Consider the following 121,896-nt stretch of genomic DNA (forward strand, 5'->3'; position numbering starts at 1 on the left):
GTTAGGATTAAAGGAACTCCTAGGAGCAAATACAAGCACTACGCTATTACACATGCCTAACAGGTTATATTAAGATAACTAAGGGAAAGATTACTACGTCTATACTACTAGGTATTATAGGATCTATTTAATATACTAACAGGTATAGCTTACAAGCAATAGATCTTAGTATTAAAGTGCGACTACTTAGGAAAGCTTTATACCTATCTACTACAAGCTAAAAACCTTAATAAGATTATATAGGTGTTTAAAAATTTTAAGAGCTTAATACTTAACTAATATAAGCTTAGCATAGTTAAGCTTATGCAAGATAATAACGTTGCAACGCTCCCTTAGCGTGGCAAATCTCGCTTTTAGATCTAGGCAGCTAACAATAGTATTAAAATTAAGAGCTTACCTGTATATACCTATAAACCTAATAGAGGAGTAGAAAGAGTAGGGTAGGAGATTATAACAAAATTAATTAAAATAAGGATTAGTGCTAACCTACTAACAAAGCTCTAGCCTAAAATTATTAAAGTAGCAACTTAGCTCTATAATATAAGCCTGTCCTATGCTTATAATATAATAGTACCTAATAAAGTGCTAGATTGTTAGTTTACTAGATACTTTAGGTAGTGGCAACTAGAGTAGATAAGGGAGGCAACTACTAATCTCTGCCCTAATTGGAGCGGAATATACGCCTATAGCTGTTAAGCTTACCCCCTTAATAGAGATTAAGCAGCTAGGCGTTACAAGAGGGTTTTTAAGGTGAACCCTTAGGGTTATATTAGATATCTAGTAGGATACAGAGCATCTAATATATATAGGATATAGATCCCCTTGCTTAATTAGATTATTATAACGCGGAACATTACCTTTAACAAGGAGCTTTTCTATAAAGAGAAAGATCTAGAGCAGCTTTAATAGTTAGAGGCTTAAAAGATAGTTAATATTATTAGCAAAGATAAGATCCGCAATATAGGAGAAGTATATAAAGAGCTTAATATCTTTAATTAGCTTTATATTGCAGCAGAGTAATATAAGGAGTCTAGTAAGCAAGGAGGACTAAACCTAGCGTAGGAGCTAGGGGGTAGGGTAAAGCTAGAGGAGGTAGATAATTAGGCTAGCTAGCCTAGTAATTTACAACCCCCTAAGCAGACACCTCTAGCGTGGGTACTAAGCACGGCCAGCTTAGTACAAAGGATCTATGCAAAGTCCCCTAAGCTAATAGGGCTCTAAACTCCTAAACTAACACTAGAACTAAACTTTAGTATAGGAGATAAAGGATCTATATAGGTTATAGATTAGGGTCTTACTACCTAAGATAGTAGTAATCTAACTTACTTTAATACTATAATAGGTAGCTCCTAGGAAAGACCTAGAGGGGAGAGTGCTATTAGTAGGTCACTCTGTAAGAGCACAGAGATAGGTAAAGGCACCCTATCTAGCTCTTATAGGGGTGGTAAGTAGAGCTCCTACCTACCCACTTTAGGACTAGATTCTGTATCTCCTGCAGATCCCTTATAAGCGGCACCTAGAGCTCCTAGAAGAAGTAGAAAACTATAAGTTAAAGGACTACCACTAACTTAAGTTAGTAAGCAAGCTTAGGGGTAGGACCCTAATAAACTACTAGGAGGCTCTATAAGTATAGGGATATATATAGTAATAGATCTATTAGATATAGATCTAATTAGAAATCCCTTGCATAATCTTTTAGTACATCCTAAACTAAACGCTATAATCCACGCTATAATTGCAGTAGTAATAGGGAGCAAATCTCCTAAAAACCCTAAAAGGAATACGCACCAGGACGCTCTACAAAAAGAGCTAAAATAATAGAAGGATCTCTATAACTACTAAATAGGACAGCAATTTAGAGACGTAGCATATAAAGAAATTAATACTCTACTAAAAGCTAGTACCTAGGAGGAGATTAATAGGCTAACTAAAGGAGAGCGTCTACTTCTACTTAAATAGGTGTTTATATACAAGCTTAATTAGGATAGTTACCTAATTAAGTGCAAAGCAAGGATAGTAGTAAGAAGAGATCTATAGCTTACTAACTTAATTTATTTAACCTACACAGCTACCCTAGTAGCTTGAACCTTTAGGACTACAATAGCTATTAGAGCTAAGTTTAACCTTAAGATATATTAATATAACGTTGTTAGAGCTTTCCTTAACGCCTTAAGGGATTAACACCCTATAGTTATCTATAAGCTACCTAAAGGATATTAAATACCTAGGAAGTGCGTTAAGCTTAAACAAGCTCTATATAGACTAAAAGACTTACTATTATTATAGTATAATAAGCTCTTAACTACACTCTAAGAAAATAAGCTTATTACTTCTAAAGAGGAGCTATGCCTATTCTTTAACAGAGATTGCAGTATCTTGTTAATATTCTATGTGGACAATATCCTATCGCTCTATCACGAAAACTACGCAAGCTAAGCTTACAAAGTTATCCAAGCTCTAAAGCAAAGATATACTATAGAAGAAAAGGGACCTATAAGCTAGTTTCTAGGGGTAAGAGTAATCTAGGATAGAAAGAGATAGATAATAACGCTTATTTATAATAAATACATTAACAAGATTGCAAAGAAATTTAATCTAGCAGAGATAGGAAAATTCCCTGCTACACTACTATTAAGTAAAGATATTAAAAAGAGTATAGGAGAAGCTACTAAAAAAGAGAACAAGGACTATTAGGAGCGCGTTAGATTAATCCTTTACACCTTAATTATAGTGCGCCCTAATATTGCCTATACAGCCTCCTAGCTCTCCTAATACCTTACTAACTTATCTAAACAACACTTTAATACAGTTAATTAAGTAATTGTCTATCTATACTAAACTTAATACTAATTAATCTAATATAGGAATAGGGATCCTAATAAGCTTATAATATATAGTAATGCGTTATTTGCTAATAATATTAATACTTAGCAATTATTATATAGATACCTAATTACGCTCTTTAGAGGACCTATTATTTAGAAGGCAGCTTAATAAGCAACTATTACTACTTTAACTACTAAGGCAGAGCTCCTTGCGCTTAAGCAAGTAAGCAAAGAAGCAATAGCGTTAAAACGCTTTTTAACTAAAATACACCTCACTTTAAATACTACCTAGATAATTAATTGTAATAATTAACAAACTATTATATTAGTAGTAGGTAATAATAAAAGGATCACTACTAAGCTACGCTATATAGATATTTAAAATATATAGCTTAGATAAGAGTATAAAAAGGGATCTTTCTATATTACCTACCTACCTACTAGTAATATACTAGCTAATAGGCTTACTAAAAACCTAACTGTATAATAATTTATAAGGTTTAGGGAGCACCTAAAGTTATATAATAGTAGAGTATATATTATATAGTATTAATTAAAGTAAGGTAGTATATAAGATCTATTACTATATAATATAAAAATAACTAACTATAGCCTACCTCTCTATTATTAACTAGGTAGCTTCCCTAAGGAGCTCTATTACGCGCGTAAAGCGTGCCTTAGAGTCTATAGGGAGCTGCCTAGGTTACTCTAACCTAGGATCTATAGGGGGAACCTTAGAGGAGCTAGAGTCCTTATCTTCTAATAAGGAGCTCTAGGCACCCTTAGCTATAGTAGCAGCCTTGCGCGCAAGCTTAGCGGCAGTAGTAGTAGCTTTTACTAGCTCCTGCTGCTTAGCCTTACTCTCCTTAAGGAGCACTAAGACCCTCTACTTCTTATCCTTAAGAAGGTCTTAGCTCTTACCTACCTGCTTCCTTACTAGGAAGGATAGCGTAGAATATTAGGTAAGCTTAGGGCTATTAGTTTATTAGTATAGATCTTGCTAAGTATTATAAAGGAAAAATTCTTGTATAGATTATATATATAGGGACATAGCTATACCTAGAGAAGCACTACTAGTACTAAGTCCCCTTACTAGAAGAGTTATAGCACTTACTATTAGACTTATTAAAGAGCGCTAAGCGCAGATAATTTAGATAAGTTTTAGCATAATAAATACTAGGCTCTCTATAATAGGAGGATCTTAGGGTCTCCTTAGGAGCTAGAGAGGGAGTAGGAGTAGGAGTAGGGATAGGGGGCAGGGTCTAGGGAGGAGCGGGAGCTAGAGTTAGAGCTAGAGTAGTAGGAGCTAGAGTAGGAGCACCCTTCCTTAGCTTTATAATCTTAACTATAGTAGTAGTAGCTATACGCTTAGCTACTATACGCTCTATAATAGCCTTACGCTTAGTAGTAGCACGCTCTTCTTTAGTAGTAGTAGCTTTAGTAATAGTAGCTTTAGCTACGCAGGAGGTAATAAGGGTAGCGCGGGTAGAGCAAGCGTAAGTAGTAGTTTTTAACTTTAACTAAGATATAGGTTAGTAGGGATATAGGTATAGTTTAGATCTTTAGGGTTATATAATCTTATAATTTAAGCTATAGTAAAAGATTATAGTTAGGTAGATAGAGTTATAGAGCTTAGTCTAGATAATATCTACGCGCGCAAGCGTAGGCTAAATAAGGAAGGCGCGCTAGTTAGTATCTAAAGGGTAAGCTAATTTAACCCTTTAGATATACAACGCTCTAATTAGCTATACTACCTACTAACTATAACCGCAACTATAATAACAAAAGATCTACCTATACCTAGGGGGTGTGTTGCAGGAGGGATATTAACTAGATCACAGAGCATCTTAATCTAATTAACCCTAATTAATACCCCTGTATAACCTACTATCTAATTAACGACTAGCTTACTACTAAGTGCCTAATAAAAAGCAGGAGCTCTAGTAAGGAAGGTTTACTAATTATTCACCTTCTAGTAAGGGTAGCTAAAGCTCTATATATATAAGTACAATCATAGTAGATACAATCTAATAATCTATCTGTTAAATTATTCCTAACCTTAGTGATCTAAATTTCCACACTCCCTATAAGGATTTTTAGGCTTTACTAGTAGTAACACTATTTTTTATAGTATGTCTATAGTATACCTATTTAAAAGTAGATTTAGGCTAATACTAGTTATACTAGAGTCCCTATTATTAAGTGTAAGTTAGCAGGCTAGTAGGTAGTTAGGCTAGTTAGTCTACTTAAAGCATACTATTATACGTAGCACTACCTATACCTCTTAGTTTGCCCGCTCTATCCTGCTGTCTATCTAGGGGTGGTATATAGTAGATAGTAACTAGTTTATCTTTATTATTTAGTATAATATTATCTAGAAAGATCCTAACTAGTCTAAGCCTTAGTTAGTAATAATAGAGGATAGGAAACTATAGAACTACTACTAGGTATCCTAGAAAATCCTTATATAGTAATTAGCTACTATAGAGACTATTACTTTAAGCTAAATATATTTAGATAATCTGTTAGTAATAACTAATAGGAACTAGGGTTTGCTATTATCTTTTATAGGTAGGTCTACTATAAAATCTATAGATATTTAGGCCTAGTATTATAACGCTACTAGTATAGGTTGCAATAGACCTTATTAGCGCTTCTAGGAGATATAAGCACTATAATAATAGCAGTTCTAAATATACTACGCAACGTCTCCTAATATTCTATCCTAATAATAGTTGCAGCGTAGTATTTAAAATATTATATTCTTTCCTAGATATCCTACTAAACCTAATTTATATGCTTGCTATATAATAGTAGTTATAAGGGGTTCCTATATTAGTAACTAAATAACGCCCCTCTAAAGCAAAGTGCTGTGTGCGCTAATTGTACAGTCCCTAATCTATTGCTTTATATTAGCTAGAACTAGGAAAGACCTAGCGCCTTTCTAAACTATATTAAAACGCACTTAGTATATCTTATCTTCTAGTACTGCTTTATCCTATAGTGTCTATATATACAGGTTAGCAAAGAGGCTAGCGCCCTTTAGTAACTTAGACACCTCCTCTACTTCTAACACTATAACCTAAATTAATTTAGGGCGTATTACTAAATATAGTATTGCTTTAGAGGAGTTTAAATTTTATAGTTACCTACTTAAGGTATTAGGTTGTCCTATAAGATAGCTAGGTCTATACTATAGGATATACTAGTATTTTAAAAGTTCCTCTACCTAGCAGCACTATTGCTTGCTTAAGCTTTAAAGGCTAGTAAAGTACTCTAGGTTTTTATAGTCTGTAAATATTATAAATAGCTTATAAACGCTCTATAGCTCTACTAACTAACTTTTAAGATACTTAATAATAGCTAGCAATTCCTTATTATATATTATATAGTTTTGTCTCTCTAGTATTAATACTATAGAGTAGTAAGTAACTAGGCGCTAGACGCCCCTAACTTTTTATAATAAGCAACCCCTAAGAGCGCATCCTAAATAGTCTACTTGTAGTAATATTTCTTTAGCTAGGTCCTAGTATATTAGTACTAGTCTAGATATAAATGCCTTTTTTAGTGTATTAAATACACTTTATTATTTCTCTCCCTATTAGAATAGGGTGTTCTTCCTAGTTAGTTAGTTTAAAGGCGCTACTACTTTAGAAAACTTTGTAATAAAATTATAGTAAAAGTTAGTAAAACCTAGAAAACTCCTTACCTCTCTTATATTCCTAGGGGATTCCTATTCCTATACTACCCTAAGCTTTTTAGGGTTAGGTCTAAGTAATTTGCCCGCCTTAATAATATAGCCTAGGTAGCGTACCTCCTTAATACTAAAAGTACATTTCTCTAAATCTAGGTATAGCCCTACTTCCTTTAATAGTATAAGTACACGCTTTACTTTTCCTATATAGTTAAACTAGTCTCCTCCTAAATAAATTAAGATAGTATTAAGGTAGGCTATTATATATAATCTAAGTAACTCTATAAGTGTAGTATTAATATATTATTAGAAAGTAGATAGCGCACTACTAAGACTAAATAGATATACTAACTATTTATACAACCTAAACTAGGTGTAGAAAGTAGTTAAGGACTTATAACCTTCTACTATTCTAACTTTATAAAAGGTAGCATAAATATCTACTTTTGTAAACTATTTTACACTAGATAGTATACGCAAAGTTTCCTTAATAAGTAGTAGTAGGTATTAGTCTAAGGTTATTATACTATTAAGCATCTAGTAATCCACACAAAGGCGCTAACTACCTAATAGCTTCTTTACTAGTAATACTAGAGCTCTAGCTATAGAAGAGCTTGCTTAAATCTAGCCCTTATCTATTAATCTGGTAAGTTATATTCTTAGTTCTAGTAATTAATTACGTGATATAGGGTATAAGGGACCCTATAGAGGGTTAGGCTAGGTTCTATCTAGAAGAGTTATTAACTAAATATAGTAATCTATACTACCTTAATAGGGTAGTAAACTACTTACTAACTCTTTATTAAATAGGTCCTTAAACTCTTATAGTTCTAGTAGTAACTTTTTCTTTCTAGTTTTATACTTAGGTTTATAGGGAACTATATTACTAGTAATATAGATAGTGTATATATTAATAGGACTTTCCTTATTAACACTTCCTAGATATTTTATTAGGCGTAAGTTATATATTACCTATAAAATATCTACTATATTTATTACAAAAATTTATACCTATATATCTTCCTATTAGGATTCTTAATTTAGCAACCCTACTATAACTAGACCTAAGATAATAGAGATATAGGTAGGATATAGGCGTCTCCTACTCTCTTATACTACTATATTTCCTTCCTCCCTAATTATTAATTCGCCTTATAGAATATCTATAATAACGCCCTCTCTATATAGCTATAGTCTGCCTAGTATTAATTAATAGGAAAGACTAGGTAATATATAAGCTAAAAGCTAAGACTACTAACTATCTAAATTATAGTCTTATACTACTAACTATAAAATCCTTATACCCTTAGCAATTCCCTAGGCATATTATAAGGGTTGCAGGGGAATATTAATAAAGTTTCTACTAATCTATCTTGCTAACCTTTCCTTAACTACACTAAAATACTAGCACCCTAAATTAACTATTGCTTGTATATTCTATACTCTACCTAGGAGGAGGGGAATTAAGAAGGGAGGATTATTTAACCCCGCCTTAATATCTAGGGGATACTTAATAGCCTCTACTATTAATAATTCCTCTATTATAGTGTCCTCCTTATACCCCTAACTTAGCCTAAGGTTAGGGGCAGCTAGTTTCCTAAATTAGGGCTGCTTGCTAATACTATAACTATCTTAATACCTACTAGTTGTAGTAATAGGGTATTAGAATATACCTATATAAAATAACTACCCTATCTACACTAGGTATAGACCTTTACTAGTTTTTATATATTAAACAGGTCCTATAGGATCTAGTTAGGACGTAATGTTAGTAGTTTAGTAGGTGCACTTAATAAGGCTACTACTTCTACTCTATTTATATTGCTATCCTAATCTAAGGTAGACTTCTACTAGGGTTCTTTAGACTTACTAGCCTAAAGAAAGCATAGTTCTAGGGAGGCTATTTTAATGTCTACTATAATTATCTTGTATTCCTCTATAGCTACGTTGTAGTTTATCCTAGAGACTTCCCTATTAAGGGAAACTAAGTGTATATAACTATTAAGAGATTGCTAAAGTTATAAAAGCTTCTATTTATTATTCTAGTATAAACCTCCTAACTATATAAGGAGCTACACAAAATTTATAAAGAACTCTATAAAAGGCTAATTTTAGCCCTAATATAAGTATTCTAATATAACTTAGGCGCGCTCCTACCTATAATAGTTACTATAATAGAACACTAGGTAGTTAAGAAACCTGCTTATATCCTAACGCTTATATACACTATCCTTAAAGTATAGTGCTATAGCACGCTAGACTATAGGTAATAACTAGGACTAAATATATATAAACCTTGCCTCTTTATCCCTAATAAAGACCTTATCTGCACGTAGTTTAAATTCTATAGTTATTTACTAGGAGGAGAAGTTTACCTTAGTGCTATTATATAGTAAGCTAACTAGAAAAGGTTTATAATATAAGATAAAAGGGGGTAGAGGTAGTAGATTATTAAACCTAGTAGGCTTAGAGGAGGGTTAGGATAGAATATAATTGTGTATTTCCTTATTCTATTAACGTAGTATAGCTATTATAGCAGAGTCTTAAGCCTAATATTCTATTAATCTATAGACCTACTATATTAGCCTTTCTACTATATTAGGTTACACCTAATTATTCTAAACATCTAGCGCGTCTATCTCTTATTACTATTATAGTATATTTAGAAGAAGATACTAAAATATTATAGACTAGCCTTAAGGGAGAATATAATAAGCGTTAATAATAGTATTTAGTATCTTAAAGGAGAGGTAAGCCCTCTACGCCTTTTTATAAGTGTGTAGCGTGTTCGCTTAGTAGTAGTGGTGTTAGACTTGGTCCATCTTGTTAGGCCCAGGCTTGGGCATAAGCCCAAGCCCTTCACACCTAGTATGCTTAGCTCTACTACTAACTAGTTTCCTTTCTAAACTTCTAATAACTATTTAGGGCTTAATATCTTGTTTAAGATTCTCTAGCTATAGCTCTATTAGATACTTGTTATTTTATTAGATATCTAAAGTTTTTAGTTTAGCTTGTTATAGTAGTAGTAATATAGGTAAAAAATATAAAGAAGCACGCGGGCTGTTTTATTATACTTGTGCCTTTCAATTATTCTCCTACCTTTACCTTATTCTACCTTTACTTTCTTATTATTCTATTATAATTGTAGCTTGTTGTCTAAGCGCAGGTAAATAGTTAGTGTAGCTAATTAGAGTATTGTATATCTAAAGGGTTAAGCTAGCGTACCCTTTAGATACCTATTTAGGACTAGCGCGCGTTCTACCTTTTCTACCCTAACCTTGCGCCTATTCTATAGCGTATTTTCTTAACCTTACTATTATATATGTAAGTTCTTCTTTTATAATTCTTCTTTCTATAAATCTATATAGTTGCTAGTTTTCCTATTTTTAATACTCTAGTTTAGCTTCTTTATTTTCCTGTTTTCTAAACTTTATATTATTCTTTCTTTTCCCTTTCCTAGGTTATCTGCTAGGCAGACTTTCTTCTTAATTCTTTTAGTAATATCTAGCGCTGCCTTAGTAGTTACCTATATCTAAATTTCCCCCCTTTTTTTTTCCTCTCTCTCTTCTTCTATCTAATCTTTATCCTTAGTCTTTAGGTCTAAGGCTATAAACACTACTATCTTTGCTATATTAAAGAAAACTGCTCTATAGATACCCTTGCTATAAATATTATATTCTATAGCTAGTCTAGTAGAGGAATACTAGAGTCTCCCTAATATAGCTAATTAGGTTAGGTTTTTAATTACTATAAAATATGTTAGGGTTTCTACCTCCTCTATATATACTAGTATATTCTATATAGTCCTAATATATAAGTCTATCCCTCTATTAGCTATAACTACCCCCTACGTATATCCTAGGATCTAGGTTAATATTTTAATAGGTACCTATAACGCCTAAGTGTGAAGGACTTAGGCTTATGCCTAAGCCTAGGTCTAACACAAGACAGACCAAGTCCAATACCACTACTAAGCGAACACACTAGACACCTATAAAAAGGCGTAGAGGGCTTATCTCTCCTTTAAGATACTAAATACTATTATTAACGCTTATTGCATTCTCCCTTAAGGCTAGTCTATAATATTTTAGTATCTTCTTCTAAATATACTATAATAGTAATAAGAGATAGACGCGCTAGATATTTAGAATAACTAGGTGTAACCTAATATAGTAGAAAGGCTAATATAATAGGTCTATAGATTAATAGAATAATAGGCTTAAGACTCTACTATAATAGCTATACTACATTAATAGAATAAGGAAATACGCAATTAGATTCTATCCTAACCCTCCTCTAAGCCTGCTAGGTTTAATGAAATGCTGCCTCCGCCCTCTCCTGCCTTACGTTACAAACCCTTCCTAGTTAGCTTGCTATATAATAGCACTAAGGCAAACTTCTCCTCCTAGTAAATAACTATAGAGTTTAAACTGCGTGCAGACAAGGTCTTTATTAGGGATAAGGAGGTAAGGTTTATATATATTTAGTCCTAGTTATTACCTATAGTCTAGCGTGCTATAGCACTATACTTTAAGGATAGTGCACGCAATCGTTAGGATGTAAGCAGGTTTCTTAACTACCTAGTGTTCTATTATAGTAACTATTATAGGCAGGAGCGCGCCTAAGTTATATTAGAACACTTATATTAGGGCTAAAACTAGCCTTTTATAGAGTTCTTTATAAATTTTGTGTAGCTCCTTATATAGTTAGGAGGTTTATACTAGAATAATAAATAGAAGCTTTTATAACTTTAGCAATCTCTTAATAGTTATATACACTTAGTTTCCCTTAATAGGGGAGTCTCTAGGATAAACTACAACATAGCTATAGAGGAATACAAGATAATTATAGTAGACATTAAAATAGCCTCTCTAGAACTAGGTTTTCTTTAGGCTAGTAAGTCTAAGGAACCCTAGTAGAAGTCTAACTTAGATTAGGATAGTAACACAAATATAGTAGAAGTAGCAGCCTTATTAAGTACACCTACTAAACTACTAATATTACGTCCTAACTAGATCCTACAGGACCTATTTAATATATAGAAACTAGTAAAGGTCTACACCTAGTGTAGATAGGGCGGTTATTTTATGCGTGTATACCCTAATACCCTATTACTATAACTAGTAGGTGTTAAGATAGTTATAGTATTAGCAAGCAGCCCTAATTTAGGAAACTAGCTGCCCCTAACCTTAGGCTAAGTTAGGGGTATAAGGAGGACACTATAATAGAGGAATTATTAATAGTAGAGGCTATTAAGTATCCCCTAGATATTAAGGCTAGGTTAAATAATCCTCCTTTCTTTATTCCCCTCCTCCTAGGTAGAGTAGAGAATGTGCAAGTAATAGTTAATTTAGGGTGCTAGTGTTTTAGTGTAGTTAAGGAAAAGTTAGTAAGATAGATTAGTAGGAACTTTATAGATATTCCCCCACAACCCTTGTAACATACCTAGGGAATTACTAAGGGTATAAGAATTTTATAGTTAGTAGTATTAGACTATAATTTAGATAGTTAGTAGTCTTAGCTTTTAGCCTATATAGTACCTAATCTCTCCTATTAACTAATACTAGGCAGACTATAGCTATATAGAGAGGGCGTTGTTATAGATATTCTATAAGGCGAATTAATAATTAGGAAGGCAGGAAATATAGTAGTACAAGAGAGCGGGAGACGCCTATATCCTACCTATATCTCTATTATCTTAGGTTTAGTTATAGCAGGGTTGCTAAATTAAAGACCCTAATAGGAAGATATATAGGTACAAATTTTTATAATAAATATACTAGATATTTTATAGATAATATATAACTTACACCTAATAAAATATCTAGGAAGTATTAATAAGGGAAGTCCTATTAATATATACACTATCTATATTACTAATAGCATAGTTCCCTATAAGCCTAAGTATAAAACTAGAAAGACAAAGTTGCTACTAGAACTATAAGAGTTTAAGGACCTGTTTAATAAAGAGTTAGTAAGCAGTTTGCTACCCTATTAAGGCAGTATAGATTACTATATTTAGTTAATAACTCTCCTAGACAGAACCTAGCCTAACCCCCTATTAGGTCCCCTATACCCTATATCTTATAATTAATTGCTAGTGTAACGACTTAGGTAGGTAGGGCATCCAAAAGGTATCCTATACGACTTAAAGGCATATAGGAGTGCGCGTCTATACAGAAAAGGATAAGATTCCTACACCTATAGGTCTTGTACGAAAGGACAAGAAGAATATACCTATCCTAACTATAGGCGAGCTGTTCTCTATATACATAAGTGAGTTGGGCCTTTATTAGGCCTAACTTGGCATAGAATAATAGGCAGGCAATTCTACTTTATTATTACACTACCCCCTCCTATAAAGAAAGGATAGTCCCTATCCTTTAGATTAGGTTTAGATCCCTTATTAAAGAAGAGCTTTTTGCAAAATAAATCCACCTTTACCTCTGCCTTTACCTTTACTTCTTCTTCCTAGGGCACGGACCCCTATCCCTAGCCTGCATATAACTAGCCCTCTACCTACTAACTTTCTTATTCCTATATCCCTAATTTTTTAAATATTTAACCTAATCTATCTAAAATCTAGTAAGTATTTAATCTATATAATTAAATAGTTGCTAATCTAAATTAGAACCTTTAGCTATGCTAGTACTAGTACTACTAGGAGTCCTCCCTGTCGCTTATTGCGCTCTCTATATAAGAGCAGTTAGGGCTCTAGCTAGGGGCAGGTTTAACAATTTTAATTTTAAGTTAAAGAATTCTAAGAAGTGCTAGTACTATATCTCCTAGAATAAGTATTATAATCTAGTAAGTATCTAAGTCTAATAGGGTTCCTTTACTAATCCTAGCAGATTCCTTCTTTTATTAGTTAAGAGTACTCTGCCCTTAGGGGTGCCCTAGAAGAGTACTACAGCCTGATAGGAAACCCTGCTAAAGGGGATAAGGATAAAGAGGCTATGGTTACTTATTAGAAGGATATTAAATAGTTTAAGGCTACTATTTAAGAAACTGCCTAAAACCTAGCTAAGTGCGTTACTATTACTAATACTTAGACTAAGGGCATAGAAGCTACTAAAATCCTTATAGCTACCTATTATACTACTATATCTAATTTATATTAGCTTTAGAATAGTATCTATAAGATAGTCTTAGTAGTTAGGGGCTTAATAAGGGCTATTAATAAACTTAAGGAGGAATTAGCACTAAATTAGGAGGCAACCTTCTTAGTGTAGGCTAAGATAAAAGCGTTCTACAAGAAGGAGTCTAAATTAGTACTAGCTCCTACTGCTGCTCCTGCACCTGCTCTAATCCCTACTGCACTAGTTATCTAGAAGCTAGCAAAGAAGGATAGTCTAGGCGCTATCTTAGCTAATACAGAGTCTAAACTAGGTTCTAATAGAGAGATAGATATAGAATAAAGAGGTTTCCTAGGGGTAGTGTCCTAGGAACCTTAAAGGTTCTAAATAGGATATAATAATAAATAGCAATAAGAATAATAGTAATAGATAGTAGTTAATAGATAATATATAGCTAAATAGGATATAAATTAGTTCTAATATTAGGTATAATTATTATAAAGTAATATTAGATCCTCTCTACTTTTTTCCTATACTTAAATCTATTTTAGTAAGCTGTGTAGGGGACCTAGCTAATTTAGATACTATTAGTAGAATACCTGTAATTTATAGGGAGCACCTATAAAGTTAGAGGTAGGATACTAAATAGGATTAGGATTGTGTCTAACCTACTTAACCTTATATTTTAGCTTAGATTAATATAATTTGCTAGCTAGGATTTCTTCTACCTCCTATTCCTCTACACCTTGTATAGGCGTACTAGGGGGTTTTAGAGCCTCTTATCTAGGTAATAGGTCTTAGGGATCTTTGTATAGTATATTAGGAGAAAAAACGTTATAGATCTTAGAACTAGGTAGCAATTAGAGGCGATACACGTTTCCTACTTATTCTAATACCTTAAAGGGACCTTCCTATTGTTTAGATAGTTTTTAGCTAGGTTGTAAAATAGCAAGATTAGTGGTAGATAGATAAATATAGTTACTAACCTTCTAGTTAACTAAATAGTAATAGCAATTAGTAGCAGAGCGCATTTAGTCTTAAGCTCTTTCTATATTTTCTTTAGCAATCTTCTAGGCGTCGTGCATCTAAGTAGCAAGGGATAAGGCGTCCTTATGGTTTAGTTTCTCTAGTATAGTAGATAGGGTCTTTTCTAGTTTCTAATACTAACTTTGCTTTAGTAAAGAACTAAAGAGGAGCTAATATAGAGCTATACTAATAGATAAATATAGAAGAGTACTTTAGGCACAGTCTATTATAGGTAGTAGGTTACTCTAGTTATCTTAGTAATAGGATACAAAAGGCCTTAGTCTCTAATTAATATACTTATTTATAATCTTAGTTTGTCTATTAGTTTGTTTATAGTAGGTGGTAGAGAGCTTAACTTTAGTACCTATAATCTAATAGAATTTAGACTAGAAACTAGATATAAACTAAGGGCCTTAATTAGAAATAATAGTATCTAGAGTATATCTAAAGTAGTACACCTACTAAATAAATAAGGTAGCTATACCTTAGGCGTCTATAGTTTTGTAGCAAGGGATAGTAATAGCTTGCTTTAATAGGCGATTAATAATAACTATAATCTAATTATAACCACGTTAATCCTAGGGAAAATCCTTAAAATTAATGCACAAGTGTTGCATTAGTAGACTAGGGATAGGAAGGGGATAGAGCATGCTAGGGAGTTAGTGCTGTCTTAGGTGCCCTCTCCTATATAGGATATAGTTCTAAACGTAGCGTTTATAGGTAGTCTCTATACCTTTCTAGTAGTAATATTAGGCTAGAATCTAATAGGTTTTAGTGGCTAATAGGTAGGCAGTAGACACTTAATTATAAGCCTTACGAATTAGTCTAGTATATAGGACTAATCTAGTAGGCACGCAAAGTTAATCCTAGTAGAGAAGGAGTCTATTTTCTATCTAATAGTGCTTAGGCAACTCTAATCTTTCTATTAGGAATAAGGACCTATTTTCTTAGAGAAGAGTTTTAATAAGTTCTAGGGATCTAAGAGTTATAGGGTTCTAAACTGCTGTAATTAAAGCTAGGATTAGTAAGGAACGCTTAGCTAGGTAGTCTTGCGCTAAGTTAGAGTTAATTTAGGGGTGTAACCTATCTAGGGCAATTATTACTTATAAATAATTATCCCTCTAAGTAGTCTTAAGGTTAACTATATCCTATTCTCTTTTACTTAGGATATTAGCTTAGGTATTATAAGATCTAGGAGTATACTTAATTTAGAAGTTAAAGGGACTTATAACCTCTAGCTATCTAGCTTGCCTAGCACTAAGGACTTTAGTAGATATAAAGTACTCTAGTGCTCTATAGTCCGTGTATACTCTAATAAGGTGCTAAGTACTTATTAGGTTAGCACGCTATTTCTTAAAGGCGCAGATTATAGTAAATAATTCTTTATTATAGATTTCCTAGTTAAGTTTAGAACTAGTAAGGGTCTAACTAAAGAAGGATATAGGGTACTATTTCCTATTAGGATGCTCCTATAAGAGGATAGCTGCAATAACTCTATTAGCGTCTATCTCTAGTTTTAGAGGGTACTTAGGATAGAAGTAAGCTAAGCTTAGGATTGCTAGCAGGGCATTCCTAAGCTAGTTAAAGGCTTGTTAGCATTCTAAAGTCTATACAAATAGGGTAGCAGGACTCTAGAGAGTGGTTAAGGGCTTAGCTATCTTAGAGAAGTTTTCCACAAATTGCTAGTAGAATCTAGTAAATCCTAGGAAGGACTTTACTCTAGTTATCGTTGTAGGAGCGGACTAGTTTCTAAGTGCTTTAACTTTGTTAGGATCTACCTCTAAGCCTTTATTAGTAAGGATATATCTAAGGTAACAGGTACAGGTTATATAGAATTCGCTTTTCTTAATATTAGCCTATAATCTAGCAGAACAAAGACGCTTAAGGACTTTTTAAACATAGTCCTTATAAGTAGCAAGGTTTTTAGAGTAGATAAGGATATTATCTAGATAGGCAATATAGAAGTTATCTAAATAATCTATTAGTATATTATTTATATAGCGCTAATAGGTTATAGGTCTATTACATAGCCTAAATAGTAGGACTTTGTATTTATAGGCACTATACCTAGTGTGGAAAGTAGTATACTCCTCTAAGTTAGGGTCTATTTAGATCTTATTAAAGGTAGCACGAATATCTAGCTTAGTAAAGATTTTTACTTTAGCTAGCTAGGATAATAGATTGTCTATATAGGGTATTAGGTACGTGTTCTTTCGCGTTAAGCTATTAAGCTTACAGTAATCTATATAGATTCTAAGGCCTCTATTTAGCTTCTTAACGCATAGGATAGGAGAGGTAAATAGGCTCTAACTAGTCTTAATAAAACCTTTCTATAGGTGCTCTTGTATATATTCCTTAGTAGCCTAGAGTTCCTTAGCATTTTAATAATAGAGGGGACTCTAGTAGTTTAGAAGGGGTTCCTCTAGGACTATCTTATGGTTATAAGGCTAGTAGATTAGAAGTTTGTTAGCCTTAGCCTTATTAAAGACGTCCTAATAGGAGTTATAATTAGATAGGAGCTTCTAATCTAACAAGCTATAGTTAAGAGTGTCCTATTTAGATAGGGTTTAGATCCTTCGCTTAATCTTATACAGGCTAGTAGTAAAGAATTTATTAGAAGATTTTTTTATATTAAAATAGAAAGCATTAGCAGAAATAGTAGTAATTTAGAATTTTATAGGTAGGGTAACAGTTAGCAATTAGACTAGGGTAGGTGGCGTAATAGGTTTAGTAGCAGCCCTATAAGCAGCTAGAATTTTAAGTATACCACGTATCCTGTTAATTAAACTAGGACTATTTTAGTTCTAGTTCTCCTCTTAATCCTAAAGGGCGTCTCTTCGCAAGATATTATAGGTAACTAGAGTAGACAGCACTTGCTAGTAGAGTTATACTAGAATAGGAGCTGCAGGGTTATAGGTTAGAGGATATTTCTCTAGCTAGATTAGTCAAGATTTATCCATATTAATTAGGATTTAGAACCGTTTTAGCTAGTGTTATCTAATAATATAATCCTAAGAACCTAAGTCTACTATTATAAAGGGGCAGTTATAAACCTTTTAGCCACTAACTATTATATAAAGCCAAATGTAGTAGGTAACTAGGGAGGTAATCTAATCCTAGAACCCTTTAATAGTAAGCTTATATAGTAGCTTTTAGATAGGTACCCTAAGCGTAGAAGAGATGTTATAAGCAATTTTTAAATTAAGAAATAAGTAACCTTAGGCCCTAGTATCTACTAAAGCGTTTAGGCAAACACTAGATCTATTAAGGTATAGGGTTATACATATAAGTAAATAGGAACTAATAAATAATTTAGTTAAGGAAAGGTTTAATAGGTTATATTAAGTTAGGCCTAGAAAGGAGGATCCTCCTAGGTGTTGTTGTTTCCTGTCTAATAGCTATCTAAATTAGTTAATTTAGCGGCTTCTTCTTCCTTAGAATTCTTAATAACCTGTTCCACATCTATAGCCTAAATCCTAGGGGGTTTAGGGTAGTTACTAGAGAAGTGCCTAGGCTTTCTATAATTATAGCAATTTACTAGGGTTCCTATTATAGTAGCGCTAGGAGTAGCTAGCGTAGCAGATAGGGGTTAATTGTTTTAAGGGGTAGTGCCTTATTATTATAAGTAGGGTATATAAGGTTTAGCTATTAAAGGTCTATTATAGGGTTTCTAATTAGCGTCTAAATAGGACTAGTTTCTAGAGTGTTAGAAGGGGGTTAGTTCTTTTCTAGATAATAGAGTAGTCTAGGTAGGAGTAGACAAGGTAGGGTATAGGCGGCGTTCTATATTAAAAGCGGTAAGATAATCTACTATAGTCTTAAAATTATTATGCTAATTCTGTTAGAAAGCAAGATTTAGCATCCTTAGGGAAGGTGTGATCTTTATCTAGAGGTAGTAATACTACTCTAATTAGGGTACTTCTCCTCTAATAGCAAGACTCTAGAATTATAACTTAAAAGTAGGGAACGTCTCTATATTAGTTATATATAGGCAGTTAAATATAGTCTAACTCTTAGCTATTTTATTTCTAGTAATAAAGTAAGTTTAAAGGAGGGTAATTATTTCCTTAGCTTTTTAGAATTAAAGACTTAGGGAATTAGATAGGTAACGTGGCTCTAAGTATTCTCTTGCTAGTCCTAAGTAGTGTCCCTAGACTAACGCTATCTAAGCTCTAGAAGAGGGGTAGTAATTAGCGTTAATCTCTAGCCTATCCTAAATAGATGCTTGCTATTATCTAAAAGTAGGATTAGCACTATTACTAAGTGTAGAGATATTTAGCGTCTTTTTAGATTATCTCTTAGCTTTTATAGTATATACTATAGGGTTTAATATAGAAGCTAAAGACTAGCTAGGTTAGGTAGTACCCTATATCTCCTTATAGAGGGAGGTGTTGTATAACTAATTAGTAAGTTGCTTAACTTATTCCTCTAACCTCTCCTTTTTAGATAGGGTTAACATATATTTATCTTTAAGGGAGGTGTTGCTTTAAGATTTCCTAGGAGCATAAGGTACCTTAAGAGATAGATAGGAAGCGGGTCCTTTAAGGAGGGCGTTGTTAATTAAGTCTTCCTTATCTAATTTCTTTCTATTAGTAAATAGGCTTTTAAACACAGCTAAACTAGATGCCCTTCCTTTGCCTTTATCTAATATTTTGTAGTTAATAAGAATAACAAATCTTTTCTTTTTTTAGGGGGTTTGGTTGTAGGAGGATATTAGCTTTGCCTCTAATTCCTCTAGGCTTTTGGTAGTCTCTGGGTCTCTACCTTGACGCAATCTAACGCGATTTTTCTAAAGGTAATCGAGCACCACCTATAGGTCTAGAAGTCTAAGCCTATAGGCTTTAGTCGTTAGAAGTTCTAATAGCTGTTCTAACTATAGAGTTGCAGGGTTAGGTAGCTACTAGAACTAAATTAGTAGCTTAAAATAATAATAAGTGCGATATTCTTAAATACTATCACTAGCTAGGATAATGTTCTTCTTATAATGTAACAACTTAGGTAGGTAGGTGTTATAGACTAGCCTTAAGGGAGAATGCAATAAGCGTTAATAATAGTATTTAGTATCTTAAAGGAGAGGTAAGCCCTTAGCGCCTTTTTATAGGTGTGTAATGTGTTCGCTTAGTAGTAGTGTTAGACTTAGTCTGTCTTGTGTTAGACCTAGGCTTAGGTATAAGCCTAAGCCCTTTACATACCCCTAACCTTCCCTATACACTATTATAAAATCATCTTTCTAGGGGTCTAGGGTCCTGTCTTTATACCCTATAATCTGTTTTAGGCTTTATTTCTATATATTCTTAGGTTTTGTTGTTATGTCTTTATATTCCTTCCTAATTTATAACAGGCCTATATATTAAGTGGTACGCGCGCGTAGCGTCTATACACTTATTTTAGCACCCTACTATAAAAGTTCTAATATAGCTATCCTACCCTACTATAAATTTCCTAAACTTACTTTGTTATATAACAGATTTTCCCTACTAATTAGCCCTTTCTCTAATCTTTTTCTATTAATCCTGCCTATCTAGTCCCTATTATATCTTTGTCTATAGCTACTAGTGCTAGTAGTAGGGATCTACTATAAGGCAGTTAGAGCCCGCGCTAGGCCTACTAAGATAAGGTGCGTACTTCTAATATTCTCCCTATGTTTCCTGCACTAACTTTTTGTTTAGCACATATCTCCCTAAACCTAGTTACTTAGTAGCTTTATTATTTCTAGTAACTTAGATAATAAGGAATATAATAGTAGCTTTATAAAGCTACTTCCCTATAATTAGTGTATTAACTAGCTTTATCTCTTTAGTAAGTGTAACTATTAGGAGGGTAGTAGTAAGTTCCCCTTAATTTTTATTTCCTTTATAGCAAGTTCTAACTATATCTAGGGCGCTTATATAAGTCCTGCTATTGTAGCTATAAGACTTATACTTAGTTAGAAGCTATTCTTGCTAATAATCCTAACGTTTACTAAGCCCTCTGCAACTAGCTTTAGTTTTATTATAGTTACTAGGAGGATCGCCTTTATATTATAAAGAAGGGGACCCTTAGTACTTTTATAAGGAAACCTACTAAAGGCACTTATTACTAGTTTATACTATAGTTCTACTAGCTCTACTATTATTTTAAGGATCTTATATTAAGGGCTTAAACTAATAACGCTATTACTCTACTTGCCCCTACTACCTACTTACGCGCCTATAATTAGTATTAGCTTAGTGCTATTATTCTATCTACTACTAGTGCTCTAGTATTTCTACTTTAGTCTACTATTACGCCTTTGCGTAGTAGTTATAGCAACAATAATATTATATAGCTTGCTACTACTACTAGTGTTGCCTTCTAGTGTATTAACTAGTATATAAATAAGACCTAGGCCTAAACTAACCTTTATATTAATAAGCTTAAGAGCGCTGCTAAGCGCACTACCTGCGGTATTAAGACCCTTATTATTAGTATTAATTTTCCCTTGTTCCCTTTATATCTATTCTAACATTTGCTTCCTTTAGGCCTAGGGTACTGCGTGTTAGTAAGCTATTAAAGCACTACCCTCCTCCTACTACTACTACTACTACTACTTATACTTGTTAACTAAGTCTTCCCCTACCTGTAACGCGCGTAAGCGTTACTACTATTACTAAGAGATATAGAGGCGTTAGAATAATATAAACAATAGTTTAGGGGGGGCTAGGGGGGGGTTAATTATAGATAGTAATAGTATAGATACTGCTACCTAATTATTAGCTATATTATAAAACTTTAGTAGTAGGGCACTTGCTTAGAGTGTTATTAGGATAAATAAAAAGATATCTTTAATACCTTTCTACTTCTTAATTATAATAAAGGTCTAAGTTATTATTCTAGTTTCCTTTTACCCTTACCTCCTAGCTTTTATGCGTATTAGGCTATTATTATACGTAGTATCTCTATACTATTCCTTAAACCTATCTAGAGCCTTAGTATCCTATACTACCTCTAGTAGGTGCTATGTTAAATTAATATACCCCTTCTATTTTACTAGCACTTAATACTTTCCTTTTCCTCTTGCATTCTTTATATAAAGGATCTCTTCTACTTCCTATTTATCTAGTGTTGCATCTTTATTTTCTAGAGTAACTATTAGACCTAGTTATAAGTCCTAAAGCCTCTAGCTTAGCAGCAGGTTATTAGCAGCTCTCTCTAGTAGATCTACATGCACAGTCTTATGCAAGTTCCCTAGTAAATCTAATACTACTATAAGTAGAGTAGGGACTTCTATTACTCTATACTTTACCTGTAGCTAGTTAAACTTTTTGCTTAGTTAGTTTATCTTTATATTGCGTATTGCAAACTAAACTATATTGCCTTTTAGGAACTTTTTAGCTAGGCGTTAGGACTAGTTTGTTACTTCCTATTATTATTGCTATTAGAATATAATAGTAGCTTGCGCTAGCTCTATACCCCTCTATAGGTGCGACAAGAACGCTGCAGCCTTTCTATAAGGATTTATAGGCTTTACTAGTAGTAATATTATCTTTTATAGCGTGTCTGTAGTATACCTATTTAAAAGTAGATTTAGGCTAACACTAGTTATACTAGAGTCCTTATTATTAAGTGCAAGTTAGTAGGCTAGTAGGCAGTTAGGCTAGTTAGTCTACTTAAAGCATACTATTATACGCAGCACTACCTGCACCTCTTGGTTTGCCCGCTCTATCCTGCTGTCTATCTAGGGGTAATATATAGTGGACAGTAACTAGTTTATCTTTATTATCTAGTATAATATTATCTAGAAGGATCCTAACTAGTTAGAGCCTTAGTTAGTAATAATAGAGGATAGGAAGCCCTAGAACTACTACTAGTTATCCTAGAAGATCCTTGCACAATAATTAGCTGCTATAGAGACTATTACTTTAAGCTAAATATATTTAGATAATCTATTAGTAATAACTAATAGGAACTAAGGTTTGCTATTATCTTTTGTAGGTAGGTTAACTATAAAATCTATAGATATTTAGGACTAGTATTGTGACGTAACTAGTATAGGTTATAATAGACCCTATTAGCGCTTCTAGGAGATATAAGCACTATAATAATAGCAGTTCTAAATATACTACGCAATATCTCCTAATATTGTATCCTAATAATAGTTGCAGCGTAGTATTTAAAATATTATATTCTTTCCTAGATATCCTACTAAACCTAATTTATATGCTTGCTATATAATAGTAGTTATAAGGGGTTCCTATATTAGTAACTAAATAACGCCCCTCTAAAGCAAAGTGCTGTGTGCGCTAATTATATAGTCCCTAATCTATTACTTTATGTTAGTAGAAACTAGGAAAGACCTAGCGCCTTTCTAAACTATATTAAGACGCACTTAGTATATCTTATCTTCTAATACTGCTTTGTCCTATAGTATCTATATATGTAGGTTAGCAAAAAGGCTAGCGCCCTTTAGTAACTTAGACGCCTCCTCTACTTCTAACACTGTAACCTAAATTAATTTAGGGCATATTACTAACTATAGTATTGCTTTAGAGGAGTTTAAATCTTATAGTTGCCTACTTAAGGTATTAGGTTGTCCTATAAGATAGCTAGGTCTATACTATAGGATATACTAATATTTTAAAAGTTTCTCTACCTAGTAGTACTATTACTTGCTTAAGCTTTAAAGGCTAGTAAAGTACTCTAGGTTTTTATAGTCTATAAATATTGTAAATAGTTTATAAACGCTCTATAACTCTGCTAACTAGCTTTTAAGACACTTAATAATAGCTAGCAATTCCTTATTATATATAGTATAGTTTTGTCTCTCTAGTATTAGTGCTATAGAGTAGTAAGCAACTAGGCGCTAGACGCCCCTAACTTTTTATAATAAGCAACCCCTAAGAGCGTATCCTAAATAGTCTACTTCTAATAACGTTTCTTTAGCTAGGTCCTATTATATTAGTACTAGTCTAGATATAAATACCTTTTTTAGTATATTAAATACACTCTATTCTTCCTCTCCCTATTAGAATAGGGTGTCCTTCCTAGTTAGTTAGTTTAAAGGCGCTGCTACTTTAGAAAACTTTGTAATAAAATCGCGGTAAAAGTTAGTAAAACCTAGAAAACTCCTTACCTCTCTTATATTCCTAGGGGGTTCCTATTCCTATACTACCCTAAGCTTTTTAGGGTTAGGTCTAAGTAATTTACCTACCTTAATAATATAGCCTAGGTAGCATACCTCCTTAATACTAAATGCACACTTCTCTAAGTCTAGGTATAGTCCTACTTCTTTTAATAGCGTAAGTACACGCTTTACTTTTTCTATATAGTTAAACTAGTCTCCTCCTAAATAAATTAGGATATTGTTAAGGTAGGCTGTTACATACAATCTAAGTAACTCTACAAGCGTAGCATTAATATATTATTAGAAAGTAGATAGCGCACTACTAAGACTAAATAGATACACTAACTATTTATATAACCTAAACTAGGTATAGAAAGCTATTAAGGACTTATAACCTTCTACTATTCTAACTTTATAAAAGGTAGCGTAAATATCTACTTTTATAAACTAATTTACACTAGATAGTGTGTGTAAAGTTTCCTTAATAACTAGTAGTAGGTATTAGTCTAATATTATTATACTATTAAGCATCTAGTAATCTATATAAAGGCGCTAACTACCTAATAGCTTCTTTACTAGTAATACTAGAGCTCTAGCTATAGAAGAGCTTGCTTAGATCTAGCCCTTGTCTATTAATCTAGTAAGTTATATTCTTAGTTCTAGTAATTAATTACAAGATATAGGGTATAGGGGACCCTATAGGGGGTTAGGCTAGGTTCTATCTAGGAGAGTTATTAACTAAATATAGTAATCTATACTACCTTAATAGGGTAGTAAACTACTTACTAACTCTTTATTAAACAGGTCCCTAAACTCTTATAGTTCTAGTAGCAACTTTATCTTTCTAGTTTTATACTTAGGTTTATAGGGAACTATATTACTAGTAATATAGATAGTGTGTATATTAATAGGACTTCCCTTATTAACACTTCCTAGATATTTTATTAGGCGCAAGTTATATATTACCTATAAAATATCTAGTATATTTATTGCAAAAATTTGTACCTATATATCTTCCTATTAGGGTCCTTAATTTAGCAACCCTGCTATAACTAAACCTAAGATAATAGAGATATAGGTAGGATACAGGCGTCTCCCGCTCTCCTATACTACTATATTTCCTACCTTCCTAATTATTAATTCGCCTTATAGAATATCTATAACAACGCCCTCTCTATATAGCTATAGTCTACCTAGTATTAGTTAATAGGAGAGACTAGGTACTATATAGGCTAAAAGCTAAGACCACTAACTATCTAAATTATAGTCTAATACTACTAACTATAAAATTCTTATACTCTTAGTAATTCCCTAGGTATATTATAAGGGTTGCGGGGGAATATCTATAAAGTTCCTACTAATCTATCTTGCTAACTTTTCCTTAACTGTACTAAAATACTAGCACCTTAAATTAACTATTGCTTGCACGTTCTCTACTCTACCTAGGAGGAGGGGAATAAAGAAAGGAGGATCATTTAACCTAGCCTTAATATCTAGGGGATACTTAACAGCCTCTACTATTAATAATTCCTCTATTATAGTGTCCTCCTTATACCCCTAACTTGGCCTAAAGTTAGAGGTGGCTAGTTTCCTAAATTAGAGCCACTTGCTAATACTATAACTATCTTAACACCTACTAGTTGTAGTAATAGGGTATTAGGGTATGCACGTATAAAATAACCGCCCTATCTACACTAGGTGCAGACCTTCGCTAGTTTCTATATATTAAATAGGTCCTATAGGATCTAGTTAGGACGTAATATTAGTAGTTTAGTAGGTGCACTTAATAAGGCTGCTACTTCTACTATATTTGTGTTGCTATCCTAATCTAAGTTAGACTTCTACTAGGGTTCCTTAGACTTACTAGCCTAAAGAAAACCTAGTTCTAGAGAGGCTATTTTAATATCTACTATAATTATCTTGTATTCCTCTATAGCTATGTTATAGTTTGTCCTAGAGACTCCCCTATTAAGGGAAACTAAGCGCATATAACTATTAAGAGATTACTAAAGTTATAAAAGCTTCTATTTATTATCCTAGTATAAACCTCTTAACTATATAAGGAGCTATATAAAATTTACAAAGAACTTTATAAAAGGCTAATTTTAGCCCTAATATAAGTGTTCTAATGTAACTTAGGCGCGCTCCTGCCTGTAATAGTTGCTATAATAGAATACTAGGTAGTTAAGAAACCTACTTATATCCTAACACTTACGTGCACTATCCTTAAAGTATAGTGCTATAGCACGCTAGACTATAGGTAATAACTAGGACTAAATATATATAAACCTTGCCTCCTTATCCCTAATAAAGACCTTGTCTGCACGCAGTTTAAACTCTATAGTTATTTACTAGGAGGAGAAGTTTGCCTTAGTGCTATTATATAGCAAGCTAACTAGGAAGGGTTTGTAATATAAGGTAGGAGAGGGTAGAGGTAGTATATTATTAAACCTAGTAGGCTTAGAGGAGGGTTAGGATAGAATCTAATTACGTATTTCCTTGTTCTATTAATATAGTATAGCTATTATAGCAGAGTCTTAAGCCTAATATTCTATTAATCTATAGACCTACTATATTAGCCTTTCTACTATATTAGGTTACACCTAATTATTCTAAACATCTAGCGCGTCTATCTCTTATTACTATTATAGTATATTTAGAAGAAGATACTAAAATATTATAGACTAGCCTTAAGGGAGAATATAATAAGCGTTAATAATAGTATTTAGTATCTTAAAGGAGAGGTAAGCCCTCTACGCCTTTTTATAAGTGTGTAGCGTGTTCGCTTAGTAGTAGTGGTATTAGACTTGGTCTATCTTGTTAGGCCCAGGCTTGGGCATAAGCCCAAGCCCTTTATAGTAGGGTATCTAAAAGGTATCCTATATAACTTAAAGGCATATAGGAGTGCGCGTCTGTATAGAAAAGGATAAGATTCCTACACCTATAGGTCTTATACGAAAGGACAAGAAGAACATGCCTATCCTAACTATAGGCGAGCTGTTCTCTATATATATAAGTAAGTTAGGCCTTTATTAGGCCTAACTTGGCATAGAACAATAGGCAGGCAATTCTGCCTTATTGTTACAGCTAGAACTAAGAATACAACTTACTAGATTAATAGATAAGGGCTAGATCTAAGCAAGCTCTTCTATAGCTAGAGCTCTAGTATTGCAAGTAAAGAAGCTATTAGGTAGTTAGCGCCTTTATATAGATTACTAGATGCTTAACAGTATAATAATATTAGACTAATACCTACTACTACTTATTAAGGAAACTTTGCGTATATTATCTAGCGTAAATTAGTTTACAAAAGTGGATATTTGCGCTGCCTTTTATAAAGTTAGAATAGTAGAAGGTTATAAGTCCTTAATAGCTTTCTATACCTAGTTTAGGTTATATAAATAGTTAGTATATCTATTTAGTCTTAGTAGTGCGCTATCTACTTTCTAATAATATATTAATACTACACTTATAGAGTTACTTAGATTATATACAATAGCCTACCTTAATAATATCCTAATTTATTTAGGAGGAGACTAGTTTAACTATATAGAAAAAATAAAGTATATACTTATGCTATTAAAAGAAGTAGGACTACACCTAGACTTAGAGAAGTGTGCGTTTAGTGTTAAGGAGGTACGCTACCTAGGCTATATTATTAAGGTAGGTAAATTACTTAGACCTAACCCTAAAAAGCTTAGGCCAGTATAGGAATAGGAACCCCCTAGGAATATAAGAGAGGTAAGGAGTTTTCTAGGTTTTACTAACTTCTACTATAATTTTATTACAAAGTTTTTTAAAGTAGTAGCGCCTTTAAACTAACTAACTAGGAAGGACACCCTATTCTAATAGGGAGAGGAAGAATAGAGTATATTTAATACACTAAAAAAGGCATTTATATCTAGACTAGTACTAACACAATAGGACCTAGCTAAAGAAATATTATTAGAAGTAGACTATTTAGAATACGCTCTTAGGGGTTGCTTATTATAAAAAGTTAGGGGCGTCTAGCGCCTAGTTACTTACTACTCTATAGCACTAATACTAGAGAGACAAAACTATACTATATATAATAAGGAATTACTAGCTATTATTAAGTGTCTTAAAAGCTAGTTAGTAGAGTTATAGAGTGTTTATAAACTATTTATAATATTTATAGACTATAAAAACCTAGAGTACTTTACTAGCCTTTAAAGCTTAAGTAAGTAATAGTACTACTAGGTAGAGGAACTTTTAAAATATTAGTATATCCTATAGTATAGACCTAGCTATCTTATAGGATAACCTAATACCTTAAGTAGGTAACTATAAGACTTAAACTCCTCTAAAGCAATACTATAGTTAGTAATGCGCCCTAAATTAATTTAGGTTATAGTGTTAGAAGCAGAGGAGGCGTCTAAGTTACTAAAGGGCGCTAGCCTTTTCGCTAACCTATATATATAGATACTATAGGATAAAGTAGTATTAGAAGATAAGATATACTAAGTGCGTCTTAATGTAGTTTAGAAAGGCGCTAGGTCTTTCCTAGTTCTAGCTAATATAAAGCAATAGATTAGGGACTGTACAATTAGCGCACACAGCACTTTGCTTTAAAGGGGTATTATTTAGTTACTAATATAGGAACCCCTTATAACTACTATTATATAGTAAGCATATAAATTAGGTTTAGTAGGATATCTAGGAAAGAATATAATATTTTAAATACTACACTATAACTATTATTAGGATAGAATATTAGAAGATATTACGTAGTATATTTAGAACTACTATTATTATAGTGCTTATATCTCCTAGAGGCGCTAATAGGGTCTATTACAACCTATACTAGTTACGTTATAATACTAGTCTTAAATATCTATAGATTTTATAGTTAACCTACCTATAAAAGATAATAGAAAACCTTAGTACCTATTAGTTATTACTAATAGATTATCTAAATATATTTAGCTTAAAGTAATAGTCTCTATAGTAGCTAATTATTGTGCAAGGATCTTCTAGGATAACTAGTAGTAGTTCTAGGGCTTCCTATCCTCTATTATTACTAACTAAGGCTCTAACTAGTTAGGATCTTTCTAGACAACGTTATGCTAGATAATAAAGATAAACTAGTTACTATCTACTATATACTACCCTTAGACAGATAGCAGGACAGAGCAGGCAAACTAAGAAGTGTAGGTAGTGCTACGCATAATAGTATACTTTAAGCAGACTAACTAGCCTAACTACCTACTAGCCTACTAACTTGTACTTAATAATAAGGACTCTAGTATAACTAGTATTAGCCTAAATCTACTTTTAAATAGGTATACTATAGACACACTATAAAAGTTAATATTACTACTAGTAAAGCCTAAGAATCCTTATAGGGAGGCTGTAGCGTTCTTATTACACCTATAGAGAGGTGTAGAGCTAGCGCAAGCTACTATTATATTCTAATAGTAATAATAATAGGAAGCAATAAACTAGTCCTAACGCCTAGCTAAAAAGTTCCTAAAAGGTAATATAGTTTATTTTATAATACGTAATATAAAGATAAACTAACTAAGTAAAAAGTTTAACTAGCTATAAGTAAAGTATAAAGTAATAGAAGTTCCTACTCTACTTATAGTAGTATTAGACTTACTAGGGAGCTTATATAAGACTATGCATGTAGATCTGCTAGAGAGAGCTACTAATAACCTACTACTAAGCTAGAAGCTTTAGGACTTATAACTAGGTTTAATAGTTACTCTAGAAAATAAAGATATAATACTAGATAAATAGGAAGTAGAACAGATCCTTTATATAAAGAATATAAGAAGAAAAGGGAAGTATTAAGTCCTAGTAAAATAGAAGGGGTATATTAATCTAATATAGCACCTACTAGAGGTAGTATAGGATACTAAGGCTCTAGATAGGTTTAAGGAATAGTATAGGGATGCCACGCATAATAATAGCCTAATATGTATAAAAACTAGGAAGCAAAGGTAAAAGGAAACTAGAATAATAACTTAGACCTTTATTATAATTAAGAAGTAGAAAGGTATTAGAGAAATCTTTTAATTATCCTTATAACACTCTAAGCAAGTGCCCTGCTACTAAAGTTTTATAATATAGCTAATAATTAGGTAGTAGTATCTATACTATTACTATCTATAACTAACCCCCCTTTAGCCCCCCCTAAACTATTATTTATATTATTCTAACGCCTCTACGTCTCTTAGTAATAGTAGTAACGCTTACGCGTAGTATAAGTAGGGGACAACTTAGTTAATAAGTATAAGTAGTAGTAGTAGTAGTATTAGGAGGAGGGTAGTGCTTTAATAGCTTACTAACGTATAGCACCCTAGGCCTAAAGAAAATAAATATTAGAATAGATATAAAGGGAATAAGGGAAAACTAATACTAATAATAAGAGTCTTAATGCCTTAGGTAGTGCGCTTAGTAGCGCTCTTAAGCCTATTAATATAAAGGTTAGTTTAGGCCTAGGTCTTGTTTATATACTAGTTAATACGCTAGAAGGTAATACTAGTAGTAGTAGTAAGCTATATAACGTTATTATTGCTATAACTACTACGTAAAGGTATAATAGCAGACTAAAGAGGAAACGCTAGAGCACTAGTAGTAGATAGAATAATAGCACTAAGCTAATACTAATTATAGGCGCGTAAGTAAGTAGTAGGGGCAAGTAAAGTAACAGCGTTATTAGTTTAAGCCCTTAATATAAGATCCTTAAAATAATAGTAGAGCTAGTAGAACTATAGTATAAACTAGTAATAAGTGCCTTTAGTAGGTTTCCTTATAAAAGTACTAAGGGTCCCCTTCTTTATAATATAAAGGCGATCCTCCTAGTAACTATAATAAAACTAAAGCTAGTTGCAGAGGGCTTAGTAAACGTTAGGATTATTAGCAAGAATAGCTTCTAACTAAGTATAAGTCTTATAGCTACAATAGCAGGACTTATATAAGCGCCCTAGATATAGTTAGAACTTGCTATAAAGGAAATAAAAATTAAGGGGAACTTACTACTACCCTCCTAATAGTTACACTTACTAAAGAGATAAAGCTAGTTAATACACTAATTATAGGGAAGTAGCTTTATAAAGCTACTATTATATTCCTTATTATCTAAGTTACTAGAAATAATAAAGCTACTAAGTAACTAGGTTTAGGGAGATATGTGCTAAACAAAAAGTTAGTGCAGGAAACATAGGGAGAATATTAGAAGTACGCACCTTATCTTAGTAGGCCTAGCGCGGGCTCTAACTGCCTTATAGTAGATCCCTACTACTAGCACTAGTAGCTATAGACAAAGATATAATAGGGACTAGATAGGCAGGATTAATAGAAAAAGATTAGAGAAAGGGCTAATTAGTGGGGAAAATCTGTTATATAACAAAGTAAGTTTAGGAAATTTATAGTAGGGTAGGATAGCTATATTAGAACTTTTATAGTAGGATACTAAAATAAGCGTATAGACGCCACGCGCGCGTATTGCTTAATATATAGGCCTGTTATAAATTAGGAAGAAATATAAAGATATAATAATAAAACTAAAAAAAATATAGTAATAAAGCCTAATATAGATTATAGAGGACAAAGATATAACCCTAGACCCCTAGAAAGACGATTTCACGATAGTTTATAGGGGAAGGTTAGGGGTATGTAAAGGACTTAGGCTTATGCCTAAGCCTAGGTCTAACACAAGATAGACCAAGTCTAACACCACTACTAAGCGAATATACTAGACACCTATAAAAAGGCGTAGAGGGCTTATCTCTCCTTTAAGATACTAAATACTATTATTAACGCTTATTGCATTCTCCCTTAAGGCCAGTCCATAACACTAAGTAGTAGTTAATCTTAAGAGATTTATTTATATTCTAGTATTAATCAGATAATTAACTGCGTCTCCTTGTATATTAGCGTAGTATATTAGTAGTTTAGTATAGTATATTATTAAGCTTAATTCCTAGTTAATATGTAACCTATCTCTTTTTTCTTACATAACTAAATCTTTTCTATACCTATTTATATTTTTTCTAAATTAGAGCTAAACCAAGGTATTATATACTTTAGGTATTCTTTATATACTATACTAACCTAGTATAGAGCCTATAACCTGCCCTAATTATCTAATATAGCTAAAGGATAGGACTAGCGTACCCTTTAGATACTAGATTAGGACTAGTGTGCTTCCTAGGTTCTCCTACTCTACTATACTTACCCTACTAAGGCTAGTATAGCTATTAGACTCCTTAGGTCTAGGACTCCTATATATATTAATACTAGGGTATAATCTAGTAATATTATAGGAAGTATTAGCGTATTTATATCTACTTACTATATTACTTTCTTCTCTCTCTATCTCCTACTCTTATAAATAGCCCCTACTCCTTAGTAGCTATATCTCTAAATCCCCCTTTATATAGTGCTAGCACTTATATTTGTTTTTAGTAGGTTCTTGTTATATTAGTAGCTTTAGCCTAACCGTATTTTGCTACTAATAGCGCACACTATCCTAGGGGCTCTATCCTATACCTAAATAAGCTAATTATAGAAATATTAGCCTATTATAGTAATATAGTATTTAAAGTAGAAGAGATTAACGATAGAAGATATAGTCCTAATAATTAATAGGAATATTTAATTAAATAGAAAGGTTATAGTAAGAAGGGAAATTTATAAGAGCTAGGATCCTCTATATTATATAATACGCTACAGGAATTCTAAAAAACATTAGGAGTTCCTAATAGAAGGTTAAAGGTGGACTAGGGTAAGGTAAGTAGTAGAAAGATAAGGTGTTAAGAATAACTACCTCTATAGAGGGAAGGTAGGTAATAAAATTAGGTAGAGGATTTATATTTAAAATATCTACTAGATAGCCTATAATAGCCTATAATAACTTAAAAACTAGTTATAATAGGTATAAATACTACTAAATCTCCTTTAGATAAGTAGAAATTCTAAACTTAATCTACTAATTTCTAGATAGCTAATAAAAGTAATAATTCTAGCCTAGAATAGCCTAAAACTACTTAACTAAGTATCTTTTAGTTAAGAGCTTCTAACTAAGCATATATAGTAATTAACTAGTAAGTTATACTACCTTTTTTATTGTTAGTAGTAGATATGTTTATAGCTTCTAGCTTAGTAATCTTACTAATAAGGTCCTATATTCTATAGCCTACTTAGTATTATAGATAGTTTTAGTATTAACTATATAGCCCTATAATAGGTTAGTATATATTAGAATAGGCTAAAATAAAGAAATAAAGATTTCTCTAGATTATATAAGGCCCCCTAGTCTTAGCTTTAACCTCTTTTTTTATATAGGCGTTAAAGATATACTTCTTAACTTTAGCTTTACTAGTAATTATCTAAGTATTATAAACATAGCCCTTAGGTAAATCTTAGACTAAGTAGAATTACTAGAATTAGTAGCACTACTATAGAAAAATAAAAAATTATAGTAAGGGATTAGTTCCCTAAAAAATAAGGTTAATATAGCCTAGAATAGCCTAAAAAAGACTATTTAGGCTAGAAAGAAGTATTACCAAGTTAAGTCCTACAAAAGGGGATAATAGTATTCTATAATAGTATATTTAGTAATCTTAATTTATTTACTAGATATATAATTATTATTTTTAAGTATATTAATACTAGTAAGGTAATTAGGGGCTATACTAAAGTAGATAGTCTTTAGAAGGCTAGAAATATACTTAAGATCACTATTATACTTATTTAGACCCTATTATAGGTTAGAATAGCCTATTCTAGGGTAATATAGGTATACCTATTATACTATATTTCTAACTAAGGACAAAATAGTACAAGTACTTATAAAAACACTTAGTCTTACTATTAACCTTTTAACTAGTAAAAATACTAAGCTCCTAATTATTAAAGACTAGTATTATGTAACTTAGCTTCCCTAGATACTAATACTACCTATTAGTAAAGGCGTTAATATAGTAAATATAAAAGTAATTAGTAAAGGCCCTATTTATTATTATAGAATTACTTATAATAGTAGTGTCTATAGTATAGCTATAAAAGAAGTAGAGAAATATAATAAGGTACTTTAAAACATCTATAAGCTAAATTAGTAATATATAGCGGTAGAATAGCCTATAATAGCCTACTATAACTATTTTAGAAATAAATAAGAAAAAGAATTTAAAGAAATGCTTACTAAATAAAATAGGTAAGGGGTAGAGTAAAAGATTAAGAAAAGAATTTAGGCTAGAAGTAGGCCTAGTTTTATATAGGCGCTAGTAGTAGTAGCTAGTAAACTAGTAAAGTTAGTAGGTAAAAGTAAAGGTCAAAGTAAGAATCAAAATTCTAGCCTTACTTTAGATTTAGTAAACTAAATAATAGCGCTAGGATACGCTAGAATAGCCTATTATAAACTAAAAAGAAGGCATGTAGCCCTAGAAAGCCTATAATCTATCTAGTTAAGTTAGTTAGGGTAACCTTTCTAAAAAGGGGGGATAATATTAGAATATAGGGCTCTACTAACCTTACTAACCTAAGTATAGGCTAGAATAGCCTAAGCTAGATAGATTATATAATTATAAGTAGTATAAATACATATAAGAATTAATATACACAGTATTAATTTGTTTAATATTTAATTAACACCTATTATTCTAATCTACTACTAAACCTCTATCCCCCACCATAACGTCTTACACCTAATTAGACCCCCTCAAAAGCCACTTATATAATCTAAAATATATAATCTACTCTAATAGATCTAATAATTACAGCTCTAAAAAAATCTTACAATAATAGCCGCTGTGGGTGGCGCAATATCCTTATTTAGTGGGTGGTGGATTTTGGTGTTGGTAGGCGCTCGGTGGGGGTGGGCGCTCCGTGGTGGATCACGTTATTGTGACTCGGACGAATATCATTTGCCGTTTTCCGGCATGATGCAGGCAGCAAAGCTCAGCGACAACGCTGTTAGACGCCATTGCATTTAGCAATAATGCTGTGTTACATTTTTAATCTTCAACAACCAGTCAATGCGAAGCACGTAGGTGTTTGCTGTACAACCCTGCATATTCTCGTCTTCTTAATCCCCCGCATTGCAAGTTATTTTGAGTTAAGAATTGACTTCCTTATTCTTTACTTTGCAAAAGCGATCTGAGAATTGTTATGTAGAAATGGCTCCAACCTTTAAGGAGTAAGTTCTATTCCTAATGCTGAACCAGTTGAGCTAAAGCTCGGCAGCTTTATCCAATCACATCAATTTACTTTCTTCGTCGGCCAAGAGGGAAAGCCCATCGTGGTGCATGCAGCTGCGATTGCTGCTACCAGCCAGCAACTAGATGCACTTATCGATGGTGGAATGGAGGAATCTGCAACGCGATGTGCGAGGATCAAAGATGTAAAGGTCGACGATTTTATCCGGTTTTGCGAGTACGCTTACCGCGGCGACTATACCACGCCGCCGTGGGAAGAAGACCTGCCAGAACCGAGCGCTACGTCCAGCAAGGGCCAGCAGAACAGGGACAATCCCTGGGGCAGTCTGGCGTCTAAGAAGAAGAAGAGTAAGAAGGGGAGTGTGGTTCCTGTTCCGGAGATATATGAACCTGTTCCGGAGATACCGGTACCGGTAGATGAACCTGTTCCGGAGATATATGAACATGTTCTGGAAGAAAACTCATTCGCCCCGACGACCCCTGAACCTTCATTTGAAGCAACGACCATCTCGAGGACCCCATTACGGGCCCGATTTAACAGCCGAACCTACCTTGACGATGGCGGTCCCAAAGCTCAGATCCTTCATCACTTCGAACCCCAACCCAACACTACCGTAAACCAAAACTTCACGCCAGTCCTCCTTGCCCACGCACGGCTGTACTGTTTTGCGCATCTACGTTTAATAGAGCCACTCAGAGCGCTAACACTCTCCAAGCTGCATAAGACACTCCTGAACTTCAAGTTGTTCACAAGGCGCGTTAGAGACATCATTGAGCTCGCGAGATTTGCATACTCAAACCCAGACCTGCCGGATAGAAGGGGCGACGGAACTATTGACGACCTAAGGAAACTGGTGGTTGAGTATATTGTGTGCGAGATTGACACGATTGGAACATGCGATGAATATGTCAAGTATATGGAAGAGGGCGGCGAATTTGTAGGAGATTTCTGGAGAATGGTTAGCGACTATATAGTTTAATGGAGGGGCATGGTAATGTGCAAGGATCTAAATGGCTACAATATAAACCAGCTAGTGTCAGAATATAAGCTAGTTCTTAGGGATAAGAGCCTAGAGAGGGATAGATAAGAAATTTTAGTAACTAAGTATATTGCTATACTTATTGTTATAGTTAAATATAATCTACTATAATAATCTACTATAAGTGTATCTTACTATTTCTATATACTAGGTAGGAGTGCTCCTTACTCTCCTATATATTAAAAGAATGTTATTTTCTGCTAGGAAACGACTCTAAAGAGGATTATATATAACTCACACTATTCTACAAAGAATAGGAGTCTAGACTCTAGTGCTTTGAATTACCAACAAAATCTTTAGTGTAAGCATAGATAGTTAAGTTTAGTTTTTTACTTTTCTAAGTTTAGTAACTAGTTCTTTACCCTTTCTATATCTAAATTTTAATACAACTCTTATAAGTTATATAGTTTTAGATGGAAGTTTATAGTTAGGACATAGCTGCTAGTAATAGCTAACATACAATAACTAGGGATATTTTAAGTTTAGGTTAGAACTTTAATATAGAAAACTCTAGACTACTATTATAAGTTAGTTAAGGGTTTAGGCTAATTAAGGCTTATGATATCTAAAGGGTAGATTTAGCGCACGGTTTAGATACTAATTAGGACAAGCGCCCTTATAGTAAAGAGGGCTTATAGAAGAAAATATAAACACAATATAATTAGACAATTAATTAATTTTAACAACCATTTTCTCTATTATTATAGTATTAGGTATCTATCTAACAAGCGTACACCATATAGTAAGATATTCTTGCTAGAAAGAGTAGGGTTATAGACGAAAGACTAAAAAGAATATGTAATTACAAGCTAGCGGCCCCTCTATCAAAAGGTAGGTAATAAGCGTAGCTAGAACAAAAAATAGGAATTATTAATAAATAATTAATCTATATATATATTATTACTTCTATCCTTTACATTTTAAGTATTAGATCTAATACTAGTAAGTGTATTAACTATAATAAAATTAAGATCTACTTATACCTAGAGCGTATATTGTAGCATAGATACTAACTAGATTATAGAGTGTCTTAATCTAATTAAGTAATCTAACCCCTACTTAATATGTTTAATTACTACCTATAGCTAATCTACTCTCTAAATCTAAAACTAGCTTACTACTAAGTTCCTAATAGAAAATAGAGCTGTAGTAAGGAAGGTTTACTAATTATACACCTTCTAGTAAGGTAGCTAAACCTCTATACGTATAAGTCCTATTGTAGTAGATATAATCTAATAATCTATCTCATAAATTATTCCTAAGCTTAACATTAGGTAATTGATAGTAGTAGAGAGTTATATTTGAGTTTAGAATCTCTCTTCTATGACACAAAGTAGATATAAGTGGTAGATTCTATAGTAAGGCCAAAAGTAATAATAATATTTAGACAAACTGTCGTGATATTACAATCTGGCTGTTACACTAAAATTATCCTACAAATTAGGCCTACTCGATCCAAACACTAAACCTGCGGTCGGGTTACATAACAGTTGAGTACTGCTTTAGCCTTTGTGCCAATAACAAACTCATCGCTGGACATTCGGAAGTCTGTAGCTTGAATGCCTTCGAATTCGAAGTCAAAACGAGGAGCGAAGGCGGCGAGAGCGAAATATAGATCGGCCCATGCAAGGCTGTACCACGCGTCAGTCAAAAGGAGGCATAGATTGTATAGAATGGAACGTAGAAGGAAAGCTGTACGTACTACATGCCAGCACAAATTCTAGTTCCTCTCGAGAAGGGTGCGTAGGTTTTGCCAGACGCCCTACGCTTCTCCATATCCATCCACCGGTCAGGAATGAAGTCGTATGGGTCCGGGTACAAATTTTCATCTAGATGCATCCAGATGGTCGTCATCCCAACAGGCGTTCCGGCGGGGATGCACCAATCTTCGTAGTACAGGTCTTTGTCCGGAACAACACGGGCCATGCGTGACGCGATCGCCGGGCTTAGTCGCAAGGCTTCCATTATGCAAGCCGTCAAGAATGGCAACTGCTCGAGGGTTTTCAGGTCTACGGTGCAACCCGGAGAGGTATTAACTGTCTTCAGCTCAGCCCGGAGACGTTGCAGAATCTCAGCATCATTGAAGACGTGAAACAGCATCAATCTTAGGACACCGGAGACAGTCTCTAAGCCGGCGCCCACCAAGGTCTGAATTTCATTACGAACTCGCGGTAATTCCTTATCAGGAGGTGGAAGGCTAGACTCCACGATCTCTCGGACAATGGTATGGGGCGTATCCTTATCAGCAGATGAGGTTTTAGCATAAGTGAGCAGTCTTTCAGTTTCTTTGTCAATATCCTGGGAGGTCTGTTAGCGATTTATCTATTCTGAAGACAACATAACCGAGCCGCCTTACCTGGAGAAATGCAAAGAAGGTCTTGGCGTCATTGTTGGCCAACTTCGATACAAAATCAAGTGGGATCTGCTTTAACGCTTTGCCCACCCGGGGGAAGTGTTTGGCGAAGCGCCAAAGGAAACCCACACTCTGGCACATATCCGCAATAGTAACATTGAAATCCTCTTGTTCGAGACTACCATACGCTTTACCGATTATGAAATCACACTGGAGATCCTGCACAAGTGCGCCAACTGCAGCTCCTAAATTGATCATGGTACCAACGCGATCATCAAGCCTAGCAACGAGCTTGTCGACATTGCGGACAATAACCTCCTGCCGCGATGCCACACTGGCCTTACTCAAGTAATGGCTGAGCGGCATACGACGGGCATGATGAAGTTCGTGTTGAGAAGTACTATTCACTCCTTAGCAGATATAAATGCTGTTTTTAGGCTCAAGGGATGAACCATAAGAATCACTTCGAGGCAAATGAACGGCAGGAGACGGACCAGATCGTAGCACCATCGGCAATGAAGCCATTGCATGCCCATTGATACTTATTCCAGCGGCCTTGCTGGCAATACATCTTCTCATAGAAGGTAGGGCTGATAATGTGAAGCTCATGCGGGCTGATACGGATAATAGGCCCTGATTACAAACAAGAACCTAGTTAGAATAGAATGTGAAGTCAAAGCGACGCAGTTAAAATGGCTAATAGAGTGGATTAATACCATAAGCTTTGTGCAAATCGGCAATCTTGAAGGTATATTGCCCTTCACGGATCACATCGTAGTACAATTCATACCAGCGAGTGATAGCGGCCAATTTGCTCCCAGGAAACTTGGCAAGGGGGTGCAAGTAAAGACGATAGAAAGCAAGGCTCGCACAATAGACAATGAGGACCACCACAACAGTGTTCCAAGACAACAGCTTGTACGGGTCCATGATGGCTTGAAGTTTGTTTGCAAGACAAACTTGGTGGCCGTGTGTGGGGAGATTCAGCTAAATGATGGTCTTGAGCTTAACATACCGGTACTGCTTACCGGCCGGTAAACAAATCGCAACCTTGTCATTGTTGCAATGTTACGGCGGCAACTACGAATACAATTGTCGCAAAATCTACCATAGATATTAGTCGAGCAAAGATCGTATATTGATTACTTGGTGGGTTGGCCTCATCCACGTACTTGGCATGCATACCTAATTTAGCCTGTCCTCACAATAATGTGGTATCTACCTAGCCGCACCCTGGTCACGAAAGCCTAGGCGAAAACTGCGCCGACTTGTAGGCAGACTCTACTATTGTATTTACAGGGCCCCACCATGCAATCCCCGAGCCACGAACATGCCATGCACAGGATCCTCGCCACTTTGACTTGCCGGGCACCCATTGGACTAAGTGGACCTCTGCCCAGACCTTTCATGCGGGGTAGCTGCATTAAAGGCGCTACTGTCTCTTCAGGGATTACTTAAAATGCACGTTCAATCAACTTTCGACGTCTGTCAGACCATCTCGTATGTTGGGGGCCAATTCTAGAACACCGGCAGGCTGCAGCACCGCTGTGCTGTCTAAGCAGGGATGTGGCTGTGTAATAGTGTGAAGCTGCTACTCTTGCTGTAAATCCCATCTGTAGGGTACCAAGCTGACTGCAGGCCAGCAAATAACTTCATCATACAACTCGAGTGCCTCAATTCCGCGGAAGTCTAGGCATACAGCCCAGTCAACCTATGTATTTGCACAGAACTCAAGCTGCTCATTTCTAGTTCGTTTGTGATGTCTTGCGCCCGGGCTCATTTCCCACACCGATGTTGCACTCGATTGGCTTTTTCCAATGTAAGCGTCCTGACTGAGAATATTGGCTGCTGTGCCACCTACTGTTGCATTTCACCCATTTGACAGCACCTTACTTGATCAGCCATAGCGCTGCCCTTTAAAATTTCCGGCAGCTTCAGGACTGCCGATCGCAGGCCTGCGGCGATAGGTAGTAAACAATCAACAGCTTTCAGTACAAAATTTTATGACGAGCCACCAGCGAAAACGTGATTCGACAACCGATTCCCTCAGTCAAGGCTAGGTCTTCTTTGCTGCACCGGTGCGAATTCCGGTCGCTGATTCTGCTTAACATATAGACATCACGTCCATCCCATCTACAAGTGGACCTGCAATGGCCACTCCGAAATCCCTCCTCGACAGGCCCTCGACGCCGAAAACCGCCTCTGCAAGTGCTGAACCCGCGAACACAGATGCGAAACAGGACCTATCTGTCTTAACACCAGTACCCGACCGCAGATATGTCACCGGATTTAAGCTATACATCATTGTGGCAGCAGTTGCCTTTGTCAGCTTCCTCATGCTCCTAGACAACATGATCGTTAGCACGGTAGGAGGCGCCTCCTAGGGTAGGAGTTGATACAGGCTAATCGTGCGACTCAGGCCATCCCGCGCATCACTGACCAGTTTCATTCCCTCCCCGACGTCGGCTGGTACGCCAGTGCATACCAATTCGGAAGGTATGTGTTACTTCACGTAATCAGATGCGCAAATACCTAACGTTGCTATCCGTTCAGTTCAGCGCCGCAGCCTTTGACAGGAAAAATATACAAATTCTTTAACACCAAGGTTCGTGATACTTGTCATTTGTTCTGTTCATGTTTCAAGCCTTGGACTGATCGCAACAGTGGACGTATTTAGTCTTCTTCCTTATTTTCGAAGTCGGGTCAGTAATATGTGGCGCCGCTACCTCGTCTGCCATGTTTATTACAGGCCGGTTTATTGCCGGCTTCGGTGGTGCGGGCATCGCGACCGGATCTATCACGATCATTTCACTGTGCGCGCCTCTGGAACAACGCCCACGTAAGCGAAGCCTATTATGATGTTGAGTCATGTACTGACGCTTTTGCCAGCTCTGATAGGTTTAAACTTAGGATGTAAGTTGTCAGAGGCGCTTCCATTGGATTGTGGCCGCTCTTGCTAACTCGCATTGAACAGTCAGCCTCCTTGGACTTGTTCTGGGACCTCTTATCGGGGGCGCATTCACATCCTACACAACATGGCGCTGGTGTACGTCCTCTCTACTTCCTCAGAATTCCAAAGTTGACTGATCATGCCAGGTTTCTACGTGAATCTGCCAGTCGGCGCGCTTGCAGTGCTCGGCATAATTCCCCTACGTGTCCCTGAGGAGAAGATCAAGCCGAACCCCTTGGCTCTGCTACCGCGGTTACATCATTACCTCGACCTCATAGGCTTCGCTCTCCTAGCGCCCGCCGTTCTGCAACTTCTCCTCGCTCTCCAATTCGGAGGCCAAGCTCATCCGTGGAAATCGGCAGTAGTAATTGGCCTGCTCTGCGGGTCCGTAGCGAATTTTGTCGTTTGGGGATTCTGGAATCGACACCGCGGGGAGGACGCGATGATGCCTCGCTCAATGATCAGCCGGAGAGATGTCTTGTTCTCCGGGCTGTACGTGGCCTTTCTCACGTCTGCGGTCTACGGAGGCATTTATTATCTTCCACTGTATTTCCAAGCTGTGAATGGCGTGAGCGCAATCAAGAGCGCGGTTCATCTCCTTCCCTTGATTATATCGCAGCTTATAACGGCTGGCTTCTCGGGTGTTGCTGGTAAGTCAATCGCATGTCCAAAAATCTGATAGAAACCATGAAAGCTAACAAACCACCGGCAGTCACCAAAATCGGCTATGTAATTCCAGTAGCTGTCTTTTCGACTGTCTTCCTCTCGATAGGAACCGGCCTATACTCCCTTCTTCAGCCTGGTAGCTCAAGCGGCAAATGGATTGGCTTCCAAATTCTAGGCGGCGTCGGCTTCGGAGCTGGTCTACAATTGGTTTGTCTCCTTTCATACCCCATCTGTCCCTTTCGTCTTGTTAACCCACTCGATCACACAGGCAATCATAGCTGTGCAAGCAGCGATGAACAGCGAAGAGCTGACCTCAGGTATCGCTTTTGTCGTCTTCAGCCAGGCCTTCGGGCCTACCATCGCAATGACGCTCTATAATGTCATCTTTCTCGAAAGCATAAAGGACCAAATCCCTAAACTTGCACCTAACGTCAGCGCTACTAATATAGTGAATGCCGGCGCTACGGGGTTTCGCTCTTTCGTGTCGCCTGAAGACTTGCCGGGTGTGCTGAAGGCGTATGCAAATAGTATTGATCGCACGTTCTACCTTGCGGCGGCGCTGGCGACACTGTGTGGCATCTTCCTGTGGGGAATGGGCTGGCATGATCTGAGGGGGAAGAAGGGCGAGGATGGAACGAAGTCAACGGGCGAAGGCACGGACGTGGATCAGTCGAGGGAGGACATGGAGAAGGTTGCTTGAATTGAAATTTGTGATTCTTTGTTAAGCGTTTGTAATTCTTGCAGGGATCTGAGCTAACGTAAGTTTCTGCAAAGGGACGGTAATTAGGCAACGGCGCGATATGGGTTGACTGAGGTTTCCAAAAGAGGGGCACCATGAAGCTTCTCTTTGTATCATAATTTGCTAGATGTCTGCGCAAATGGGACATGAAGGCTATAGCGGATTGTCACTGTGGGCTTCTATATGTGACAAATTTCAAGTGTGTTTTCAAACAGCTAATACCACAGACTTCCTGACCTTGGCCACAAGTCAATTGATTAGAGACCCGCAACGATGACGGAATCTTCAAACTCCGTGTCATAATTGATCACTTCATGCAACTGTAGTCCAGCGCTGTTCAACAAAATCTCCCATTGAGCCCTTGTGCGTTCGATACCGCCTGCAAGACTTTTAGCTTAGGAATTTCGTATCAGGTGGGAAAAGCGTAGAGAATTTCCGCGTTGAATAGGACTGGTTGTACGTACCTACGCAAATCATAACCTCGACATCGTGCTGCGCTCCTTGCGCTGTCGCGTCCCGCTCAGGAAGAACAATCTCGTCGATCAGAAGCACCGAATCCTCAGTCAGCCCTTCCTTGGCATTGACGAGGATCTGCTGGCAAGTAGAATCACCCCAAGCATGGAAGATGTTGCGGAGATAGTAAGTCCGGGCTCCTAAAGAGAGTCAACCAAGATTTCCCTCCCTCTACTCTTTCAAGATCTGATCATACCTTTGACAGTCTGTGGGGTAAAAATATCATGCACTTCCGCCTCAATGCCCATGGTTTTGAGCTCCAACTTCGCCTGCGCCACAACCTCGGGCCTATCCTGCAACAGCACCCTCCCCTTCAGATTCGGAAACCTCTTCCTGAGTTCACGTGACTGCGGCCCCGTCGAGCCACCAATGTCTACGAACAAGATAGTATCGCTGTCTGTGTTTTGCGCGAAGCGCTCTTCGAAGTTCAGTGCATCAAAGAACAACGGCCGCTCCTCGCGCTGGACCCTCATATGCGCTTGTGCGAGTTCCAGTGCCCACGGGTTATCGGCTAGCCATGCGTAGGGATGTTTGTCTGAAATGTTGAGGGTGCTGCTCCAGGCGGTGGGGAGGATGCCAACGGGGTCTTTGTATTCGATCTTCTCGAGCCAGTCAGGGAGGTTGAGGGACCCGTGGGCGGTGATTCTGCGCCTATCTGGAAGATTAATGTGAATACTGGGTATTGTCAGTTGGTAGATCGCACTCACGTCCATCGGAGAGAGTTAGCGTGGTCGTTGTTGCTGAGAGCTCGGGTTACGTTGGTTGCTTGGAAGGTGTCGTCGTCATTTTGGGCTATGACTTCTGTGGCTTGGTAATAACGTAGTAGTCTCTCTGGGGATACTTAATAATTATTGCTTCAAGAGAACAAAAGTATGAGCACACGCACTGAGTAGGTTCAGGTGAATACCAGTCTTTTCGGATATCTCTGTGATCTTAAAGGGACGAAGTTCGGCTGCTAATGTGGCAAACAACTTGCTTTCCACACCAACGAGGGCGAAAGGTAGTTGGAGATGCTGATGGTGGTGGACTTTAGCTACGCAGGCGTAAGAGGATATTCAACATACTGCGTAGCCAATTCTGCGCAGTGTCTCTCTGTTCGTTTCCAAAGCAATAGAAAGCTTACGCCCACCCTCCACTAAGCGGCGACGTGTTGCTTCATTGCCTATTTTGGCCGTGGCGCTTTCAGGCTCCTTCAGAATTGACTCAATCTGGTCTGCCAGTGCTTCATAGTTGAAATTGTTGGAAGTCATTGCAAGCTCGAGATAGGAATTCAAGATTAGCGTAGCCAACGATGCAAGGTATGACCAACAGTTGGATCCAAAAGTCTAGAGATTCGAGAACGGGGTGCTAAAGCCAAACGCGATGCCCGGGCTAGAGAAACTGAACGGCAGAGGCCCTATCTGACCAGTGGTCGCCGAACGCTCTACAGACATGTTCAATATGGTTCATATTGCCGTAGTGCCGTACCGCCATGGCGGACGACCTTGTATTGAAGCTGTGCATATAATCCCAATCATAAGCAGACGTCTTGTCAACGACGACAAGCTCTAGTCTTGTTTTTTGGAGCTGCGCCCAACCAAGTGAGCCAAGTTGATGCAGGACAAGTAAGTACCCCTTCTAGTAGGGGTGTAAGCATCAGCCCTGGAGTGGGGTAGATGGTCAGCAACTCTTGGCAATCCTTCTCGATGAGGTGAAACTTGATTGTAGCCCAACCTCTGCTCGCGGATTCACACGGTACTCTCTCATGATTGCCTGCTCAATCCCTGTTTGTTGGGCAAATGTGGGTGACACAGCATCGACAGCATTTGCTCTGAGCAGCGAGGCAGATTCTTCCTTTCACCTAGTACAGCGGTATTTGGCTTAGCTTTGCGGCGCGGCAGCGCACGGGGCGACCATCCGGATCTCCGCAGAACAATGAAAACAAGGAAGGGGGCAGGCAAGGTTGGATTGGAGGGGCCGCGCATATGCAGGTCTAACAATATCCTTGGGCGTGTTCGCGAACCCAGCGAGACAGCCTTGAATGTTGTTTGCTCGCAGAACCAACAACCTCATAAGTTACCTAGCCGCCTGGGATACCGGTAGTTACCGTATGATTGGCCCAAATACCGTACGAGTCCGCGGACGCGCAAACGGGAACTAATTCTAATTCACCTCGCCCTTCCTATTCGTACCCAAACAGTGTATCAGGCTTTCTTGCCCTACAGCCCTTGCAATCTTGGAGCGGTAGAGCGGTAGAGCGACATGTCCAACAACCTGGAACACCAGCACGAAGCCTGTCCTGTCTCTCCTTGACCCTGTCCTGCATCACGACTCTGCAGCAGTCCATCTGGAATCAGGCAATTACTCCACTCTACAGCAAAAGAAGGCTGAGCGAGCATCACCGGTCCACTTGAAAAAGAACGAATGATCGTCCCTCTTGCGGCCACACTCTGCGCTTGGCCAATCTTCGGAATCCTCTTCTTCCCCTATCTCGCCATGGCCTCCAGCAAGAATTCGACTCCGAGAATCGTCGAGCTCGCGGCGCAGATTAGCACTTCTGTCACGAAACTGCAGGAGAAGCTATCAGCCCAAGGTGCAGCAACCCCATCATTTGCCGAGAACGGCCCCGAGTCGCTGCCGGAGGATGTTTCCAGTCTCAAAGATGCCGTGCTGGATGCCACTGCTGAGCTGCACGAGATTCTCCTCGACCCTCTGCTTTTGCTCTTCAAATTTGCCTCTGCAAGTCTCACGCCCACTCCAACGCGATATCTACTTGGCTAATCATGAGGTATAGATTGAGAATCTAGTCACCATCGACGGGGTATGCCGATACAAAATCCCGGATATGATCCCTGCAGGAAGAAACATCACCTTTGACGAGATTTCTGAAAAAACAGGTCTTGAAAAATATGCCGTCAGACGTCTCGTCCGACACGCGATTACCATGCGCATTTTTGACGAACCAGAGCATGAAGTCATTTCGCACAGCAAAATCTCCAAGTTCTTGACCATTCCTTACATCAATGGCTGGGTCGAATTCGAGGCCCGAGACACCTGGCCTGCTAATACGCGAGTAAGTGTTCTATGCTATCTCCTGAACGCATAGAATTAAACTAACGCCTGTCGTCTGTTCTAGATCATAGACGCGCTTCAGAAATGGCCTAATTCGCAAATGCCAAACGAGACGGTGAGCTTGCCATTATCATAGAGTCAATTATGCACCACTCTGTCTCTCTGAGCATCTCCGAATCTAGATGGGAAAAAGAGGGCTGTTACTGATTTTTACAGGGCTTTGTTCTTGCCAACGATGGCAAGACAGTCCCAGAGGTCATCGCCTCCAACCCTGAGATAGCAGCGCGCTTTGGAGCTGGAATGGAAGCTATCAATTTCGTTCCTGGTTACTCGATACAGGAAATTAACACGGCCTATGATTGGGCATCCCTCGGCAACGCGACCATTGTTCATGGTATGGGATCTCGGGGCCAAGTTGCGTTTGAGTTGGCCAAGAACTTTCCGAAACTCGACTTCATCGTTCAAGATTCCAAAGACTCCCTTGTAGGAGTAAACTCAACGATCCCCCCGGAGTTGGCAGGCCGGGTCAGGTTTGAGGAACACGAGCTCTTTGCGCCACAAGATGCCAAGGCAGATGTCTACTTCTTCCGCATGGTCTTCCGGGCTCTGGGTGACGCGTTCGCAACCCAGGCGTTGAAGGCCCAGGTTCCGGCTCTCCGACCTGGAGTGAAGATGCTCATTCAGGATGTGGTCATGCCGGAGCCGGAAACCATTCCTTTGTGGAGGGACCGATTAGCAAGGTATGTCACCACGTGTCAAAACGGATCATGAAACGTGCACGTGTTTGCTGACAGAACCTCGCAGGTCAGTGGATTTGGCTCTCGAGTGCTTCTCCAACGGCCGTGAACGATATTTGGATGAATGGAAAGCTCTTCTTGCTGCCGCTGATGAACGATTTGTTCTTCATCAGGTGTTCGTGCCCAAGGACTCCTTGCTGAGTATCATCGAGGTTCACTGGAAGGCCTGAAGAGATGGGTCTCCTTGAAGATCAGGCAAGGCACTACAAAGCCCCCAAGGCGCCGGTCGTTTTCGCATGTGGGTCATCACGGACATGATGGACTTTGTCCTCGTTGAATTTTCCTTTTTGAGTGTCTCTCGTAGAGTTAGGGTGTGTCAATCATTACAGCTCAGCTGGGGATGCGGCGGCAAATGTAGTAATTCACCTCTTGCCTTGACGGATTTCTCCCCCTCGCCGGTATCCTTCACGATCTGTAGCTCCTCGTAAATGAAAACAGCCACCCTCTTCATACAAAGTGCCAATCTACAATGTCTGTTCTTCATCAATGCAAGATAGCTGTTGTTAGGAATTACCGCTATTAGGAGCCGGGAAGCGGCGGGGATTTCTTCAGCTGACGGGCGAGGCGAGTCCATTGCCACTAGAGGGCTGTGCAGGGGATGGCGGTTGGTTTCGGTCTCCGTAGCAAGGTCGTGGAACCCCTCCCAGCTGAATAGCAAAATGGATTGCTTACGGGCTGCAGTACTCGAACAACACCTCGTTACGCCTTATGTAGGGACTGGCCACCCGCGAAATGTATTCTACCATCATCGCCGCCGTTTTCCAACCGCACGCTTGTACACGCCACAAACTTCTTCGTAATGTCTTTGATGGCGCTACCTCCTCCCATCCATCCAGAAGACCTGGGGCGCGGGCCCCTGGTCATGGGCGTGACTTGGTCATTTTCTGGCCTCGCATTGATCGCTGTTGGGGTGCGGTTCTGGGTCCGGATCGCGGTGACCAAGCAGTTGAAGATTGAGGACTGGCTCATGCTGCTCGCTGTGGTAGGCACCTCCCTAGAGTATGATCTATTTCAGGCCAAGTCCCATTCACAGCGCATCTAGCTGCTCAACACCGCCTGCGTAACCTGCCTCACCGTTGCTTTCCACTACGGGTTCGGCAAACACGACCTTGGTCTCACCTTTGACCAGGCTGTCCACATTGCCAAATGGATATGGATGTCCTTTACACCCGGTATCACTTCTTCCATCGTGTCAAGGATATCCATTGCAATCCTCCTCGTCCGCATCTTCGGCATCCATGCCTGGCTCAAATGGTCCTTGATCGTTATCACTGCGCTTCAAGTCGTGGCCAGCGTGGTTCTAGCGTTGACGAGCTGGTGCCAGGTCAGGCCGGCGCGAGGGCTCTGGGACCCCACGATTCCCGCGCATAGGATCAGTCCGAATGTAGTGGCGCGCGAGGGCAATGTGACAGGAGGTAAGTCTGTGGCACTCGCATCCCTCTTTCCCATCTGGCTTCCTTGGTGACAATGGGATGTAGCTCTCTTTGCCCTCGGCGACATCCTCTACGTCCTCCTCCCCGTGCTCGTGGTCTTCAAGCTCACGATGCCGATGCGGCGCAAAGTCGGTCTCATCCTCCTCCTCGCCCTCTCCATCTTCACCATGGGCTGCTCCATTGCCAAAGCCGTGTACGCGGAGAGTGGGACAAGAGCGCGGCAGGACAGGCAGTACATGGCGTCGCTGAGTCTCATGTGGTCGGTGACGGAGCAAACGTTTGTCATCATCATGGGTTGTGCGCCGCCGCTGCGCTCGGTGACCAAACTCGACGTGCCGTTGGTAGTGAGCCTGGGGGCTTCCATTAAGAAGCTGGTGACGAGTCGGGGCTCGTCGAACCAGACGGGGGCATCGAGTGGGCTTGGAGGAAGTAAGAATGGTATCTATTATGAGCTCGGGGTTGCAGGCAAGACGGTGTCAGATGTGCAGGCCAATCTTAAGACATCGACGTGGAGCCAGACGGAGACGGGAAGTATTGAACCGGGGACGGTGCGCAGGACGGATGAGTTGGACGTGCGGTCTGATCGCGGAGAGGTTTGATGCTCTCGAGGGGCTGTGATGGCTGGGTTGTGGGCTAGATTCCTAGGTAGAGAGTTGTTGTGACTTGTCACGTTGGGCTGCATCTCAACGAAGCACTGGATACTTTTCCTTGATACTTGATACTTTTACTGGTTACTTTTACTGGTTACTTTTACTGGTTACTTTTACTGGTTACTTTTACTGGTTACTTTTACTGGTTACTTTTACTGGTTACTTTTACTGGTTACATGCACTTGTACTTGCTACTTGCTGCTTGTACTTGAAACTTGTACTTGCTACGTGTACTTGCTACTTGCTGCTTGTACTTGAAACTTGTACTTGCTACGTGTACTTGCTACTTGCTGCTTGTACTTGAAACTTGTACTTGCTACGTGTACTTGCTACTTGCTGCTTGTACTTGAAACTTGTACTTGCTACGTGTACTTGCTACTTGCTGCTTGTACTTGAAACTTGTCACTTGTCACTTGTCACTTGTTGATAGAAGTTGTGTACCGTAGCAGAGAATATTCCTGGACCGTCAGAAATGGCCATGGGTGTCGCCGACTGCCGAGAGAGTCTTGAATGGCCATGCAGAAGTGAAAATCGGTCAGGCTGAGGTCAGTTCGAGACGGAGGAAGAGGTCGCAGTCCCAAGTTGATGGGAGCGGGGTTTGGTGTAGCGTGGACAGGGGTCTGCATACTTACTTACATAAGCACTATTGGATGACCGTGATGCACGGACCGGGGTCTTGCTGGCTGGCAGGAGCGACAGAAGAAGGGCCGTGGGGAAGAGGAAGGAAGGAGCGGGGGCGAGGTGGCGAGGCTAAAAGGAAGGAGCGGGGGCGAGGGGGCGAGGCTAAAAGGAAGGAGCGGGGGCGAGGTGGCCAGTCTAATCAAAGCAATCATCTTGACCGTATTGTCGGTAGAGCAAGTAGAGTACGAGGAAAGAGTACTCTACTGTCGTGCAGCTTCCCCTTTGGGCGCGGAACTCACTCCCGCCTTCCCCCCCCCCCGATTAGGGTTACACGGGCGGCGCGGGCCGAGGGCGACGGCGGGCAGCCAAGAGAAGATGTGCATGTGGCGTGAAATTGGCATGCAGCTCTTGTTCTATATTGCAACCCCTTCCTTCCATGCAACAAAACGAGATCTACCCAGTAATCGACGACGGACATGTGCACACCCAAAGGAGACCGAGTTGGATGGGCGTAGCCAACTTCACATGCATGCACGATGCGAAGCTGCTGCATCGCGGAGGGAGGATATATCCCGCAGTCTTCTAGCAGCACTTCACCGGTCTCCGCTCATCTTACCAAGTACCCATAGGTTGTACGAATGCCGAGCCTTACTTTCAGTCATCGACATCATGTTCTCAGCAGAGCACACTGTATTCGTCTCGAGCGCGACTGGCTATCAAGGATTACCTCTGGCCAAGAAGCTTCGGGAGATGGGCTGGAACGTGCATGCCACTACCCGTGACCTGAACTCGCCTGCTGCACTGACACTCAAGGCAATTGGCGTGCAGTTGAAAGAGGCCGACTGGGACAATCTGGACGTCCTGCGCGAAAGCATCCAAGCATGTGACAAGCTCTGGTTGTGTCTCTTGCCAGACTGGGACGATCCAACCCGCGAGCGCCGCCAGGTTCGTCGTCATGAAAAAAAAAAGCATAGAGCGAGACCTTGTATACGAGCTTACCATCGCCAGTGTGCAAACATACTCGACATCGCAAAGGAAGCCGGCGTGAAACAGGTCGTCGCCTCCACCACGCTCGGCGTCTCACAGCTCGATGCAAACGTGCGTGTCTACCCCGGCTCCTTCATGGAAAAGCACATGCTCAACAAAAAGGCCGTGGAGACCGCGGTCGAGGAGCGTGGTTTCGAGCACTTCACCTTCCTTCGTCCCACCTTCTTCATGGCAAACTTCCTTGAGCCCAAAGTGAAGCGCTACGCCGAAATTCGCGACCACCACACCTGGACCACATCCATGACAGCAGACACCCAGCTTCCCATCCTCGACCATCTAGACATTGCCAAATTCGCCTCCGCCGCCTTCCAAGACCCAGAAAAGTTCCATGGCCGGAAGATTGGGCTGGCAAGCGACCAGATGGGTATTCAGGAAATGCTGACCAGGCTGGCCGAAGCAGCTGGTCAGCCCGGCTCGATCAAAGCCCATTTCATGACGGATGAGGAGATCGAGGCACAGGCTCAAGGGACGGGTTTCGCTACCACGCACAAGGTCTTGCGCACGGCTTCGGATTATATCGACTTTGATGAGCTAAGGGCAATTGTGCCATCCTTGACCACTTTTGACCATTTTCTCCAACGCGAAAAGGAGACGGTGAAACAGACTTATCCCCTTCCCTAGGAAGCAGTAGAGTGCTAAGAGGATCGTTCAAAGACGATACATTTTGCATTTGATGAAATGAAAAATCTGCCAACGTTCAAAGACAGACGTTGTCATGAGATACAATACAGAACATGCTAATATTTCAAGATGCATATTGTATGTATGACAAAATCAAAAAATCATGATATTCAAAGATGGACACTTGGTATACGAACATGTACTAATAGCTAAAGACGGATAGTTGGTATATAAAATGTACTAATAACTAAACATGGGCGTCTTGTGCAAGACGAAATACAAAACTGTCTTGATGTTACCACAACATTACAACTAGACTAGTAATGCACGTCTAATCCTAAGCCTTCCTCCGTATCCGTATTTTCGCATCCACAGGCGGAATCATCATATTCAAGAGGGCCTTCCGTTTAGGCGGCGGACCCACCAACTCGACGTCGTAGTGGAGCACCAGGTAAGACAGTGTCTGCTTCATCGACTGCGCCGCGAAAAACCTGCCAGGGCAGGCATGCCTGCCGTAACCCCAAGGCATGAACGTCGGCGTCGAGGTGGTAATCAGATCCTGCTCTTCCGATTCCTCACCAACGCTTTTCTTACCTCTGAAAGGCCGGGAGAAGCGGAATGCATTGAATCGTGTCGGGTCGTCGTAATTATCTGGGTCCATGTGGATATTCTGGGTAGGGAATAGCATGCGCACTCCAGGCCCCACACGAAGCCCATTACCAACGTCTACCTCGCCAGCTGTGACGTCGCGGAATATGTTGGTGACCATCACGTCCGAGACGCGCATCGACTCCCTAATGGCCGAGTCAATGCCCTTTAAGGCATCCATGGCAGCGCTCGAGCTGAGACCTCCAAATTCGGCGGAGACGCGTCTGCATTCTTCTTCAAGACCGGCGAGGATTTCAGCCTTGTCAGGGCTACCATATATGTCTAGGACGCAGTGTGAGAACACGTAACAAATGGCGAATATGAGCGGGGTGAGGAGGCTTGCTATCCGCAAAGCAATCCGTTCGGCGTTGAGCTGTTCGGCATCTTTGGCGCACATGGGGATCATTCGTTGGAGAAAGTCATCCTGAGGATCGTATCAACATGGTGGAAACAAGATGGTTTGGAGTTCTTGGTCGTCACTTTACCTACCTCATCGCTCTCCTTGTACCATCCAGCTTCATACTGACCGATGCGCTCCTCCACCGCGGGCACCAGCATCTTCACATAACGTGCTTGAAGATACCGGGCCCGTATCGCAATCAGCGGTGCCACAACCCACCGCATCCATGGCGGGAAACAGTTTATGATGGCTCCACCGACAAGGAGAGCATTCGCATATAGCCTTGATGTTTCCAGCATCGTCTCGTCGCGACTCAAGGGAAGCCCAATGAGGAAACGCTGTGAGGCACGAGAAATGATTCTGCCACACTCTTCCCAGCCATTGATTGTCTTCCAGCTTGTCGACGTTCCCCAGATGTCGCGAAAGGCAAGGTCCGTCTCCTCGGCCGTCACAATGGCCAGGCGACGCATGTCACTTGGAGCCATGTGTTTGCGCACCACATCAAAGTGCACCAGATTCTGGTAGACACTGGCATCATCAACGACATATCTTAGCTGGGTAGTTTCGAGTAACCCATGCAGGTTGGTCCACTCGCCCTCCTTTGTCTTGTCTGGCCGGGTCAGCAGCGGTATCCGCGATGGTGGCAGAACCAGCACGGTAGCACCGCGAACCCATGGTGTGAGTAAGGCGAATGGCCGGTCCAGGGCCTTGCTGAACTTTTGGTAGCCCTCGTTCGTATATTCCTGAAACCATAGAATGGACGCTGTCACGTTGCGAGCGAAAGTAGGTGGACACCATTCTGGCGACGGATGGACCGAGTCTAGCTCATTGAATAGTGCTGATCGTGGGGAGAACTTCAACTGAATCAACTTGATCAGGATGAAAGCGGTGATCGCTATGATTGAGTAGATAATATTCAGTGTCCATGACATGTTGGCAGATGCAGTGACAACAGCATTCAACCAGGTACCTACACGTTCAACTGAGACGGTGAGTTTGCATCTCCATGGCTTGCTTTCGTATGGACGTAATTCGTAATTCGTTGATTTCTTTCAGCCGTTACTAACACCGTAAGATGGAACTCACCCTAGAAAAAGTCCGGGTGGCTGCAGGGAGTGGTGAGGGAAATTTGCGGGGCAATGGGTAAGAGGGCGCGCTACCGGTAACTTAGGTAAGCCTTAGGTGAACTTAACTCTGTCGACATTCCGTACGTCAGGACACTTGGTAGTACATCCAGTTATTGGACAATATATTGATTGTTCTGCAGCCTTTCATCGATGCAGAAATCTGCAAGGTGAATGCTGGTGCATTATTCACCATGGGTATCCCGCACCTCTGCGCCGCCTCAATCTAGCAAGCAATATATGGCCGCATCGAGACCTGAGTACCAAGCTGCCCAACTTCCGAAGACGCAGATCTTCGGTCACCGAACATCCTACACGTTGCATGTCTCCACAATCTGATCCTTGGGTTTACAGTTGAAGTCGCAGCTATGGCTTGCCATCCTTGTCAACAGACAATCAATAGTATCTTACCTTGCCGCGGTCTTGGCGAGATCTGAATGATGGCTTCCTACAGGGGGAAGAGAGTGTACAATTGTTTGCTGGGCGCGAAGCTGGGCATGGTCGCGTGGATGTGATCTGCTTGCGACCATTGGACGCAACTGGAGAGCTCACATTATCATAATCAGGGTACTCTGATTTCCCAGAACCAAACATTCCCCCGATTTGAAACTTCCAGCCGACTTTGGATCCCAACCCAGAATGGAAGCAGCTCTCGAGCAAGTCAGAAAGCTAGCAGCGCTCAGCGAAGATGGTCGTCGTCACGCAATGGTAGCTCTCCACAACTTGGCGTACTCATTGGAGACCCATGACGACACTATCCACAGATATGGCCATGCGGTCTGGCTGACTCTTATCATGTACCAAAATCAATGTTGACTGGATATAGAATCTCCAAGCTGCTGTAGTTCAGATCGGCATTGACCTGAAATTATTCAGATATTTGGTCGATTCGGATGTGCCATTGAAAATCCAACAACTCTCCGAGAAAACGGGAGCGGAGCCTGGATTGTTGAGTAAGTGACGATATTAATCATTATCTATAATTGATCCTAATGTTGTGGACAGCCCGCGTACTCAGATTTCTCGCTTCCATCGGTGCAATTAGTGAAAACGACAAAGTCCAGTACAGTGCCACTCATGTGACAAGAAATCTTGCGGAGCGATTGGTAGAAGCTGGTCTGTCCCACTAGTACGTCTGCTAGTGGAGTGACGACGCCATGTTTTCCTGCTGATATGTCGCAGCTTCACCACCGCCGCACCGCAGTACCAAGTGCTACCAGACTACTTGAAAGAGACTGGCTACAAGAACCCTGTCGACGAAAAGAAAACGGCATTTCAAGTGGCGTTTAATACGCCCTTGAATTCTTACGCCTGGTTCGCCAGCCAGCCGGTACACTTTGGTCATTTCAATACCTACATGGCATTGCGCCGGAAGCCTGATACGACTTGGTTATCGGTATACCCTGTGGAAAAGGAGGCTGCCAACTGGCCTGCCGACAAAGGCCTCTACGTCAACATCGGCGGCAGCATTGGTCACCAGTGCGCACAATTCAAAGAGAAGTACCCTCATTTACAAGGCCGTGTAATACTGCAGGACTTGCCGCACTCAGTGGCGAACGCACTTCCTACACTTGGTGTTGAAAACATAGCGCATGATATGTTTGAGCCGCAGCCCATTGTTGGTATGTAGCCGTCCTGAGTTTTCATCTTGCAGTCAGGTTAATCTGTGTTCTTCCCAGGCGCCAAGTTCTACCATCTGCGTGCTGTGCTGCACAATCAGTCTCCACCTAACGTGCGACGAGTACTCGATAACATCAAGGCTGCCATGACGCCCGAGTCGATATTGCTCATCGATGAACTCGTCCTCCCCGAATCTGGTGTTAGCTACATTGCTTCGTCCATTGATATGACTATGCTCTCAGCATTTGCCAGCACGGAGCGTACCGAAGCGCAGTGGCGTAAGACGTTCGAAGAGGCAGGGCTTGAATTGACGCATACGTATACCTACTACTCCACGGGCTATGAGAGAGTTATGGACGTGCGTTTGCCGAGAGCCAAGTCCGCCAACGGAGAGATATGATAGAATATGATGCAGTTTGTGCCATCGTAGCATGAATAATAGATGTACTCTTGAATGTGTCTCAAACCTGAGACTGGAATCTTTTGAACTGCAAATTTTGGTAATTCACTCACTCTATGCTCGATCGAATTCTCTAAATTTTCACTACAGCATCTTGGAGACAACGTCGAATCAGGAAATATTATCTGCCTACACTGACAACTAGATTTGACTACTGATATTCTCACATGGACAAGCTTTGAATGAGCTTATAAGTATATGATTTTTCTCGAAGCTTAAAGAAAATACGTATGACTGTGTTGACTAAGTTGTACCCTCCCACACAAACTCCATCATTTGGAGTTCTGACCCCTTGGGTTCAACTGTATTACGAAGGGTAAACGCTGCGTCAACCTCCTTGAGCAAAGCTTCAATCTCGACCCTTGTTCTCTCCTTTGCATTAAAAGCGCCAGCCATGTTCAGATCAGTTGCCCTGCAGGACATTATTAGTGGGTGTATGCGCATCATAAATCTTGATCATGTCTCACGTACCTCAGGTTCTTCTCCTTCCATAACGCCCTAGTACCAGGCTCTGGCATCAGAGATTCATGGATTATAACCCTCGCCCCAGGCTTGAGTGCAGGCAGCAGCGCGCTCAAGATCAACTTGCAGTACTTATCAGACCAGTTGTGCATGATCCAGCGCAGATAGTAGACATCAGCGTTCTTGACAGGCTGCGGGGAGAAGATGTCGTGGTCCATGAACTTGACTCTTCCTCGGACATCCTCTGGAACCGTCGCATTTGCGATCATTTGCTCCATATCCTGCACGATAAAGCTGAGGTTGCTAAACTTCCTCGCCAGCGCCAGGGAAACATGTCCTGAGGAACCGCCGACGTCAACGACTTGGGCTTTACCTAAAGCTTCCCAATTGTAATAATCGGTGGTGTAAGCCAAATTGAACTGAGGCCTCTCAGTAAATATCTGCATCCCTCTGGCCCATCGCGAAGCCCGCTCCGCATCTTTGGAGAATATTTGATAAACGGTCTCAGAGGTATTATGCGCCAAAGAGTAGCCCTATTGAGGAGGATTGAGTAATTTTGCTTAGTTGTTGCAGGAGCAGTGGATCATACCGTCTCGTTGGGTTCTTCAGATGCTGGCCACTTCTTGAGAGCGTTGACCGTCTATTGTTCAATTACTTCAGCTATGGGGAGCAAACAATTGCTTGAGATCAGACCGACCTGAACAGCTGCCGGCCACATTTCCGCTGTACCAGCTTGCAGCCAGTCATTGGCTGCCGATTTGTGCAGTGCCCTCGAAGCACCAGTGTGTGCAACAATTCCTGGGGAAGTCTCTCGAAAGATACGCATGGTCATGGCGTGCCTGAGCAGACGAGCCGTCATGTCAGGAGTCAATGGCGTGTCCTTGGCAATATCTTCGAAAGAAGCCTCGCCATGAGGTGGAACTTTGTCCGCAAGCTTGAACTCTGCAATAGCAAACATGCATAGTGGGTTATTATGCTTTCAAATCATGATAATTAGCTGTTGAAGACTTGCGTTCGGGCGAGTATACGTACGCCAGCATGCCTATGGATTAGATTCAGAGGCTCGAGTAGGAGATCATGAAGCTCTGCAGTAGCATCAAGCACAGCATCATGCTGAGGACTCAGCTCGAGAGGGATGTTGAACGGGGCACCTTCGTCAAAACTGGGTGACTTGATGCCTTTGGCTACCAAAACCTCCTCTATATCGTCCACTGACGCACTAATTTTTTTGGCGAGTTGTACAATACGCGAAAGTGACTCTATGGGGGCCATATTATTTAGCTGAGGCAAGTGAGAGGAAATGTTTCGGTGCACAATGGTTCAAGCAAATTTTTTCAATCACGACAGGCTGCTTCGAAAGGATCAATACCCTAAGTCGTAGATAACGTTGGAGCAGTCTAGCCACCAGTATCCACCTCTTGTGGTGTTACTATTCGTATAGGACAATCTCCGAAAGCGATTCTTCCTTGAGTCACCATGCATATTGCCGGTAAGGCTGATTAACCGGCGACCAAAACAAAACAGGCGGGGGGGAATGGTAGCCGATCCTGTAGGTAGTTACAAGGATGCAGGCGTTACACTGAGAAATTCATCCACTGCCTCGCTTACAGTGCTTTGCATGTACGAGGGGTGAATAGATCGGCGGGTAACAATGAATGAGCAGGCAAACAAGCAATTAATCCTCCAAGTAATTGCATGGATTTCTCAGACACCGAAACCGACGAATGCGAGGCATGGTAAAAGTCTTTCTGTTTCAGTGGATACCGAATATTCATGCTAGGCCCCCGGCCGGCCAAGACCACCCTGGCCAGGATGTAGGAGGATGTGGCACATGGGGTTGCAAGATGGGGCCCAGCATGTATCCCTGACCTGATTCCTTCCAGTGGCGCCAGATCTAAGAGCTAATGCATACTCTGGCACATTTTCGGGCGCGACAATACAGCTACAGAAAACAACGGAAAGATAGCTTAGCCTAGTGATTACGAACAATTTCCGCCAACCGCCAGATGTGCCAATCGCACTGCGTTCTGTAAGTGCCTTGCCTTGATTGCCGTGGCACCCATTTCTCAAGCCTGCCAGTCGTATGCCTAGATTAGAACGACAGGGTCAATTCCACGACGGGATGTAACGATAAGTGAGTAAGTCTCATGCTGATACTTTCGGGGGACAAAACTTCAACATTCACAATCGGCATTGGGAAATTCGAGCTTGTGTTGCATAATTAGCTGACTTTTACATCGCAACAACTCAACAACATGCCTCCTTGGAAAAACATACAGCAGGTCCTCAGGGCTAGAGCGGATTCCGAGAAATCGGGACGCCTGTTCTGCTACTCATTCGGCAATACCTGCAAGCCTAAGGAAATCACTTACACGAGTCTATTCAAGGAAGCCAAAATTATTAGCTGCACTATTCAACGACTCAAGCAATTCCGGATTGGCCATCCGATATTGTTACACTTTGACGATCATTGGGACGTTATTCTGTGGTTCTGGTCAGTCGTGTTCGCTGGTGGCTTGCCAGTCCTCTCATCCCCCTTCAGCAACATCGAGGAGGATCGCCATAGGCACATTCAAAACCTGTCTACTCTGCTGGAGTCTCCGATATGTTTTACCAGATCAAAATTTCTGCGTTTGTTTGGCAACAGCCACGATATACTTCTACATTCCATCGAGAGTGTAATTGACGAATCCGAACAAGGATCTTCTCATGCCGACATTTCGCGTACCAATAGCGACAACCATCATGCTGAAATCCCTTTGAATGGCCATAATAATGGCCCTGCAAGTACTTTTAACAGAATTTCTACGAGAAAAGACACAAATTTTGGTCAAACGAACGGCGTAAATGGTGGAGATTTGCTGATGCTCATGTTAACCTCTGGAAGTACAGGCAACGCGAAAGCCGTCTGCTTCACACACGAACAAGTTCTGGCTGCAGTTGCCGGTAAGTCTTCAATACGCTGGCTTCCCCGGGACCGGCCATTCTTGAACTGGATCGGCCTAGACCACGTCGCCGGCTTCCTTGAGATTCATCTTCAGGCATTATGGCTCGGCGTTGATCAAATCCACGTCAACGCTGCTGATGTCGTGACATCTCCTACGACATTCTTGGAACTCATCAGTCGACATCGGGTTTCTCTGACGTTTGCACCCAATTTCTTCCTGGCCAAGCTGGTCGCCACTTTCGAGTCACTTCAACAGAGCGTCGAGCTGGACCTCTCCAGTCTGGTCTGCGTAACATCTGGAGGCGAGGCAAATGACATCAAAACTTGCGTCGCAGCTTCCACATTATTCTCGAAATATGGAGCCCCTCACAATGTTATCACCGCTGGCTTTGGAATGACGGAGACGTGTGCCGGGTCAATCTACAATACCAAATGCCCTGAGTACGATGTCTCTCGTGGCTACACAGTAGCATCTCTTGGAAAATGTATACCTGGTATCGAAATGCGTATCATCACGTCTCAAGGACAAGTAGCTGCATCCGACGAATCGGGTGACCTAGAAGTTCGTGGCAAGGTCGTCTTCAAGGGCTACTACGGTAACGAGACTGCGACGAAGCAAGCGTTTGCACCTGGCCATTGGTTTCGAACTGGCGACCGGGGGTTCATCGATTCAAATGGTAACCTCAATCTGGTGGGCCGCACTAAAGAAGTCATCAACATCAACGGTGTTAAGATTGTCGCTGCCGACGTCCAAACAGCTGTGGAGAATGCCTTGGGTGACCGTGTAGCTCGACTCATTGTCTTCTCTACCCAGGCATCGCATACAGAGCAGGTGACAGTCGCTTATATCCCCAAGGCATTCCCTCTTGGGGATCAGGAAATGATGGAGATTGCTTATCTGGTTACCCAGGCATGTGTGATATGCACCGCGAGTATGCCATTGGTGTTTGCTCTGAGAGAGCAATCCATACCACTTCTCCCGGTGTCTACTTTGGGGAAAATATCTAGGCTTAAAGTATCGTGCTTGTATGAAGATGGTAAATTCGCTGCTGACCTCGAATTGCACCATCAAGCAATACTGCGCGCATCCAGGGCAGCCAAGCAGATGTACATGAATGGATCAAAGCCAGCAAACAATTCCGAAGCCGCTCTCATCGGGAACGTGGCCGAAACTCTGGGCGCAGCTCCAAACATTCTCGATATCTCCCCTGAAACGTCTCTGTTCGATATCGGATTCACATCGATGCACGTTATCAAACTCAAGTATCATATTGAGCGGCGCCTTCGAACAGATGTGCCTGTTATTCTTATCATGAAGAATCCTAATATCAGAGCTCTGGCAGCTGACATCGATGCCTACTTGAGGCAGTCACAGGTAAATTCTGATAAGCAAGCAACCATCGAGGATTACGACCCAGTCGTCATCATCCGCGGCGAGGGATCCAAAACACCACTCTGGATGATCCATCCCGGTGTGGGCGAGGTCTTAGTCTTCATTGGATTGGCTCAATGCCTTGCGCAAGACGATCGGCCAGTGTTCGCTTTGCGCGCAGCTGGCTTCGAGCCTCCCTACCAACGCTTCGAAAGTATCAAGCAGACTGTTGATATCTATACTGCGGCTATCCGTCGACGCCAGCCGCGCGGTCCCTACGCTCTGGCGGGTTATAGCTACGGCACGATGCTCGCGTTCGAAATCTCAAAGCGGCTGGATTCTGACGGCCACGAAGTGGGCCTGCTCGGCTCACTTAACCTACCGCCACATATCAAACAACGTATACGTACGCTAAAATGGAATGTGTGTCTGCTGCATCTGAGTCACTTCCTAGGCCTTATCACTGAAGACATCTCGGACCAATACGAGGCGGATCTGGTCTATCGCAGTGTGTCGCCTACCGAGGCCATGGAAATCGTATACAACATGGCGGAGAAACCCCGTTGGGATGAGCTGAAGTTGGAAGCGGCCTCTCTGGCCCGTTGGGTCAATGTCGCGTTTGGGCTCCAGCAAATGGCGAGCGATTACGACCCGTGTGGCCAGGTGAAGAGCCTTGACATCTTCTATTGCACACCGTTGAAAGCAGTTGCGGACTCTCGTGAGACATGGCGAGATAAGTACTTGAGTCGATGGGCCGATTTTGTTCATGAAACACCAAGGTTTCATGCTGTGGACGGCGAGCATTACACTATGATAGGCACTGATCACGTTGCAAGTTTTGCACAGACCTTGATACAGGCACTGAAAGCGAGAGGCCTTTGAAGAACGTTTATTGATAGTCTAATAAGCGGAATATAAATGCCAAGTTTTTGTAAAAGGTGTGGTCACATAGAAATGACGTTGTTACTTTGTGTCTTCTTATTGTTGGTTTACTTTTTCTTTATTTTACTTCTCCCCATTCTTATTTCCGATTTGAGCTTCTCATGTACTGATGAGCCTTGGTTGTCATTTAGACTTTTATTCAAATATACCTATCCTTTTAGGCCACTCGTGAATCTTACAACACAAATGCTCCGTCCGTTTCGCTCTTGGATCTTCCTTACTATTGGGATAGCCTCGTGCGATGTTTGAGAGTGCTAATCTAGAACAATAAAGTCGATGTTCGAGGTCTCGATTGAAAACCACCAAGTCTAGTACCGCATCTACTGCTTATAAATACGATAGAATACTTGCGATTCGCCCGTCACATGATCAGCACATGCAGTCTCATCTAACCTAGTGCCTTGGCATTGACTATGCATTTTATCCAAGGGCGCCCTTGACGAAACCCAACTGTCTATAGTCAACTTCACAGCTTCCATAGTTCTAGCTCCTTAGAGCGAGTAGGGTCATATCATTTACAATCATCTACTCACCATTCTTAAACACCGCGATGAGCACTCCGATCTCTCAGAGCCGCATGGATTTCGGCCTCTCACAGCGAGCTGCACATAATTCCGTCCAAGACTCACCATGGGATGCCTTAGAGAGACTGATGGCCAATCTCTGGGCTACTGATAAACCTGATGGCTTGTAGGCTTAATTTTCAACGTTTCTCTCTTCCAGCTCGTGTGCTGGACACCTTGTGCTGAAGTTTCAAAGGGTCTTTCTCGGTGTAGCTGAAAACACCCTCCTGCACCAACAAGTAGCCGCGCGTGCCAATAAAAATGTAAGATCATGCTAGGCCCTGAATAGTAAACCTCTAATCAATTACGTAGGTCGTAGTCGATACCAACGACCATCTGAGCTATGGAGTGGGACCACGGGCATCGCCGCGTCTGAAGAAGGCGCTTGTCCCATTCTTCAACTCTGAATTCCGGCCTTCCGAGCCTGTGTTGCAAAAGGAGCTACTCGTTCTACCTGGAGTGGCGGCTGTAATCGATGCCTTGACCTGGGCAATCTGCAATGAAGGTGAAGGGATCATTACTCCTGCTCCTTTCTACACAGGTTTCAAGGCTATGAACGCCTTAAGAGCGGGCGGAGTGCTCATCCCTGCATTTTTCAAGAGCGTTGAGGGTTACCGTGGCCTGGATGATGTCTTTGATCCTGATATGAATTTGAAAGCATTGGAAAAGACTCTACTCCGGGCTACTCAAGACGGCGTAACAGTGCGGGCTGTGTTGATATCAAAGTATGACTCCTAAAGCTGCAAATCATCGATTGCTGATTGAACTTACGGTATTATAGTCCTCATAATCCACTAGGAAGATGTTATGTGAGTCTCGAATTTTGGACACAAGTTGCATTTACTGATACCTCAAAGCCTGCGGAGACGCTCAGAGAGATCGCTCGTTTCTGTGGTCGCAATAATTTGCACCTGATCAGCGACGAGATCTTCGCGTTGTCGGTCTACCATAACGCACAGGCTACAAACGTAACGCCATTCTTGTCGATATTAGGAGCAGGTCTCGATGACTGCATCGAAAGTCACTTAGTGCATGTCATGTACGGGATGGGTAAGGACTTTTGCGCCACGGGGCTTCGACTAGGCGTGCTACACTCAACGAATGAAGGCCTCATAGCCGCAGTGTCTAGCATAAGGTACGTGCATTCTGTTATTACCAATGTCAGTTGGACCGGAGTGACATGTACATCTACAGTGTTTTCGGATGGGTCCCTTATGTCGTCCAAGACGTATGGGCAGATATGCTCGAAGACGAACAATTCCTGAGCCACTTCAAATTCGAAAATCGCAAAATGCTGTCAAAGCACTGTACAATCCTAAGATCGTTTCTGGACCAACATAACATTCCGTACTATTCTAACGTGTGAGTACATCCTACAAATATGTATATGTGTGAAGCGCTCAACTGCCATATGTAGACATGCTGGTGTTTTTGTCTGGGTGGACCTGCGTCGCTACCTTCATGGAAATTTGGCAACAGAACAACCGAATTCAGCGGTTGATGTGCACCATGATCAGGAAGTTAAGCTTTTCAAGCGCCTTCTCCAAGCGGGTGTTGTTATCTCTCAGGGAAGCAATTTCGGTACTGAAGAGCTAGGTTGGTATCGCATTAGCTTCGCCGTGGAAGAGCAGGCTTTGAATGTGGGGCTTCAACGATTGTGGACATGCCTGAAATCCATTGAAACTGACGGCTGGGAGAATTGAAAGCTGCAGGAGCGTGTGAATGATGATGATAGATGGCCATTGGGACGGTACGCTGCTTCCGTGATTTTCACCTGTGAATCTCCTAGTGACGCAGTCTCAGATGATGTCATGTTCGACACTATGAAAAACAAACGAGAAATGAAGAATTCAATACTATCTTCTATGGCGATCCTGCTCTACACATACACCTTGACTGAGTTAGGTCTGATGCGATCCCTATCCGATCGGCCCTATTTTATTGTGGGAAAAAGGGGAATAGGAAAAGAGCGTGGGTTTAGATACCTCGGTACTTTACACTTTGTCTTGATACTATGGGGGAGATATGTTGTGTGGGATCGAGGTGTAGGTGGGCGTGATAGGAAAGATTACAAGACTTTTTGGAATACTTAACGCATAACTGCATTCCTGCTGTGCAGATTCCATACTACACATAAGAACAGGCCGCGAGTTTTAGACTAGGTTACTAGAGTACAGAGTACTGTTTCTCGGAGGTTTTCTCTCTAGGGGTTTTGTCTAGAATTTGGTCTAGATGATTTCTTTAAAGTAACTTAATAGCTAAGTATCGCTGTTTATTACAGGGAACTGCTGATTTGCTTCCTAAGCTAGCCCTACCTACGTAGCCAAGACTCTAAGGCCCTCTAGACAAAGCCTATAAAGGGCTTTAGCGTATTATATTCATATTATAATTATTTACATTTCTATTAAAGCCCTATATAAACGCTTTACTATATTATCAAGATGCTTAGTAACCTTCTTAGCATCAAGCAACATAAATCTTCATAGTACCTAACCCCATACTAGCTTCTTTAGCGAGTACTCCAACTGCTCTAGATAGGTGGTCGTCTTCCTAGCATCCGACAAGCTAATAATGTCCTTTTCTTCAACCTCGAGCGACCGCTCCTTACCATCACCATCCACGTTATTTGCCTGGGTTTCCTTTGCTATCCTATTAGCAGCGCGTACAATCTCATCACATATTGATTTCACGACTTGTCCCTCACTTTCTGGGGCTGACGACCCCGATGAGCTACCCAGAGGTGGCAAGCCTTTGAAAGCGAGGAAGCGGCCTGTACTAATATCACCTTGTTTTTGTTCCGCCTTTGCAGGAGGCTCATTGGGCGTATCTTCCGTACTACTCGCATCCAGTGCCCTAGTATTACGCCGCACCAATGTACCAGCTCTATCAGCACGGTACCGAATGATGAAGCCGACATTTTTGTCCGTGTCCATGTGTCGTTGGGCAAGTGTTGAGGTAATGTAGACTCCGCGCATTATCCCTTGGATGTCTTCCAATCGAATGCGCTCGAATTCTCGCACTTTCTCAGTCCCCCAGTCCAGTCTGCAGAAGTATAGGGCTTTGTTGGTGAGAAGCAATATTGCTTCTTCAAAACTGGCCGTTTTAACCTGATTTACCGATGTCGGGACACTCAAGGTCCAGCCATGTGTCAAGTCCTCGTCATGGTCTTCGATTACAATGCCGGCGCAACGATCGATGGCTTGCTGTCGTACCTTGCGCACATCTATGAAGTAGTCTGAACTCTTCATGTCGGCTTCAAACTCGGCAAAGATGGTGTCTGTGGCGGTGCCGAGGAGATGATCGATAACAGCTTGGGTGAAGTAATCGTTCACGATATTGTTGTAGTATCGAGTGAGCGTGAGGCCAAAATCGGTCAAAGCACCAGTGAACTGGCGTTTACGTGTGCGCGTAAAATCTCCCTTTAGTGCTGCAGTGCCAGCGTATTGGCGCGAGATGGCATCGCCGTTATCGGCCCATAGTGTGTTGAACCAAGATGTGCTGGGATCGTGCTGCAGATCGATGTTGTAGTTGCCTGCAGATAGCTGGGCCTCCAGCGCTGTTCTAGCACATGCAGATTGGACTACGTTGGTGCGATCGAGACAGTCCATGCAATTCGTACGCAGGACACCGGTTTGTTCCCTCACAACTTCGTCATGTGCAATCTCTACCCAACTCGCAGACTTCATAAATGGCTCAATAGACTCCATCAATTTTGAGACATTCTCGAAGCGCATGCCACGGCACACGTTGTGAAAGTCAAACCATTCGAAGCCAAGCTTTTTGCCCTTTCCATCAAGGCCACCGTTATCGTTGAGAGCCTTTGCGTGTTTTTCGTACAGTTCTCCAATCTTGGCTTCGTTTCCATGCTTGTCGATGAGTGAAGCGCAGTGGATATTGCCATAGCGAGAAGCTAGCTCGATGAAATGTCGCTTGAATGCCCCCGCGTTCGTCTCAAAAGACCCCCAGGTATTGACTTGTGGTTTCAAGCTATAGGGCGATTGAGAGAAGAATAGCGGAATTGAGCCACGATATTGTGTGAAGGAGAAGATTTTGTCATGGGTTGTACTCCATGTAGGCGCCGATAAGATTTGTTCCGACTCAACACTGTTCGCTGTGCAGCCCTCATCATCTGTTCCCCGACGCAAATAACGCAAACCTGCTCGCTTTGTCGATCTTCGAGAAATAAGTACCAGTGAGAAGTCTTTATTGTCTGGAATTGAGGACTGAGATATGAGCAATTCCTCCGGTTTGTCTGCATCCTTCTGCTTCTCATGCCACGCCTGTAGTTGGATGTCATCCGGGCTCACCGTGGAATCCAGGACCAAGCTGGCATCGGCATCTCCAGTCTTTATGTTGAAAAGCCTCTGGCCGACAAAGCCTTGCATAATGGGAAGGACGAAAGAGTGCTGACCTGCATCAATGAATGGCGAGATGATATGCTGGTTCCAGAAGAACTATTGACTGGTCAGTCCCGGGACTCTGTTGAAGTGGTGTACAACATACCAACGGATCAAATTGTTTGAAGAGAGGTAAATGAGAGCTGAGTGTCTGCTTCCCGATACCATGCGAGATATCATAGTCGTACGAGAAGAAAAAGTTGCCCGAAGAAAAGTACATGTTGGTGGTCTGCAAAATCTTGGGGAGCAACGCAAGCGTCGTTGCATCCTTTTCTGCACCCGGCGCCTGTGGGATCGCGCTGGGACTGATGGGGTCTAAGAGGTTCCTATCATCGCTTGATATCACATCAGGATTTGTAGGCGCGGTTGGCTGGTCCGCCATAACCGATTCCACGTTCTTTGGTACGTTCCTCGACCGCAGATCCTCCTCCGAACTCAGACCCTGCAGGCGCCTGTTATCGGCGCCCCATCCTTTGCGAGAGAACCATTTATCTGCAAATCTACCATAGACGCCTTTGCGCTGCATCACATCTTCGGCCACAGTGGTCTTTTGCTGCTCGTCTCGATCGCCCTTCTGCCCAGTCACCATATCCGTACCCTTTGTGGTAACCGGCGCATCCTCGTCGAGCAGCGAGTCAGTCACGCTGGGCGCGTCTTCCCCACTCTCGCCATCACTCTCATCAGCTCCAGTTGTCGAAAATCGGTTGCTTTTCTTCAGCTGATCTTGAGCACTAGCAATGGCTTTGTTGGCTTCGGCTTGCGATGAAAGAGGGATGAGGGCAACTTGTGTGATTTTGTAAACGAATTTGCCACGGATCTGGGCGGCTGGTTCGCGATCGCATATCGAAATGAGAAAGCGCGAGTTCGCAACTTGGAGAAGACCTGATGAATGCGCGTCAGCATCGACCCTTCGTACGTCTGTCATCGCAATGTGGTTGGCGTAAGACAGGGCGCGGGAAAAAGGTACCGATGATGCCGTGGGCTTCCTGCGATATAGACACATCTTCTCCATCGCTCCTGTCCCCAATTTGAGGCCCAATATTTCCCTTCCAATCGATCTTGATAGCCTGCTTTGTTGAGGGAGTCTGGTGGTGTTTGGCTGCACTTGGCTGCAATATCAGCCCGTCGGCGACAGCGACGATGAGCAGCTTCCGCACGAGACTGGGCATCTTGCCAATCGTCTCGGGAGCATCAATTGGTGGGCTGATAACTCTAGGGATATGTATCGCATGCTCTCAATAAGATTGCATGCGAAGTCGCTGCTGTCGCCGTGGTATGCCGCTGGCGGTGGTTTGGGCGTGGGTGAGGGGAATGAGATGACGTAACAGTTCAGCGCACTCCGAACGCTAGATTCAGCTACCTAGATTTGCTGACTGTATAATAAGCACAATCATTAAGTACTCTACCATCCGCCTATTTCCTTGACTATCGAGAGGGAGGAGGAATGACTACTCCATCTATTCAAACGCCTTTCCCATCCCCTTCCCCACTCCATAAATTGTGGTAGAATACGTACAACGTTTGCATGAACAGTTCAATGTCTCTTCTCTCTTCACATCTTACACTATATAATCGAAAATGCTCTCAAGAAGAATGATGGGTCATCACAGACGTCCAATTCAGACAAATTTATTCTATCTGTGCTCTGTGTCGCATATTTATATTCTTTATGTCTACGATGTCGACTGTAAGCCTGCCGAAACACCCTCGACAGCTCTCATCTCATGGATAGTTCAGTATTTTAGCACACCGCGTGCGTCTTACCCGTTTTTGCTTGCAAGCTATGGTCTTCGTCAAAGATGTCAGACGCCACCTTCTTGAAAATGGGGCTGACAATGGTCGATCGACGCCGCATGGCGAACTGGTGTCTAAAAGTCATGTTAACGCAAGTTCCTCGAGGTTCACTTTTCGCTTGATCGCGGATGGCCAACGTACTCTTTGTGCTCCTGGATCTTCTTTGCGTCAAGCTTGTCAAGCGTCTGTAGCGCCAACTTGAAGTCGGCCAACAATGCGTCACAACGAGACTTGGTAAAGTCTTCGCGCACGACGACACGCAGCATCTTCATCTTCTCAGAGTGGGGAGCCATGGTGTAAGCTGGAACGACCCAACCACGTTCACGGAGTTGATGAGCACTAGTTTCGTCAGTCTATAGATGCCTAATGACTATGGCATGACATGAGGAGACGGAACGTGGACTTACATAGCAAACTCGTCATACTCCTTCCCAAGATCTTCATCGATTCGGCACGCTACCAGGGGCAAGCCATCACCACTCCTCTGGCTCATGATGATGAAACCTAGCGCCTCGAGATTTGTGGCCAGGTAATCCGAAGTCCTCGTCAGGTTCAGCATAATCCGCCTGTAGCCGCGCTTTCCAAGACGGATGAGTTGATAGTATTGCCCAATGATCTGGCTAGCACCACGCGAGAAATTGAGCGTGAACGAAGCTTGATCAGCACCGAGGTAGTTGATGTTGAACACGAGTTCTTGGGGCAGATACTTGGGATCGCGCCAGATAACCCACCCAACACCGGGGTATACGAGTCCATACTTGTGACCAGACACATTGATGGATGTTACTTTGGGTAGTCGGAAGTCCCATAAAAGACCAGGATTCACGAATGGCGCAACGAAGCCACCAGAGGCAGCGTCGACGTGGATATCAACATCGATATTGCGCTCGACGAGGAGATCGTTGATGGCTTTGATGTCTTCGTACTCGCCGGTGTAGGTTGTGCCGAGGATGGCACCTAGGGGCATCAAGACCAAATTGAACAAGGTAAAATGGGACGAGACTCACAGATTCCAATGGTATTCTCGTCGCAGAGATCAACTGCTTCCTTTGGGTCGATTACATATCGCTCAGTCGTGCAGTATACGTACTTCTCCTCGACATCAAAGTAACGACACGCTTTCTGTTGTCACTTAGTATATTGGGGTTGAAGTATGATGATAGAGTTTTGTGTCGGTTTCGAGGTACTCACCTCCCAACAGACTTGTACAGCCGAGTTCATAATCATGTTTGGCTTATCATATGGCTTGCCCTCGGCCTTGCGCCTGTTCTGCCAGCGCTTCTTCATGGCAAGAACACCGAGCTGTACAATGTCAGCACCCCAGCGCAGCAGATCATTTCGCTGGTTTGACGGACCATGATTGCCTCTGAAGATCCAATGGTGGATGTACCAATGGTGTTGGCATCTTCGTGTGAAGGTGCGTGGAAGAGTTTGGCAATCATGGAGACACATCCTGGGTACGTTTAGTCACCGCCAGAGGGCGCATTATGATTGCATGGTGTGGACACACGGTTCTGGATGTCGGCGCTGACGGGGTATTCTTCGTAATCAATAAAGTTTTTGGAGAATGCGTCGCTACAGTGAGTTGTCAGCCATGTACTTGAGTAGAACTGTAAGGTAAGTACATACACCATGAGCTTCTCGGCCTCGTCTTCCTTCCTCATAGTCAGAATATACTATGCGAAAGCACTTTGCATAGCTCATTTCCCTACCATGTATGTTGTGACAAAGGATGCCAAGTTGAGTGTTGGGGTGCCATCCAGGGTGAGGTCGTCCTTGATCATGCGGTATGCGCTGGGATGCGTGGTCAGCCCCTCCTTCATCCGCCATGTAGAGCTTTCGCGAAGGACAGGAATTAACGTACACTTGGGCGGGCATCTCACGTTCCTGACAGTGTCAGTCAGGCGTGCAGTCAATCATAGCGTGGGAACGATGATTCATACCGGCATTTCGTGTCTGGGAAGGTCCTCGGCGGCATACTTGCTGCCGTACACGGTCGCAGTGAAGTCTTCAGCGTCGTCCTCTGGCGTCAAATCAATACCATTGGTGTTTGGGATGGGCTCGAATGTTGTCTTTTCAGCCTCGACCTCTTTAGCCGTCGCCACGCGGTTAATGTGCACCATATTTACGCTTTGGGACAATTGGCTGCTTGAATGAGTGGGTTGAAGTTTGATGTGGGCAGAGAGAGAGAGAGAGAGAGAGAGAGAGAGAGAGAGAGAGCGCGCAAGGTAGCTACGATTAAGCTCGGTAAGACGCGGGAGAAGGTCGTGTTTATATCACGCATCACTGCCTCAGATTACGTCGACCGACCGACAACAGTAGCTGCACGCCAACCAGCTTGCCTTACAGCGTTGTGGTGCATTATAAATGCCACCTAGTCTGATAACCATACCACGCCAACCACGTCAACAATTACATCATAGCTTGAGTGTATCTGGCTAGCCATAGGTACCACACGTACGCGAGTGCATGCAGCTGGCACGGCTCAACAGCATGGTCAGCCGCATCGCCGCCCTGTCGCCGACACGCCCGTCGCCGTACGCGTCTCAAGTACGTGTCCAGACGATGCTGCTAGTGCACAGAGGCGACTTGTTTGCACTGTGAAGCTACTGTACCTGCAGGAACTGTATAGGCAGTCGAAGGTAGGTACTTTTGCAGAGGCAGAATGAATTGAAGGCCGGGAGATGACTGATCACGCCAAACTGGCGGTGTCATGGCGGGGTAAGCCGAGGTGGGTTAGCTCCGATGGCTGCTGATTGGTTGGCTAGCACGGACCATAGGCTAAGCATTTCTCTCCAAAGCTTGTTTTCCTCGCCACGATCGGGCCGTTCTTCACACCGTCTTTCACAACGCTAGGCTGCATTGGGCAATACTTTCAATCCTCGCTTCTTGCACCTAGGCAGAAGTTGAAGAGTCGTTGTACTTTGTGCTGGAGATTGATCAGCTTTTCTACATAGCGGCATCATGTCTTTGATTCTTCTGCCTGGCGATTGTCCATTTCTTATTGGCTATACTACTTGCTGCCATGGACCTGTGACCAGTCAGGCGATCGGAGAACACCCAGGTTCCAGCAGATCTGATGCCAAGTACAGCCAGCTCATCAGGCCCAGCCATGTAAGTAGGCTACTGAGATTAGCGTTGGGTTGGTGTTTAGCCCTCACCCAAGTACAGTGGGATGCGTTTCTGGGTCGTTGCCGATTGGACAATCGTATAGTTGAACTCAATTCCCTGCGGGAGGAGCCTGCGGCACGAACCTAGTCTGCTGTAGCCAAGTCCTGCGCGTGCACAATGAACATTTGGCGGCAGAACCATCTACAAGTGCTCTTTGCTATTTTGGATGCGAGACGCGCCGCAAGACTCTTCATTTGCAGCCTGGAGAACGACCTCATGGGGCATAACAAGTCTCAGACAAAACTACACATTACACATCCAAGATCAACACACCCGAGCTAAGACGCAAGAACACCGTACACCCCGACTAAATCTTCTTAACAATTCATCTGTCCCTTGCGTGCTAACATTGCCGGCCCCTATCGTACGCGAGGTTGTTTGCCGAGCAGACTCGATGCTGCGATTCAGGACAACCAGCTAGCCTACTCTCTCGTGGCATCCCCTGCCTTCTCTAGTATGGCAACACTCTGACATACAATTACTGCTTCGCGGTTCTTATCATTTCATTGCAGGCCATCTTTGGGTATCCGCATCTCGATTACTTTCTCTGGCATCGCGCCTCCTCCTCTCCTGTCACCGATCTTGTTCTGTCAATACAACAAGCCTTTGGCCGGTTACCACGGAGACTAGGAGCCACACCCAAGCACTTGTCAGGAGGAAGAGCAGCCAGCCTGCAAGATAGATTTCATCCCACGCTGGAAGAATACGCGTATACAATTCATCAAACTCTTCGGTGAGACCCTGTTCCTCGTATCATGGGCTCTGCAAGTGGATTCCTTAATATTCTGAATCCTACTCTTGTTCCTTCCTGGTCATATTATGTTCGCTATGCTTATGCGGCTTGCATTCGAGGGAGTGCTTGTAGAATTGTTACCAGGCTTTGGTGGCAAGCGATCCTCGTGTGCAAGCTGCACTCGCTTCACCGGATTGTGTGGAGGGAGGTAATAGTTCGGTGTCTGGGATGTTCTTGCTCGACTCTGCTCCATCAATTGTCGTATCGCTGACTCGAGTCTTCTCCAGTCGTTCCATACTTCAGAGGTGTGTTCGACCGAGGTGGGAGACCCTCGTAGAGGCAGTGCATCATGCATCGTTTCATCGAATGCTTGGTGTCTCGTGCTGCTGCATGGTGATACCTGGGGCGAGGTCTTGGAGCTCACATTGGCTCTTGTCCAGACCCATGAATGCTCAATGCTTCCCTGAGCATCGCCGCTGGCATAAGCAAGTAGTTCCTCGTCGTGATCTAAAGGCGGTGACTGGTTCGTGTACTTGTGCATACGGTCCAATATCTGGTATATAAAGAACGCCATATGTCTCCCACAAGCGTTGTTGATTTTACGGGCGTTTCCAATGGTCGCCGAGAGGTGAAGACACATCAGTGCTGCATCGTACTCACCCCGAAGACATAGAGTCAGGATACATCGCCACAAATGTAGGCATACCATGTTGCTTGCGATGGGCGCAACTCTTGAGTGCCAAGTCTTTTCAGCCTCTGGTCGTGATGGATTGTGCAGCGCTCTAGAGATGTATTTCGCAGTGTCCTTCGCTACAGCAACGCACCGATCCAGGGCTTCAGTTCGCTCTTTTGGATGACAGAGAATTGTCATGTTACGCCGATAGAGGTGAAACTGTGCTGTGAGTATCGTAAAGACGGTGGGTATCGCCGTAACCTCGAACACGGCATTCGAGCCGGGGCGGTATGCTTCAGGCAGAAGCGACATGCTGGAGCGGAACTGTTCATCGTGACTGCGCAAAGCCTGATGATCGACCACACTTGATCGCAGTGTCTGAAGCAGGCTGCTATACATTTGCAAAATTTCGATGATAGCCACAAACGCAGTATACAATGGTGTATCTGCATGAGAGCGGCACAGGTTGTGTTTTTGTGTTTCGGGATGTTCTAGAGAAGAGGGTAGTGGAACGGCACAATCGTGATCGTGAATCAAGGCTGGTCTGTTCGAATCGAGAGCCGTTGCTCTATTGGAGTCCGCGTCAGCGAGTGTCTGCGTCTGGTACATGCAAGTTTTACCTGTCGCGCATATAGATCACCCACCACAATCTACGCCTCGTTTCGTCTTCCACCGGTAATACAGAATCACTCTCGACGTTTAGTTGTAGTTCCTGCGCAACTCTGACTGCAGAAGCAAGCCACATAGATCCGACCATCTTCATGTTTTGCTCGGTGGCATATATACTGAGCAATAATGCAGCCTGCGCATAGGCTACCGTAGGATCTTGCGGCCATGGCGTCAGAACTTTGCTGGCGATATGAAAGCATTCTGCGCCTCTAGAACACGACTTCGGACCGTGATCAATCTGATTGTCAAGCTGTAAACTGCCACACGCTAACACTGCGAAGAACAGGCCGATCCATTCGGGCGAGGAGCGGCTGAGAGTCCCTGATGCATAAACTTCATTTACGTCGTGTTCGAATTTTGGCCAGTGTAAAACAGGATGCCAGGGGTGAATACAGTCGAGGTAGGCTCGGGACAGGTATGCAAAGTCTGCACGAGGAGGAAGTTCGGGTACTCTTGAGGCTTGTGGCTGAGCGCGACAGGTGCGAAGCTTAAAAGGTGTATCGAAGAGATCCTGTGCATACTTCTGAATATTCTTGCGAACATGCTCAAAGTTGTTGAGGTGAGGCTTTGGTGCGCGATGAACTGCAGGTGCAATAACCATCTGAGCACCAGAATGGCGACGCTTCATCTCTGTTCTCTCCATATCCAGAGTCTCTGTATCAGGGATCTTTGTTCGAAGCTGACAATTTGCCTGCGTCAGCTCGGCAATCTGGCTTTGAAGATCCTGCACCTGTCTATACGAATGTCAGTGACGGATCTCCGGCTGTGCAACTTACCGCTTACTTAATGGAAGACATTCGACGGTTCGTTTCTTTTGTGAACTGACACTTGTGGTTGCGGCTTGAACATTCTGAACAAGCTGAGGTCTCAGTTGCATCACACTAGCAATTCAGTCAGCAAGTCCACTGATGATTCAACATAGCCACTCTATCCTGAACTTTTGGTTGCGTTCGAACGCTGTGAATCGCCCAGTTTTCGCTCCTGAGAGATATTGTACGCAAATGCGTGCAATTGGTACCCGCAATATATCTTTGCAAACACACCCGAAGAAAAAGAATTTGGGAAGATAATTAGGCAAGCCAATAATGGTACACAAATCGTCTCTTAACTGAACTAACCTTGACTTTTCTTTCCCTACAAGCATCGCATGACGGATCTTTTCTTCGTTGACGATAGGCTCTTTTTTGTGCATTGAGACTAGCAGACGAGATCTGACCAGGAGCTACGCTTGGCGCAGGACTATCATAAGACTGTACGTCAGGAATGCTTCCAGAAGCTATACTCGAGGAGGTAGAGTGGCTGTAGGAGTTCGTCGAATAAGTAGGGGACTTCGAGCCCACTTGCGGTAAAGTTGGAGCAGTGAGTGTGGCGGCACCAGCTGATGGATGAGCTGCGACTGTAAACCCATGCGGTGGCGGTATCATGCTTCCAGAAGGGCTTCCACTCGATCCTGGTGGGGAAGGATTCATGACTGTGTATGACGACTAGAATTCGTAGGAAGTCGACGTGCAAAGCGGAGACTATGCGTAGTAAGAAGGGAGCGTCGCCCAAGCACACCGTAACATGTGGATGAGAATGACAGGTGATTCTCGGCAGCAACCGAGTACGACACCGTTCGGAGATGTTCAGCTATTTGCATTGCTTGTCGCGCCAGTCCATGCGAGGATCTACGGGTAGGTAACGATTGGCGTAGAAGGCTCGTTGTGCTTGGTTTGCAGGTGCACGAGAACCACAGGGTGTGGACAACTAGGATGGCCACCCGTCCAAGCGGATGATCCGAGGGCGCAAAGTCAAGTAATTCGGGTAGCAAGACTAAGAAGCGTGCTGATCGGGTGTACCCTGTTCGTCCAGCAAGTGTCGCCAACACTACCTACGCCTGTACACGGGTGCCAAAGGTGACAAACAAGAGATTGGTCAAGAACGAGCCTGCTTACACAAAGCTTACGAATTTGTGAGAAGATCTTCGGGTACCAGGCTGTTATTACTCCGCGGCTAGACTGGAAATGAAGGGTGTCTTGAGATGGCCAGGGTCTGCCATGAATTGAGTAAACGCGGCCAGAGTTCGGCGATGAGCCGCTAAGGTTTTTACTCTTACAAGCAAAGGTATGTGTGTATGCCAAAACGTGGGCTTTCCCTGATGGAATTGTAATGCTGCACCGTTAATCAGCGCAGCCAGACTTGCGATGCATGTACACAGCACAATAAGTCGTCTGGCATACACTGTGGGGAGGCGGAACACACCAAGACTAATTCGCCACTTCATAGCAACCCCCGTTCCATATCGGATGATTCCTAAAACGAGCAACACTGATAATTGGCAAGCTACTCTACCCTCCTCCACGGGAGATGTTGCGATCTAGAAGAGTTGCCTGATGGAGACAAGAAACAGATTCATATTGCGTGGGGGCTGGCTCAATTCCATCATGAGACTGACTCAACCGAATCGTACCACGGGGGAAAAGATTGGGTGATTTGAGGAAACACACATGGAATGATACTGTCACTGTGTTGCGATCAAGGCGCCATGATGGTGTTCGGAGTACTTTTTGTCAGCTCACGGCTGGGCCGATATCTGCCACGACACAGCAGCAAGCTTGTGCCCCGTGAGTCCTGCCCAATCGTGAAGTACGGTAGGTACATACCATATGCAGCACCCCCGCGAGTAGGCGAAACCCTCCAAGCGATCTGCTAAAAGAGCGGGCTGGAAGCTCCGTCGCCATGTCGGATGTAGATCCGGACGGCTGGCTTGAAAAGCATGGGATGTATGGTAGGCGGCACACCTTGCTCGACGCCAGCACCGGTGCTAGAGTCTCGGAGGTGAGCAATGTACAGCCTCGATATCAAAAGGTCCACATGGCAACTCCTAATGCGTTTTCAAGGTACGGATTGGATGGACAGACAGGGACAGGGGTGTCGGTGCATGTGGAATCTGCAAACACGCACTGCGGAAGGATCCCTATTCGTCAATACCAAGTGGCCAGCATGAAATCTCGCTGTTGAGAGCCTGCAAGACGGGCATTCTCTTAAGTTGTAGGACATGGCAGCAGCAGCTTCAGAAAGCTCATCCCATCAAGGCACCAGTGAATTTGTTTATAAGCAATTGCACGATATCCCAATGCAGGGAATAATACTGGATCAGCATTAGCCACGCTGTATGCATCCTGCTAGAGACGTATAGGATGATGTTGCGAGCCACCACAGATGTGGTAGTCAGATTTTGACATGTAGAAATGTACCATGGGGTGCGTGTCTGTCTTCGCATACGAAGTCGCTCGATTTACCTATCGGAGCATGTCATGTAATTGGCAAGACGGGTGATGTTTTGAAACTGCGGACTGTTAGAGTACACACAGTAGAGTACTACAATACGAAGATGAAGTTCAGGAATAGGAGACCTGGAACGTTTACTGTGGCAACCAGCTGAGAGTCTGCCACCAGCAAGACAGACTCCACCCATGCTTTTTGCCGTGCCGTCAACTTGTGTGGCACCGCCTGAAAAACGTGCTTTCCCCACGTCGCAGCGCGTGTCCGAGCCCGTCCGGGTGGCCCCACAGATTCGATGAAGCCTTACAATATAGTCACTTTCTACACGGTAGCTCGCAGCCTGATGCAAGAGGCTAGAATCTTGGCGTAGCATTCTTTCCCGCCATTCCATGTCCTCCTGGACACGATTGCTCGCGTTGACGGCTTGATATGACCAGGAACCTGGTCGCTATGGGGCGATTATCTTCTCAACTGCCGAACCGCCTTTCTAGACCACGGGTGCTTTGGTCGCCACTCAGATCTGACAGCTGCCCGATGTTCAGCTCGCGGATCTGGTGCCGTTTGGGGCGTTGGCGGGCGTCTCAGGAACATTGCCATGTTTCAACACGCGGTCAATGTACAGGTTTTGGCGTCCGCACGAGCGAACTGGTCGTAGTCCACCCATGACATCCATCGGTCAGACACTCGTCGATCCGCATAGATGCGACGGCGTCGGGCGATAATGCTCAATGGTCAATAGAGTACTCTGGCCTGGTCGACTTGGAATCTGGACATCTTGTACTTCGTCGCTTGTGCGGCCTATGGACGACAAGTTACCTAGGCGAGGTGCAATGCCGGTCTCCGAGTATTGGATTGATGTCGTGTCCTTTTTTTGCATGGCCCTGAGCTGCCCGGACCCAATTCAGGATCTACGAGCCTAAACTCTGGAGACTGGTGATTGCGTGGCCCCTGGCGCTTCGGTAACTTCCGCCGCCTCAGGAAGTCTGCCGATGGGATGTCGAGAAAGCTACAAAGTAAGGTACACAATAATCCTGTAGCCACCCTGGACGCCAAAGTTGACGGCGGCCCCCCTTTGCCTCTGCTTGGCTGCAAGGCAGGGCCGACTCTTCTGCCCTGCGGACCCGGACTTTGAGCGCATGACTGGGGGCTGACCGTCTTCGTTGCATGCCGACAGGAAGCCGTTCGATGCCGCCTGCTATTGTCTGCCTCGATAGTAAAGTACCAGTACATAGGGAGAGGTACCTCCGTACTCACTGCACAACACAGACCGTGGCAATGAACAAGTGAAGGCAATATTTTCCGCTGCCGTTCGCCTGCGCACATAGCATAGCCCTGCCCCCTTCAACCAACGACAAGGATCAACCCGCGTCGGTCCTGGACCAAGGATTGATCTTTTGCACATCTTCATCTTCGGTGCTTGGGTGCTTGGAAAAAGTCTGCGTCAGAATCTGAGGCAACGTCGGCCTTGGTGTGCCTGACTGGTGTACTGTCAGGTACAAACATACTACATCTTTCATGTAATCCTGTCATTCGTGTTGGTCTCCTCTCGTGGGCCCCGGGAGGGTGTTTTCAATGTGTGGCGAAAGAACACAGACCATGGCTTGGCACCGATGCGACCAAGGGCATGCCAAGACTGTTCACTTGAACAGCTTGGCATTTCCTCCACCTATTCGTGCAAGTCTTGTCGGACAACCAAGCATTCATTCATCTCACAGGCCTCGTTGTTTTACAGAACATGGATCATTGCAAGGTCAAAGCGGCAGCTACACAAAATGTCCGCGCTCTACGCCCATGTACACATGGAGAACTCAGGCCGAGCAACAAACACTACCTAGCCTCTCCCCTCTATCCCGGTAGAGCTCACAGTTTATTGGACCCATGTATCTTCCCGCCGTCAAGCACAATGGTGTCCCCGTTGACATGACTACCCGCCCTTGAGCTGAGGAAGACAACTGCAGCGGCAATATCCTCTGGCTTTCCCGTTCTCCCGTTGGGGCTGCCTTTGTTCAGAGCCTCTACACCCCCAGCCCTCTCCATAAGCACTGCGGCCATCTTACTCATAAAAAAGCCAGGCGCAATGCTGTTGACGAGAATGTGGCGAGGACCGAGTTCGACGGCCAGGTTGCGGGCAAGGTGCAACACGGCAGCCTTTGAAGCAGCATAGGAGTAGGCGCCAGACTCTCCCGATGAGCCAGTCCCAATACCTGCTACACTGCCGGTGACGATGACGCGAGATGGGTCCTCTACGGAAGCCCTCTTTTCAAGTAGTGGTGCGAACCTGTCGCATTGTTAGCCCCTCCCCTAACATGTCAATCATCCCGGTATACATGCTTTTGGATGGTGAAAAACACGCCCTTGACATTCAGATCCATGACCTTGTCCCAGCCATTCTTTTCATCCACTTGATCAAAATACGATCCCCACGTTGCTCCCGCGTTCGCAAACAATATGTCCACGTGATCTGTGTGCTGCTCCACTTCTTTCACCAGACGTTCAATCTCGCTGATCTTGGAGGAGTCGGCGGGAATAGAGTAGGCCTTTGCGCCCGGCTGCTTGTTTTGAAGCGCGTTGAGGGCCGCGACCGCTTCGTTGCAAGCGCTGGCTTTCCGGCTGGTTATGAAGACTTTAGAGCAGCCTGCTTGGAGGAGACTGGGTTCTGTCAGGATGATGGATCGCAAGTATGAACATGGGCATCTACCCAGACGCAGCGTGTAGACCTAGCCCGCGTGAGCCACCACTCACGACCGCGACTTTGCCCTTGAGGCTGAAGATGTTTGCAAAGTCCTGGAGCTGGACATCAGATGCTGCAGAGGCCATGTCTTTACAAAGTAGTCAAGGTTGAAGCTTGTGGGCTGGGTATGAATACTAATATCAAATAAATACAAACACAAGCAAGCAATAGAAACCAGCTGTAGATGATTGTTGCTTTGTAGACGTTGCTCTGCAGTGGAGCTCCCAACCTCGGGGACTGACGTTAAGACTGAGTAGAAGGTATCGATGAGGAATTGTACCGAGGCTGGAAAAGACGCTAGCTGAGAGGGGTAACTTCCAGGGTGAACACATTGAGCGTAGACAGATCTTAACTCAACGTATAGTATAAGATCCAATTTTAGGCTTTTTTTAATCCTGGTTTGTAGTTCCTATGTTATGGTATGTACCCTGTAGAGAAGGGTTCTAGGACTTGGCACTGTTGCTCTCTTGCAAATTCAGATCAGGATGAACATGAGGTCATTGTGATTTAGTCCTCTCCCAGGGGAATCTCCATTCCATGCATCCCCTTGTACCCGCTTCTCTCAGGCCTCTTCCACTCTTTGAGTACCTCCTCCCTAACACTCTTCTCCAGCTCAAAAACCTCCACCTTGATCGGTCTACACGTACTCTTCATATCCCGTTTCTCCTCACCCCCCTCCTTCCCCGCTCCCTCGTCTGCCTGATGCCACCCCCATGCGCTCAAATCCCCACCCGGACATGTGCTCAACGCACACAGCAAATCCTGCTCTGCAAAGAAGTCTAGGAAACTGTCTTCTGTGGCAGGACTGTGCTCCATGAAATAGCGGCCTTGGGAGTCGAGACCGGTGACTTGGAACACATTCAGCACGTCGTGGACGTCAAATTCAGTGAGTCCGTGGGGCAGAATGGCGCGTGTTAGATTAGAGTGGCAGTGGTAGTCGTAAGTCGTCCCACTTAGCATGTTGTTGACTGGATACTCTCTATCAGCTGCTGTGGTCCACCGTGGCCCATTCATCAAGGAAAAAAAGAGGGTAGATTTGGTACAAAAGAAGATGAAAACCCACCATAAGGATCACACCTCGTCCCCAACAGATCATGACATCTTCCTCCCCACTTGGTCACGCCTCCCCTCTCATCCCTAGTCTCCTCTCGCCCACCATTTTTTCCATCACCCTCTCCATCCTTGATCTCGCATCCATCCCTCACTATCCCACACAAAGGCCTCATAAAAGGCAAGCAACTCCACAGTCTATCCCCTTCCTTGACATGACTCCCCTGCAACTGCCTTGTTCTCGCAGCCCAAAATCTCTCTCGAGGATCATTTGCATTCCAGATGTTCAAGTCGCCTACCTGGGGGCCTGCAGGCGTAGAGAGACGGAAAAGGCAACCGGAAGGAACGGTCCAGGCGCGGCCTGAACGTGGCGGAATGACAAAGTCTTGGGTTTTTATGAGCTGCCCTTGAGTCAACTTACGAAGTTTGTTGTATAGCTCGATGGGCGGGTGTAAGGGAGAATCAGCAGAGGTCGGGAAGTAGGCTGGGGGTGGGCGGTGATCATCCTTGATCTTGGGAGACATGATGCTGCTTGCTGTAGGTAGTAGGTAAAGGTCCTTGGGTCGCGGTGGTGATGAAGCCGGGAGCGATAACGTCTAGATATTCCCAAGAGCTCAGATCGGCATCGTGGTAGGTCCATATGTAACCCTTGGCTCCCTCCATGTGCCGCTTGTCCTATGTCGGCCCACACTGCAAGAGCCGCTGCTAAGCGTGGGCTGCTCTGGAAATCGCGCCGATGTCGGATGTGGATGAAGTAGTCTGGTTATGTTTCATTGTTGCTACTGACCTCACTAGAATGGTACAACGTACTTCTGTAACCCTGATGCCGGTGATTGCTACGATACAAGGCAAAAAAAAAGCAAGCAAAAACATGAACAGCTCGCAACGAATGAGGAATCAGGTGCAAGATTTCAACTCGGTAACAAGGTTCATTGTATTTGGAGCATCCAAAATCTTATCTCATTTTTTTTCCAACACCTTTTTGATATGCGTAAGTCTTTTCCCATGTATTCATCCATTATATCCCCATCATGCTCTTCTATCTAATGGTTGCCATTTACGCTAGCTTCTAGCTGGTTCACGATTGAAGGCTTCATCCGCGTTGGACTGGACTGTGGACTAGGAATCTCGAGTGTATTTGATCTCTTGGGTCGGAAGGGAATTGGTGTCGAAGGTCGTGATGAAAGGAACTGTATTCTGTCAGTCTCTCGGGCAAACATTCTTCGTATTCAATGTACTCACCGATGATGCAGCACTCAGCATGGCGATGAGAGATGCTTGAACCACATCCTGATGTATACCCACACCCCAAACCTTGGCCGTGCTCTGCGACGCCGTACATCCAATATATGTTGCGGCCTTTGCATCCTTGCTCGTGCCAATTGTGTGCTCAGTGTAGTCGACAACGTCCAACTCAATGCCCAGGCCCCTTAGTGCATCCGCCAGAGAGGACAGCGAACCGTTCCCAGAGCCTTGAATGTGATGTTCTTGTCCGTCAATCTCAATCACACCCTTGAAGATACGGCGCAGATCCTTGCTGCTCACAGTCTTGCCATCCTGCGGAACAGGGGTCGCAGAACGATCCGCCGTGATTTCGTAGTCGACGAGAGAGAAGCGCGGGTTACGCTTGAGATGGTACGCTTCCTCGAACAGGGCTGTGATTTCGGATGGTCGGAGCTCGCGGCCCAACATGTCGGTCTCCCTTTGCACAATCTTGGAAAATGCGACTTGTAGACCCCGAGGCAAGTCAAGTTCGAGCTGGCGCTGGATGATCCATGCGACACCGCCCTTGCCACTCTGCGAGTTGACACGAATAATGGCTTCGTAGGTGCGGCCGATATCTTGCGGGTCGAGAGGGAGATAGGGAATCTGCCATGGGCTTTCGTTGGTCGCACCCTCCTTCTTGCGCTTCTGGAAACCCTTTTTAATGGCGTCCTGATGGGACCCGCTAAAGGCGCAGACAACAAGCTGGCCACCATAGGGTGCACGGGGGTGGACGGGAATCTTGTTGCACGTCTCGACCATGTCGATGACGGACTTGAGGTCGGAGAAGTCGATACCCGGGTGGACGCCTTGGGTGTAGAGGTTGAGGCCGAGGGTGACGAGATCGACATTTCCGGTTCGTTCTCCGTTGCCAAAGAGCGTTCCTTCCACACGGTCTGCGCCTGCCATTTGTGCCAGTTCTGCAGCTGCGACAGCGCAACCGCGGTCGTTGTGTGGATGCAGAGACACACAAATCTTCTCCCTCTCGCTGATGTGCTTGCAAAAGTACTCAATCTGATCCGCGTACACGTTGGGAGTAGCCATCTCCACGGTCGCGGGCAGGTTGAAGATGATGGGCTTCTCCACGCTTGGCTCCCATGCAGCCTTTACTGCCTCGCACACCTTGATGACAAACTCTGGCGACGAATCGGAGAAGGTCTCGGGGGAGAACTCGTACGCCCATTCGGTATCCGCTTGTGAAGGGTCGTCTTTTGTGATGGACCGCGCGTACTCGGTGCACTCGACGGCCAGGGCAATGGTCTCGTCGTCGTTCATGTTGAAGACGATTTGTTGGAAGCAAGGACTGGTCGCGAGGTAGAGGTGGAGGATGGCCTTTTTTGCGTCTTTGAGGGAGTCAACGGTGCGGCGAATGAGCTCCTTGCGACAGGGCGACAGCACCTGGACCCAGACATCATCGGGCACAATGCCAGGTGTTTGGATGAGACGTTGTGTAAAGTCGAAGTCGGTTTGCGACGCCGAGGGGAAGGAAACCTCGATTTCCTTGTAGCCGAGCTTGACGAGCATCTGGAAGTATTCCCATTTTTGCGTGCCGTCCTAGATAGTCGTTGTCAGTCGTGTCTACATGGATCGTCGTCGAGTGCACCGCTTGACTGACCATGGGATCTACCAGACTCTGGTTGCCATCTCTCAAGTCGGTCGACAGCCATCGTGGCGGCCGGTCGATGGTTTTGTTAGGCCATTGCCTGTCTGGGAGATTTAATGGCTTGAAGGCCTTGTATTTCTTGGAGGGATCCGCAAGCATAGGCATGTTGCCAGTGGTGAAAACGCCTTCTCGCGTACCGGTCTGTGGTTGTAGCGAGATGATGGGGAGGAGCAACAATGTAGTCAATCAGCCAATCCGGTATGCGCCTATGTTTTTTTTTCTGGTGGATAAGACTAGATTAGATTTGGAAGAGGAAGAAGGAGGAAGTGTAGACGGAAAGAGAGAGGGACAGAGTAGTAGTAGAGTCAGAGACGCTGTTGTTCTGTTGTGGCTAGAGTATGACACAGAAGCCATGCATAAATTCACTTGGGCGTAAAAAGATTGGTGCTCGGTGCTATTAGTACTAAGACTACTTTGAAAAAAACCCCCCCCCCCCCCCGTCCCCGCCCATCCCATTTGAGCCGGCCAGTGAGTGTCAATGGATGGGATGACGATGCGGGGCCAGGCCAGCCTTGACGGGCAGAGAATGAATGAATGCGGGGAGGGGGGAAGGGATGTCTCTCCCCGACTTCGGCCGAAGCGGACGAATCAGGCATCAAGCCAATTGATGACTCACCCACCGACGGTATGGTATAAAACCAACAACGACCCAAGAAGAAGACGCCGAACAAGACGATGATGGAAAACGGGCTTGGGGTACGGCCATCAGGTCTTGTTTCCAAGGTATGCACATATGCAATGCAATGCAATGCAATGTCATGTCACAACGGGGCTATTAAGAGTTTTCTTGTATTGTACCGACGTACTACGGTAGGTATGGTACCCTTCGCATTCAGCCTATTGCATCTGCCACAGCCAACCATCCCTGTGAGTTCAGCTTCTTCTTCTTCTTCTTCTTCTTCTTCTTCTTCTTCTTCTTCTTCTTCTTCAAGCGTCACCATAACACCATCATCATATCAGTAGCTCCATTGCGCTTGAATAGCACACACCAGTGGCATCCTTGTGCAAAGCAACCACCCGCTTTCCTGGTGGCGCTCGCTCGTTGGTCTTTCACACTTGCCATGGCTCACATGGCCTACACCCGTACACTGTACATACATGTGTGTTTAGAAGACTGGTATCCTCAGTCCACAACAGTCCACCTCGCTGCCCTGGACATGGACCATACGTCCAAAGTATAAGCTACCAAACTCATTCACAAACACGCGGTCGGCTTCAGACCACGTATCTAACCCCATCCGGGAGACGTCGTTTCTGTCCATCACAACCACTTCGCCCTCGCCAACACTCTCACCTTCACCCCCATCCTCATCGTCGTCCTCGCTGTCCTCTTCCCTATGGCCTTGTATAATGTGCGAGAGCGACCGTACCAACAGCGAGGTCTGCCTGTGGAAGTAGGCAATGATGCCTGTCTCGACGGATTGTGAATAACTGGCCAGTTCACCCATAACTTCGCGGTCCCTTTCGCGTTCCGTAGTCGTGTAGCTGTCCCTCTCGCCGGCCGTGGCCCACCACATGAAGCCCTGGTAGGCAACACGCGACCATGTCATCGGCTCAGCTATGGAGTCGTCATACATCTCGTTGAACTCGTCCTCGGCTCTTTTGCCATCGTTCTCGTCACGAGACAGCAGGGGCGCCTGGTCGTCATTGCTGTCGTCTGGATCGGTATCTTCGTCTGTGTTTTTGGGCGAGGCTGGAGGTCGGTTCCGTTGTTTGAACAGCTCCTTGTGTAGCAACTGGTAGCGGCTGACATCTCGCTGGCTCGCCCGGACCAGTCTTCCATCGCTCGTCCGTATCTTCGGCCAGCGTTTCTGCTGCCCGCCAGTGTCGACTGCAGTTGGCAGCTCCACGACCAGGTCATAGAGCTGTGTCTTGGTCGCGATGATGTCGTCGGTGGTGCAAGCTACCCAGCCTGCCATGGGTCTCTCCCCTGGCGTGTGTCGGCCATGCTTTGGCTGCCCCCACTCCTGGAGAGTGGGTATGTCGTGAACGCCGACGGAGAAGAGTGTGGGCAGGCGCAAAAGGTCTTCGGTGCCGGGGAGTAAGTGTTGCGTGTCGCGGGAGGAGATGCTAGACAGAACAGAGAGATTGTAGACTACACATGTTAGAAGCTGCCCTGGGGTACAGAGCGAGACAGAGGGTGCCTACCAAATTCGCATGCAGTCCGTACAGGGGCATTGCCCACAAACAGAATTCGCTTTCTCAAAAGGGCAGCCTGTTGTAGTCTGAAGGCCAATGGACCAAATGTGTCCAGGTAGTGCAAGATGGATCGCGCCGGGTGGTTCTCTGGCAGCGTCTCGTCGTCAGCTACCAGGGCGCTGACGGTAGAGATGGCGCGCGCTCTGCTGTGCCCCCTGACCTTGCCTGTATTCGCGGCCTTGTCCTTTGTCGCAGTCACCTGCTCGGACCAGAACTCCTCGAGGGGCGCTACCGTCTGGCAGTCAGCGAGCGTCGTCGCCAGCCTCTCCAGCCGGGCAGCCAGCAGCCAGGCACGCCCCAGCCGGCCAAAGCGGCCCTGGTTCTGCACCAGCACACCCACCGAGACAAACGTGGCATTGCGCTCCTCTGCGCTGCCCTCGCCGCGTGCGAATGCGCTGAGGCCGGCGTAGCCCGCGTGGGTGAAATAGACCAGATCCGACTGCACCGCGTGGAGGCCTGATGGTAGTGACTTGTACTCGACGCCGTCCTCGAGCGCAATCTCGCTTTTGGTCCGTTTCCAGGCGATGGTGTAGCTGTCGGGGAGAGCTTGTCAGCTCAACTCAGGAGGTGCCACGACAAAGGACGAGGATGACGATCAGGATGACGATGACGAACTTGAGCACCATCACCACCATCCCCACCACCTCCAGCTGTTGCATGACTCTGCTGCACTCACCCAACCTTCTTGTCAAAGCGGATCAGAAAAAGCGCCTCTACCAGCGGCGCTTCACTGGCAGCCTCAGCCGCAGCCTCAGCCTCGACCTCGACGTCGGACGCGCTCATGGTCGAGGCAGACATGGCAGCTGCGAGGAGGGATCCCGGAAAATGGTGTTGTTGTTCGTCAATGGCACAAGCCTACCACCTCACTCACTGTGCTGTGTAGTAAGTATATACAACACACAGTAGGTATACGAGTACAGTACTAGTACTACCGTCTCTACAGATGGCATTGTCTGGGACATGGGTAAAGTTAGTGGCAGTACGCAGGCCGGACCAGGCAAGGCCAGGTATAGGCATCCCGCTTCAATGCTGCCGGCTTCCGCAGCAGGGGCCCAGACTCACGTGACACTCACATCGATATATCCAACCGTCCTCGGGCCTGTCACCTCAAGTCACAAGGAGCTCTGGCTACCGGGACCTACCTACTCTCGAGGCAGAGATTCAACCACACCAAGGCCACATCACATCCTGGACCTCGGGAGTGCCACGCCAACAACGGCTTGGCTGTCACTTCCAAGCTTTCCCTCTCTGGGGACCATGTTGTCTCCACCCTTCCTTACCTAGCGGCACACATCCATCATGACTGCGACCAACAACGTTCCCAAGTTTGCCAGCTTCCGCCCCAAACCCAAGCCTGCACCCGTGCCAACAGAGGAATCCAAGAAAAACGTGACTCCAGTGGACGTTGGCAAGGAAAAGGCATCGCGTGTGCGAGCTCCCTCGCCCCGACCAGCCCAATCGCCAAGCCACAGACATACTTCTTCGTCACAACTCTTCTTCAGTGATCGACGTGGAGATGCCAATTTGCTACGCTATGGCACATTCGACCGCTCTGGGATCCCTGTCTACCATCGCTTCGGCCAGGGTCATGTATTGGGCCTGCCTCTAGATCAAAAGATAGACCGTCACGAGTCTACGAGCACGGCCATCTCTACAACTCCAGCGCGCAAACGTCAACAGAGACTCTTGACTGATAAACGTCTGAACAAGTCAACTCACCGCGCACTTCGTCTCGTTAACAACAATCTCAACAACAATCACCTAGTACCGGCATTGAACCAGGACTTCATTCCCATTACCTCGTACAACCTTCCAGGCGGCCATGGTCATGACCAAGAGGATGATATCCCTAGACTCGATTACTGCGACATGCAAGGGCATCTCGACGTACATGTGCCGCCTGATCCAGACACCTTCTATGAGCCGGATGTCGACGTTGTGGTCGACACAGAAGTTACCAAGAAGCACTCGCTCCTTGCGCGACGGACCAAAGAACACCCTGAAGATATCCAGAACTGGCTTGACCTCATCGAACACCAGGAAGCAATGTTCAGCTTCGATAGACCATCTGAAGAGCTCACCGCATCAGATAAGGCCCATCTTGCTCAAATCCGAATCTCCATATATGAGGAAGCCTTGAAGAAGACGAAGACGGACCAGCGCAGTCAGCCCCGTCTTTGGAGAGGTCTGTTGACTGAAGCAAGGGTCGCCTGGGATCATGCCAAGATGGCAAGCAAATGGAAAGAAGTACTCGCCCAACATCCCTACAGTATCGACTTGTGGTGGTTGTATCTTGATTTCACACAATCAAGCTTTACGAAATTCAAATTTGAAGACTGTCGTTTAGCCTTTCTCTCCTGCGTAGACGCGCTTCGATCAAGCGCAGAAACCATCTCCGTAGAGATATACTTGCACATTCTCGTACGCCTGACATCCATGATTTACGACTGCGGTTATCAAGAACTTGCTCTTGCCATCTGGCAAGCCAACCTTGAATATCACCTAATGAATCCTGATGAATATCAACAAGTCGGTCCGCTGAGCATGTTTGAAGAGTTCTGGGAGAGCGAAGCTCCACGTATTGGTGAATCAAAGGCCAAAGGCTGGAGCAGCAGCAACGCCCTAGACTGCCAGCCGTATGAATCAACCCCGTTACTTGAGGCAAAGCCTTCTACTACTCCTCTTCAAGATTTCCAGAGACGCGAAATGGATGCGATGAGGAAGTTGCAGTATCCGGGCCGTACATGTGATGATGTTTGCGAGGATGACCCGTTTCATACAGTCTTATTCTCCGACCTTGAAGCCTACCTGCACATTATCCCACCTGGCACATCCGCTATACTGATTGTGGAAGCGTTCCTTTGTTTTTGTGGCCTTCCGCCCCTGACACTACTTGCAGCACATCAAAAAGAATGGTGGTCGGATCCTTTACTTCCTCACCAAGCTGCAAGAGTCTCAGATAACGATTGCGAAGCAGCTCAAGCTTTGCATACATTTGAGAAAAGCCCAAAACTATCGTATAACAGCTTCAGAATGACGACAAAATCACTATTCGAGCATAGCTTCAATCTGCGTAATGAAAGACTGGATCCAGACCTGCTCAGACAAGTGCTAAAGCTTGTAGCAACTAGATTTCCAGATCAAGATAGCATCGGCCAATACCTGCTGGCGTTTGAGAGCCGACACTTCCCCGCGGATGCATGCAGGACCGCAAAACAATTGCTCAAGACGCGCCCGTCGAACTTGCGACTGTACAACGCCTACAGCTTCGTGGAGTCGAGCCGGGGCAATTTCGATAAAGCGAACCAGGTCCGTAGCATGGCCCTTTCTTTACAAAAAGATGAAATGGCTTTTGCTACGCTAGAGAGTTTACAGCTCTATCATGACTGGGTCTGGCAAGCGTTAGATCGCAAGGATCCACTCCAAGCATTGTGGAGGCTTGTCTGCCCGAATGGTAAGGGTTTAGAGCAGGCTTCGACAGCAAGCTCGCCTAGTCATGAGTCAATATTGCACACTCGCCTCCTTCTAGGCGAACGGAGTGAGACCGGTCTGCTACATGGCGAACTTGAGATTGCTGTCCTAAGTACATCGTTGCTCGCCCTTTTGATCTACCTCGTCAATGACAGTGAAGCCGGCTCAGCTCTGGAGATTCATCAAGGCCTCATAGCATGGATGAAATCTCACAACATGTCTCAATCTATCTACGCCGAGTTACACGCGCAAAGTATCGCGGACTTCCTAGCCTATCATGCCACGCACGCTGCTATCATCAAGCCAGCCTTGATCCGCAACGCTTTGGAGCCGCTCATCGCCCTCTTCCCAAATAATATTATACTACTATCGTTATATGCGAAGAATGAAGCACGCTTCGCCATTGATGACCGTGTGCGCACCATCCTACACAGCAGTACCCTGCGATCAGGCGAATTAGCCAGCGTGGATGGCTGGATATTCGCTATTCACTACGAGATGTTACGAGGTGAAGTCTCGGGTTCAACAGAAAACACGGCACGCGCACTGTATAAACGTGCAACCACCTCTTCGGCACAATATAGTCTAGACCTTTGGATTGCTTATCTAGAATTTGAACACAAACAGCTCCTCAAGGAAGAAGCCAGGATGACGAAAAGATCAAAGAAGGATGGCGGAAGAGACTATTGCGCAGATCGGGTGCGCACGGCAATGCACAGGATCAAAGAAGCTTTCCACAATGGACTCTCGCGTCTGCCATGGTGCAAAGACTTTATTATGCTTGCTTTCTCTCCCGACTTTGAGAGAGTCTTTGAAGATGAAGAGAAGTGGAAGTTTTACAAAAGCATGCATGAAAAGGAAATCAGGCTCTATGTCGATCTCGATGAGGCAGGGCAATAGTTGAAAGAGATAGCTTAACGCGACCGGTACCTTTCAGGCTCAACTCGAAACAATATCACATCCACGAATAGGGACCAAAGAAATTAAAGAACCTACTAAAATTGCCGTATCTTTGGCAATCAAGGAGGTGCAATGGTGCATTAATTGACCTGCAGGATCCGAGGGTGGGCTTGGAGCATACGGCAGTCGTAAAGCCCCACATCCTCAAGCATCCTACATGACATCAAATCATGACCATGGAGCGCGCCCTGCTCACTTCTGGTATCTTTCGTACACTGATTGACATTTCAACATGCATTGGCAACTATCAATCGCCCTGATACTCAGTGCAGTAGCCCATGCGCAAAACATTACTCGTGGCGCGGCCATGATGCGCTTCGCCTGTTCCCAACTTACAGTCGAGCGTCTCGACCCCCTCGTCAATCCAGGCGTCATAGGAAGCCCGCACACACATCAAATTGTAGGAGGCAATAGCTTTAAGCCTGACATGCCTATTGGCGCACATGATCTGGCTGAGAAGAGTACGTGCACCACGTGTACATTTAGTGAAGATCTGAGGTATGGCTGCTACATGGCGTGAAGTGATCTAGCGTACAAAGCTGATACAAGTCAGCAACTACTGGACAGCAGCTTTGTACTTTCGAGCCCAGAACGGAACGTATAAGCGTGTGCAGCAATTTGCAAATGGGGGTTTGCGTCAAAGAGGTGGAATGACGGTGTATTATATTCCACCGTACGATGGTGTCAGCAATGTCACCGCGTTCAAACCTGTATGTCCAGCCGCCTCTCCCAAATCCTAACATCCCTTCTGATGCTGTTCAGGGGTTCCGCATGCTTGCAGGCAACCCACTCCTACGTAACACCACGGGCGAGTCCCGCGGCATCTGCCACCGTTGCATCTACAAAGACGCCATTCCCTTTGGCGGGGCCCCCTGCACCGAAGAAGACACAACCTTTCTACCTACCCGCATGTGTGAAGGCGGCATTCGCACTCAAGTCACATTTCCGACGTGCTGGGATGGCATCAACCTCGACTCGCCCGACCACCAAAGCCACGTCGCTTATGCGGAAATTCCATACGAACCGTATGCCGAGCCAGTCGCAAGGTTCCCGTATACCCCCGAACAGGAGAGGGGCAAGTGCCCCGAGGGGTTTCCTGTAAGACTACCACAGGTCATGTACGAGGTCATGTTCGACACAACCGTGTTCAACAAGAAGGAGCTCTGGGGAGAAAACGGGACTCAACCGTTTGTCTTTTCCATGGGCGACGCGTAAGTAGCCACTGCAAGCCAATGGCGTTAGCAAAGGCCAAAATGCTAATTTTTATGCACAGCACGGGACATGGCAATCATGGCGACTACATGTTTGGATGGAAGGGCGATGCGCTTCAGCGAGCACTCAATGCGCGCTGCAGCAACGATCACTGCAGCGAACTGATCAGGCAGAGCGATGAGGAGGCGATGAAGTGCAGTATCCCCCAGACTGTCGTAGAGGATGTCGATGGTGATGACTGTACGTATCACTGATGCAATTTGCCATCATTATGGGAGGAGAATGCTAACAAATCTTCTAGGGCTTGCGAGTTTGCCGGGCGATGTCACGATTACTTAGATGAGGATGTGTGCGAGACTAGCCATTCTTGGAATGCTAGACAAGGAGTGACTATGGATGGGTGGGATCATATAGAACCACGGAATTCAAACGTATGGCCTAGCCCTCGGTGATTGAGCCCAATTACCTATTGGTGGTAGTTCTCGCCTGCCACGTATTTAACCTTCTATCAAAACTTCGTCCCATCGCACCATGAAAGTAGCCTTTCCTCCTAGACTCGTACCCAAGTACAGTAACCTCCTACGTAGGGCTTTCCATGATATATTTACAACCATAGCCCTATTCGAGTCAAACTCTACTACAATTAACTACGGTAATAAGCCACCTCCTCACAACTACACTGCCCCACCTCAAAATCCTCCCATCAACGTTTCCCGGCAATCCCCTGATCCTCCGACAACACCAGTCCGCGCTGCAATTACTTGCACCCATCCCCTATCTCCTCCTAGCATCGTATGCGTTTCCACTTGCACCCATCCCCTATCTCCTCCTAGCATCGTATGCGTTTCCACTTGCCCCCGTCTTACTGTATACCCCTCGGCTCTGTCAGCACGCAAGTCGCTAGTACTCTACCCAGAAAGATGCATCCCACGATGAAGAATGGACAATGATGTAAGTAGCGCACCCCACGTGGCGGCGTCGGCCAATCAAAACGACAGTCACTTGCATGTGGACGTTCACCAAGAGCGACGTCCAGGACATGGACGTGGATCTGTTTGGGGTCGAGTATGTGGGCGGCTGGGGGGAGTGAGAATGGGCCAGAGTAGGATGTAAGCTGGCTTGGGTGCTGGAGTGTTTTCCTTCTTTTTACCACGGGGTACTGGGTACGGGTATATATGGTTATTGGTCGTGTTTCTGCTTCTTGCTCATCTACCGGTACTCTACTCGTCGGGAGCATCTGAATTGACGTCGGCCAAGTTGGCGAGAGAGTTGCCATGTTGGGTTCAATCGTGCGTGGAATCCCCACAAGATTATCGCACTCGATACTGATCATGTACAGACTTGCACGAGCGCCATGCTCTTTGCCTGTAACATACTTCTTCCAATGACCTAGCTTCACGCCAGCCAACTAACATCGCCTAGACACGGCTCTGGCAACAAGACCGGACATCCATCTGAACCAGATCCAAGTAATTGGCACACACAACTCTTACCACCGCGAAATCTCTCTAGCCGAGCGCGCAGTCTTTGAGAAATACGTCACCTCGCCCAAGGATTACTACTACTCGCACGCCAGTCTCGAGAATCAACTGGAGCACCAATCCGTCCGCTCCTTTGAGCTCGATCTGCACAATGACGAAATCGGCGGGCTCTACTATCCGCCTCTAATCTGGACACTGTCCAACCTAACGGCCAACACGACACCCTACGACGGTTCTATACTACAAAAGCCCGGCATCAAAGTCTTCCACGTCACAGACTTCGACCCAGACTCGGTTTGCCACACCTTTGTCGACTGCCTCGCCCACCTGAAGAACTGGTCCGACGCAAACCCAAACCACCTCCCCATCATCATCGATCTCGAGCTCAAGTCCGATGCCCCCGCCTGCACAATCGGCGGCGTATGCCCCGGCGAAGCCACAAACTGGACACTCCCCCGTCTCCTCAACGTCGATGCCGAAATTCTCTCCGTGTTCCCCCACCAGCAACTCATACGCCCAGACGACGTGCGCGTCGGCAATTTGACCCTAGAGCAATCCGTGCTCGAGCATGGTTGGCCCAAACTAAATGACGTCCGCGGTCGCTTCCTCTTCTTCTTCGACAACGACCCAAAGCCATCGGACCCGAATTCTCCCCGGGAACTGTATCGCGCGTCTGCTCCGTCGTTGCAGAATCGCACCGTGTTTACGAATTCGGTAGAGGGAGCTGCGGATGGCGCAGTCATTAAGCACAATGAACCTCGTGGCAACGACAGGGCTGAGATTCAGCGTCTTGTGCGCAAGGGGTATATTGTACGGACGCGTGCGGATGTGCCGTTGGGCACGGTGTTGAATCGCTCGACGGAGATGAGGGACTGCGCTTTTGAAAGTGGGGCCCAAGTGGTGAGTACGGATTTCCCGAGCTGGGGGTTGACGGCGAGGTGGGGATGGGACTATGTGGCCAGGTTGAAGGGAGGCAGGGTCGCGAGATGTAATCCAGTGAATGCGCCCAAGGGGTGTGAGGATTCGCTTTTGGAGTAAAGTTACTAAAGCTCGTTTTCGCGTTAAGCAGCTGAAGTCATATCCATGCCATAGCTCCTTCCGACCAGCAATACGGTGTTGCCGGTCCTGTTTCCTCAACTTAGATGACAGGATTCACGTTGCGCTGCTGTCGTTTGCTGTCTGGAGGGAACAAGTCCGTTCTTATTTGCAAGGTGCCATAGTACGACTTTATTTTTAATTTATAGCTTGGCACTCATCTGTCCCTGCGACTTGATCGCGCTGTCAATAGTAGCCATGGCACTCACCAGTTGCTCCTCGTGCAATTTGGGTGCCACAACCTGCACGCAAAGAGGTGTATTGAGGTATACGGAGCGATCAAGGTTGGTCCCTATGCTGTCCGTTAGCCACCTGTCATTTAAAATGATGGCATGATGGAAACACTCACAAAGCTCCCTGTTCACTTTGTCCCAATTGCTTATGGGCTTTGTGGCGGGCATCTCGCCTACCATGTCATCCTTTGTGAACCGCCGCACCGGAACAGTACCAGCAGGATAGTCCAACAGCACAAACGAGCTCGTATAGCTGACGCCATTGAAGCGATCAATAGGTGGCACAGGATGTGGCGCGACTGGGCAGACAAAAGCATCGATTTCCCCGTGCTCGTCTTTCCAGATTCCGAGAAACTCCTTCTGCAGCTTCTCGCGCCGCCCATGGAGGGCTTGTGCTTTGGGAAGCTCCATGGGGGGTTTTCGTTTGAGTCGGGTGGAGAGCCATGGGGAAAGGGGTTCTTCCATGGCTTCAAGAAGATCGAACATGGTGTTTCCTCCTTCGACGTTGAACATGGCGTTTGCGAGAGACTGGCATTGGGAGAAGAGTGGGGTAATGTCCATCTCCACCACCTCGACTCCACCGCTCTGCAGCCTACCCTTGACTTCATCCAGCAGACGCGCAATCGGAGGGTGAGGATCAATCACGCCGTCTCTTCGCACCAGGCCGATCCTCCACTTCTTCTTGGCAGATGTGATGGACGACCAAGGCGCAGGCACGACATCCGGATCTGCAGTCCACGGCTTCTGGCCGGCTACCGCACTAAAGAAGAGCTCTATATCGCGTATCGAGTGGGCCATGGGGCCCACACTAGCGGCAATACCAATCTTAGACTGGCCAGGAAGCGAACCAGTCTCCAGACCAAGGAAAGGTATGCGTTCCCAGCTGGGCTTGATGCCAAACGTGCCCTCACACATGGCTGGGATTCTGATGCTGCCGCCTACGTCAGTGCCTACACCTAGGACGGAACCTCGCATGGCTAGTAAAGCGGCTTCGCCTCCAGAACTCCCACCTGCCGTTGCAGCAGTGTTGAGAGGATTGAGGGTGCGGCCAAAGAGGTGATTGTGGGAATCAAGAGCCATCATGGTTTGCGGAACATTGGTCTTGCAGTACAAGACCGCACCAGCGTTGAGCAAGCAGTCCACCACGACGGCGTTTTCGGTCGCTGGTTTAAAAGCCAGACTGGCCAAGCCGATTGAAGTGTCATAGCCGCGGACTCTGCAAGTGTCTTTGAGCGACACGGGAACGCCATGGAGAGGTCCGAGAGGCGGGCTTCCAGAAGCCAGATGTGCATCGAGCTCTGTTGCCCGCTTCAATGCATCGTCAAAGAAGATCTCCGTAAGACAGTTTGTCAGTTGTTGTGCAATCGCCGCTCTCTATCGGCTTGTCAGTGCACTGTCGAATTCTCCACACCAGCACATGTGAAGTGCATAGGTACCTTGCAGAAAGCGCGCGCAACTTGAACACACGTCAGTTTGCGGTCCCGGATGGCGTCAGCCAGTGCGACAGCATCGTACGCTTCTGTGATTCGAAGTTCTTCTGCGGACAAGAGACCACATGTTTGTGGAATGTCTGTGTAGTGGGTGATGTGGGAGCCAGGCAAGCTGGTCAGTTTCCAGGCCGACGGTATGCGTGCGTCACGCTCCTCCTGCTTCCGCCGAGCGATGGGCTGCCACTTGGACGGGCCAGATGGACTTTGTTCTTTGGACATTGCGGCAGTACCTGGCAGGGTTGTGTGGAGAGTGAATAAGGGCGGTATCTGGGCTTCATTTAGGTGTGGGTGGAGCCGAGGTTCGAGGTTGGCAGTCCCGCGTCAACGAGGAGGGGCGGGTACGAGAGGGCCGCGGCTTGGAGGAGCTAATCGACTGGGCAAATGAACCTGTCGCCGCCTTGAATGTTGGATGGTACAACTGGGACATGCATGGATATGGATAGACGATGCGTCATTCTAGGAGTTGCATGTCTATGCACGTGGCGCCTGATTGCTAGTAGGAGTAGGTACCGGTAGTAGGAGGGGTGCCTTGGGCCAGAGACAGCAAGACTCGATAAGACAGAGGACCCAGAAAGCAAAGTATGGCCGAGATGTCCAAAGTAGTCGAGCCCTTGCTTCGCCGGGCTTTCTTCATGAAGACATGGTGTTGGTTTGGTAGGTCACCGAGACGGGATGTTGGTACATGGTGAAGAGGTGTTGTCGCACTGCAAGCAGCAGAAAAGGCGAAACACGCGCAAAGGCTGGCTGAGACAGATCGTCTCATCGACTCTTGGCCCTTTTGTCGCAAAGCTTGGAACAAATGGAAAAAGAGTGGGTGGCTTGGAGTGAATGTTACCTACCGGTATGGCTATGGATGGGCCATGGGATTGTCCCCGGGACCGGGACCGGCACTACTCTCCCTCCTAGCGTTGTCTCGTCTCCGCCGATCAGCTCGCGCCCGTCCAAGCGCTGCAGCCACGACAAGTGCGTGCAGCGTCCAAGCCTGTCTTGTGCGAGCCTGTGTCTTGTGTTGGCTGCCATGGTTTGCCCTAGTTGCGGGCCAGAATTTTCTTCTTCTTCTTCTTCTTCTTCTTCTTCTTCCTCTTTTTCGTCTTCTTCTTTTTCGTCTTCTTCTTTTTCGTCTTCTTCTTTTTCGTCTTCTTCTACCCCAAATCGAACCTGAGGCTAGCCAGCAGCTCGAATCCTTGGACTCCTAGGCTCCCCCCCCCCCCCCGCTCTCCCCAAGTCCATCTATCCATTCCTTTACGATACCAGGTGGAGATTGGTAGAGCAGAAGACAAAAAAGAATCCTCTAGAGTCTAGTTGACTTTGTATTCCCGAGTCATTGACATCGCTTCTCCCCTTCTCTCCTCTCCTCTCCCTTTCTCCCTCTCTTCCCCCCCACTACTTGTTCTCCACCTCGCAATGGCTGCTGCAAACTTGTCGCATTTGCCTCCTGCCGGCCAACACCCTTACTACCCCCTCGAGGTCGAGATTGTCGGCTACCTAGCCAACAAATGGGGCACCCTTGAGCTGCTCGCCATCTTCAGCGCCGGTGTCGCCGTCATCTTCTGCTGCACCTACGCCATGGTCAAGCGGACGCGCCCCAATGCGAGCACAGGGGACTTGGCGGCCATTATGTGGTTTGTCCTCTGTGGCTGCATCCACTCCTTTTTCGAGGGCTACTTTGCCTACAACTTTCGCAACATGGGAGCTGCCAATGACCTTTTTGGCCAGCTGTGGAAGGAGTATGCGCTGAGCGACTCGCGCTACCTGACCCAGGATGCCTTTGTTCTGTGCATGGAGACTGTTACGGCTGTAGGTCTATCCTGTCTACTACTCTTCCAACTCCCTCTACTTTCCTGCCTCTCTCTAGTGTTCACCGGTCCTCAAAACGAGCCATGCTAACAGACTCTTTTTTCCCCTATTCCAGGTCTTCTGGGGCCCCGGTTCCTTTCTGACCGCCTACCTCATCTCCGTCGACCATCCGCTCCGCTACTCCGCCCAGCTCATCGTCTCGCTCGGCCAATTCTACGGCGACGTTCTCTACTACGCAACCTCGCTATTCGACCACTACATCCTCGACCTGTCGTATTCGCGTCCCGAGCAGTTTTATTACTGGGGCTACTTTGTCCTGATGAATGCCTTTTGGATCGTCATTCCCGGATACCTCATGTTCCAGAGCGTCATGGCGACCTGGAGCGCATTCGCGGCCGTCAATGATGCGGCCAAGCTCATGGAGCGCGCGCAAAGGGCTGGATATGTGAAGAAGAGCAGCTGAGGGGAGATGTGGGAATAGGACCGGTATTGTGCCGGGGGAGGGGGTCAGAATGCCATATTGGGTAGAGTTGGCCACGTCTATACTAGGTACCTGGTAGAGCTGGGTTGTTGCGTATGGCTGGCCATGAGACTAGTGTCGCGCTCTCATTTCAAGGAAAAAGATGAGGGCAAGGTCTCGTAGGAAAAACAAGAGGAGATGGTAGAGCGACGGGATTGGATACATAGACATGTAATTGTAATGCAGAAAGAGGGAGGGAGAGAGAGAGAGAGTCATGGGGGCTGGATGACTGCCTACTCCCTCTATCGGTTTTGTACATGACAGTTTCTCAGTCTCTCGAATGCTGGATGATTGATTGGCTCAGACGGATGAATGCCGGGTGGAGGGCAGGAGGTGGAAAAGTGCGATTTGGGCATGGTTCGGCCCGGCTTGATTAGAGGATTGGCCAATCCTCTTGTTCTTGTTCCTGTGTGTGTTGGGTGTGTCATGTAGGTACCACAGTTGTACAGTTCATCCTACATGAAGTAGCATCCACCGTACTTGGTGTGTACCATACTCGAACGGGTCGAATACTATGTATAGTTTTTTTTTGTCCCGTCCTGTCGTTGTTCCTGTTTTCTGTGGCTGTTGTTGTTGTTGTTGTTGTTGTGGTTGCTGTCGATCCGATCTTGGGCGAATACAATAGACGAGAGAGAGCGACAGGGGAGATTGGCTCGATGAGCCTCATGAGGCTCGATGTGACACAAACAGCCAAGATGGAGAGGATGGGGTATGGGCAGGCAGTCTACTTGGTGTGTACCGTGGTATGAAGGAAGCTTCTGGCATTCCCATAGTATCGTACCCAGCTACACCATGCTTGTGCATGTCCATGCCTTGTCCTAGCATGTGCTTGTATTGCATGGATCGTGTTGCAGCTTTTGTGAGGCGCATCATCGAGAGGCCAACGGCTCGAGGGGCACCTTGGTCAGAGGTAGAAGATTGGTGTCCAACATGGCCATGGTAGTAGTTTGTCCATACAATACCGGTACAATGTGCCCAAGTCCAAGTTTGTAATGACGGACGGTCCATTGTGCTGGCAGCTGCTCCACCTTGCACTCGGCCGTCACTAGAGTAGGTTCCTCGTTGCTAGTTACTACTCTAGTTGGCAGAAAGACACGCACGCGCACCGTCCAGCCTTGGAATCACTTACCGGTACCGGTACCAGGGGGGGCCCAGCCCATCATCACCACCTCTTGATGGGGTGACTGCATTCACCCACCACACTTCCTCTTCTTACTCTCAACCCACTCGCTCGTCCCTCACCACGCCTCCTCGCCTGGGCCGGGCAGGAAGTAGGAAGATAGCAAGGTAGTCAGTGAGTTGCCGTCTCTATACCTATACCGGTAGCTGCCGCTGGAGCTGTGCAAAGCTAGAGTCGTCGGTAACTAGCTGATCAACCAACCAACCAACCAGCCAGCCAGCCAGCCAGCCAGCCAGCCAGCCAGCCAAGCCCAAACTGCGCGCGGGGAGAGTTCCAAGACCAAGGCCAGACCCATTGCCGCCAACAAAAACACCAAAACACCAAAACACCAAAACACACAAACACACGCCTCTTCGACCTCTTCTCTTCGACTCCTTCGACTCCTTCGACTCCTTGACCTCGACGCCCACGCCCACGCCAGCTCCAATGACTGCGGGACTCGATGCCCGCCTCGCCGCTGCCCACTGACCCTGAGACGCCAGCTGGACAGAAGAAGAATGGCAGCGCGGGCAACAGGAAAAAGGCCGCGCCGGACAAGACGACCAACACGATGAATGGCAACGACTTTGCAAAAGCCATTGGCATCAACAAGCCCGCCAATGTACGCGACAAGATCAAGCGCTGGCAGGTCGAGGTCGAGCCCGATGTGCCCAATCTGCCCGCCGCCGCCGCCGCACCCGCCCCAGCCACTGCCTCTGCCGCCTCTGCTCCCTCTGTTGCCTCTGCTGCCTCCGCTGCCTCGCCTGCGCCTACCGCGCCCACCGCCTCCACATCCACTCCCCTCGACAGCAAGCCCAACTGGAAGCCCGCGCACACGGCCAAGAAGTCGGTCGACAGCAGCCCCGAGCGGCCCACCAGCACAGTCAAGCCGGCCGTGACACACAACCCGCTCGACGATGATGTGCTCACGGCAACGGCGCCCAAGAAGCGCGTCATCAGCGACTCGCATTGGCGCCAGAAGCAGTCCCCGCCCAAGGAAACCGGCCGCCCGCCGCCCAAGACCATTCCCAATGCCTGGGTGCGACCCTCGAAGATTATCAAAAACGACCGGCCGCCCGCCAAAGAGGTCAAGGAGGTCAAGGAAGTCAAGCCAGCTGCATCCACCACCCCGCTGCCCCTCAATCCCCTGCTGCCCCTCGTCTCCTATGTCGGCAGGAGCACCGGACAGACGAGGCCGCCCCCCAAGCAGCGCCGGCCGTCGAAGCCCTCGAGCGCAGAGAACGAGCAGCGGCCCATCAGCAGCGGCTCCGGCAGCGCCAAGGACAGCAACAAGAGCGCAGACAAGGCGGATGCACCCACCTCATCCCAGCCCGACAACGAGACGACGGAGATGGTCAGGGTGCGGCGAAGACGGCGGGCACGCACATCGCCGCGGGGGTCCTTGTCGCCAGAACCAACCGAGGCAGCGCCCTATACACACAAGAGAGCCAACAAGTCCGAGTCAGCCTTGGCTGCCAACACGAACACGGTCACGGTCGAGTACGCAGGCACGCCGACGGCAAGCCAGACCAAGAGCCGCATCACCGCCATCACCTCGCCACGGGACGACGAAATCAGAGAGCGACGGCGGAGAAGACGACCGCGCAGCCAGGGCGACCGTACCGCAGCCCAGTCGCCGCGCGGGACTCCCAAAGAGGAGCCAGCCCCTACGCGCCGACGAAGCCGTAGATCGTATCCCCGTACCGACGAGGAAGATGTCCCAATACCCCTTCAAGAGCCAGATTCAACCCCCAAGCCCTCTCGCAGGCGGAGTCGGAGGTCGTGGCCGCGCACGAGCGATGACGATGTCGCCAGGACCCCCGTCGAGCCAGCCATTGCAGAGACCATCCCGTCGCTCTCCACCCTTGCCAACACCACCCCTGCCCCCACCACCAAGACGTTGGGCTCCCGCCTTGAAGCCTGGCTCAGCGGCACGCCAGACCCCTTTGTGGAGAGCAGCTCGCGCAGGCGGACATCCAAGGAGTCCATGTCGAGCCTCGACCTGCAGCCAAAAGAAGAAAAAGCATCAGACGGGACCACCACCGCCACATCCACGGACACACCACATGAGCCCGCCGAGCAATCGCGACGATGCAGCAGCGGCAGCGGCAGCAGTGGCAGGAGGCGACGACGCAGACGTCGCAGCCGTGAAATCCAAGTCGATAGCCAGCCCGTAGACGAGGCGCCCTCTTCCGTCGTCTCTACCACCGTCACGGCTGAGTCTTCGGTGCAGGTGACGGAGAGCGAGGTCTCACTCAGCCCAACACCGACCTTGAAGCGCCGCGGTGCCAGACGCAGCCAGCACTCTCCTACCAAGAGTCGTTCCATGTCATCGCCACTCCGAGAAACCATGTCAGTAGACGACACACAGGACGACCTTGACACTGCATCCGCAATCTCCTCCACAGTAGATGCCTCCACCGTAGACATGGACACGGCCCCACTGCGACCACGCCCCCTCTCGATACAACGCGCACTTCCTTCGAGGGGCAAGAAGCTGTCCACGATTGTGTCTGTAGAGTCGTCCGCATCCGCGACGACAGCACAGGGCGCTCCTTCTGACATTACAGAGTCGGATCATCTCCAGACGGTGCATGAGGAAAGCGTGATGTCGGGGGTGGCTGCATCAGACGTAGGCTCGCTGCTGAACCCAGAAACATCCACCATTGTCAGTCGCAGAAGCACGAGGCGGAGAAGACTTGCCAGCCATGCAGACTTGATCTCCGTCCTTTCCATGCCCAAGACAGCAGGCGCAAAGAGCATCATGTCTGCTCGAAGCATCCGCACCAACCGAAGTCGCCTGGCCACTGCTACCATTGAGGATATAATGCGAGAACTCGCCTCCGACGAGGCAAAATACATGCGGGAGCTTCGCACAATCGTCGATGGTGTCATTCCTGTCCTACTCAGCTGCGTTCTCTCAAAATCTGACTCGGCTGTTGCAGCCGGTCTCTTCTCTCGCTCAGCTACCACGGACCCGAATGACGTTACCAAGCCCATTGTAAATATGGGTGTCTGTCTGGAACGCCTCAAGACCCTTCACAAGCGTGTTCCGACCGAGGACGCCGAGGCATTCGTTTCCTGGGCCCAGAGTGCCCAACGTGTCTACTCTGATTACATTGCAGCCTGGCGACTCGGCTTCCAAGACGTGGTTATTAGCCTCGCACCCGCCGATGACGACCCCTTCCAGCCAGCCAAGGTGGTCAATGGGCCAGACGATGGCGCCCCTTGGGATGAAGGCATGCCACGTAATGCCGAGGGATACGTTGTCAATGGCAATGGCGAGCGTGTCGATGTTGCCTACATGCTAAAGCGGCCCCTCGTACGCCTCAAGTACCTGGCCAAGACGATGAGGGCATGTTTCTATATCCCCCTTTGACCATCACATCCATACTAACATCAAACGCAGGGTATCCACCATGTAAAACCATCCGATCGAGCGGAGAACATGTCAACCATCTTCCAGGACCTTGTGGCCGCTGCACGCAAGCGGTCCAATGATGAGCAAGCACGACTGGAAGATGAAGCTGCCGCAAGTATAGACCCTACACGTGCTCGCGATCCTCGGAGCTTGGCTCCCCTCGCTGGTGTCCGCATCGACCCTAAACGATGTGTGAGAGCTAGAGATCACTTTGACCTCCATCTATACCACTCGAGTGGTCAGGAGATCAGTTGTCGTGTTGAGATATTACTCCGCGATAACATGCCAGGCACAGGAGCAGGAGGCGATGTCCTCATCTGCGAAGTGGACTCTACCGGACGCTGGCTCCTGCTCCCGCCTATCCAGCTGAGCAAATGTTCGGCTCGCAATGGCGACGCCCAAGGAGAAATTATTGTGATGATTCGCGGCAATCAAGCCGATGGATCCGAATGGAGTGAGGTCATGTCTCTCTTGACCGATGATGAGCAAGCTGGATTCGATTGGGTGCAGATGCTCGGCCTCAATCCGATACCACCTCAGATTTCAGAAGTACGCAAGTCACCCAGTGCCGTTGGACTCTCAACACAACGGCCCACAAGCAGCCACGAATCTTCGTCTATACTCTCGGCTGCTACCGAATCTACAGCCCCGCAAAAGAGCAGAACACCAAGCCCCCACGAGATTGAGATACCAATTGGTGAACAGCATACCGAGGTTTCCAAGGTTTGGAACTATGACACTCCAGAGAAGCGGCGGCAGTCTCGTGTCTCGTCACCAACAACTCCACCTAGCGAGGATTATTCCAATATTACCATGGGATACGATGAGAATGACATGCCACACCAGCCTGTAGTAAGCGAGAGTCCCCAGGCAGACAATACCGAACCAGACGCGGATCGCACACCTCGCAGTCTGAAAGAAGCAGTTCGAATGGCTGGCGATGCTGCTTCACCATCGGGACTGAAGCGAGCCAGAGCAACAAAGCGGCTGGCCAAGGACGTGCCTTCTCCTATTGCCGCTCGAGCGTCGCGCCAAATCACGCTCGAAGATCCGGAAGAGCCAGCGGAGACGACCACGGCAGAGGAACTTCCTAAACCACGGCGGAAATCCACAAAACGTCGACCGCAGTCTCTTCCAGCTACGGAATCAACGGTGTCGTCATCAAGCAGAGGCTACAGTGTATGGATGCCTTCCTCGGACGTAGATCATTCGGATGAGTCTGATGAATCTGATGATCGGACCATTGAGCCCGAAGACCGGTCACCGCCAGGCTCACCTCCATCCCCACAGCGGCCACAAGCCCATCGTCGTGTCTCTTCTGTGCCTTCATTAGAACTACCAAGCATACCAAGACAGAGAAAGACTAGTACTCCCTCGACTCCTATCCGAGGTCCACGAGAAGCGCCCAAGAAGTATCGTGACGGGCCGGCGTCAGCGCCCTCCAAGATGGAGCAGAGAACCCAACACGATGATGCGGATACAATGCTCGAAGACGAAGCACCCCGGCCGCCGCCCACTCCGCCGCATCGGCCTTCAAGTCCTCTAACGCCTGTGACATTGAAAGGCTCCAAGACACCCGTATTCACACCGTCACTGCCAGGCTGGAAGAACAAGCGCCGTTCCTCATCGCCCTTGAAGCATGAGTACGAACCTTCAACGTGCACCGAAGAATCTACTTCGTCAAGTTCCAGTGAGAGCGAGGAAGATGTCGCATCGGACGAGGAGTTGAGCGAGTCTGAACAAGAGAGCCTCACCTCGGATTCCTCTGAAGATGAGTTGGATGATGATGTGCCGATGCCTCTGATGCCAATCGGATACCCCGGACCTCGTGGGTTTACATCGCGTCAATTTTCCAGCGAAAGACTATCGAAACTACCCACCACCGTGGAGGAGCAGGAAGAGGAAAACAAGGCATTCCCCAAGGTATCACCTCCAGCGTCCATCTACACTCTGCCCAATGGCACCATTACACCCTCGCAATCTGCATCCAACACGCCGTATCGAGCTGTGCCACAAGGCTCAGGAAAGGCCTCCAAGACGATTGCCTCCATCTTTGCTTGGTCCGAAGCAGGCCGATGGGACAGCCTGCACCCGGATGAGTGCAGCATCGTCGTGACTCCCGGCAAAATCGAGGTCTTTGAAATTACTGCCCACCACTCGAAGCCATTCATGGCCGACGGCGACGAGATTATCCAGACTGAAGGACGTGCTCCCCTCATTGCGGTTGAGCTTACCCCGCTGGTGCCTCTACGCAAGTCTACGGCCATAGACATTTCCATTCGCTCTCCACCTACGGAAGAGTCGCGCATCAAGACCGGTAACAACATCATGCTGAGAAGTCGGAACCCAGCCGAGTGCGCACAGTTATACGCCATGATCAACCAATCGCGCATCAACAACCCAACTTATATGGCTCTGCAGAACGCACGCGGCCCATATGGACAGACAAGCTGGGCTGAGGCAATGGACCGACAGAATGCCGCCCGGGCCAATGCAGAATCTTCATCTGGGTGGCTAGGGGGGACACTAGGTCGCCGAAGCAGTTACCGCAAGACTAGTACACGCGCTGCTTCCATTTCGGCTGCCACCGAGTCGTCGGTCGGCACGATGAACACTGCTCTCAAGTCGGCACTTGGCCGCTTCTCCTTTGGCAAGCGTGGCATGTTCAGCGTTCGCGACTCGACGCTGGGCTCGCGCAGTACGGGATCTCTGGACGGCGGATCACGTCCTGACTCTGGGTCGTCGACTCCCGGCGAAACTGGCAGGGCGCCCGGTGCACCGGCTGGCATCACAAACTCGAAATGTCGTCTGTATGAGCGCGAGTCATCCAAGAAGTGGCGCGACATGGGCAGCGCCCGCTTAACCATTATCCTGCCTTCACCCAACCCCAGCGTTCCTTCTTCGCCTACCAACCCCCGTCAACGCGCTCCTGGGACACGAGATCACAAGCAAGAGCGCCGTATTGTGGTTACAGGCAAGAGCAAGGGCCAGGTGCTGCTAGATGTCACACTATCAGAGACCTGTTTTGAGCGGGTAGCCCGCAGTGGTATTGCAGTCAGTGTCTGGGAAGACCACATCGACGCTGCCGGTCAGGTCGGAGGCGTTGCGAATACAGGAGGCGTGCTGGGCGCGAGGGCCAGAGTGTTCATGGTTCAAATGAAGAGTGAGAGGGAGTGTGCGTATTGCTTCAGTCTTTTGGGCAAGCTGAGGTATTGAGAAGACGAGGACCGGACCAGAGGAAATGTGCGCATCATCATCATCATCATCATCAGCATCAGTTTTTGCGTTGCCGACACCAACATCATCCGTCATTCATTCTGAGCGAGGCGTTTTTTACGATGTGTACTACGGGGGATTCAAGACTTTTTTTTTTCTTCCGCGATACCACTCAGCAACCATTTTCGATTCTAGTTAGCAGAAAGGGACGGAGGATTGGGGAGGGGGGGTGGAGGAGATGTCTGTTTTTTTTTCAAGTTTGATGATACAGGACATGGGCTTCGGCAGGCAGGCGGATGTGTTTCTTTTTGGTGGTTCATTTCGCATACTTGGGAGTTTTGTTCTTTCTTTTGGGCGGATTTTGGGCGTGTACGCCCTTTTTTTTTCAATGCTATATAGAGCGGGCATATTTCTTGGCGCGGGGGAAGTGCAGTGGAGTGGAGTGTAGTAATGAGTAGGCAAGTTTGTAGCGCTTGGGGTAGACGGTTAGCACACATGGCAGGGAGGGGGGTGGGGGGTTGGTACTTGATGCAGGAATGAGACGGCGATTTTTTTACACACCCTTTGATCGGAATTGTTTTGGCTTGAGTGGGAGTTTTGGATGATGGCTAGGATTTACTTCCCGCCTGAGTTGCATGTCATGGTTCCGTGTTGGAGGAGGCGAGTTGGGCCATGGCATCTGTTTTTTTTTGTTTCCTGGGTGAACATGTGCGTGCTGTTGTGCTGGGGGGATGTCTTCGAGTTGGTTTTGCTGGCTCGACATGCATGGTGCTGGTACGAAGCTGTGGACATGGGACTTGAGTAGATGACTAGATTAAAGGTTAGCATTGCTGTTGATGGTAGTGGTGGTTAGGCAAGCTTGTAGTATTGTATAGCCCTCTCTCTCTCTCTCTCGCTCTCGCTCTCCTTTATAGGAAAGATTTTTGAGGAGCTGGATTGTGATGGTAGTGGTTGTTAGTGTATTGGGGGTTTGGTTTTTTTGGTCTGGTTGGGGGGTTATGGGATGGGGATTCGGGGATTGGGGTTGGGATTGTTGGGGTGTGGGATTGAGTATATTGTTTGTGTATTGAGGTGTTGTTAGGGAAGGATGGTTAGGTGGAGGATGGAGGATGGAGGATTCGATGGGGTGTATTGGTTGAGGTGTTGGGGTGGGATATTGGTTGCTGTGATTGGCATGGAGGAGCTTGATTGAGGTGTTGGGGGTTTGGTGTGACTGCTGTGTGCCTTTGCAGTATATCTGTGTTGGGCAGGTAGACCTTGGAATACAACGGTTTACCGGTACCGTCCAAGTCCGAGTCCAAGGCCACCATACCTAGGTAATGCGAGGGAATCTACGGATTTCAAACACGAAGATCTTTGAGCCTGGAGGCAATGCTGCAGGTATTGCAAGCACACTCTAGTCGCACCCGATTGGAAGTCAACGCTGCGAAACGCATACAAGGATGAAAGTTTGGACCAACAGGTACGGTACCGGTAGAGTTGGCAATCTAGATGTGCAAAAGGGCCGTACCTATAGTTCCCTACGTTTCACTCGCAATGCCATAAACATCTGCCGTCAACCCTTACGATCCAGCTTATCAGCAACAGCGCCGGTGCGGTAGGTAGGTAGCCTATCAAGTTAGGAAGCAGGTCAACTGGCTATAGGAAAAATAGGTCCGTCTTAGACTAACGCAGGTTAGGAGGGCTAAGCTACGTCTTAGTCCTACTAAGTAAGGCTAAGTAAGAATATATTAAAACCCTGTTTCTAATATAATTTTATATCCTTAACTTTACTATTTATAATTATAGTTTCTAAAATGCTATCCTCTAATATAAGTATCTCTAAAAGATATATTAAATATATTACTAATATATGCTAGCTAGCTTACTACTAGAATATTAGCTAGTATAGCACCTATTATAACTATTAGTCTATTAAAAAATAACTATAACAATATCCTTATTATTAATATTACTAAGATCTTGTACTTTTTTATTATAAGTTCTAGTATCTATAGTATAAGAATAAGTTAAGAATATATTAAAAGCAATTCTAATATATACAAGAAGTATATCTAGGTACTAGAGGTGCCTTTTATGCTTATATTAAGAACTATAACTATAATACTATTTCCCCTAATAAGAATCCTACTAGGAGTATTAACTATAATAGTATCATTATTATTATTAGTAATTAATAGTAATTATTAATAATTATAGTATAAAGTATATTTAGAATATATTACTAATATATTGTACTATAGTACTAGGATATCTAAAAGGGGTATAAGTATAAAAGGGATACGTTTATAACTAGATTAAGTAGTAGCACTACTTAACTAAGGCTATTAAAACTAGTCTACCTACTATCTACCTTTTCTATGTACCTAATAAGGATATAAGTAGAATATATAGCTTAATAGTATAAGAATATCTAAGTTTTTATATACCTCTAGCTACCTTATCCCCTATACTATCTACTACTACTACTACTACTAGTACTATAGCTAAGATATCTAAGGTAAGTATCTATTAAAAATATATTAAAAATTTATTACTAATATATTATTCGACTACGAGTGTAATAATAACGCTATTTAGTTTACTAATATAATTAGCAAAAGTTAATATTATAATACTATTAACTAGTAGGATATATAAGAAGCCTAGGCAGTAGCAAGAATATAAGCTATAGTTAAATAGTTAATAGTATATTTCTAATATAGTTCTAATATATTTCTAGTATATTTCTAGTGTATTTTTAATATATTACTAGTATATTTTTTTAGTTATATTATTAATATTTCTTTGTAGTTATATAATAAATATACTATATTAAAGTTATTTATTAAGATACTATGTTATAGTTATTTATTAATATACTATATTATAGTTATTTATTAACCTACTATATTATAGTTATTTATTAACCTACTATCTATAATCTTAATTTTAAATACATTTTATTCTATATTTAAAAACATATATGTAATACAAATAGCTTAATAATAATATGTATAGATTTTTGTTTAATAACCTAAGGTCCTAATACTAATATAAAACACTAGTTATATATAGATAGTATATATTAATAATATTATTAAGGTATATAGTAAAATAGTGTAAGAAAATAGAAAATAAAGTATTAGCTAAAGGTTTAAAATAACTTAACTAAAATATAAATTACCTTAAGATAACTTAGTATTATTTATAAAATATTTAGCTATATAATACGTTTATATCAATTTTATTTAAACTATCTAAATAAATAGCTTTTTAGTAAAGTTTATATATTATATAACAAAGAACTATAGAAAATTATAAGTACAATATACAGTTTTTCTTATACCTGCTTAAAAACAGTATAATAGTTATAATATATTTATAAATTAAAGCATAATAAATATAATTTTTAAGCTTATAGTATACTACTATAGCTATACGTTTAATATCAAAAGTAGTATAATAGCCTTTCTTATATTATAGTATTATTATTAAACTATATATTTTAATAAGTATAAGGACTTATTTAATTTTTATTACACAAGATAAGATATTGTTAGCCTTAATATAGCTCTAATATAGCTCTAACCCTAGTCTAAGAACGCTCTACCTTTAGATATAAATAGAGCCTTATACTTATAAATACATAGATACGCTCCTTTTATCCTTTTATATAAGACCTATAGGTATAAGAATTATATTGTTTTCTATATAGATACGCACCCCTGTGTACAGTTAAGTTACATTAGATACCTTTTAGATACCCCTATCTACCTATAGTTCTATATATATAACGTAAAATGAAAAAGATTAGGTTATATAAGATATTATTTTAAACAAAGGTTTACTATATAAATAAAGGAGCTAAAGTTATATAATTAAATTTAGTATATAATGTGTATTTTAGTATCACTTAAAAAAAGTATATTGTATCTATTAGTATATATAATAAACTAGTGTTAGGCCATGGCAACGTGCGCGCGCATGGTAGGACTATGGGGTATGGCGTGCCCTGCGACCATAGATACTATTCTATTCATGAATAATCCATCCATGGATTATACGCACCTTTTCGGTTATTTGGCGCAGTGGGAATAGACACTATGTCCTAACAACTAGCTATTATAGATTCAATATAAAATTTTAAATCGAGTATGTCTTTTATAACTTAAAACTAATACTCACTTACTACTAGGCTTATTATAGCTATATCTTTATAAAAAGAAACACTAAATCATTCTTATATATATGCTATAAATACAATTATAAATATTATAGGATTAAGTTAGTAATATTAATATCTTAAAAGCTAGAACTAGGCTATAAATTATACTATATATTATATTAAACTTTGAGCATAATCTAATTATAAGTATACTATAAAAATATCTTTAGAGAAAGATGTTAAAGCTATATAAATCTAGTTGTAGTTAGTATAAAATAGTATAGTTTTATATAGTACTTTAATAATATATAGAGAACTTTAAGATATATATTGTTTAAATAGTTTTAATATTATATATAGTTATAGTTATTACTATAAATTAAAAAATATAACTAGTACTTAAATCATAAAATAGTTAAAGTAGAATATAAGTGTATTTATATATATCTTAAGAAAATTAAAATATATTTAGGTTATTATTGTAAAAACGTATTAAACTATTAGGGAGAGTAACCTATTTAAACAAGGAGAAGGAGGAGGTCTTAGACGAGGTAGTAGATAGCTTATAGTAATGGACTTGGTTTAAAAGAAGAATCAAGGAGAAGAAATTTCTATTAATAAGATTTGTTGAAGTGTTAAGTCTTCAGAGGCCTATTACTCTATCCTATAACCCTCCCCTCCTTTATACCTTCAACCCATCCAATTTAGGGTAAACCTTGTTTACACCTAGACCCTCCGTGCCACGGCACAGTATAAACATAGGAAGCAAGGATAAACCTCGAAGTAGTTAGATATAACAAAGATAGTAGTAATAACTTAATTATCTATGTAACTTCTATCTTAATATCTTTTTCCTATATGCTCCTTATATAGAACTTCTTTTATTATCAAATAATTAAACTTATTTTATCACTAGCAGAGTTCTCCTATCTAGTAAAATTACTTGTCTAGTAAGCTTACTTATTTAGTAAGGATAGCCTTTCCTAGTAAAATTACTTGTCTAGTAAGCTTACTTATTTAGTATGGATAACCTTGCCTAGTAAGATTACTTATCTAGTAAGCATACTTATTACAAGTAGCTTTCCTTATCCTATAAGGTTGCTTATCTAGTAAGCTTACTTATAGAATAGCTTTCCTTATCTAGCAAGGTTATTATCTAGTAAGTTTTCTTATTAAGAGTAGCTTTCCTTGTCTAGCAAGGTTACTTATTAAGTTATCTTTTAGTAGATTAGATATATCTTATATGCTTTTTCTTGCAATATCTAATACTTATATATTATAAAAAATTTATTACTATACTTATAAATATATCACGAAATATTATATAATATAATAATTTCTTAAAATAGGGAATTCTAATAATATTCTAAAATAGCTTATATGCATATTTAAGAATAAACGAAGTATATATAAGGATAGACTAAAAGTTAAATATATATTAAGTTAGATTATTAGACTTATGTATTTAATTTAAAATAATATAAAGAGCTATTAATTAATTTTAAAGTGTAGGGCTATGTATATATATAAATATTGTTAGGACACAGGGCTCTGCCAACCCTACTAACCCGAGCATGGGCTAGAGTGGCCCAAGCTAGACGGATTACGTGATCATGGGCAGTATAAATACCCGTGAGATTGATACACACAGTATCAATTCGTTTAACATTCAATTAACACCAATTATCCTAATCTACTACTAAACCTCTATCCCTTACCGTGACGTTTTACAAATATACTAATAGAAAACTTATATAAATATATACACTTTACTAATAAGAATTAAAGATTTGGTAGTAAACCTTAAATAAAGATTAAAAGAACTTTAATTTGTATTAATAATAAACAAGTAGCTTATTATATAGCTAGTAATGTAGTAATATATATTTTAATACTATTTAATAAATAGTATATATAATATAGTATCTAATAGATATTAATACTATATTAGTATAATACAAATCAAGTTATAACGTACCATATAAATAACTAGCTTACACAGGTAGTTAGCTTACTCTACTAAGCCCCTACTAAAACCTAACCCTATTATAGTCTATTATAGCAGACTCTAGCTCTATATAGGAGAGAACTATATTTATTACTTTTATATTGTAACTTCTACTATATTCTTATATATATACAAGTTATATCCTACTTTATAGCACTCTCTATAGTATTTTTAGCCTACCTTACCTCTATTAGCGCCTACCCTCTTACTTAACTTCTATCACTCTACGCCCTAAACTCCTATAGAATAGTTACGTATAGCCTATCCTTAGCTATAAGGGTACTTTGTACCTAAATCTACTTCCTGTTATATAACGTTTAGCGCGTTAAGGCCTTATTTATTACTTTAAGCTTAGTAATATACTTTTGTACTAATACTAGCTTATATACTACTATAGCTACGCCTTTAGTAAGCTTTTTAAATATCTTAACTATAGAAGTTAGTAGGCTATTTATATATACCTAAATTCCTACCTTAAAAAGTATTAATTATAACCCTATTTTAAGGGTAATACTAAGGATTTATAACTACTAGGGCTATAATAACGCAAGTAGATAGGGCATCCAAAAGGTTTCTAATACGACTCAAAGGCATATAGGAGTGCGCGTCTGTATAGAAAAGGATATAATTCCTACACCTATAGGTCTTGTACAAAAGGACAAGAAGAACTTATCTATCTATCTATAAGTATAAGGCACCTTTTATATCTAGAGGTAGAGGGGCCTTAGACTAGAGTTAGAGCCATATTAGGGCTAATAATATCTTGGCTAGTCTTGATAAGAACAACTAGAACGAGTGCTTGCACTTGTTACAAGGGCATATTATTTAGAGGGAGGGGGGATAGAGTATATATATAGATATTAAGGTGTAATATAACTAATACTAGCTTAAATAGTACTAATCTAGTGCCTCTAAACCTTCTATAGATATTACTAGGAGTGATTACTATATTAAAGGCGTGTAGGAAACATAGTAGGAACTTAAGCTTTAAGATATATATAATCTAGTTATATATTTGCTTCTTAGCTTAGTAGCTATATACCTACTAAGGATACTATAGAATAGTAGAGAGCTATATAATAGCTATAGCCTTAAAATTATTACTTTACTATTTCTCCTAAATATATAAATATAATTCTATTTTAATATATATATAAACTATATAAATTTCTAAAATATGTATTAAAGACTAGATATGTATTTTTATATTATCTTTTTTAATTATATTACTCTAAAGTAAATTACTAAAGGTAAAGTCTAGTTTAAAATTAAGCGCCTATAGCGTAATAAATTATAGACTATAGAGGAAGAATATGTTATCTATAAGATAGATATTATAGAATATAATATATTATAAATATAAAATAAGTATACTAGGCTATAGAACCCTATATAATAGGGTCTAGTTAATCTATAGATTACGAATTTGCGTCAGTCGATAGACAGACCTATTTTTCCTACAGTTAGTTGACATGCTGCCTCCCTGTCAAGTGTGGACCCAAAGCAACGCGTCACCGCACGTGGATTGACGTACCGAGTCACGGAACCAACCGGCCCGATACAACAGACTCAGGAACAGAAGCGCATGAGCTCGCAATCGAACCTTTGTTTCAAACCTCGACGCCACCAGCAAACGAAACCCATCCAACCACTCAACCAGCCCATCCAACCGTTGGACCTGCCTCGAACCGGGCCTCCCCCGTTTCGGCCCGGTTGCAGGGAGATTTTATGGCGCGCTTTTGGTCTGGCCAGGGATCGGGGCTACACAGTCGTACCTGGTTTTCGCTTGGCATGTCAACTGCCGAAAGGACGCATTAAAGGATAAAATGGGCTGTGAAGGTGTTCCAAGAGGACGACTCGTGCACAATATCGTCCAATTCGGAAACTGGCTCTCGTTGGCTGCACCTAGTGAGGGTTCCGTTGCATGGAGGTACCGGTATGGAGGTACTAGATTTGCCGCTGAGGTTGGATGGACGGGGATTGCTGGGTCTTGTTTAGATGATGAATAATGGTCGGTATATACCGTGGGGTACCGGTAGGTGGGTATGGTATATGATGATGGCAGTGAAAGTGCAATGTGGAGATCATCGCCTCGAAGATCCAGTGTCGTCTTGCGTATAAACACACGCCCACTTTCCCCCCCCTCCCTCCTTCCACTCTCCTTGCAAACATCTACTCCTCCAACAAAAAAAAAACTTGCCCAAGTGTACCCATTTCATCCTCGGTCCACCCAATTCACAATGCGCGTCACTCTCCTCTTCTCCGCCCTGCTCGCCCCCCTGGCCATTCTCGCTGCCCCCGTTGAATCCTCCACCCAAGATGGCCTTGTAACCCGTCAAGCACGACCCGTCAAGCCAGCACCCTGCGTCCGCGTCCCTGGCACCACGGAGGCGCAAACCAAAGCCCGGTCGGAGAAATTCGCACATGCCTTCATCTACAAGAAAGATATCAGCGAGGCCTTTAGTTATATCGTGAAGGACTACATTGTAAGCAGGATAACCCGCCGCCCGCTTGATACTCACCACCTTTCCATTCATCTACCGTGCCCATGCTGACGCAAAGTCCTGCTGCAGAACCACAATCCCGCTGCCCAGAACGGATCGGATTCAGCCTGGAATCTCCTATCGCCCATCTGGGCCTCGCAGAACATCAAGCCCATTCGAACCACCTTTATCAACCCGCAGAGCTGGTTGAACTACGAGACTGGTTCCTTTGGCACAATCGTCGATCGCTTCCGATGGGAGGGCGGATGTATCGTCGAGCATGTAAGTTCAATGTCAATGTTACTGTCCACGAAAGCGAAACCAATGCTGACGAATGTGCGTTGCAGTGGGATCAAGGAGAGCAGTACCCAAACACTACGCAAGACTCGCACGCCTCCAAAGCATGCCCATCGCCGAAATGAGGCTGCGAATGAAAGTGTGACACAGCCAATGTAACACGGAGACAAAAGGGTCGGCTGCTTGTGTACAATCTGTATGTAGATGAATGAAGACTTTGTTTCTTGTAAAGAACGTGTGCGCAGTTTCAAAAAGGGTCGATGCATAAAGTAAAAGTGAATAAAGAGAACCCCTCCCCCCCCCCCCCCGATTACTGGATCTGCAGAAAAGTCCAACCACATCTTAAAAACCTGTACAGCAGGGTACGTACCTCACCCCCTGACATGATTTTCCCTAGGATGATAACGTTCGATTCATGTATATCCTGTTCTCCCCACATGCGTCCCGCCTTCCACCTCTTGCCAAGAACTGACCTCACAGTCCAAAGCAAAACAGAGAGAAAAAGGCGTGAGGCTGCACTTACCCATCCTCAAACATCAAGAGCAGCTTTCCCTTGGGCCCCATCCTCCTTATCTTTGACATCCGGACGAAGCATATCCTCAGAAGGCCTGGCATCGACATACGCCACTGCTTCCGCATCCCCATCGAGATAGTCATCTCCACGTAGCAAACTGTACCCCGCAAGTCCCTTACCAGCCTGCTTGACCGCAGGGTCGGCACCAACGTAATTGCCATGGCAGTGGGGACACTTGCGACTCCCGATGCTAGCCAGCAACGTCCATATCGACTGAAGATTGCAAACGAAGACGAGGAAATGAATCATCCTATGCCAAAACATTAGAACCTTGCCTCAAACCAAGCGTCAGGGGCAAAAAGATTTACATGTTTACAATCATAGGCGCAGTCAGATACCCAGCCAGTAATCCGAACCCCGGTTTCTGCAAACTACCAATCTCAATGGCCCAGATGGGAAACAGGACGGCTAGGTAGAAGAGGCCGGTGAACCCATCTAGAAGTGCGAATCGGGGTCCTGGCAATTTCTCATGTCTGCGCTGGTATGCCAGACTGCTGGCCGCTGCGAGAGCAGACAATGCGAGAGGGATGTAGGCGAAACAGAAAGTAGTCACGCTACGCCGTCCACGCCGATAGTACTTTTCCCGTTCGAGTTGCAAGGAGATGACGGTCGTAGCGATTAGGAGTGGGGTCGCAAGCGCGGTTGTGCACAGCGTGATCACCCTGAGGGTTCGTTCGTGGGCCATGGTTGGAGAAGGCGTGTGATGCCGGTAAAGCTGGTTAATGAATGTAGCTTGCGTCGATGATCTTCTAAATGTCTTTGAGCTATGGTGCAACGAGAACGTATTGGCAGAATACACAGAAGCACGCGAGGTGAGGTCTCATAAGTATTACAACGAGACCAAGACTGATTCCACAAATCTCCCAGGCAGCCACAAAAGAGCAGGCTGACCAGGTACAGCGTACGCCCCGTTGAACGCCTAAAGACCATGTATACCAATTACAGCGTGCAGGACTGCGTAATCTGACACAGGACACCCCGCATCACAGTACCAATAAGGGAACATGTGCAATTCCTGAGGCCAGTCGACCAATGAATGATGGTGAGGGAGGTGGCTGAGCGGGATGAAGGATTCAAAGACACAGCCTTTGCTTGGCGGTTTACCTACCCGTAGGTACCGGTACCGTACTCAGGTCCCCTAGTTCCATGTTTGGCGACGTGTCGTTGCTGCAACGTCAAGTCGCACCAACAAGGCGTACTTCAAAAGTTGCTGTTTTCTTGCTTGGTTGTCAGAGCTCTCTTCTTTCTGTAACGATGTTTCATTCGTACGAAAGCTACCGTACCGGTATGTCGACTCGGCTTACCTACATGGCATGGCACTGAAATGTCCCTAGGACCGACTGTCGTGTTGTGCTTGTCAAAGCACCAAGTTGAACATAGTATTCCTTGCAAGCTCTGGCTACCCATGCAATGCTTCTGCATTCGATGTCTTGTTTTGGGTTGGCATCTGTTATGCGTTGGAAGAATGGTTGTAAGACCAAGGTTTAGGTTGAAGTGCATTGTTGAATTAGAGAGATTTACCCACCCAGTACCGGTACCGTATTGCGCCATCCAGTCGGTGATTGGTTTGCAGGCTGATTAGTAATACAACTCACCTGCTTTCGGGCCACCCATCTCATCGAATGGGTGATGCAATCGCCATGGAGAAATGTATAGATACTGTCTTGCACTTTCACATCTGGAGAGAACTTATAGAACACGTAGTCACACAGTCACTTTATTCAGAGTTGAGCCATGGTTCGGGTTATTAACATGACATTGATGCTCTACCAATCATGATCATACCATACAGTAACTTTGGTAGGCAACTGCCTACCTACTATACCGTACGCTCGTATCGCAAGAGAATCGGCCAATCGACTCTCTAATAGCCCTTCCATCCACACCAGAAGACACGCTCAAAGCCCGCATTCTTGGGCAACCACATGGCGTCGTTGAGGTCGTCGCACCAGAGATCAGACTGATACATCTTGACGTCTTTCTTGTCCGTGCAGTAAAACTCGCAAGAATCAACCTCAAACATCTTCGTTTCTGGCCAGTTTTCCGTGGTCATCGTGGGAGTGCAAGGATTCCCATTGGCATAGTTACAGCCCTTCATCGGCTTTTCAATGGTGAATGCGACGCGCGCCTTTTGAACGTTCGTAAGATCCGTGCCGATCATGGTGACAGCGTATGGAGCGGAACGTTCGCCGTTCTTTCGATTCTTGGATTCGATGCGCATACTGAGCTGAGATCCTTCAATAAACAAAGCTTGCTCACCAGCATGTTCACCCTTTGGATCAAACAGAACCCATGCAAGCTGTGCTACCTTGTATTCCATAGTGACGGTAATCTTCGCCTTCCATTTTCCATTGGGGTCGAAGGGCGAAGATGAAGGCATTGGGTCAGGCTTCTTGGATGTGGACGAAGGTTTGACCAAGCTGCTGGACGGCTTCACCGAGCTGCTAGACGACTTGACCGAGCTGCTAGACGACAAGATCGAGCTGCTAGACGACAAGATCGAGCTGCTAGACGACAAGATCGAGCTGCTAGACGACAAGATCGAGCTGCTAGATGGCAAGATCGAGCTGCTGGAAGGATTCAGTGTAGACGACATAAAATTGGTCGACGATCCGATTCTCGTTGTATTGGAACGGTAGGTGATTGAAGAAGACAATGGGTCTTCATTTGAACCCTCATCCTCGTCAAGATTCAACGGTGCCCTGGTACAAGCTGGAGCCCCAGAACTACTTGTCATAGTATTGGCCAGGGTGGTGGTAGTCGTCGTTGTATAACCTTCCAGTGCACCGGGACATGCCTTTAGTGTGGCCTCGATCATGGGCACACAGGCAGTCGAAATCATTGTCGAAGCAGTACCCAAGATGCTACTAGGAATGACTGATACTGAGACATTAAAGTTCTCGGTGCAGTAAACAAAGCGCTCCGTGACACGCGTCTTTTCCTTTTCCTCACATTCCTTTGGCCTACCCGAAGGCTGAGTTGGGTTTGGTCCAGGCGATGGACCATGACCAGAGCAAATCTCAGGAGGACACGGATCACACCCAGGGCCATAGCAATAGCCATTATTACCGATGAGACCAGGAGTGCTACCAGGACAACCGAAAAAGCGACAAGGGTTTTCACCAAACAGACCACCAGGTGGGAGAATCCCAGTGATGTCAACCTCGATGCCGGAACAACCAGGACCAAAGCTGAGACCCATCCACCCGCAACCACAGCCGAAGAGTTTGCACTTCTTCTTCTTATTGTCAGACTTCTTGTCGCAAGTGTGTGGAACACAGGGGCAGATTGGCCGCTTGATGATGAGGAAAGTGATGGCCCGCCAATTGATGCAGTCCTGGACGCAGTCGTTGGGTTTGCAGTCTGGGTCGCTATCACTGTGTGAATCTGAGTCCCATTCCACTCCGGGCACTAAGGTCGGATGGCTACCGCCAGTGGTGGCTCCCGCGCTTGTAGCAGTTCCTGCAGTGGTACTGGCCCCTTGAGATGAGGCCGCCGGCGATGTACCAGCATTAGATGTAGCCTGCGAAGTGGCAGCGGTGGTCGACATACTCTGGCTTGACGTAGCTGACGTACTACCTTTCGATGTACCCTGTGGTGTGGTTCCAGTAGTCAAACTTCCTTGTGATGTGGTTCCGGGAGTCGAACTGCCTTGTGGAGTGCCCGATACAGTTTCTGTGTTCTGATAAGTCGTGGTAGTTCCCGATGTAACAGCCGCCGTTGAGGTATCTTCGGACACTGAAGCTCCACCAGACGCAGTTGCAGATGTAACTTGCCATTGAGAAGACTCAGTGCCACTCGTAGTCATGGATATTGCCGATGTAGATGTGGAGCTACCTTGTGCAATGCTGGAGGAGACTGGACCATTAGATGATGCGACGCCAGTAGATGTACCCTGTGCAAGGCTCGAAGTACCGCCCTTTGAAGTCCCGGAGGCTGGGACTGTTGTCAATTCGCTCTGAGACGGAATGAATCCTACACTGGACGATGTCAAATGACCACTAGCAACAGTGGATGTAGTGGACCAGGTTGCCACGTTTGAACCACTAGACGGTATGACGACGCTGGACGGACTAGGAATAGGCACTACTACAATACCACCTGTGGAAGACGGGACAGCGGTTGAGAATGCAGAGGATGATGCACCGCTTGTGACCGAGACAGCTGATGTTGCAGACAAAGACGGTGCATCAGAGGTTGTACCGGATTGAGGGCTTCTAGATGTCGAACCGGTTGAGATAGTCACCGATGATTCACCATTCGACTGACTAGCAGTGGGTACCACTATCACAGAAGTACCTTGAAAGCTGCCTGAAGTAGCAGTCGTTGTGTCACTAGAACCCGCTTGATGAGAAGAGGACGGCGCAGACGACCAGAAGGATGCAGTTGGCACAATGATCGGAACGCCAGACGGAGCAGTCGCAGAAGTAGGGGATGTAGCTAGTGAACCGGATGAAGGCGCACCAGAGATTGTCGCCGATGTCTTTTGACTGTCGGATACAGAAGGCGCCCAAGCTGTAGAAGAAGACTCTGACGGTGAAGAAAGATGAGCTGAAGTTGTGATGCCCGGGAGTGTTTCCGAAGCAGTCCCCGGTTGGGTGGCAGTTACTTGGGCAGAAGATCCACTATTCGAAGATGATGGAACACTGGAACTCATGGCAGAAGACCAGGGAGCGTTGGAAGCTCCAAGAGAACCAACAGTGGACCTCGAAGACTGGACCGGTGGCAAGGGCACACCATTCGAGGTTGTCCCAGGTATACTTGGAGCAACACTAGAAGTGCTAGAAGATTGCTGCGGAGAGGATTGCGAGGGGGGCCGTGGTCCAAGAACAGAGGTTTGCGAGGAGGATGGTAGTTTAGTAGAGACCTTGGATTCGGTGGGAGCTGGAGCGACCGAGCTGCCTGGCTGTGGGGGGCCACCATCACCACCACAAGTGGCATAGTCGATGGCCCAAAGGGCAGTACCACCAAGGCAACGATTGTTGGCGAGCTTTAACTTCAAATCAAAAGTCTCGGCATCGTCATAACCAACCCAATGGTCATCCCAAGTGATCTCCTTGACGCCAGCACTACCCCCGATGATCTTAGGCTCGAGGCCATGTCGACTAATGATTCGACGAATCTCGCAAGTGCTCAGGACGCCATCTTGCTTTGTGCATTCACCCGCTCGACTAGGTCCAGTAAATTTGCAGCCGTACCACATGCAATTCTTGTTCTCGACGACATAACCACGACCATAATTAGCGAGACCCAAGACGACATTCTTGGGAGTAACCTTGGCAGACCAGAGGAGTTCTAGGGCAGCATCAATCTCTTTCAGATCGGTGTGAGGCTTGATGTAGGGACCTAGACCATTCACGTTCGCATCCCATGGTCCATGTAAATCATAGGCCAAGATGTTGAGCCAGTCGACATGAGCATCAAGACCTGCAGGATCCATGTTCTTGAGGTAATCATATTGGGCTGGGATAACGACAGAAATGGAAAAGTCTGCACCCATGGCCTTACGAAGTTCGGTGACTAAGGCGATCTGGTTCTCCTTATCGGCGGAGTTTCCACCACGGTCAGAGGACCCAGGCCATTCCCAGTCAATGTCAATGCCAGTGAAGTGCCACTTGGAGATGAACTGCTTCAGGGAGCTGATGAAGGCCTTGCGGTGCTCCTGACTGCTTGTCATGTCGGACCAAGTGTGACGAGTTGAACCGGGGTCGCTGAATTCCCAGCCGCCGACTCCAATGATCTTCTTGAAGGTACCAGGGAGGGCGAGGAATTGTGAGTATATAGATTCGTCGTCGGGGTTCATGGGGAGTATTCCATAAGACTTGGGATCGATGCTGGCAAAGGCAAGAACAAGATGGGTGAGGCCTCTGGTATCGAGTTGATTTGGCATTACCTTATCGCAATCACGAAGGCGCAGGTTCCTAGCAACGTTAGCATGTCATTGGAATTTTCGGATTTGCAAAAGAACATACCAAGCCTCGTAGTACGCAATCTTACGAAATGTGCTGGCACTGTTTTCGCCACACGATGGAGTTTGCGTATGAGCGCAGTTGCCTTGACAAGGCGCATCTAGACCCGTCTGCTCCTGGACCTGATCATGGCAGAAGGGTTCTGAGGCGCCACAAAAACCAAAGTATGAACAACAGAGGTTCAAGGGACAGGATGTACTACCGTCGGTGCTGAACTGACCACAAGGAGCCGTGGCGTCGCAATTGGACAGACAAGTGGCGGGCGAATTAGGGCGACAGTGTTCGGGACGATAGCCACAGAGACCTAAATCAACATATTAGTTAGCAAACCACATGGATTGCAAGACGTGGGCAGGTGGACTTGCCGTGACTGTTGCAACATGAACCATCCACACACGGGTTGGCAGCGCTGCATGTGGCGCGGTCGGCGAAGGCAGTGACAGAGGTGTTTGTTTGTGCAAGAATGTAGCCTTCGGTGATCTCGAGGGTTGGCGTAACGCCAGTCAGTGACAGACGAGGTGCGCCAGAGTACGTGAGGTTGGACTCGGCGGCATCGACGGCGACACCGAAGCTGGGCAGCCACAGTACAGCGGCGAAAGGCAGCAGCCACCGCATGCTGCGAGGAGCCCGAGTGAACAAGTTGAGAAAGGAAGCTCGGGAAGATCAAGTAGTTGCTGATGTTGAGTTGGGAGAGGAAGGGTCGGGTCGAAGTTTCGAGGTCAAGGGTTGAGTGTGGTCGAAGGAAGGTGCGGTGGGTGGAAGAGAAGTGAGCGGGGCAAGTCTTGCTTTTATGAAGTCGAGTGAGAGCAGAATCTCTGCCGTTTGTCGCTGACCTGACGGTTAGTACG

The 121,896-nt window shown here is 44.6% G+C and overlaps 31 protein-coding genes across 31 annotated transcripts; 14 read left to right on the forward strand and 17 right to left on the reverse strand.

Annotated features, from left to right (window-relative positions):
- Nucleotides 1-34,631: 34,631 nt before the first annotated feature.
- IAQ61_004977 (uncharacterized protein) lies at nucleotides 34,632-35,970 on the forward strand. Its single transcript, XM_066096565.1, has 2 exons — nucleotides 34,632-34,870; nucleotides 34,918-35,970. The coding sequence occupies exons 1-2, from the start codon at nucleotides 34,851-34,853 to the stop codon at nucleotides 35,867-35,869; spliced, it is 972 nt and encodes a 323-aa protein (XP_065953260.1). The 5' UTR covers nucleotides 34,632-34,850; the 3' UTR covers nucleotides 35,870-35,970.
- A 1,421-nt stretch (nucleotides 35,971-37,391) lies between these two features.
- On the reverse strand, nucleotides 37,392-39,212 carry IAQ61_004978 (uncharacterized protein; the record flags this gene model as incomplete). Its single annotated transcript, XM_066096566.1, has 5 exons — nucleotides 37,392-37,560; nucleotides 37,632-38,227; nucleotides 38,286-38,682; nucleotides 38,777-38,915; nucleotides 38,999-39,212. 5 exons carry the CDS (start codon nucleotides 39,210-39,212, stop codon nucleotides 37,392-37,394), a joined length of 1,515 nt encoding a protein of 504 aa, XP_065953261.1.
- Nucleotides 39,213-40,073: 861 nt separating this feature from the next.
- On the forward strand, nucleotides 40,074-42,598 carry IAQ61_004979 (uncharacterized protein; the record flags this gene model as incomplete). The annotated part of the gene is made up of 13 exons (XM_066096567.1): nucleotides 40,074-40,101; nucleotides 40,184-40,249; nucleotides 40,333-40,342; nucleotides 40,398-40,490; nucleotides 40,558-40,648; nucleotides 40,702-40,778; nucleotides 40,836-40,887; nucleotides 40,947-41,121; nucleotides 41,172-41,195; nucleotides 41,257-41,328; nucleotides 41,379-41,882; nucleotides 41,945-42,105; nucleotides 42,167-42,598. The coding sequence occupies 13 exons, from the start codon at nucleotides 40,074-40,076 to the stop codon at nucleotides 42,596-42,598; spliced, it is 1,785 nt and encodes a 594-aa protein (XP_065953262.1).
- A 296-nt stretch (nucleotides 42,599-42,894) lies between these two features.
- Nucleotides 42,895-44,400, reverse strand: IAQ61_004980 (uncharacterized protein; the record flags this gene model as incomplete). The annotated part of the gene is made up of 6 exons (XM_066096568.1): nucleotides 42,895-43,016; nucleotides 43,102-43,290; nucleotides 43,347-43,801; nucleotides 43,858-43,981; nucleotides 44,037-44,163; nucleotides 44,215-44,400. The coding sequence occupies 6 exons, from the start codon at nucleotides 44,398-44,400 to the stop codon at nucleotides 42,895-42,897; spliced, it is 1,203 nt and encodes a 400-aa protein (XP_065953263.1).
- A 1,225-nt stretch (nucleotides 44,401-45,625) lies between these two features.
- On the forward strand, nucleotides 45,626-47,168 carry IAQ61_004981 (uncharacterized protein; the record flags this gene model as incomplete). The annotated part of the gene is made up of 7 exons (XM_066096569.1): nucleotides 45,626-45,868; nucleotides 45,924-45,950; nucleotides 46,027-46,055; nucleotides 46,118-46,202; nucleotides 46,266-46,316; nucleotides 46,418-46,941; nucleotides 47,006-47,168. 7 exons carry the CDS (start codon nucleotides 45,626-45,628, stop codon nucleotides 47,166-47,168), a joined length of 1,122 nt encoding a protein of 373 aa, XP_065953264.1.
- Nucleotides 47,169-47,797: 629 nt separating this feature from the next.
- On the forward strand, nucleotides 47,798-49,030 carry IAQ61_004982 (uncharacterized protein; the record flags this gene model as incomplete). The annotated part of the gene is made up of 3 exons (XM_066096570.1): nucleotides 47,798-47,980; nucleotides 48,041-48,413; nucleotides 48,477-49,030. 3 exons carry the CDS (start codon nucleotides 47,798-47,800, stop codon nucleotides 49,028-49,030), a joined length of 1,110 nt encoding a protein of 369 aa, XP_065953265.1.
- A 1,124-nt stretch (nucleotides 49,031-50,154) lies between these two features.
- On the forward strand, nucleotides 50,155-51,591 carry IAQ61_004983 (uncharacterized protein). Its single transcript, XM_066096571.1, has 2 exons — nucleotides 50,155-50,647; nucleotides 50,711-51,591. Exons 1-2 carry the CDS (start codon nucleotides 50,228-50,230, stop codon nucleotides 51,368-51,370), a joined length of 1,080 nt encoding a protein of 359 aa, XP_065953266.1. The 5' UTR covers nucleotides 50,155-50,227; the 3' UTR covers nucleotides 51,371-51,591.
- IAQ61_004984 (uncharacterized protein) lies at nucleotides 51,592-53,600 on the reverse strand. The gene is made up of 2 exons (XM_066096572.1): nucleotides 52,508-53,600; nucleotides 51,592-52,442 (listed from the first exon to the last, which is right to left on the reverse strand). Exons 1-2 carry the CDS (start codon nucleotides 53,348-53,350, stop codon nucleotides 51,708-51,710), a joined length of 1,578 nt encoding a protein of 525 aa, XP_065953267.1. The 5' UTR covers nucleotides 53,351-53,600; the 3' UTR covers nucleotides 51,592-51,707.
- Nucleotides 53,601-53,838: 238 nt separating this feature from the next.
- Nucleotides 53,839-55,639, forward strand: IAQ61_004985 (uncharacterized protein). The gene is made up of 5 exons (XM_066096573.1): nucleotides 53,839-54,319; nucleotides 54,369-54,495; nucleotides 54,548-54,671; nucleotides 54,725-55,164; nucleotides 55,222-55,639. The coding sequence occupies exons 1-5, from the start codon at nucleotides 54,182-54,184 to the stop codon at nucleotides 55,560-55,562; spliced, it is 1,170 nt and encodes a 389-aa protein (XP_065953268.1). The 5' UTR covers nucleotides 53,839-54,181; the 3' UTR covers nucleotides 55,563-55,639.
- Nucleotides 55,640-55,756: 117 nt separating this feature from the next.
- IAQ61_004986 (uncharacterized protein) lies at nucleotides 55,757-57,516 on the reverse strand. The gene is made up of 5 exons (XM_066096574.1): nucleotides 57,117-57,516; nucleotides 56,782-57,060; nucleotides 56,674-56,724; nucleotides 56,094-56,617; nucleotides 55,757-56,034 (listed from the first exon to the last, which is right to left on the reverse strand). Exons 1-5 carry the CDS (start codon nucleotides 57,354-57,356, stop codon nucleotides 55,866-55,868), a joined length of 1,263 nt encoding a protein of 420 aa, XP_065953269.1. The 5' UTR covers nucleotides 57,357-57,516; the 3' UTR covers nucleotides 55,757-55,865.
- An 823-nt stretch (nucleotides 57,517-58,339) lies between these two features.
- On the forward strand, nucleotides 58,340-61,285 carry IAQ61_004987 (uncharacterized protein; the record flags this gene model as incomplete). Its single annotated transcript, XM_066096575.1, has 1 exon — nucleotides 58,340-61,285. The coding sequence occupies one exon, from the start codon at nucleotides 58,340-58,342 to the stop codon at nucleotides 61,283-61,285; it is 2,946 nt and encodes a 981-aa protein (XP_065953270.1).
- A 527-nt stretch (nucleotides 61,286-61,812) lies between these two features.
- IAQ61_004988 (uncharacterized protein) lies at nucleotides 61,813-64,109 on the forward strand. Its single transcript, XM_066096576.1, has 8 exons — nucleotides 61,813-62,035; nucleotides 62,105-62,171; nucleotides 62,221-62,633; nucleotides 62,690-62,717; nucleotides 62,766-63,043; nucleotides 63,103-63,270; nucleotides 63,326-63,658; nucleotides 63,712-64,109. Exons 1-7 carry the CDS (start codon nucleotides 61,896-61,898, stop codon nucleotides 63,609-63,611), a joined length of 1,380 nt encoding a protein of 459 aa, XP_065953271.1. The 5' UTR covers nucleotides 61,813-61,895; the 3' UTR covers nucleotides 63,612-63,658; nucleotides 63,712-64,109.
- Nucleotides 64,110-64,304: 195 nt separating this feature from the next.
- On the reverse strand, nucleotides 64,305-67,600 carry IAQ61_004989 (uncharacterized protein). The gene is made up of 3 exons (XM_066096577.1): nucleotides 67,273-67,600; nucleotides 66,412-67,187; nucleotides 64,305-66,362 (listed from the first exon to the last, which is right to left on the reverse strand). Exons 1-3 carry the CDS (start codon nucleotides 67,472-67,474, stop codon nucleotides 64,398-64,400), a joined length of 2,943 nt encoding a protein of 980 aa, XP_065953272.1. The 5' UTR covers nucleotides 67,475-67,600; the 3' UTR covers nucleotides 64,305-64,397.
- Nucleotides 67,601-68,046: 446 nt separating this feature from the next.
- IAQ61_004990 (uncharacterized protein) lies at nucleotides 68,047-70,222 on the reverse strand (the record flags this gene model as incomplete). Its single annotated transcript, XM_066096578.1, has 11 exons — nucleotides 68,047-68,173; nucleotides 68,241-68,438; nucleotides 68,507-69,056; nucleotides 69,107-69,221; nucleotides 69,291-69,401; nucleotides 69,455-69,552; nucleotides 69,610-69,674; nucleotides 69,729-69,754; nucleotides 69,812-69,893; nucleotides 69,964-69,986; nucleotides 70,043-70,222. The coding sequence occupies 11 exons, from the start codon at nucleotides 70,220-70,222 to the stop codon at nucleotides 68,047-68,049; spliced, it is 1,575 nt and encodes a 524-aa protein (XP_065953273.1).
- Nucleotides 70,223-71,332: 1,110 nt separating this feature from the next.
- On the reverse strand, nucleotides 71,333-75,779 carry IAQ61_004991 (uncharacterized protein). The gene is made up of 4 exons (XM_066096579.1): nucleotides 74,464-75,779; nucleotides 74,129-74,226; nucleotides 73,297-74,079; nucleotides 71,333-73,244 (listed from the first exon to the last, which is right to left on the reverse strand). The coding sequence occupies exons 1-4, from the start codon at nucleotides 74,812-74,814 to the stop codon at nucleotides 72,083-72,085; spliced, it is 2,394 nt and encodes a 797-aa protein (XP_065953274.1). The 5' UTR covers nucleotides 74,815-75,779; the 3' UTR covers nucleotides 71,333-72,082.
- Nucleotides 75,780-77,285: 1,506 nt separating this feature from the next.
- Nucleotides 77,286-77,486, reverse strand: IAQ61_004992 (uncharacterized protein; the record flags this gene model as incomplete). Its single annotated transcript, XM_066096580.1, has 1 exon — nucleotides 77,286-77,486. One exon carries the CDS (start codon nucleotides 77,484-77,486, stop codon nucleotides 77,286-77,288), a length of 201 nt encoding a protein of 66 aa, XP_065953275.1.
- Nucleotides 77,487-78,469: 983 nt separating this feature from the next.
- Nucleotides 78,470-79,636, reverse strand: IAQ61_004993 (uncharacterized protein; the record flags this gene model as incomplete). Its single annotated transcript, XM_066096581.1, has 3 exons — nucleotides 79,308-79,636; nucleotides 78,941-79,258; nucleotides 78,470-78,887 (listed from the first exon to the last, which is right to left on the reverse strand). The coding sequence occupies exons 1-3, from the start codon at nucleotides 79,424-79,426 to the stop codon at nucleotides 78,470-78,472; spliced, it is 855 nt and encodes a 284-aa protein (XP_065953276.1). The 5' UTR covers nucleotides 79,427-79,636.
- A 211-nt stretch (nucleotides 79,637-79,847) lies between these two features.
- IAQ61_004994 (uncharacterized protein) lies at nucleotides 79,848-80,925 on the reverse strand (the record flags this gene model as incomplete). Its single annotated transcript, XM_066096582.1, has 2 exons — nucleotides 80,404-80,925; nucleotides 79,848-80,308 (listed from the first exon to the last, which is right to left on the reverse strand). The coding sequence occupies exons 1-2, from the start codon at nucleotides 80,912-80,914 to the stop codon at nucleotides 79,848-79,850; spliced, it is 972 nt and encodes a 323-aa protein (XP_065953277.1). The 5' UTR covers nucleotides 80,915-80,925.
- A 508-nt stretch (nucleotides 80,926-81,433) lies between these two features.
- Nucleotides 81,434-83,421, reverse strand: IAQ61_004995 (uncharacterized protein; the record flags this gene model as incomplete). The annotated part of the gene is made up of 3 exons (XM_066096583.1): nucleotides 81,434-81,580; nucleotides 81,633-83,207; nucleotides 83,269-83,421. The coding sequence occupies 3 exons, from the start codon at nucleotides 83,419-83,421 to the stop codon at nucleotides 81,434-81,436; spliced, it is 1,875 nt and encodes a 624-aa protein (XP_065953278.1).
- A 1,001-nt stretch (nucleotides 83,422-84,422) lies between these two features.
- On the reverse strand, nucleotides 84,423-86,313 carry IAQ61_004996 (uncharacterized protein; the record flags this gene model as incomplete). Its single annotated transcript, XM_066096584.1, has 3 exons — nucleotides 84,423-85,411; nucleotides 85,465-86,048; nucleotides 86,192-86,313. The coding sequence occupies 3 exons, from the start codon at nucleotides 86,311-86,313 to the stop codon at nucleotides 84,423-84,425; spliced, it is 1,695 nt and encodes a 564-aa protein (XP_065953279.1).
- A 501-nt stretch (nucleotides 86,314-86,814) lies between these two features.
- IAQ61_004997 (uncharacterized protein) lies at nucleotides 86,815-89,886 on the forward strand (the record flags this gene model as incomplete). Its single annotated transcript, XM_066096585.1, has 1 exon — nucleotides 86,815-89,886. One exon carries the CDS (start codon nucleotides 86,815-86,817, stop codon nucleotides 89,884-89,886), a length of 3,072 nt encoding a protein of 1,023 aa, XP_065953280.1.
- A 292-nt stretch (nucleotides 89,887-90,178) lies between these two features.
- On the forward strand, nucleotides 90,179-91,985 carry IAQ61_004998 (uncharacterized protein; the record flags this gene model as incomplete). The annotated part of the gene is made up of 5 exons (XM_066096586.1): nucleotides 90,179-90,444; nucleotides 90,500-90,656; nucleotides 90,709-91,157; nucleotides 91,220-91,398; nucleotides 91,460-91,985. The coding sequence occupies 5 exons, from the start codon at nucleotides 90,179-90,181 to the stop codon at nucleotides 91,495-91,497; spliced, it is 1,089 nt and encodes a 362-aa protein (XP_065953281.1). The 3' UTR covers nucleotides 91,498-91,985.
- A 527-nt stretch (nucleotides 91,986-92,512) lies between these two features.
- IAQ61_004999 (uncharacterized protein) lies at nucleotides 92,513-93,677 on the forward strand (the record flags this gene model as incomplete). The annotated part of the gene is made up of 2 exons (XM_066096587.1): nucleotides 92,513-92,525; nucleotides 92,581-93,677. The coding sequence occupies 2 exons, from the start codon at nucleotides 92,513-92,515 to the stop codon at nucleotides 93,675-93,677; spliced, it is 1,110 nt and encodes a 369-aa protein (XP_065953282.1).
- Nucleotides 93,678-93,877: 200 nt separating this feature from the next.
- Nucleotides 93,878-95,676, reverse strand: IAQ61_005000 (uncharacterized protein; the record flags this gene model as incomplete). Its single annotated transcript, XM_066096588.1, has 3 exons — nucleotides 93,878-94,026; nucleotides 94,084-95,341; nucleotides 95,404-95,676. The coding sequence occupies 3 exons, from the start codon at nucleotides 95,674-95,676 to the stop codon at nucleotides 93,878-93,880; spliced, it is 1,680 nt and encodes a 559-aa protein (XP_065953283.1).
- Nucleotides 95,677-96,861: 1,185 nt separating this feature from the next.
- Nucleotides 96,862-97,717, forward strand: IAQ61_005001 (uncharacterized protein; the record flags this gene model as incomplete). The annotated part of the gene is made up of 2 exons (XM_066096589.1): nucleotides 96,862-97,254; nucleotides 97,370-97,717. 2 exons carry the CDS (start codon nucleotides 96,862-96,864, stop codon nucleotides 97,715-97,717), a joined length of 741 nt encoding a protein of 246 aa, XP_065953284.1.
- A 720-nt stretch (nucleotides 97,718-98,437) lies between these two features.
- On the reverse strand, nucleotides 98,438-98,782 carry IAQ61_005002 (uncharacterized protein; the record flags this gene model as incomplete). Its single annotated transcript, XM_066096590.1, has 1 exon — nucleotides 98,438-98,782. One exon carries the CDS (start codon nucleotides 98,780-98,782, stop codon nucleotides 98,438-98,440), a length of 345 nt encoding a protein of 114 aa, XP_065953285.1.
- Nucleotides 98,783-99,396: 614 nt separating this feature from the next.
- On the forward strand, nucleotides 99,397-105,570 carry IAQ61_005003 (uncharacterized protein; the record flags this gene model as incomplete). The annotated part of the gene is made up of 2 exons (XM_066096591.1): nucleotides 99,397-102,288; nucleotides 102,343-105,570. 2 exons carry the CDS (start codon nucleotides 99,397-99,399, stop codon nucleotides 105,568-105,570), a joined length of 6,120 nt encoding a protein of 2,039 aa, XP_065953286.1.
- A 1,091-nt stretch (nucleotides 105,571-106,661) lies between these two features.
- IAQ61_005004 (uncharacterized protein) lies at nucleotides 106,662-106,880 on the reverse strand (the record flags this gene model as incomplete). The annotated part of the gene is made up of 1 exon (XM_066096592.1): nucleotides 106,662-106,880. One exon carries the CDS (start codon nucleotides 106,878-106,880, stop codon nucleotides 106,662-106,664), a length of 219 nt encoding a protein of 72 aa, XP_065953287.1.
- Nucleotides 106,881-113,965: 7,085 nt separating this feature from the next.
- Nucleotides 113,966-114,780, forward strand: IAQ61_005005 (uncharacterized protein; the record flags this gene model as incomplete). Its single annotated transcript, XM_066096593.1, has 3 exons — nucleotides 113,966-114,211; nucleotides 114,299-114,490; nucleotides 114,556-114,780. The coding sequence occupies 3 exons, from the start codon at nucleotides 113,966-113,968 to the stop codon at nucleotides 114,628-114,630; spliced, it is 513 nt and encodes a 170-aa protein (XP_065953288.1). The 3' UTR covers nucleotides 114,631-114,780.
- A 254-nt stretch (nucleotides 114,781-115,034) lies between these two features.
- On the reverse strand, nucleotides 115,035-115,794 carry IAQ61_005006 (uncharacterized protein; the record flags this gene model as incomplete). The annotated part of the gene is made up of 2 exons (XM_066096594.1): nucleotides 115,035-115,329; nucleotides 115,388-115,794. Coding segments are annotated over 2 exons (702 nt in total), but the record flags the coding sequence as incomplete, so codon positions are not given.
- Nucleotides 115,795-116,943: 1,149 nt separating this feature from the next.
- IAQ61_005007 (uncharacterized protein) lies at nucleotides 116,944-121,663 on the reverse strand (the record flags this gene model as incomplete). Its single annotated transcript, XM_066096595.1, has 3 exons — nucleotides 116,944-121,000; nucleotides 121,052-121,352; nucleotides 121,435-121,663. 3 exons carry the CDS (start codon nucleotides 121,661-121,663, stop codon nucleotides 116,944-116,946), a joined length of 4,587 nt encoding a protein of 1,528 aa, XP_065953290.1.
- Between the last annotated feature and the right edge of the window lie 233 nt (nucleotides 121,664-121,896).

This window comes from Plenodomus lingam (assembly GCF_022343315.1).
Source record: "Plenodomus lingam strain CAN1 chromosome Unknown contig_21, whole genome shotgun sequence".
NCBI lineage: Eukaryota > Fungi > Ascomycota > Dothideomycetes > Pleosporales > Leptosphaeriaceae > Plenodomus > Plenodomus lingam.

Bases quoted from the DNA above. Each gene is read 5' to 3' on its own strand.
- IAQ61_004988 (XM_066096576.1), top strand. From the start codon at position 61,896: ATGAGCACTCCGATCTCTCAGAGCCGCATGGATTTCGGCCTCTCACAG. The intron at 62,172-62,220 runs GTAAGATCATGC...TCAATTACGTAG, and splicing joins CCGCGCGTGCCAATAAAAAT to GTCGTAGTCGATACCAACGA. The intron at 63,271-63,325 runs GTGAGTACATCC...TGCCATATGTAG, and splicing joins ATTCCGTACTATTCTAACGT to ACATGCTGGTGTTTTTGTCT.
- IAQ61_004986 (XM_066096574.1), bottom strand. From the start codon at position 57,356: ATGGCCCCCATAGAGTCACTTTCGCGTATTGTACAACTCGCCAAAAAA. The intron at 56,725-56,781 runs GTCGGTCTGATC...ATTGAACAATAG, and splicing joins TGTGGCCGGCAGCTGTTCAG to ACGGTCAACGCTCTCAAGAA. The intron at 56,618-56,673 runs GTATGATCCACT...CCTCCTCAATAG, and splicing joins CTGAAGAACCCAACGAGACG to GGCTACTCTTTGGCGCATAA.
- IAQ61_004991 (XM_066096579.1), bottom strand. From the start codon at position 74,814: ATGAATCCTTCCCCACCAGGATCGAGTGGAAGCCCTTCTGGAAGCATG. The intron at 74,227-74,463 runs GTTAGTTCAGTT...CTGAATTGCTAG, and splicing joins GTAGGGAAAGAAAAGTCAAG to TGTGATGCAACTGAGACCTC. The intron at 74,080-74,128 runs GTAAGCGGTAAG...ACATTCGTATAG, and splicing joins CGTCGAATGTCTTCCATTAA to ACAGGTGCAGGATCTTCAAA.
- IAQ61_004985 (XM_066096573.1), top strand. From the start codon at position 54,182: ATGGAAGCAGCTCTCGAGCAAGTCAGAAAGCTAGCAGCGCTCAGCGAA. The intron at 54,496-54,547 runs GTAAGTGACGAT...TGTTGTGGACAG, and splicing joins AGCGGAGCCTGGATTGTTGA to CCCGCGTACTCAGATTTCTC. The intron at 54,672-54,724 runs GTACGTCTGCTA...GATATGTCGCAG, and splicing joins GAAGCTGGTCTGTCCCACTA to CTTCACCACCGCCGCACCGC.
- IAQ61_004989 (XM_066096577.1), bottom strand. From the start codon at position 67,474: ATGCCCAGTCTCGTGCGGAAGCTGCTCATCGTCGCTGTCGCCGACGGG. The intron at 67,188-67,272 runs GTACCTTTTTCC...CGCATTCATCAG, and splicing joins GGAAGCCCACGGCATCATCG to GTCTTCTCCAAGTTGCGAAC. The intron at 66,363-66,411 runs GTATGTTGTACA...ACCAGTCAATAG, and splicing joins TCAAACAATTTGATCCGTTG to TTCTTCTGGAACCAGCATAT.
- IAQ61_004983 (XM_066096571.1), top strand. From the start codon at position 50,228: ATGCATGCACGATGCGAAGCTGCTGCATCGCGGAGGGAGGATATATCC. The intron at 50,648-50,710 runs GTTCGTCGTCAT...TACCATCGCCAG, and splicing joins CAACCCGCGAGCGCCGCCAG to TGTGCAAACATACTCGACAT.
- IAQ61_004984 (XM_066096572.1), bottom strand. From the start codon at position 53,350: ATGTCATGGACACTGAATATTATCTACTCAATCATAGCGATCACCGCT. The intron at 52,443-52,507 runs GTAGGTAAAGTG...TACGATCCTCAG, and splicing joins GGTACAAGGAGAGCGATGAG to GATGACTTTCTCCAACGAAT.
- IAQ61_004977 (XM_066096565.1), top strand. From the start codon at position 34,851: ATGGCTCCAACCTTTAAGGA. The intron at 34,871-34,917 runs GTAAGTTCTATT...AAAGCTCGGCAG, and splicing joins ATGGCTCCAACCTTTAAGGA to CTTTATCCAATCACATCAAT.